The following is a 118088-nucleotide window of genomic DNA, read 5'->3' as shown; positions in this document are numbered from 1 at the left end:
CTAATGGTCACCTACAAGTATTACTTGAAATTGATTTATTATTAAGAGCGGACCCAACTTACTTTTAACAAGTTCTACCAAATGTTTGAATTCTATAGACATAGTATTATGAGATCTATTAGTAATTTTATACATAAATCTAAAAACTAGTTACTTCCCATGTCTTTTTCGTAAAAACTAATTATCATGCCATACATGTGGTATACGTTCCCCTCCTCTTTCTGATATCGCTAACAATTCAAAAATGCAGCACCTTTTTGGTCGATACGATATCAATATTGATTGCAACCTATCCATAACGTCATGATAACCAACCTTTTGCTTGAAACCTTTTCCAATCATTTTTATGCAAAATGTTCGTCTTTACCATCTAAGGTTGCTCAAGCTGCTAATGACTGACACTTCTTAGTAAAGAAGTTACAAGTTCGATCCTTCGTAACGGTATGTGTAATAGTTATCCATCCTCTAATATAAAAACTACCAATTACCCCCTCCACCAAAAAAAAATAGAGAAGAAGAAGCCCCATTTTTGAGATTCAATGACTATGATCTTCCCACCCTTGTAGTCACACCGATAATATCACAAAAAAGAATCGACAGATTAAGACAAAGATATCCAAAAAAAATTTCTAATATCAAAAGGTCAAACATTACTCTATAAATGTCTCATGTGATGTTAACACCGTTGAATGGGGCTCTATCTATTGTAGATAAGACAGTTCGATAGTTTGGCCCAATTCATTTCTCTGGTTTTTTTTCCAGGTGAATTAACATTTTTGTGTCCTTCATGGCTTTCTCTTTCTCTTGAAATTACGTTTTGAGTCTGAAGGTGACACTAGCAACTTGGCACCGATATTAGAACTCCAAAGAGCTCTCTCAACATCAGATGCAGTAAAAGCATCACCTTCACAACTGAGTTCCTGCAAAGACCATTACACAGGTGCGTCAATAGACCCAGGAGCTCTAGATTACCTTTGAGATTCACCAGCAGTACTATTTCCTGCATAAAAGTTAATAACTACAATACAGAGAGACTAGCATAAAAACAGGAACTGTAAGTCTACATTTGCTAATGGATGGACTCAAAGAGAAGCTCATGCTGAAGTACCAGAAATAAAATAATGTTCATTCAACTCAGAGACATCCAAACAAGAACTAAAAAAAGAAAAGAAAGCAGAATGGGATACTATAGCAGGCTACCATGGACCTTGCGATTGGCTGATCATCAACTTGAACCTGACTTATCACCTAGAATCCAAAGTTTATTAATTTCTTTGTAACCTCAACCATAAACCATATTCTAGTCTCGGTTTCTACTAGTCTGAAACAATCCTAACTGTTCATGAAAGGATGCATTGATTGTTTGATTTCCACCATTAGAATGTCGTCGTGATTCCATATATAAAAGGCTTACAGATTTTCAGCGTCAGCTGCCGACCCGATACACTAGCCTTCCCCCCCCCCCCCCATTTGGGCTTGGAACCAGTAACAAAAAATGGTGGTCTTATGGGATCAATGATAAATAAAGAAGGCAACTTTAGATGATGATGCTTCATACAGTGTCTGGAAGTGTTATACGATCGACATACTTCTTTAGAAATAGAAGTAAACTTTTAAAAAGCAAAAACAATTGGCTATGATGTATGGCATGGGCGGATAAGAAGCAACATATAAGTACACTCAGTGGACTTAAATAAGGATGTTGAGGTGGATGCATATTTAGAAATAACAGAGTAAGAAATGATCATTATTATAGCGGACTTCCAAGTAGCTCTGATACATGATAGGCTGCAAAAAGGTTGGTTGAGGTGGTATGGTTCTATTAAATGGAGACCTTTGGATGCTCCAGCATAAAGGAGTGGTTTGATTCAGACTGAAGGAGATAAAAGAGCTGAGGCGGACCTAAAATGACTCTAAGAGAAGTAGCGAGGAAAAACATGCATAACTTAAAACTTGTATCAGATATGACTTCAAATAAAGCTGATAGAAGGGTAAGGATCTATGCTGCAAATCTACTTTGTTGGGATAAGGCTGAGTTCTTGTAATAGAATTTATCAGCAATCGTCACTGGGCCATAAATGGTAGATATAAAATAAGATGATATGTACAGATGAAGCAAAAGAGAGAAGGACCATCCAATGTATCTATTGTGCAGCCTTTCAACCAAGGCCAATATCGTAATATTTTCCCTTCCTCCTCAACATGGTTAATGTGGGTCCTAAGTTCAGGTGAACACCCCTTTAACAAGATGTGAAATCACACAAACTAGAAAAATAAACAGAAAGCCAACCTTCTCTTATGAAGGCAAAACTTGGACAATCAGTCTTTGGTAACCTAATGTTCAGACTCAAAAATAATTGAGGATTTAATCAAATCTTAAGTTGAGTCTAGGAAATAGAATATCTCAAATCAGACAAGATCAGAAAATCAGATCAGCTTATGAAGTTGGGTGAGTAGTACTTTACAAAAGTATAACAGTTGTCCAAAAACTCATCTAGATACAATGGTTAGACATACTGATGTGGACAACTCCAAGTGACAATGTCAAATCCAGTCAAATCAGGTATCATTTAACCATCAGTTAGAGATTTATAAAACTCACACAGAAACTAGAAACATATCATTAAACATCAGATACTAAATAGCCCTCAAAGTAACTGGAACCAAAACTTGGAGAATCCACACAGCAGATTCAGAACCAAACAACAGATTAATTTGTGGTATACTGACCATATAAGATTGTTGGACTCATATCCTGAATCAAACCAGTAGAAAGCCCAGAATCTATTGACAGTGAGAGTATGAAAGCCTCTGTCGCAGGAGCCAGGCTTGAAATCAATTAGAGGAAATAGTCGAACAGAAAACTGACCAGACAAACTTCAAGAGAAGATCAAGAGAATAAAGAAGTACGTTAACTGCACTAAAACAAGAGTATAAGAAAAAGAAAAGAAGGATAATAATTGCTTCCCACAAAGTGGATCAGAATCCAAGCATCCAAGGCTTCTCAACGTGACTGAATTGTGCAGCACTCTTGAAGAAAACTACAACTTTTATTCATCACAAACAAATCCTATCTGAGATAATGGCACTTAACAACTCTATTTCTAAGAAACAAACTAATAGACAGAATCCTTCTTGTGCAAGGTCAGAGAATTCAATGCTTATTAAATATCTTAAAATTAGAAAGAATGAACTAAGCTTATTAATCCCGTTTGCCTACCTTCTACCCATAATTTTAGGCTATCACAATGAAACCATGGGGATCAAGGCCCACCATACACATAGCTCAGGTTCAAGCATATTTCCAATAAAAAGCATTTTAAGTGACTTATCTGCATAAATGGTGTTACCACAAATATTCAGTGCTAATATCTCTACATCATCCTCCATAACCAGCACTGTCACACCAGCAACAACAAAATCAAAGAGGAGCTGATTAAATTTAAAAGTTGAGAGCACTGAAAAACTGTATTTGGTTCAGTTTTCCATTGACCAGAATGAGAGATGTGTAGGGGATGATCAGGCTAACTTGTCAAGGATTGGACTCTCAGCGTACCATGGAGGGCAACCATATGAGCAAATCCAACACTAATATACACAAGTATCTGGGATATAATCAGCATTCACTTTCTTTTAGCAAAAAAATTTAATGCAATTTGCTCCTATATGAACCAAAGCACACAACTAGGACTCCTCAAATCATTGACAACAAATTGCACCACAAGCAAACGCCCAGCCATATTAACTTGAAACCAAAGCTTATCCACACGTCATTGAATTTAAACCCCTAAGGAAATCCAAAAACGTAATCTTAGTAACTAAAGCAACCAGATCATATCCTAATGAAACCTCCATTTGAGCTAGCAATACAACCTCATCATGAGAACTCCCCAATTCAGCCCCGGCAAGAGTATCGATGGCCTTGATTGGCAGTCACCAAATGGACAAGAAGTGTGAATATTTTAAGATCTTAGAATTGATAGGACACAAGATGTTCTATGTCATTATAGACAGAATTTCATCTCATAAAGGAGGCTTGCAAATAGAAAGAAAAATCATGTATGTTGTGTTCTCATCTATGAAAAAATTTAATTTTTGTAATTTGATTTTACTGTGTTCAATTGTAATTTTTGAACAGTCAACTTCTGTACTCGAGTACAGTGGGATAGTTACAAGGTAATATACCATGGTGACAGACTAGAGCTTACACAATCTGAATGATTAGAGCAAGGTGCCAAACAGATGGGGATACATCACAAGCTTTAAAATACTTTATTGACCTTCCGGCGCATGATTTAGTTGAATTCAACCCACCAGATAGTGGGAAAACAACATAATATCTTCTCAATAGCCACCTACCCCTGCCTCCCAAATAAACAAATAAAATAAAAGAAACCCTTAAAAGGAGGATAAAAGTAGAACGTCAACTAGCCTGTCAATAGAAGAGTATGTTTAAGAAATCACACGTTTAATTTTTCTCTGTAAACATGCATAAAAGGTGTATAAACCCCAGGTCCCCAACAGTCCTTTTCCATAGAACCTCAGTTATTAGAACTTTTAGAAAGACAACTAAATCTAAGATCTAGGTGATGGTCAAAATTCCTAATAGGACAGAAATAAGCCCAAAATAACGATGAATATCATTGTATAATTATTATTCTGATGTTTGGATAACATCCTTCATTTAACCTGCCACTCAGCCAGGGCTTTTATGTTGTGAATCCTTGAGTACGTGCAATTTGGAATAGCCGGAAGCCAGATTTCAAGATATTCAGTAAAACAGAACAGTAAGGGAAGTTTGATGACAAAGTTGATAAATGGAAAACTCCATGAAGAGAACCTGACCAACCTTTGCTTTGGCTTGTAATTTCTCAGTGAGCAAGACATACTGTTTCAACGTGTAATCCTTCGAGTTACCCAAAGCAGCCAGCATAGCCTATCATATATAACACGTCAAAATTCAAATCTAGTAATAAAGAGGACGAAATGAAACAATTCATGCCAAAGGTTCACCTCATCGGACATGAAGGGCGCTACATCGGGTGCGTAAGCAGCCAGAACAGCAGAGGCAGTAGCTGGACCAACTCCTTTCAGAACCGTGAGCTCGGATATAGCTTTCGAAATATCAGGAAGAAATTCAAATGCCTTTTCAGAAGCAGATTTCACTGCGGTGTCATCCAAAGAAGAAACGAAATCCAAAAGTCGTGGCCTACGATTCGGAAAACTTACTTTGAGTACGAAGATAACGGAAATTGATGAAATACAGTAATTCCAGAGATGAAGACATGGTGTTGATAAAACTAAAATGTTGAGATATAGATATTGTAATCAACAGCTGTAAATCAATTGTAACAAAATTCGCAACATTAAGCGAGCCTGGGTAGGGAAACTGCAGAACAGAAAAAGAAGAAGAGAAGAAGAATCGAGAGCAGCCATGACCAATAACCGCTCAAGAACAGAGAAGAAAACGCAGAAAATGCTCAAGAACAGAGCAAAAAACGCAAGAAAACGCAGAAAACGGAAGCAAGTTACAATCGCTGAAGAAATTAGGAAAGTGCACACGTGGGAGAAGTCAACACCCACACGGCTGATACCTCCATTTCCCTCTAGTAAGCTTCCATTGCATGAGCTTGGAGAGTTCTGGTTTGGCGATGTAAGGCTTAGGGTTTCTTTCGCGTAAGAGCAAGGGAAGCTGGTTCCGATAGAAATCGTCAAGTTCAGGAAGACCTGGTTTGTCGAGTGATTCCAAACGACTCTGGTAACACGACAACGCGTCTTTCCATAGGCTTATCTCGGAGCACGCAAAATCCATAACATCAAGAACTAGATTCCCCAAGTTGAGGCTTCTGGTTTTCTGCTTTCACGCCCTTTTCTTTTCGTCTGCCCTCCACTTCGTCTCAGTCTCGGCCTCAGAGCAGTTGAGTGCTGCTGCGCAGTTACCGAAAGTTAGAATCAGAGCATTCGAACGGTGGAATCGGAAACGAAATCGGAATCGGTAACTGAGGACCCTGATCCGAATTGTCTGAATTGAAATATGTCAAAGGTTCAGTTTAAGGGGGAGTTTTAATGGTTTATAAGAAGAGCAAGGGTGCCTTTAAGTCCTTACATATTCATTCTATGCCAGGAAACTTTTAGTCAAAGATTAACTTCTAATATTGGGTTTCAAAGATTACCTGGATTTAAAGTGGCTATACTGGCTCCAAAACTGAATCATTTGTTTTTTGCTGATGATTTCATGCTTTTTTCTCCTGCCATTATTCAGAATGCATCAATAATTAATGTCTTATTGCAGGAGTACGAATCGGTATCAGGACTTCACATTAATTCCGATAAGTTCAAAGTGTTATTCAGTTCTCATACACCAACTTGATACTAGATCTGAGGTAATAGCTATTTTGGATATCCAGGAGGTGCACTCATATGGCATCTATTTAGGTCTTCCTACTACCTTTGGTTTATGTGGATGGCGCTTGGGATAAACAAAGCAAGAAGGGAGGACGAGGTTGTATTATCTGGGACTGGCATGTAGATTTCCTTGCAGCAAAGGCACATTTTGGTCTTAGCATGTCGGTAACTGCTGTGGAATTAGAGGCAATAAGGAATGGGATTTTATTGGCGCAATCACTTCAAATTACCAAGCTGGTTTTCTTCTCAGATTGCAAACGTGCAATTGAAGCCCTAAATGGTGGGAGTCATTCATTAGACTGGACATGTTGTTGTCTTGTTGATGAGATTTTGAAGCTTAGGATGTCTTTTGAGTCTGTGTTTTTTACTTTTATTAGTAGGTCCAACCACACTTATGCAAATTTCATTGCTCGTGGGGCTAGACATTTTAATATCTTTAGAATTTGGTGGAATTGCCCCCCGTATTTTATGTTAAAGAACTCTTTTTTTGCCTCCAAGGATTTTCAACTGAAGAGCTTTATATAAGTTTACTTTTGGATGAAAAAAAGAAGAAGAGCAAATTGCCCTCTGCACTTAAAAATTGTGGCTTAAACAATTACATCCTACTTTCGGTGTCAAATGGAGTTGTCAGTGCTTTTTGGGGTGCCAGTGCAATTTGCTTTTATAACAAAAATATAATTTTAGGATGTTGAATTTAGTATCATCCAATTTTACGTGGACATACCTGAAACTTTTATAACAACAATGAGACCCCAACAACTATAGTTAAGTACTCTCACATGGCCGTTAAAACTGCTAAACCAGATCAAAAAAGCAAGGTTTAAAGTATCCCACGATACCATACGATACTAGCCGATACGTATCTATATTTGACACAACTGATACGATACATCTCTCTATTAAATTGCACTTAAATACATTTGTTAGAACGATACAATACTCGATATGGAACGATACATCTCTTAAAATCACATGACCGATACGATACTCGATATCGATAATTTAAACTTTGCCAAAAAGATGATGGCTTTGTTTTTAAATCAAAGAAGCTTCTCATTGGTCCTTCTGTTATTAGTCTAATCTTGCAAGCAAAGGTAGAGAGATCATGTTCAACCAATGGCCCTTCAACTAGGTTTGAATTCAAGGTTTTAATTAGGATATTCGATATTCACCAAGTTCATACCTTCATAAGGTGTTGAGAAAGCCACATCCAAAAAGATCTTTTATCTTGAATTTAATTTTAACTCTAAAACTTAAGAAATCAAGAACATGGTTCATTCTGTCTCTTTAAAGATGGTAGAACTAATAATTCAGATGATGAAGAAGAAGAAACATAATGAGAGGTAAAGCAATTAAATATTTGTCTCTTATACTTAGGATACCAGTCAGGGCAAAGCCTTGAAAATCGGGATTGGCAACAAAAAAAAAAAAAAACCTTGCAATATACCCTCTAGCAGCTGAATTTTTTTTTTTGGTAATCAAAACAGCTGATTTGAAATCCAAACTTTATAGTTCTTGATAGTGAACTACACCATCATCCTCTCAAGTCTCATGAATCTTTTCAAACTCCTAAGGTCCTGAAAGAAATCATGAATTTTTGTCTAATTTAAGTATTCAACAGATGAATTTGCAGGTTAAAGCTTGCAGGTAAAGATTTAATCGAGAGTTTTCATAGAAGAGGGTAGAAACAAGATGTTAGTGATTAGTATTTCTCTTTTTGCTTTTTTTAGCCAAAATAAAACTTAGATGATTATTATCTCATATAGGGCCAAAAAAAAAAAAATAATTTGCTTAAGGGGCAAAACAGTAAAATCAATTCAATCATGTATGTAGCACGATAAAACATATCATCGAATTTCGATCGTTTCAACAATTAGCGAATTTTTTTTTTAACGGAAACTAAAACCAACAATGTTTTGTCACCGATTCACGAAATATTGGCAAGACATCACCAAATTTCTCAAGAATTTCAGCAATATAAATAAAAAATCGTTGAATTTTGGATGAATTTTCAATCTACTTTCATAAATCTCTCTCTTTTCTATAGTTTTTTTTCTCCTACTTCTTGTATTTTTGCTATATTTTCCTTTGATTTTCGACATACCGTAGTAGATCTCGCTTTATTCTTTAGAGCAATAGCATCATTTGTGATAACCAATCAAATTTTCACAAATTTAAAAATTTTGTGGAGGTTTTTTATCTTAACACCAATTTAAATGAGGTTTAGGAAAAATCAACAATTTTATTGTATTTATTGATATAAAACTATGTTAGACATCAAATTTAGATATAAAATGACCTAAAAATACCTCCAAGATAGTAGGTCAAAATCTAGTCGAAATTTATCAATATTTTGTTATTACTGGTCAAAGGGAAGGTCTAGGAATTTTAACTTATCCAAGGGCATGTGGAGATGTTGAGCCGGATCCCGTGGAGATGGTCACCATGTGAGTGATGGGTTTCAGGGGGCCCCTTTGGGTGGAAGCTTCCGGAGCACCGCGCCCCCAGGGTATGACGAATCGGAGATGTCACCATGTAGTGGTCACCGGTCACAACAAAGAAATCTTAAAATCTTCTTCTCCTAGGTAAAAAGCTCAGAAGTCAATCTCTACGGAAAAAATGTGAGTCCTTCAATTCTGGTTCTGGTGTGTCACGCAACGACATCAATATACCAATCGTCATCTACGTCAACACCGTAAGCTAGAATCTACCATGACCGTGACCTCCCTCCAGAAACTTCAATTCAATGCATGCTTGCTGCACACACGGCGTGACTGTATTTAATAAGTCAAGTTGTCAACACTCGAGCAGTTAAATGGGGATTGTTGACGTAGTTCATCTCATTAAATGAAAAAACGTTTCCCTTTATTTTTCTTAATTTTTTTCCATTCAAACATTGGGCCAAAAGAAATTTTTATTTATTTGTAGATCAGTAGATGTGACCCATGTGGTTCAAAATCATATCGAATGAAATTCATTCATCAGTCATATCAATCAACTCTTTGATGTAATTTATAAATAGATTTCAATCATATCATGTGATGTTTGAACGCATAGCACAAATCTACAAGGAGATGGACCAGATAAATTTCCTGCAAACATTAGCGTTGTAAGTCTACCGCGCTTTAGTCAATAAAAAAAAACTAACTACCAGCTCAAGTATTACCCATCAACATAGTCCTATCGAAAGCCTAGTGTAATTCATAGAATTCGGTAATGATTCCATGCCCGGGCCGAATAGCTCACAACTGTCTAATGTGAGAAATAGAAGAGCATAGGGTTGCGTTTGTTTGCGAAGGTGGGGTGAAAAAAAGGGGTGGAAAAAAATATGTGAGTTCCATGTGTAGTGGGGTGAGGGAGAAAGAAAAGAAAGGAAAAGATTTTGTGGAAAAGTGATGGTCCCACTTTTTACTTTCCCAAACTTTCCTACAAAGTCCTACCAAATTTGTGGAAAAGTGGTGGTCCCACTTTTTACTTTTTCAAACTTTCCCACAAAGTCCTACCAAATTTGTGGGGATTTTAAAATGGCTTGGGGTGAGAAAGTTGGGGTGCTACATCACCAAACAAGTCACTCGTTTTCCCACCCAAACAATCTACAATTTTAGGGTTTAAGGAAAAAGTAAGAAATCTACAATTTTTTCAAGAATTTTCCCACCCCTTTTTCTCCATCCCACGTTTATTCCTGCAAACAAACGCAACCTAGGGGATTCGAGCTTGGGACATGAGGGCTACCAAACTACTTGAGAGTGAGTTTGGGACTAAACCACCACTTCCGATGGTGTTACCTTGACTTTTCCATTTCACATATTTAGAAAGAAGATCTATTTCTAAACTCTGGCAAGGTAAACAACTAATCGTATGATGGCTTGGGTCAAGATAGGGTTAATTTTGCTAGACTCACATTGAGAGCGATTTTTAATCTTCTGTTCTTATAGTATTACCCAAGGAACGAAAGTTCGCTACCCGGTGAACTGGTGAAATTTCGGCGATATTTCACCCCTAAATTCAAAAAATTTCGCCCCCTGTTTCAGGGTTATTTTGGTCAATAATTTTGGTAAATTTTATGATATATCCTAATTGATGCAAATATGTGGTAAATTTAAATTATTTCCTATAAATATTTCCATTTAAATCTCCTGCCTAGCCACATTTAACATGTTACCTTCTGAGGCCTATATCATTCAGACATAATTTGAATGATTAAGAGACGATTCTATTACAAAATTCCTTCACAATTTAAATTGTTTCCATAAATTATTTCATGTATATACTATTCCCTAACCACATTTGACATGTTGATTGTTGAGGACTAAATCACTAGAATATAGTTGGTAAGATTGCTCATTAATCTTGAAGATTTTGCTATAAAATGTCTTCTTATCTATAAATTATTCTATGTAGACTCTCTTCCTAATTATATTTAGTACATTAACTTTTGAGTCTTGAATCATCGGGATAGAATTGGTAAGATTGGAATAGAATCACAAGAGAAATCGTCTAAAAATGGCAAGAAATAATATAAAATCGTAAAATAATAATAATAATATCGATTTTTTCGATATATCGTGAGATATCTTGCATATCTTGTTTCGGGAGGGGGTTTCATTTCGCCCCTCCTGATATCACCGAAATTCGCGGAAATATAGTTCCCTGATTTTACCTATCATGGACGGGTTGAATCTTTCAGGGCCAAGGCCAAAGCCTTGTGTTACATTTAAATTATATATAATAGTTACTCTACTAAGGACGTAGTTAAGGTGTGTGAAAGTTGGCTCCTAAAAATATAACAACCTTTCCCCATTATTAGAATAATAGGGGTAAGTGAAGAATTAGCATGTATTAATTTTCAAATCATTATAAATAAATAAAAAAAGAATGAAAAGTATATTTTTTTCTATTATTCTATTAAAAGTTCTAAATTATGTCTTTTACAAAAAAAAGAAAAGGTTATTTTGTGAACAATTTTCCAAAAGTCCCCTTAAAGAAAGTTTGTATATTTTTCTTTTTTAACAAGTTATATTAAGACCTAGGCTACATATATGTCTTTATCACATTTAAAATTAACGGTATTAAGCATAGGGGACAATTGTAATAAAATAAATTTAATGGGTGTAAACGTAATTGTTTGCAACACACAAGCTAGGGATGTGGATGTAATTTGCTCTTAGAGAATTAGATATCAAACGCATCGTTTGAGGTGAAGGTTGAATGAATGGATCTTAGAATGAATCTAACTGTGCTAGTTATCTCTGGCATAGCATCTACGGGGTAAGCAATAACTATTAACGACAAGCTATGGGTGGGGGTGAGGCTTTTGAATGTCGGTTTTGTATAATTGTCAATTAAAAGAAGTATCTACATTGTATAACTTGATAATGTTGGTGATGAACTATATAGTTCTAAGTATCCGCGTTAGCCCCGTTATATAGGGTGGTCTCCGACCAGGGCTGTAGTCAAAAGGACTATATTTCTATAGATGTCTCTTTTCTTGCTATGTTAGCGCGCAGTAGTTTGATTCAATATGTATCGTATGTATCGATCAATACATTATGGTTGTACAAGTGATTGCTAATATTACTATGTCGATATTATACCATTGAAAAAGTACTAATAAAGAAGAAAGTGATCTCTACAAAAAAAAAATTTTTTTATTAGAAAACTCATTTTAAGGAAATTTCGAGGTAATTTTATTGAGCATCAAAGTTCCATTCTAAAACTACATGAGTAGCATGTGACTTTCACTAATGCTTGGTCCAAATATTATGCATGATAATTGTATTTGTTTGGGTGGAGTCTTCAAGTCAAGTATTTGAAAATTTGTGTTAAAAGTTTTTTGAACAAGGACTGTTGAGATTTAATTATAAATTGTCTAAGTTCAACTTTCACAGTTCATGACTTAAATCTCAAGATCTCACAACCCCTATTATTGATCATGTAGGGGCTTTTCTTGTTTTGGCCAAAAAAAAATCATGTAGGGGCCATTTCTTTTTTTCTTTTTTTTTTGGCAAGCAGTACTTCATTTATTAAAGAAAGAAAAGTACAGACACACATTTGCATGAAAACACAAGGTTCACACCGAACCAAGGAGCGGAAAGTGACCAAACTGTCATACATGCAATAGACAGGGTCATCCTGATTAAGGGATGGGTCAAGCCCAGTATACCCTTAGAAATAACGCTGCAACAAATACAGCACCAAATAAGCACCGGCACCCACATGGGGGAACAAAATACACGCCTCAAGGGCGGACACATAACAAACCTCAAGGGCGGACAGACAACACGCCTCAAGGGCGGACACAAAAATCGTTCGGTTGTCGCAGTGGTAACATCAAAAGTGCGGATGAGGGTCAGACCTGCCATCCGGCTCTGCCGTAAAGGCGTTCAAGCTTGCCGCAGAAAGACTTGTATCTAGATTTGGAGTTTCCAGCGGTGTTCACCAACGATCGCTGCAACCAAAGAAATTGTTTGTTATTAAAAAAAAAAAAAAAAAAAAAAAAAACTGAAGAAAGGGAAAAAGGAGGACTGCAACCAGGGAGAGAGAATGGCCGGAAAAACAAAACAGTTCGAGCCAAAACTCCAGATCGGATTGTCCGACAAAAAAACAAGAGGTTTAAGAGGAGACGGAGAGCAGAGGCGGGAGGCAGAGATGGAGACGAGTGGTGGAAGAGACCGGAGAGGCGGAGACCTGAGAAGCGTTAGGAGAACCGTGGACGAGAGGAAGAAAGCGTCTGATCAGAAATGGAGAAGAAAAAAAGAAAAAAAGAAAAAGCGTCTGAACTAGAGAAGAAAAACAGAAGCGGAGAGAGCAGCAGGGAAGATGGGAGAGATCGAAGATGGGCCATTTCATGTCCTACACAAATGCTAATTTCTCTAACTATACATGAAATACATGTAAGAGAATATCCAACAATATGAATAGACTATTTACTCACTAACGGTTTCAACACATGTATCATAATGAGTATCATACACATAAAATTTGATATAATATCTGATACTAGGTATCGAGTAAGTTTGACCTCGATATTTTTCATGTCTAAGAAGATTAGGAAGAAAAAAAATGTCAACCTCAACATTTTTCTACAATTTCAACTGGTAATTAATATATTTTCCTATTGAGAAAACCCAGTGAAGACTTTGAATTAAAAATGTGATGACCATGGCACTAGCATCGTGCTTGACACAGCACAACGTGAAGACTTTGAATTAGAAAGGGCATGGTCATGACGATTCCAACCCACAAGCGACGTCAATTTATCTAATAAGTCCCTGTGTTCGACGGAGTATGAACTTCTCAATTCAAGATTGAGTTTAGATCCTCTCCCTGATTGAGTATTTTTCGTCTCTTGTAAAACATAGATTACAAGGAAAACCACAAATAATTGGTGATGAATCACACCTTTATTATTATTATTATTATTATTATTGTTTTTTTCTTCCTTATGGACCTCTGGCTATTTGTGGTTATAATACTCCCACAAGATAAATTTACCAATTTGTGAGCTTTAAAAAGTATATTCATGTACCAATATAATACAGCACATAGATACGGAAACAATGGGCATCTCTGTTGAGTCACTTCAATTAAACTTAAAAATGGGATTACCAATAAAAAAAAGAAAAATCATGCAATGTTAGAAAAATTGATTCAATGCAAGTGAGCCTACGTATGAAATGCATTCCAGGAACCATTGAATAGGAATCTTAAATTATACGTCTGTAAACATAAATCAGCTTGAACCCAAAAGAAGAAAAAAAATCTTTCTCTCATGCCAATGTCAAAGCTCTCTGCTTTGTATTTAAATTATACATAACAGCTACTCCTTTGAGGAGTAGTCAAGGCGTGTGTAAGATGACTTGAGTGAACTGTCTGTTCTCAAAAAAAGAAAAGAAAATCTTAAGGTGAAGCTTGATTGACAATGACCAATACCTAACTTTCAATAAGAGATTAAAAACTCAAGCCAAACCTAACAAAAGTGGAGCCATAATTTAACATACAAAGGAGCCAAATGATAATAATAAAATTTGTATTATTTATATTTAAAATAAATTATTAGATAATAATTTAAAATATATATTAATACTTCTACAAAAATAAAATAAGTAAAAATTACAAAACACAATGAATTTTCTCTTTATTATCTTTATCAATAAAATTATTCGTATGAAAAAAGGGTTTCACTAAAAAAAAATTTTAAAAATTAAATAAGAAAGAGAAATTTTAAAAAATTGGTAGTTTCAGCAGCTGAAATCGGCAACTCATCTGGTATATGAGAAAACATCCTTTGCTATGCAAATTTCTTTACTGTGCACAACAGTGCACTTATATTACAAAATGATTTGCTGAAAAACAAAGTAAATACAAGACTATTGAGGAATTGTAAAATTTAAAATTAAACTTTTAATCTCAGCCAATCATTTGGTATAAAAATGCACTGCTGTGCACAGCAGATGATTTTTTCAACACCCTAAGATTTTGGGATTTTCCCACAATCTGGATGGCTTATCATCATCCATCCTATCACCTAGAATCAGATGGCTAACGTTGCCCATTTGGAAATGTTCGTTTTCATCAGACGGTAATCACAGGTTTTTTTTTTTGGAATGAGGTTCATCCAGGCCAGCTTACGCACACCACAACTACATCCTCAAGACGCTTTTTATATAATTAATATACGCTGAACTTCGCCCCTGGCCCCCAAGGGATTTGAACTGAGCCATCCTCGGGGGTTTAATCACAAGTTGTTGGTATACAGGTGTGTTGAGGAAGGTTAAGCCAAATTAAATGCAATGCCCATGTGGCGTGCATTAGCTGTGTTTTCATTTTTTTTTTAATACCCGTGTTCGTGTGTGCGTCCACATATTTCCTGCTGGCCTGAGGAGGTTAACGTCCAGAAAAAACGAGAGAGAGAGAGAGAGAGAAAAGGGCAGAGCAAAATTGTTAGATCAAATTTCCCAAGTTCTGAATCTTTCATCTCTCCGGAAATGACCGTCGAGTATATCTACGGAGCAATCTTCGCTGTTCTTCTAGGGCTCTATCTGTTCCGCAGCTCCCAAGGGAGGAAGAGGAGGGAGAAGGACAAAGCTTCGACTGAGATCCGTGTTAAGAACACATCTAATAGAGAATGCAGGTGGGACAATGGAGAAGATCCTGACGTGATTATCGTTGGCGCTGGCGTTGCTGGTGCCGCTCTCGCTCATACTCTTGGCACGGTAGTCTTCTTCTTCTTGTTTCTCTTTGTTTATGAAGGATTCCTTATGTATTTCTTCGAATGCTTCCATCATTACCGAATTGTCTTGAAAATGAGCTTATTATGACCGCGATGAATGAGTAGTATCGTTCAATTTTATGAGTGTTTTGGATTAGCGTTGAGGAGAATCGTGGTTGTAGTCGTTTTTCTTTTTGTTCCGCTGTCTCGATGATTCTGATTCTCTTTTCCAGGAGAGAATCCAGAGAGCTAGGCACTGAGATTGGCATGTAGATGTATCTGCATTCAGGTTTCTTTCGTAAATATGTTTGCAGATTATTGAAATCCCGACTTTGCATGTTCACGAGCATTCATAGAGTTTATGACAATTGGAGCACATACCAGATGTGTTTAGTGTATTACAGAATTTTAATAGCTGAGTAGTAGGAAAATTAATTTGGAGTTTGTGCTTGCCACATATGCCTTTTTGCGGTGCTCTAGTGTTAGTTGAGTTGCCTTCTATTCTTTATTATGCAATAGGTACCGTTGGGACCTGAGATGCTCGTGTCTTCTTCTTGTAGTTAGAATTTATGTTTTCATTGTTTGGAGGATAAAGAGATGATCTGTATTTTCAAAAAGTGACTTATCAGTGTTAGTTAGCTTTGCTTCTGTAGTAATTGTCTCCAACTTACCTGAATCTCCTTTTTGTGGTTTACTGTTGATTGCGTCACAGTCCCAAAATATTAACAGCTTCCTTACATGGAACACGTTGTGTATAGTCAATGTAAGGACGTATGTAATGACATTATTTCCGCTCATTTTGAAGCTCTTCTGTTTGTGTATATTTACATAATCCTCAGTTGAAGGTTTTGGTTGAGGATCTTTCTTTATTCTGTGGAGTTTTAACATGGCTAGCTTCTAATTTTTCCCCCTTCACCAGTTGCTCTGTTTAAAGCTTCTATTCTGTGTTATTTAAATCTATATTTTTTAAAATCTTTTTCAGGACTTTCTGTTGTTGAGATTTTCTAAATTCGAAATTTTCTTATTTGTTTAGGATTTCATATTTCAGGGAGTTAATAAAAGTTCCATTGTTGCTTTCTAAAAGAGGATCTCTCACAATATTAGGGAGTTCCCTATTTGGTTATGATTATCACAACTTTTAGATGCGGCAGAAAGGCACACTAGCTCATAGATTTTGATGCTTTGGAAAACTGGCTTTATGTGAGTATATGCACTGTGGTGAATTGTCACAGTCCTTGCTTTGAAGCAAGTGGCAACCAGAGGTGGTGAATCCTTGGTTTGGGATTGGTGCTGAAGCCTTTCCTGCAGGCCTTAGGTGGTCTAACTTATTGGTCAAATCTCTTTAGTTTCTCTATCTTTGTCACTGCTCAGCAGGTTTCCAAGCAATTTTCAATTCCTATTGTGGCCTTGTATTAGGTTATATCACTTATCAGAACTAGTTTGTTCCTCGTTAATCAATTAATATTGCTTTTTGAGTGCTCTTGTATTTTGTTATCTTCAAGTACTGTTTCAGGTCATACAATGGCTGTCCTTTTTCCTCTTCTAAACTTGAGTTTTCAATGTCAGACTTTCAAACCATCAGTTGTTGAAATTTTGGAGTTGTTCTTCCCTTCTCCATTTACTCTATTCAATCCTAGTTTGAGTTCCATCTGGCTGTTGGTTTAGGATTTATGCCTGTCCTCCCTACTGTATGTTTTCTGGCTTGTGATGGATTATGTACATTAAGAAGTGCTTAGGCCAGTGATCAACCCAAAGTAATTAAGCTATATTTTGTCAATTATTCTGCATAGACTCTACTGTGCTTGAGCTTTTTGAAGCTTCTGTATTTTCCCCCCCTTGAATTCTTATAAATTTCAGATAGTTTATCCAACACTTTCCTTCTTGCATTTACTTTACATATTGAAGACTGTAGTTCTTGATTGGATGACCTCTAACACAACTACATTGTGCTACTGAAGGATGGGCGTCGAGTGCATGTAATTGAAAGAGATTTGACAGAGCCCGACAGAATTGTTGGGGAACTATTACAACCAGGGGGGTACCTGAAATTGATTGAGCTTGGCCTCGAAGGTAGGCATGAATTTTGCGTGCTATATTCCCTTTGGTTAGGCATTTGTCGTGGATACTAATATGGATATTTTGGGCTGCAGATTGTGTAGAGAAGATTGATGCACAGAAAGTATTCGGGTATGCTCTTTATAATGATGGGAAGAATACTAGACTTGCATATCCGTTAGAAAAGTTCCATTCAGATATTGCAGGGAGGAGCTTTCACAATGGGCGTTTCATACAAAGGATGCGGGAGAAAGCTGCTTCTCTTCCCAAGTATCAGTCCTTTCCTATCATTGAAATTGCATTCACTGTTATTCAGTTTCTGTAGACTCATTGAAGGATTTTATAATATACAACAGTAAGAAATTAGATTGAATGTGGGTGGGAATTATATATCCCAATGCCTGGCCAGAGTCTAACCCTTGACCAGATGGTCTACATGGGAGAAGAAGGCCAGTGATGTACTCTGCAGTTCTTAGGAATCATATGAATAATATGTTATTTTTGTGTTTTACATTTGACTTTCTCTGTTTTGTAGAAATTCTCCTCTGTATGGGAATCTAAATAGTTTCTCAATCTGCTGAGTTTTTGAAGTGCTGTTTTGTATCTTCTTTCATTTAATAGTGTCATTGGACATAGGATAAAATATACTTGAATTTAGTTGTTGTCCAAGTTATGTTTTGAGTCTGAAATATTTGCAAATTCCTTGGCTGATGTTAATTTAAAGCTTGCTTCCACAATTGGGAGAACTGAACTGTTGCATCATGGTTCATGTGGATAGGACAATAAGATCACACAATTTTCGATGCTTTTAAACAAGGGGTGGCGGCCACGGTGTTCTTCTGAACTGTGCCTATCTTTGATTAGTGAAGGGTTATAGTACTTGGATCTACTGATTTGATTAGCATTTAATGTAAATGGATCCTTTGGTCACTTCACCAGCTTGACTGAATATATAAGTTATTGATGAACCTGGTGAACAGTGTATCCAATTCATCATTAATTCAGTAGATGTTCTATCTTCCATTATTTTTATTTTCTATCTTTGTGGTGTTGGTTGTCTGATCATTATATTTCCAATCTTCTGGTCAGTGTACGACTGGTTCAGGGAACCGTTACATCCCTACTTGAAGAGAATGGGACTGTTAAGGGGGTGGCATACAAGACCAAGACTGGTGAAGAACTAAAAGCGCATGCACCTCTAACAATTGTATGTGATGGTTGTTTCTCCAATTTGCGCCGCGCTCTTTGTGAACCTAAGGTGAATATTTTGAATCAGTCTTTTGAACTTATTTCTCTTATGCTCAATTGCTGATCGGCATTTACTTTGAAATGTAGAACTGTTGCAATTAATCCTTGGTCTATATTTCATTCTATTAGTCAATTTTTTGACTTGTTATTGCATAACCCCTTGCATTCAGGAGAAACTTACTTTTCATTCTCTTCCTGTTTTCAGGTAGAAGTGCCATCATATTTTGTTGGTTTGGTCTTAGAGAACTGTCAACTTCCATATCAAAATCATGGGCATGTTATCTTAGGAGATCCTTCTCCCGTCTTGTTTTATCCCATTAGTAGTTGGGAGGTTCGCTGCTTGGTTGATGTGCCTGGACAGAAGGTTCCTTCTATTGCTAATGGTGAAATGGCGAATTATTTGAAGACTGTGGTAGCTCCCCAGGTATCTATAGCTTGCAGTTTCCTGTTCTGTGATCTGTCTCTGTAGTTAAATATTATGATGCATGAAGTAAGTAGTTATTCATCTGTTGTTTCCCTTCTGTGACTCGGACCAGATTTTTTGTTTCGTACTTCTGCATAGCCACTGCTTTGAATAATATTATGTTTCAGGTGCCTTCCGAGCTGTATGATGCCTTCATAGCTGCGATTGATAAAGGAAGCATCAGGACGATGCCAAACAGAAGTATGCCAGCTGCACCTCTTCCAACACCTGGGGCTCTATTGATGGGGGATGCATTCAACATGCGCCATCCTTTAACTGGTGGAGGAATGACTGTGGCATTAGCTGACATTGTTGTGCTGAGGAATCTTCTTAAGCCTTTGCAAGATTTGAATAATGCACCTTTACTGTGCAAGTATCTTGAATCTTTTTATACCTTGCGTAAGGTGAGCTGTACTGATATAAATGCTCTTAGTGGTCTCATACGATTGGAAACTTCTAAAGCTTAATTTTTTGCTTGGTTTTGAAATGTTGGCAAATCAGTTCAGTTAACCAATGAAGACAGAAAATTCTGGTTGAAATATCTGCAAAAGGGTTTTAGTATATTTTATATAAAGATTTGAAAGCAAAGAGGCTAGACCTTGGTGCAATGGTAAGGCTGCTCTATTGCGACCAAGTCATTGTGTTTTGAGTTGGAAAACAGCCTTTCTGGGGAGCAGAGTTTTAAGGTTGCATATGTTATGACCCTCCCCAGACCCTGCAAAGGTTGAAACCTCATGCACTGGGTGCACCATAAAAAATATAAAATACCAGTATTTAGGATGATGAAACATTTATTGTCAAGTAGAAAATAGGTTCAAGAGAAAAAACATTTCATCATTTTAGGACAATAACTATTCATTCTTGGATGATGTATGATGTGGCTTCTAATGCTACTTAGAGGTGAGTGGGTGAATATTCACAATCATGTTAGATGTCATGCTTAATGGTAGGTATTGTAGGTATGAGGGTTTCTTTACTCGAATGGTCTAATCCCGATGTTCCTTTTTAATTTCAAGCCTTGATAAAACTGTCTGAGAGTCTTGTCCTGCCACATATTACTTGACAAACCGCATGAGGTTTCTCCCAATAAAAGGGCAATTTATTTGGTGTTGCTTGGATCCTATGTCAGTGGTGCTCTTGGTGGGATGTGTGGTTGTGCCTGATACTTGCAGATGAATTGGTGGACAAATTGACAATTCTGTTAAATATTGGTTGAGTGCCCCCCCCCCCCCCCCCCACCCCAACCTCAAAAAAAGAAAATAAAAAATCTACTTAGTAACTGACCAATTGTCACATTTTCCTGCCACATGCTTGGCCTTTTTCACTCAAGAGACTGATGAAGATTGAGAGAAATATATAGTCTTCAGTTGTCATAAGTTGTTTTATGTCATACTCCTTTATTGTATTCTGATATGCTGTTCTTTACTGCCCTTTAAAATGATCTAATCTCTTAAAGAATTCGTCCATTTCAGACATGTCCATCTTGTTGTTTCTAAACTCATGGACTCTGTATGTATCATTGTTTTGTTTGCAGCCTGTGGCATCCACGATAAATACATTAGCAGGGGCTCTTTACCAGGTGTTTTGTGCTTCATCTGATCAAGCAAGGAATGAAATGCGTCGAGCATGTTTCGATTATTTAAGCCTTGGAGGTGTTTGCTCGACAGGACCGATTGCTCTACTTTCTGGTCTAAACCCTCGCCCATTGAGCTTGGTTCTTCATTTCTTTGCTGTTGCAATATATGGTGTTGGCCGCTTATTACTTCCATTTCCTTCACTCAAACGTATGTGGATTGGAGCTAGATTGATTTCGGTGAGTTCCTGCTTTCTGTTGCAACTTCTAGTGAATTTATACCTTCTTTCATGTTGCATGTGTGGCTTCATTAATTTTGAGAAAACAGCCCTGTTGTGTTTAATACTGAAATCTTAGAAGAATGCGGTTATCAGTTCACAGCTATTAGTATTGCAGACTTGCTTTCACGTTTTACACTATTTGGAGTTCACATCTGTGTCGACCAAATAAAACTTCTGAGTCCTGCTTTAGTTTTTGCATGGGTGTGGGAATCTTTTCTCGTGAAAAGTGGCTTCCAAAGAAGCCTGTTTTTTCATTAGGACTTCTGGAGCCAAATATAACATCCATCTTTGAGATGGAAAAAGATATTTGGTCGTATGATGCATAATTTATTGTAGGCTAGTGTTAGGATATATTTGATGAGTATAGAGGACTTAGCTGATGCCCATGGTTTATATACATGATTACCCTTTTTAACTATGGATGATTCATTTGGAAAACACTTTTCTTTGATTAACAATTATTTTTCTGTCGTTCTTGAATCCGCACTTGACTTTTGATTCAGTGACCATTATCTACTAGTTTCTCAAATCCTTTTTTTTTTTTCTGCATTATATTAGTTATGGAATTATGATTACCAGAAAGATTGGTGGCATCATGCATTGATGCACCATTCAGGAGCTGTGTTTTCTCCTGAAGGGGTGGGGCTTGGGAATTGTTTTTGGTTTGTGCTTTTAGTAAGACAGAAAATCTAAGCAGAACACTATCAAAAAAAACAGAAAAAGAAATCCTAATGTCCCTTTAATCACTCCAGCATTTTCATACACTTTTTTCCCCCAAAAATTAGTTGTCAATTTCCACTATTCAAATAATTTTATATCTCTATGTACTTGAAGAACAGTTACTTTATCCTTAATATTATTGGTGTTTCTGTGTACTGTGGATAACGATGAGTTTGTTGTTGCATTGGGTGACTCTGTGGCAGGGAGCATCGGGTATCATTTTTCCTATCATAAAAGCTGAAGGTGTAAGGCAGATGTTTTTCCCAGCAACTGTTCCTGCATATTACCGAGCTCCTCCTCTTGTGAAGTGAATGTAAAAAGAAAACAGTGTCAAGCAATTAAAGTGGTACGTATGAGCCTCTTCATCGAGAATGGTGAAACCTAGTTTGTATCAGTTACTAATCCACATTCCAAATGAAGGAAAAAGCCTGTGCTTCCCCTCAAGTTTTCTGTACAAAACATCCCCACTATTGATTTCATCCATTGATCAATTGTAGCAATTATCCACTATTTTACCGCATTTCGCCAGTTGACTGAATGTAAAATAAAATGGACAACCATGGAATTTGTTGAATCAATAGACGTACTTAATTTTCTATTCTTTATGGTCTCTGTTTCTAAGAAATTTCTCTGGTATGTCGGGGTTTCACCAAATGTGCCTTTTGGTGCAAAGATAAAAAGGCCAGTGAGAATCTTCAGGTGTTGGAAGAAGGCCTTGTAACATAGCACAGTTGGACCACACCTCATACTCATTTGAAATTTTAAACCAAGAAAAAGTAAACTGGTTTATTCGACCAATTTTCAATTCGACTGAAAAAACCCTCTCGTCTATACTCTTTCTCCTCGCTGTCATAGCTGGCGTTGCTTCTCTCCTACCCCACCCAAGCCACCCTCTTTGCTTCTCCCATCAACCCGTTCCTTTCCTTCTTACCTGGTTCTGCTCTCTGTGGTCCAGATACTCTTGTAAGGGTTTTGATTGCCTTACCGCTTCAATCACAAATTGGTTTTTGAAATGAAAAGTGAATCATGAAACCACGAATTCCAGATGTAACCCGTACAAGGTAAATAGAGAACTTCTAAAAGTCCAAATAGAAGACCTGACTGCTAATTTATAATTGTTCTTCCTTTATATACTTGTGAATCGATCCAATCCAACTCCCACAAGCAGGAATTAAGAAGAAGAGAGAAGAGAAGACCAAGAAGCAGAGGTATGTTATGTATGAAGTTTAAAGCTAGAATTCCCCACTTAAATACAGAATATTTGATGATGAGAAACAGATACAAGCATAAAAATCACATCCAAAGCATAAAAATCACATCCAGAGCACTTACATCTCTGAGCAAAGGCCGACGACGAAAAGAAGAGGAGGGTGTAGATGAGGTTTTTCAGTTGTGGTTGAGGGTTAGTCCGATGAACCGGTTTACTCAAGATCAACGGTTAAAATATATTTGTCTCCACGTGGTGCTCATCGGGTAGCAGCCACTGAATGGCCGCTAGTTCGAGCACTGCAGACGATTTTAATCCGACCCGGACCCTAGGTTTCAATGATTTTGTTCAAATATTTCAATTCTCAGAAGTTAATTTGGAGATCGTTTCATGACAAATTAAACGGAAACAAGTCGTTATCTTCGGCAACTCAATCTAATATTAGCCTATCTCTAGTTTGTCTTTCCAAATATACTGATTCCCTCTGCATCTTTCCAGGGTTTCAACTTTCAACCTACTCATGATCAATATTCTGGCAGAACCAAAATTTGAAATCAGCTAAAAAAGCAATTCAGTTTTCCACTCTAAGTTAAGTAATCTGGCGTCTCATGGCTAGTTGCAACCTCAGCCAAGAGAAATGGGGACTTGCTGCTACTGTATCTACTCTGATGTGCCAAATACACTCTTGTTGGAAGCCGACCTCCCTTCACGGAATTTCAGTACAGCATCAAACAGAATTCACAAGAGCATGGAAAAAGATACAGGAGCATCTCACAATAACTTAATGTGATTTGTGATACTACAGGAGTTCCGTTTTAAGGAAAATGGGAAGACTCACACTTCCAAAATTTGATTCAAATATGGGGAGAGCAGAAATCTGCTACCATCTCCCAGAGTCTATCCAGCGGATCATCAGAGTGTTGGTACAGTTTCAGAAAGAGCATCATGCATGCCTTTTAGATGAGAGTTTCATTCCAGCATTCCAAAGTTAGTAACTTTATGCTGTCAAAACGCATGCTGAAGTTGATGCGTAAACCACTGGTATAAACTTTGCCTTGGCCTCAAAACTAACTAGGTATAGACATTTGCTACCCAGGGTACAGGCCCATGATCAGGATTTTTGGGGAAGAGATGAGGAAAGAAAATCCTCACCCCAAAGATGTAAGAAGAAAAAGGAAAAAAGAAAAGATGAGTTGATTGAAGGGACCTGAAGCTAAAGCAAAGAAGAGAGCTGTAGTTGGCATCATTGAGCTTTTGGCATGAAGGTTAACATAATTGAAAACACATAAAGATGATAGAATGCTTGCATCTTATCTTGGCAAGGTAAACCTTTTTCAATAGTAGTAGTAGTAGACATATGTTATTGGAAATTACAAAGTGTATAAGCAATTGGCTGGCGTATGGGTATAACAGGAAGAATAAAAAAGCCCCTCTATACATGTTTTAACCACATTCACCCCTCAGGTTCCAAATCACCAAGAAATATGCAAAGTCTGATTTGGAAAATAGAGGAATCTCTTCTTATGAAAACATGGAATCTCTACTACCCCTTGCCTGTCAGAGCCTCTCATTCTTTCTTTCTGATTTGATGGTTTCATAAGACATAAGCACCTCCTTGAACTTTGCTTCAGCAGCCTCTGGCAATGGTACATCACAAGCACTCACCAATCAATACAAAATAGAAACTACTGCAGCAGCAACAGAAACCACCCTATACCACAACACATAATTTGTACTAATGGCAAATAATGCTAACCTTTATTATCCAGGTTTTGATCTGGATGGTACTGCATTGCCTTCTCTCTGAAAGCGCTCTGCAAAATCAAATTATCAGGATGATGATGATGAAAAAGTTTTGGCCAGGACTAACTGAATGAAGCAAAAATAACATTTAAATAGGCTGTTCATGAAAGTATTACATCAGTTGACTCTTGTAGCACAGCTCAGCGTCTGGACTACACCCAACACTCCCCCTTCCCCATCCTCGAAGAAAAAAAACTTTTTGAGTTATTTGGATTTATGAGTTGCGGTACTTTTAGGCCTTAAGCTCTCATCAACATTACAATCCCATATACTAGATCCACTCTAGTGATGTATCCCCATCACTCTACAGAAAAAAGCATCACTGGTTCCTGTCACAGGAATACTGTGTCCCTCTCAAGTGTTATAGGCATCAATAAGTGCTTTCTTCTTTTAAATATGATGGCACCAGAGATGCTCTATTGGGTTGCCACTTGCCATTCTATGACTTGTAATGAAGCAGTTGTCCAACCAATTTACCAAGCAAAACATACCTTAGGTAAAAGCAGGGTGGCAAAATCAAATGACAAGAAACAAAGTAGGTGGATCTAATCACATCAACATTGTGAATTGCTACAAGTTTAATGCAGGCCAGGGAATGGTCTGTCATGGTGGGCTTTCACAGGGAGGTGGGGAATCAGAAGAATAGGAAGAGGAGGAAGAGAGAAATCACACAAGAGCAGGAGGAAGAGGGAAGAGAGTGCTCATACTCAGCCACCAGCCAATCTGTATTTACAGAAGGGGATTACATCATATATATAGAAAATTATAGAACTTCTAATTTAAGACTTAACTCCCTAAGTAAGTGAACAAGTCAAACTAGGAAACTAAAGTAATTAGAAACTAAATACCCTAAGACTCCAATTCTAAAGTAAATAAAATAAACAAAGACATTATTTCCCCAAATAATATATTTTCTAAAATCCTACTTGACCCATTGACTCCAACTGAACCTGATTCATGTTGGTCTGCAAACCCAGTTAGGTTAGGGTCAGCTGAAGGCTGTCTTTCTACATCAGAGTTTTCTTGATGAAATCTTCAGGTATTTTGGTATTCACACGCTTTTACTTTATTGGAGGTTCAACAAATGTCTCTTCTTATAACTGGAAATATACAGCTAGAAGTTATGAATGTGAATATTCGACAGTAGATCTCCCTGAAAGTCTGTTGTGCTTTGGTATGCAGGACTTTTGGTCAGTGATGGAACCAGACTCAATGAATACCCCAAACTTAAAATAGTAAAGAAATATCCAGGAAAACATTAGCTTGCAAAAGCCAAGATCATGGGGTAAATAGCCATATCCTATCCAACCCTTACTTCCAAATCGTTCTATTATATTCTTTGGCTTTATCTAATATTATACATCTGTATTTGGCAACTTTAGCAAACAGAGAAAGGGGAAATGCAGAAGCAAAAAATAAATTGCTAAACTTGATGCAACAAATCAAGATTATGATGCCTTATGACCTAAATTGGAAGGTAATTACACAACACAAAACACACAACAGCAAGAACAAATTCTAAACATAAAATGTACTTATATTACCTTAATCTCTTGGTCTGTGTATGGTTTCGTTCTCCACCTATTATGACGACAAATTCAAAGAAGGGATGAGGAAGAAAGAAGACAATCTTCAAATAATTTAAGAGAAAAATATTTTTGACGAAAAAGGTAAACACATACAATAGAAAATAACATTTGATAACTACATATCCTTTCAGATGCATTAGATAATAAATATTGAACTGAACAAAAAATGTACGGATGAGACTTGTATCCAAGATAGGAGCAAATCAATAGGCATTTTAAAAGAGCAACTACATACAGCAGCAAAAGTACTGGATATATCAAACCAACTTCAATTTAGTATACACAAATACATCCACTAAAAGCCTTTTTTTCCTTTCTCAAAACTAGGGTTTATTTCAAGGTTTGCTCAAAAAAACAAAAACAAGAGAGTTCATCTCAAGGATTGAAAATTTAAGGAACCAATGCTACAATACTTAAAATACAGGATTTCAATCTCCATCTCTCCAAGTGATGCAGAAAAGTACCTAGAGGGCTTATTTTATTAGAAATAAGCCTTGGGTGGGGTTATGTATGGGTTGAGATTTTGATTTCATGTGTTCCCATTGTAATGGACCACTTAATGGGGCCTAAAATATGGGTTGAAGGCAGGCAGACAGGCTTATCAGTTAGCTGTTTAAGATTTCTTATTAGTATTATGATTCTTTTTTCAACTATGTTTTGCAACTAGCTTTGAAGGCCTTCTGGAGGTAATGCTGTCAAAGTCAATTTAATTGACCTTGCCATTGAGCTTGCATGTGCATGGTAAACATTTTCCATATAGATCATCTTTCATTTCTGCCAAGTTAATGTGGGCTCCACCTTGTTCTCGAGGACTCCTTTTGGTAGTTCTCCACCATTCACAAGCCAGTCCCACTAGCTTATTGCCAGCCATTTTCATCTTCCTGAACTCAGTCAAGGCATACCAGTCAAAATAATCGTTGATGCCACCAAACAATCATAAAATACATGTGGACCATGTCTGCCATCATATTTCCTCAACTCAAACCATGATTCTTGGTGTGTTGTCAAAGCACCAAAAGAAAAAGAAAAAAAGGTCTCACATGCTCTTTGAATGCAGGTTGAACCAAAGGAGCTCTAGGATGTTTCTACCTTCTCCATGCCTTTGGTTGGAGTGATTTAAGTAGAGACTGTACCTCACATCTGTCTTCAACTTCAGGCGATAGATAATTGTCCAGTGCAGATTATCTGGTGACCTTCAATGTATTGTAACCTAACACTGATAGCCTCCTGTTTGGCCATTGTTTTTATGTAACTATTGTTCAGCAGAGAACCACAGAAACATCTCAATCATTGCAGGTATAGTGCCAGGGGGTGCTGTCAGCCTCAGTGAAGCATCGTCTGCCATGCTCTGATACAAAATAGAGCCAGGTGGTGCTGGCAGTTTTGGCAAAGCATCATCTGATACAACTTAATGTAATATTAAATTCAGCTACTCCTAACAGTAGCCAAACAAGATCTCTAATCAAAGGTAGGTTCAAAAGGAGGAATTGGGATACAAGAGTAGAGGTGCTATTGTCAATTTAATGTGGAATAATAAACCTTTTTACTGTTTTTTATTCATAATAATTGTACACCTAACAATAGGTTAGCGAGTACTTTAACCAAAATAACTACTTAAATATCTGATCACTGGATCAGATATTTGGACAAGAAACAGATTCAGATAAGCAGAAATGGATAGAAAAAGTCAGACATTTAACAGGATATCCGTTCAAGCAATTGAGCTGGATATCACAAATGCATAGACCCACTCCATATTTGATCGCTTTATGGATGCAACCTGTTTTTAGGAGGACAAAGTATCATAGGAAATCAACAATGGAGGACCAGAAGGATTCCACAGCATAATTGAGGCCAGATCATGCTTTGAGATTTCCATTATGCAGATCTTTATCCTAATGGCAATGAAAAGTCAGACAATTAACCCTTAGCATGGTCAATGAACAGGATGCAAAAACTATAGAGCCAGCGAACAAGACCAGGTCAAAATTAATGGTAGCACCGAAGGCATTGCCTCTTCTAAGTCCCAAGAGGAGTTCTTCCGCAACACACTCTAAATACTCCACTAGCTTTTTACTCTTACTTTCAAGCCAAAAAGCTAATTTTAATTTTCAGTAAGAAGTTCAATTGTCTTCTGCATGTCTTGGTACATCTCAACCACAGATACTGATTCAAAATGGCTAGTCTGGAAACTTGATGCTCAAACAGTGATTATTAACTATTACCTGTCAAGGCCCAAAACCGAGTAATGATGTGATAATGAATAATTTCCACTCCCATGGGGGTAAGCGCTGGAATTAGCCCTTTGCTCATTGTAGGATCTCTCAGTTGTCCAATACCAATCATCTCCCTGAAAATTTTGATGATATGCTTCGGGGCCATATTGACTCCAGCGCTCATAGCTCCTCTTATATCTATTTCGCTCCCTGTTAAATGCTCTTTGCATACGCCTTATCCTTTCCTACATAATGCAAAATTCAATCAATCAACCAATGAAGTCAAGTTCAAATATAAAATCATGAAAAAAGAAATCCAGACGACTTCTGTTGCCACTTAGCACAAGTTGGGGTCTGTAATAACAAAGAGATACAAAAGAGAGAGATAGAAGCCAAGACAGACCAAGAAAGTCTTTTGCATAATATCCGGAATCTAGTTAGATATAGTATGCACACTGCTTCAGAAAGGGTGTTAGGAAATACTCCTACTTAAAAGAATAGGTGAAGCAGTCAAGGTGTTAATAATAAGGTAATGTTATTTTGTGCTTAAATAAGAAAGAAGATGTAGCATGCACGCTGCTAAGCATGATTCTTTTGTGGTTTTGACAAGGATCTAGATAAGAATATTAAAGTACAACAGAATTCCTATTAACTATATCCATACAAACAACAACTCACATTTAAATAAGTCAATAGGAACATACAAAGATTCAGTGAAGTCTTTATCACTAAAGAAAACATACAAAGCAAAAAGAAAAGGATTGAACCTCGGTCTCACCACTCTCTCCATTTCTTCTTCATAGTGATCTCGTAATCTACGTTTATATTGTCTCCATGCTTCCTCTTTGAATCCTGAATGAAATGAACCACCAGTTGTACCCTTTGAAGACCTGGAAAACTTTATTGATCCACAAAAAAAAAAAAAAATTATCAATAACTTCAGAGTGAAGATACAGGCACTGTCTTTTCAGGTATTAGCCTCCATAAATTGTCAGTGCTTTATGAAAAATAGATAGCACTATAGCAGTTGCATTTCAACGCAGTGTAACAAAAGAATTCCGTAATGAGAATTGTGGATTTGAAGAATCACCAATTAGAGAGACAAGACACTTGTTGTACTATTTCTGATGAATATGCGAAGACAAAAATGAACCAGAAATATGTTCCTAAATTCTAAAACACAAATGGACAAGGAAGAGTTCATGCTTGTGTCGTTGTAATTATTGAGACAGAGAATACTACGAATTTTTTTGGACCTCATAGACTTATTTTCAAGTGTCGGAAATGATGCAAGTTCACAACTACTTTAACCATATAACAAGAAGTACTTTTAGCATTTAGTGTCCAAGTACCAACACTGAAAGTGTTTCAACTAACTTATAGTTAGCTTGTGGATGAAAAGTAAGTCTATCCCATTGATGCTGGCTCTAAAATTTCAGTAACAGTTTCAAACAAGATCAGTAGTTTTCACACTTAATTATTTATGTTCTTTCTTACTAAGTCTCTTCTATAAGTAAATTTTCAATATCTAAATGACTAATTTCATTGTTCATAAAAGTAAGAAAGATAAATAAAGAAAAATCAAGTCCTAGACAAGGAAAACAATAAAATTCCAAGGGCCAAAGTGAGCAAAAATAAATTTTATTCTTTCATAAATTAAATTCATATGACGAATTGCAACCATTTAATTTCAGTGAGGTATTATGTTAACTAATTATTAGACATCAGAGTGGACATCAAAGATGCCCCAGATGAAATTATCTTGAACTGGGAATCTTTGGGCTACCCATTCTGCCAAAAGGTGTCCCCACTTTTCACCCCAGAGAAATTGCTTAAATATCTGAGATTCTCAAGGATTAGATACAGTTATGGCAGGTTTATCAGGCGAATATTATGGACAAGGCTATACCAATTCTGTCCTGCTACTATCAAAATAATAAGATGCAACTCCTGGTTTGTTATGGCGTTGCAGTAAATGTAGTCTCAAGTGTCAAGTGCAGGATAGAAGCAGAAAGACCTCTACTGAGCTCCTTGGAGCAAAATGTGACACTCAATTCAGCGTAAAATCAACTAAAGTCAAGCAAGAAGCTTCTTCCTCATTGCCCTCTCTTCCTCAACCATTGTTGCAGTTTTAGATAAGTTGCCACTGTTTGTTAGTTCTTGTAGTAGTTGATCTTGTCCTGTTTATCCTTTTCACATCAACAGATTCACAACTAGATCCTACAAGTGACAATTATATCCCCTTTAGTCTGTGCTTGCATCCATTGTAATATATGAGAGATAGAAGGTACAGTTATAGAGCCTACTAGAAACCAGCAATTCTGAAACTAATCCCAAGGGATCACCCAACACTGCTTAAGTTTCTTCATTTTTTTCACATTTCTTTCCTTTTCCCCCCTTCTTTTTGTGTGTGGCTGTTATAAGGATTTAATTTATTATTTCACGAAGCAAAATTAGGTATTATCAACTTCTTCAATCTTCTATTCCTTATGTTTTCCTACATAATTAAAAAAAAAAAAAAAAAAAAAGAAGTTAGGAATAACCTTTCTAAAAGTGTAATTTTTTTCCCTAGCTTTTCTTCCACTAAAGCAGCTAAAAAATCACATTCCCTTTATACTTTCTTCCACCAAAGCAACCAAACAATCACATCTCTAGCTTTTCTTTTCCCACCTCATGAGGGAAAGCAAATAAACCCTGGATATAGGTCACTAGTTGGCAAGAAGGTAACAAAGGAGAGTGACAACACCAATGCCATATAATAAACAGTGAGATCAGCAGTAAAGCAACCATAAATCATATTCAGATTAGTCATCCAATGTTGAGACCTGCTCAGCAGCAGAGGTACAGAACTACATAACAAATACGGTACATAAGAATGAAAAATACTGACAAATGGAAAATACATCCATATATGGTCATATATAAACAAAAAATAAAAAAATCTGGTAAAGCCCTTATTCTAGCTCACTCATTTACTAGTAGAATTAATAGATTATAGCCTTCAATGGAAAGACATTCCAACAGGCAAATTAAACCTGAGTCATATTTTAAGTGGGCCACCGCAGTTGAATACCACCCATCTAACACTTTTCAACTAACACTGCAGCAGCCTCTACAATCCAAGTAGGGTCAAATATATGCACCAAACTGTATCGAAGATGGTTATGAATGAAAAGAAACCAACAAGCATCAAATAGAGCAACACAGTATGCATACCTCAGTGTAGAACCACTCAGACGTCCTCCGCAGTTGTCCAACCTTCCAAGCCATTAAACCCATCAGAAATGGTTCTTCCAATAGTTGGCACAAATATGGAGAATACTATGATTGCTCTGTTCGTTTAATAAAAGAATGTGAAACTGTTGACAATAGGTGTAATTTCTCACAAATGCAAAACTCCAAAGCTAGAATTTATCTCGAAAATTCATTTTTGCACTGTTTATAATGTCCTCAGCAGACAAAAAGGGGTGGGGGTGGGGGGAATGGGACATGCCCATCAGAATGACATTGACCTGAATTCTAGGATTCACCAGTCAGAAGGCAGTACATGACTTGATTGCTGCCAGAAGCACAACTGAATTTCAAGAAATATGGTCTAGATAAAATTAAACAGCAATACACGCAACTGACTAGCATACATGCCATGAGGGGAAGAAAAAAAGCAACCCATATGCCTACAAGGTCAAAATTTTCCAAGGCTACTGTAGACAGGAGCCAACAGCCGCAGCAGGGAAATTGGTGGAAGACTGTACTTAAGTAAATACGCTTAGAACAAGTTTAATGCCCTCTTATTACAAACCCAGAACAGAAAAAACTGCAAAAAGAGAAACCAATACACAATTTAAGAATTGTAACTGTGATAAATGCTTCCTCTATGATTTCCCCGCCAAATTCGCCGCCCCAACTAAATGAAAGACCAATATCTTAGACCGATTAGTCAGAAGAGAAAGAGGAAGCCTTTCGATAGTATATGATATAAAAGGAGAAAGACCCACTGGGTGACCTAGGAACTCTCGCCACAATCATACTGTCAATTTCATTTTTAAGTTTCAGAATTTCAGTTTAGGAATTGATCAATTAATAATAACCATTAGAAATCACGAATGATGGAACACCCCCTGTTAATTAGCAATGCTTAATAGAACCCAAATTCCGAAATTCTGCGTCAGATAAAAGAAATAACAAGAGAACAAAGACGGGGAGAGCTTACAGCGAATGTGGTGACGGCGGCGCCAATGAAGCCAAACAAGAAAATTCCCCACAATTTCAATACATCCCCTTCCCTTTCTACGTATGGTCGGTTTTGCGGCCATGAACGGCTGGTCTTGGTATTCTCCTCTTTTCTCTTGTCGTCCTCTGAAATCATTGTGCAGTAATTGACCACACCCTCCACCCTTTGAACCACTTCTACAATGAACTCCTATATTTTGGAATACAGAATCTGCAAACCATGCTTGCAAGCATGTCCTCCTCTCTTGCTGACCTTCCCACCGAACAGAAAACAGGAAGAACTTCGAAAACCGAGAGCAGAAGAATTTGGGAGTTCGCGCAGAAGTGAAGTTGCAAATTGCAACTCGCTACCAAGGAAAATGAAAATCCAAAAATTATTTAAAAGAGGAATATTAACTGATCATAAAAGAGTCAAGAAGATAATACGTCTCACCAGAATTAACAGGACTTCCAAGTTTTAACTTTTACGTTTACAAGCATCATGGACACTGACGAGCGACGACCTCTTATCGTGGACCGAGACTTGAATGCCACGCATTAAATGTGCGGCTGGTCTTGGTATCTCGACCGATAGTAGTATAGGAATTGGGATCAACTCCCGTCAGAGAGGGTCTCGATCACACAAAACAGTGAGGTCCACGGATGAAATTTTATATTTTTTTAATATTTTTTTCAAAAAGTATTTTTCACCGTGGACCCCACTATTTTGTGTGGTCGGGAACCTGTCGAGTGAGCTAATCCCGATTCACAGTATAGTGTTATGCATTAAATGTGCAGCACTGAAGTTGAACCTTATCTTATCGTGCACAGAAGCTTTCCTAATCATGTTCCTGAACTTCCTGTGACAGTGTGACTGTATCTCCTCTTCTTGGTGAAAAGGTTATAATTTGACTAGTGTCATCATTAAACTAATGACAAGGATTGGAGTTTATAGGCTCAAGGGATAGGGAGTAATAAAAATGTGTGGAGAGACAAAAGGTTCAATTTGAAGACCTAATTCTTATTGCGTCACATAGGAAATTGATTGTCACCGCTATGTCAAAAGCCCATTGAAAGGAATATGATGGTATTTTTCTTGCGCAAAGGGTGGAATTGTAGAGGATGGCAAAGTTCATGGCCTGTGTTGTGTCATTGCTACAAATACACTATTTTGGTAAAATTGAAATAAATTCCAGCTCAATAATGCATCCAAAGATTTATGTCAAATTTATTTTTGTATTTGAAGAAATCAAGTCTGGATCATAACCCTTTACGAGGAGCACAAAGTGCTCTCTGGACACTTCTCAGCCGTCAAATCATGTGTGGCATAAATAAAAACATAATTAAATTTTCAGAAGGGGTAGGACTCAACAATACTGTATGCCCCCCCAATATATATCACTTTGGCTGATGTATTTTAGTATAATTTAATAGACAAGACATATCGAGATGTATCGTATCGATTGGGTCAAATAAGAATATGTATCCACTAGTATCGTATGATATCGTGAGATACTTTAAACATTGGCTTGGTCAGTTTAGAGTTAGAGCCTCCACAACCCTATCTATCTGACCCCATCAAAATAAATCAAGGCAGTTAAATCCGCAGAAGACTAGATAGGGTTTGGATTTAAATTTATATCATGTAGGAAAAAATTAGGATATAATCAAGCCCAACCTAACCCAACCATGGACGCCCCTAATTGTTTAATCCCAAACGCTTCAAAAATAGCATCAACTTTTCCAGCTAGACAAGTTTATTAAGACAAAGCTGAGGAAACAGAGTTACAAAGATTCTGAAGCCTTGCTAGGTGATCCGATATATGATTGAATCTCCGAAAATTAAAAGTAACATAGCATTCTTCAAAAGCCAAACTTTTCCTACATTCACTTCACCGAGAAACAAGAGAGGGCATGAAGAGCATCTATTAACACTTTCTAAAACCCTGCAAGAGTTGTGAAAAACGATAACTTTCATCTTCAAAATATATGAAATAGGAATTTTACTTTATCCACTCTCAAAGTCGAATCTTCAATAGCGAGCTGCAAGAACACAAGTTATTGAGATTAAAAAAAGTTTCTGAACCTAGACGCTAAAATTGTTTCTGAGCCCAGACACAAAACCCACTGAAAATTTGACCCCCGTGATTCAATGGATTTCTTTCTCACCGGGTCAGGACGTTTGAAGTCATACTTGGAAATTGGAATGACATCTCAGAAAGCATCAGAGGAACGCAGGGCCAACAAATGGTTCATATTCTAAAAATCGCCATGGCCTGTAGTAGCAGAATCGACAAGTAAAATGAAGCTGTCATTATGGGAATAGAAGAATCTTGGCCACATTACAAAACAAGAGGGATTGTTGTGTAATATACAAGTACGTAAACACATCTTTTTGACTTTTTTCAGTCTCAAAATCCTAACACCTCATCTCCAGAATTCTTTCCCTATCTCAACAGTCTTTTATCTAACTGTAGAGATCATACAGAGTGCAAGCTTAATGTCATAAATCATCATCATGATGGTCCGTCTCGTCAAATATCTCCTCCTGCACGCATGAGAGAATGTTCACAAAGCAAGTAATAAGACGAATCCTTGTAAAAGTGACTCATTAGCCAAGAGATGTGGAATAAGAGTTCTGTAGCATACCTGTAAGAGCTCTTCTATGACATCTTCCATTGTAATTATACCAACGGCTTCTTCTTCCTCGTTGAGCTTAGGGAGTGGGTTGTCATGAATCTGCAAGACATCTGCATTCATGTCCCTTGCCCATTTCTTACTCCTTGGGGTGTTGCCCCTATATGAATAATCTCCACTTGCAGGAAAGCTTTTCCACTTCTGGATTGGTAGTTTGCTCTTCTTTTTCTCAAGAGGATGCTTTTTACCATCAATGTCTACCCTAACTTCTGGATCTGTGTCATAAAATAAACAGCTAAAATCACAGGGGATGGAGAAGGCCTCACAATAAACAAGATACAATTCCTGGGCTAGGGAGCCAGAAGAACTAGCAGTCTGGAGTTTCCTATGTGCTTACTTTTAATTGGGTTCTCGCTGGTTGCCTGCTCCACTGTATTGTCATGATGCCGCATGACAACAGCCATGTGGCTATGACCTTTCTGAAACTCGTTCAAGATATCATACAGAGGTAAGTTCTCTGGAACCCTAGCATGTAAAGACATCAAGAAACAACAGTCGACACAAGTGTAATGAAATTGTTAGGGGATGTAAAAAAAATTGCATCAACTTTATACCAATCTACATACTTGGGAATCTTGCGGATAGTGACATTCTTTACAGGTACTTCATCTGCAGGATGGATGGTCAATAGATTCTTCACCTGTGGTAAATACCCACCCCCCCAAAAAAAAAAAAAAAAAAAGGGGGGTCAAATTGAATTAGATATGAGCTGAATACTCGTAAAATTATATGATGTAAATAATGAATAATTATTCCTGAGAAGTAGTTGTAATTGAAAATAAACCCAAATGAACTAAAGAGTATATTTGCTCCATAACAGTCTCTGTTTGATTTGGCGTAATTTTTCTTTTAATTTCTAATAACTTCACGTGTTATATATTATATGTTGGTTAAGTGTTCAAATGTTTTTTTAAAAGGAAAAAATAAAATAAAATAATTATAAGTCTTTTCAGCATATAAAATACTACATTTGCACTTCACCCCCAAAAAAAATAAAAATTACTACATTTGCAAAGTAAATTTACCAACAAACATTAAGACAACTGGAGCCAATACTAACATTTGGTTGCCGACTTTAAAAACTGTTTCAAACTGAACCTAATTCCCACTTCTCTTTTTCAATGACAAGGGTATCAAAATTCATTGTAGAACACAATAGCAAACTTTTAACTCAGTTATGTAACAAAAATTCAAGGACTTTGCCAGGAAAACGCAAAATAAACTGTATTCTTCAGTATCCACTCAACCTTGACAATTCATTTTCTTAAGTAATTCCAATTTGACATTATTGGGTAAGCAGATCGACTAATCAGTTTACTGATGCTAAACTTAATAGAGGGTAGGGAGATTCTCATCTAACAAAAGATATACCAGATCTGAATCTAGATCTAATGGTTCAAAGTTGAGGGAATATATCAACAGACTTGAAAAAAGCAACAAACTAGTAGCTAAATATGATAGGAGGTAGACATTATCGAGGAGATCATGTAGGAATAGTTCCAAAACTAACAGTCTAAATGAACATGCAATAGATGAAGGAAAAAGACGGTTGACAACAGGTTAAGTGGGGAACAGATGCTAAGAACATCTTCTCTACAATAGAGGATCTCTAAAGCGGAAGACAGGAGATAGAAGACATACCATGTTGAGGAGGAAAAAGGGGGGTGGGGGTGGAGGTGGAGGTGGAGGTGGAGGTGGAGGTGGGGGTGGGGAGGGGTTAGGGATTACCCTGAGTGAGAGTTGATAAGGATAGAAAGAGAAGAACAAAGAAATACCATGGGTGAGGAGAGAAAAACTATGTCAACAGATCACAAAGGGAGAGATAAACCAGCCAGACAATTATTTCATATTCTGAATGACCCCATGTGAAAAATAAAAATCCATCTAATGGGTGGTAGACACACCTTAATACAAAACAAAAGACAAATTTCTAAATATAGGACTCATCCACTAATATATTTCTAAAACAAAGAGTCTACAATCCTTTAACTTAAACAGAGCTTTTGAAGCCTAAATTTTCTAGCAAACCTTGGCTCCATGTTAACAAAAGCAAGCATCTTTAATAATAAGAAACAGGGCTTTTGAAGCCTAAATCCCCTAGACTCAATTGACATAGTCATCCCATCAAACCCTAACCTTAGTTTTGACCTTATCAAACTCAACAGTTCATAACGGATCCTGGTTTCTAGTTGGACCCCTTCCAATCTAGAACAGCATAGGGGCTTGAAACATGTACATTCTTATCCCCCACTCTTCCTATTGCCCTCTTTCTCCACCAATGCCACCCATGGTTAAAGCAACAGCAGCAGCCATTGCTGCTGCTTCCACAGACTTGTTCTCCCCTCTCCTCTTCTTCTCCTCTTTCTGTGACCATCAGTAACAACAAGAATGGCTGTCGCTATAATTTTCTGTAGCTCCAGCAACTGCTGCTGCAATCACCTTCTACAGGGTCATATGGAAGACTTCCAATCAGTCCCAAAATGGAAGCAGAACTCTCAGATTTGGTCTCAGTAAGTGGTAATGTCTGTCCACTGCAGAAATGAGGTTTGTCAGTAGGTCTGCTGCGATGGTAAGGTGTCTTGACTTCCAATCTCCAGTTTCTGTTTCACAACAGCCCAACAAGTATCGACACTTGGGACTTCGGTTTTTTTTTTTTTTTTTTTTTTTTTTTTTGATTGAATAAAAACGAAAGATACAAACTGTTACTGGGGTACATTATCTGAGCCACTACTGACCACAAAAAGATGGGAGCTGAGGATATGTCGGTGCTTATATCAACATTTTACAATGAAAGGCTAAGAAACTATGCTTAGAAATAAGGTAGTATGGCCAAGGAATACTAGCTTGGTTCACCTTTTACTTTGTTACAACTTTTAGGCTTTTCTCATCCGTCTATAATTCAAGTATTCGTTTGTTACCCTTAATCAGAAAATGTTCTATGCGGTATAATCAAATAAACTATATTCTAAGACATCCAGTACATCAGAAGAGCGAAAAGCATGACAACTAAATTATGATATCCAAACACAGTTTAGCCAAAATAATAGGAGTTTTACAAAATATCAAGTAACATACATCAATCAAAAGGATAATCAATGCAGAAGAAACATGAATGCTAACAGCTTTACTTCCTAAAGAAGTTAAAAGGATCTACAAAGGATTAAAAAATCATTACCAGAATTAGACCAATTATGTTTACAGGCTCCTCATAAAAAACTGGTACTCTGCTATGCCCTTTCTCCAAAATTAACTTCATCAAATCCCTGGAAATAACTAGTCATGTACTCAACAATGCAGGTTCCAGTGGAAAAAAATCCACTTGTTTTTCAACCGAATTAAAACCTAAATACCTGTCCAGCTTGGCATTAATGTCAATGGAAAAAGTTTCTGAAATTGGAGTCATGGCATCCCTGGCCATTTTCGCTGTGAGCTCAAGCGCTCCAGCGATGATTGTTGTCTCATCATGCGTCAGTTCACCACCTTTCCCAGCCTGATAATAAATGAACCAAAATATAATGATAACTCAAAGGAATGCAACTTGAAATCTGAAAACAAAAAATTAATCACAAATATCCTTATTTACCAAAACAAAAGACACAAGCAAGTGCAATGATGCATGAAAATGAAATGAAATAATCAGAATAATAATAACTTTGTCTCCTTTCCCAAAACATATTATCCACTAATTAAGACCTATTAATAAAAAGTACTAAGAAGACACCTACCTCATTCCCATGCATATCGACAAGAGTTTTCAACTCAGCTCGGCGGAAAAGAGCCACATGTCCTTCCCCTAGAAGGTAGTCTAACAGCTGCAATGTCACACAGCGAATATGGGTTGTTGGTGAAACTATTCATACCATAATTTAAGGAGGGAACCAAAAAAAAGGAATGAGGAGACAGAATACAGTGAATCAGTTGGACAGAACTACAGATAGAATATAACCTTGCTGATTGGATAAGCTACAGGATAGCAGACCCAAACAAGCACTCGAACAAATGGAGCCACTGCTGCACCAATTGCCAAACCATGCCGAGAACAAACAGACTGTGGAATAATCTGTTTGTCGAAGTGGAACAATTAATGAAACAAATGGAAATAACATCAGTAAGTTTAACAAATCAACAGTACTTGTTCCAGAAATATTAAAAAGATCATAGAATCAAAGTGTACTCGTGAAAAACAAGGATTACTTGTCTCAAGATAGTCATATCACATGCATGATAAGTCCAACCAATGACATATTTAACCAAAAAAATGTAGAAAATTGAACAGTTATATAATTGACCAGTTTAATTTTTCAGCTGTCTGAGCATAAGGGCACAGGTTAAAACAGAAAAATTCCATAAAAAAAACTTTTACCAGAATACATGTTCCACATTCCCAGAGATGGAAAGCTCACCTCACCAAACAGAAGTATCAAGGTCACTGAGATCAATATAGCACCCCAAGCCGAAATCAAACCATCAAGAAAAATGGGAAGTGCCTGACAGAAATGGATTTTTCAGACTTCAGAAGAAGTATTAAATTCCAATAAATGTTATCTGTAGAATTCTTGGACACTTCCAATAGTTTTACCTCCATAGCAGCGGCATTGCAAATAAGAAGGGTGCAAAGCAATAAATGCTGTTTCCTCACAACTGGCAATATCTTTGCTGTACAGAAAATATTATGCGTTAGACATGAAAACTTGCAGTTTGATCATATTAAAAAGTTCACTGTTTGGGGACAACATACTGATCATGTCACTGTTATAAATTTAGAATCATTAAGGAATTAGCATAATATAACATCCATATCTTCAAATTATTTTTCTTTTACCAAGGGTCTAGAACAGTAGTGAAGTACAAGAACTTTTACACTGATCCAGGTGCTAAAAACTACAGAGAGTACCCCCCCCCCCCTAGAAAGTACCTTCCCATGCAGATTAACAAAAACAAAAGAGACCAAGATGTCTGAACCGCTCAGGTATTAGAGCAACAAAACAAAACCCTGAAGGAACAATGAATATGTCTGATTGTTTTGGTTCTTTACAAATGGTCCAACACTTGCCTGGGGTCAGGGCACTTTTTGTATACAAGTATAATTCGTGGACATGCCATGAACTGTGTACTTTATGACGCAATTTTTTGAATTAGAGTCACATGTTAAGCATATATTAACCATATTAAATGCATAACTCTTTTTCAATGACACCATCTGCTGACAAAGAAATGAAAAGAAACCCTATGGTACATGCAAAACAAGAAACAGATTATTAAACAAAACCAGTGTGGAATATCGCCTACGCATGCTAACCACCCCCCCCCCCCCCCCTAAAAAAAAAAAAAAAGAGACACCCCAAGTTTTGCAGAAGTAGAAGCTATCCATTTTGTTCTATTCTTAATTCCAGTTAGCACCTAATCTTTTGAGACTCCCTCATTTTTCCCTCACATCCTTCTGCCTCCTCCATGCAGAAGCTGAGTATTCAACATCAAGTATGGAATAAATCCTAGTTTCTAACCATTCAACAGTATATCACCAGTTACAATTAACATAAAGTCTAAATGCAGTATAAAGAACTGCAATACAATGGATAGCCATTAGCCCAAGTAAGATGATGAAGAAAGTCAGACTGTTTTTGTCCTAACAATAATTGTGAGTTGGGATTTAAAGCAGTAAAATTTCCAGACTTACAAATAAAAGGGAAGAGGAGGAGGAGGGGGGAGGAGGAAAAGAAAAGGAAGACAGGCTGTCTCACTTCCAAATAGTTCAGTCATTCTTCTATCTGCAGCACTGAACAGACAACAGATTTGTAAATCACATAACTTCCCAAGCATCTCCTAGAGAAGGGTCCTGTTCATGAGGTGTTAACCATCCCTAACAGCTCGTATTCCTTATAATCACTGTTCTATACAGAGTACTTTCATCCTCCACGAGCCTCCTAACATTTGATTATATTAGTAACATTATGCAACTAATGCCACCCTGTCCCCCCCCCCAAAAAAAAAAAAAAACACGCACACACACGCACCTTCCTGATTTTGTATATCCACATAAACAGCCTATGCATCCTTTGAGTCATCCAGTTGAAGATTAGTTAAAATCTGTTTGATTTAAGAAAAGCTAAACCCAGAACAATAAATATAGAGGCGTATATGAACGAATTTTGCTTTGTGCTTGTTCACTCGCCTCTGTTTTTCCTCCCCCTTTTTCTCCCAAACTTATATCCAAACTTTAGATCTTCAGAACCTTTACCATTTCTCATAATGTCAGAAAGCATTAAGAATCATTCCCATAATTTTGATTTTATAGTAACATTGCAAATCACATAGAACAAAGGAAAAGTTCAAGGGCAAAGGCATCAAAACATTTTTTTCTCCCAGATAAGAAACAACTGAAGATGGTTCTGTTCCAACTTTAAGTAACACTCCAGAGATTTTACTAGCTAAACTAGCAAGCAGCTTCAAATAAAATCTGTTGGATTTAACTGAAAAAGGAAAATAAAATTACTTGCAAGCCAATAACAGATATTGCTCCAAAAAAAGAAGAAAAAAAATTGGTGGAACTGGATTGAATAGCCAACCCTAAGAATTTTGGAGCAGGCTATACCAAATGTACCCCAACTGTGTTGCAGAAGGGATTTAGCTTGATTCCCAGTTGAATGTCTATGGACAATGAGATTCACACATCTACAAAGGAACTGAAGTTCCTTATGCAGTGAGAGGAACATCTCATTCTAATCAAAGAAAGCAAAAATGCTTACAACCTAAGAACAGATATTGCCCCATGAAAATGAAATGACAGAACAAGATTGAATGGCAAAAACTAAGAATGGTGGATCAGGCTATACCAAAAACTTTGATGTAGAAGGAACTCAGCTCGGTTTGGATGTCTATGGGTGATGAGGCAAAATTGAGATCACACATCTAACCAGGAAAGGAAGTTCCTTATGCAGCAAGAGGAACATCTCATTTCAATTGAAGTAAATGACTGCCAATTCATGAGTGGATTCAATTGCTATGGAATATTGGGTAAAGAAGTTAAGTTGTCAATGCTAATTGTGCAATTTACGGGCAGTTCAATTGCTATGGGAATGGTGGGTAGAGAGGTCGAGTCTTAATACTTTGGCTGTGCTTCTAACAATAATGATTTCTGTATAGTTATTTATCAAGGTTTTAAAACACAGAATCAAACAAGGGATCAACATCCAACAATTCAGATCAGAATCAGGTGGCAGGAATCTACAACCCTAAAAAATACAATCAGAAAGAAGAAGCAAATGTTTTCACAGATCTTTTCATCTCTGGAGTTTTATTCACTTCAAATTGGATTCAGGGAATGCTAATTGAGTTTGAAATGGGGCCACCAGTGCCAGTTCAATTATTAAATCCATGATTTATACCTACTTTCTAGCCAAGGACATAATGAATATATACAAGTTACCAACACAAAATGAGAAGCACAGTGTAGGGCATTTCTAAGGCAGGAAAGAGAGTGAACCCATGATGCTAATCTCCAAATTATGAAACCATTACAGCATAAAGGATCGAATAGCAGAATTAACAATACATATATGAACTAAGGTTTGCTGTTTACATAGACTTCCAAACTAACTTGTTTGAATGTGTTACCCAGATGAGCAAACAATGGGACACCAGAGCAGTAAATCCAGGACTGTCTTAAGAAAGAATAAACTGCAGGTGCTACCTGGTTGGACTGTCTATGGATCGGTTTCTTCTTCTTTTCTTTTTCTTTGTTTTTTTCTTTTTCTTTTTCCTTTTCCATTTTCTTTTTTGGGAGGGGTGAAGAATAATTTGTCAAGTGACGCCGTTAAGCCCCTCTTCCAGAGGAAGTTTGCTTACTCGGTAAGTACCAAGGGAGATAAACATCTAACCAGATTATCTCTATTTTTGGTGTGCTCATTGATAGTGACCATGGCACCCAGGTACCCAGAACAGCAACCCAAAAAAAGAAATCAGAAATTAAGATCCGCTTACCTGTATAATAATTATTAACCAAAATTAATTCCCTTCAGTGCTTCCTACCCACCTATTTGTCTGTTAGATATAATCTGATATACTACAAAAGGGCGGGGGGGGGGGACTTAAACATGCAAAATTCCCCGCCAAAAGCAATAACCTATTAAGCTTACAGTTAATAAATCTTAACGCCTATTACAACAATACAAATCAAAATTATTCCAGCTCAAACTTACTAAAAGTGGACAGGGGGAGAAGTAATCAAAGAAGTACCGGCATGTTTACGATCACTGGGAGTTCCAGACTTGGCAAGAACTTCGAGATCAACAATACTCATGGACATGAGGCCCAAAGTTAGCCCCGACATCATTCCCGCGAACATAACCAGCAAGAATATGATCACTATGTGAACAAAGAAGCCCGTCTCGCAACATCGATACTCTACCGCCATTCAAGTACTTGACCTCCTAGTGAATCCTCCTACTCCTCCAAACCCTAAAACAAACAGAACTCATCAACAACCTCCATTATTAAAACAAACGTAAACAAATCCAAATGAAATCACATATAAAGGTTCTTCCGAAACATCTCATATTGATAATTGATATGATAGTCCTCGGAACTACCAACAGAGGTGGAAAGTGGAGATTTGGGGCACAGGTAGAGAGAGAGAGATTACACTTTTGGATAAACTGAAAAACGAGGGCGGTTACTGAAGCACCGAACGAGAAGTCAGAGAGTTTTCCAGGCCAGAGCAGGAAGTTTCTGGCAACAATGCCGAGATGGATCGATTCTGGAAAGTGCTGCAATTCTTTAATTTTTTCAGTTGATGTTTGAGTGCCAAATGAAGGCACGATTTCATGTTGAGGCGATTTCATCTCTCTTTAAAGAAGGGAAGAAACCTTCTACAGTTCTACTGCAACCGAGAACGAGATTTTATTTATTTATTTATTATTTTATTTTTTTTGGATAAATAATTTCTTCGAAAACCACGCTGCCAAATCGCGTGGCCCAACTCAGCAGAATGTCCAAAAGTGTCAATTTAGCACCTTAGCCTCTCGAATTGCTCGAATCTCGGCTGCCTTTTGTCGACAAGAAATTTTGGACTAACAAATCTGTGGACCAGGCCAGCTTGTCCTGATAAAGACGATTTTCTCTTTACCTTCTAACTCGGTCACCCACCCTCTCACCCATATGAAATGACCTTCTTGTCCTCTTAACCATCAATCATCTATAATTGTTTAAAACAAAATCATGATATTTATAAAAAAAATTCAAAATACCTCAAAATATAATATTTAGTGAAAAACATAAACACTCACAACCATATCAAATTGAAAACTGTATAGAATTATAATTTTGTAAATAGATTGTTCTTTTAACTTTCATACGATTCATCATTCATGCTCATTTTTAGAAAATGATTCATGTTCAATGCCTCTTACGTTGACTCATTTCAATTCATCATTTAATGAATAATGTAAGAAATTTCATCTAACATAAAAGACCTAATATCTAGATAAAGACAAGAAATTAAGTTATTTCTTTAGTTTTATGTCACGTTCATCATGTCTAATTGAATAAATGTTAGTCTCATATCAATTCATAATTTAATGAATAATATATGAAGTTTTTTTTTTTTGGGATAAGAAATGTTACCTACAGAAGATTTATGTTTTGGATCATGTGGTCCAATGCAGAATATCCTATGGATTGTCAAACTAATTTTGTCCTTTGAAAGATAACATTGAAAGTTTGACCATTGGTTTAGAGAATTTGGATTTTTTGGTCACCTAAACAACCATGCATTAGGATATGCATTGCGTTCATCATCATGAATTTTGCCACCTAACTAAATTCCAGTTGGGTTGAGACTTAGAAATTAGGAATGAGAGATACTTATGACTCGGGATGTCAAAAATATTTTGTGAATGATGCGAATCAATATTTTTGTTTTATCTACCACGCAAAATCTTGGGTCCAAAATTCAACATCAAACAATGATCATACGTTAGCAAAAGTGATAGCTTTCTAATAAATTTTGGTTTTACTCATCATAAGTCATGGGATTATGTCTTGAAAATGACAATCATAATCTAGATAGCACAAAAAGTATGTAAATGCTTCATTTGCCCTAATTTTGATACATTAACCAAAGGGATGGTGCTCTATCCTTAGGGGTGAAAATGCCATTTCATAGGGGAGCAAAGAGACAAACATAAAGGAACACTGATGTAAACCATGTTATTGCCATCGAAACCTGCAACTTTTGTCTCTTTCCAACATTTTTAATCCATTGATTATATCATGAGCACATGGATCTACATCGTACCACAAGGTGTGGAATTAAACTAAAGTTTAAATTCAAATTTGAAAATTTAAATCATCTAACGGTGTAAGATTACCTGGCTGACACTTACCATGCTATCCTTGTTCGGTTGAAGGATGGCCTACATATCCATAGCTACAGACAATTTGAACCCAAGTACACATTGTGTTTACAAAGAATTTAGTTCAGTAAGAATCTCAGCATATGAAAGCCCAAATCCTAACTAGTTTATTATTTTGTGTCTTCTGTCTCATCTATCTATAAGAGGTTATGTATATTTCAAACCAGACTAAACCAAACCAACCAGACCAAAAACTTTCAAAGTACAGGGGTTGAGAGTGTCTTGCTGTCTAGCTTCATCTATAACAATTTAATGAAACCTTCTGAGCACATCTGGGTTTATATACTATGTTTTTTTAAATGTAGAATAAAATTAAAGACACTGAGTTCACTACACTTGCACAACCAGAATTACAAAAAGCAAAGTCAATAGATGGATTGAATATAAAGATGGAAGCTTACCCTACTTCATGAGTGTGCATGTCAACTCCCATCACAGACGATAGCAAGCACCAAGCGGAATAGCTGCAGTTGGATCAAGAAGTCCACCTGAATTGAAGGGGATATATAATCAAGTGTTGGAGATAATACCCTGGAGATCAGGCTTAGAAGAGTGAAAAGCAACTTATCTGATGTAGCTAAGAATGAGCAAGCGAAAAAGGAATGGATGGGATCAAACACAGAGTTACTTTGGAGGTACAAGAACATAGTCCCAACCGGCGAAGAGCCCTGCAGATGCATTTACCATCTGCTAATGGGAAGTTAGTTAAAATCTCAGCGACAAACTGACCAATTTTAATACTTTAAAATGATTCAGGTCACAGCAAAATAATAGATTACAGATGCATGGGACAACCAATACTCGTACTATTGAAAGCTAACTAGTCAACTGTTCATGTCCTGTCTTAAAATTTTCTTGTAAAAACGTGTGGAAGTACTGGCTGGTGGGTCAAAACAACATGATATGAGTTGGAAACAAGGTTCAGTATACATGCAAAATGGAATTCTAAAATGTCCATGAACAAGAATCCGATGCATAACTACCAGCTACCAGACATTGGAGCATTAGTTTCAGTTCCAAAGACCAGGAAATTCAAGTAGATTTATAGAAAAAACATCTTGACATCCTGATAAATTGAAATTACTCTTGAAGCTTATCCAACAACGCCCACAACAATTGCAATCATTAGCAAAGATTTGAATGGAACAGTACCAACTTCTTCAAAGTCCAGGAAGTCTGGACCTGATTACGATTAAAATAGTAAATACAAAAGGTTAATAATTTTGTTTGGTCGAATAGAAGTCAAGAATTCAATGTTCTAGAGCAACTGTAAGGCGGTTGAAATAAAGCAAGTCGGACAGAAACTTTCTGAGTCTATAAACTAATATTTATTTTGGGGGTGAAGGTGGAGGGTGAGAAGCCTAAGTATACTAGCTTCCAGACACCAAAGTAAACACAGATTCAGTTACTCAGGATTAGACAGGATCCAGATGGACTGGACACGGTAAAACTAAGAAGTGTATGCATTTGGCCATAGGCTCATCGACTATATGACTACAAAACCCAACCGAGAAGAAGAGTTGGAGTGGAAATCATTTGCCATGCCTATACATCAAGTATGTAGATAAAACACTTCACCAAAGAAGAAAAAAACAAGAAGTACATAGATAAAACCCCAAGGAAACATATACACAGTAACATTCATTTGATCTGTAAGGGGTTGGGAGAGATAAAGAAAGAAAGAAGACATAACAATGTTGGGTCCCATATTTAAGAAGAGCAGCTGGGTATGCCTGAAGGACTTGTACGTGAACACCACATAACAAGGAATTCAGAAGACCTCAATCCAAATCACATCCTTTCCTCCCACTTGTTTTCTGCTGCTGTGTTGTTGTTGTTGTTGTCCTTTTAAGCCTCAATAGATAATTTGCATAAGTCATAATAAAGGAGAAAATAGAAGGAAGGGAGAACAACGAGAGAGCTCCTACTCCATTCAAGAAACTAAGGGACATAATTAGAAAATAACAAAAGAAAAAATGCAGCATAATACCTAAACTGTCAACTAATATCGAGACTTTACATGGTCTTTACTTACAAATTGAAATATAACCCTAGTCTGATTAGGCAATATCATGTTCAATATTTCCCCATGCAATATCTCCACAACGGTATGATATTACCGCCTTTGTATTATTTCTCTACATTTTAGAGTGCCACTTAAAGTAGTTTGAGAACTTAACAGTGATGATCATTGAAATTAAGTTAGAAGGATTTAAGCATTCATTCACAATATTTGAGTTCATAAGAAATCTTACAAGTACGGACTGTCAAACTGATCATGTATGACCATTGTGTTGGAGTGATTGCTGATTGTACCTTTGAAACCAGGACTCAAAATATCGGATTCCATGCTGTACACAAATGATGACATTTCATTGTTCTCAAGCAGCAAAATAAGTTATTCAGACGGAGCAAGGCAGGGGAAGGGAAGTGCATGATCTCAAGCTCTTCTGGACAAATTGGATAAGCTGACTGAATCAGAACCACGTAAAGGATATCTAGTTGAACCACAGCTGCAGTGGAGTAATTCTTGCACTAAAATTTTAAAGGATAATTCATGCATTAAATAAAAACCAGCATAATCAGAAAACATGAAGATAAACAAACTCTAATTTATTTCTCAGCTTCATTAGATGAAGAAGGTACTGAATCTTACACTTGATGGATTTAGAAATCAGAAAGAGAAAAACACATGAGACTAGAATGGTTCAGGTAAGAGACGCAAATTCATAGCAATTTTGAACATTATCATTACAACAAAGACAAGGTTAGGTGTCTCACAATAAATCCTTTCCATGCCTTGCTCAGCAGACTAGAGATAAGTCTCAGTGGTGTATACCTGTTAGTGATTGCCCAAAAGAAATGAGTCACTATTGCAGTTCACTTGTACAGAGCTGTGTCCTGGTGTTTTCCTCTCGCCTTTCAACCCTGAAAGAGACCTTAGCTTAGAGGCCTCATCCCATCTCCCACACTCTGCGTATATATTAGCCAGGAGTACATGATATTCAACATTATCCGGCTCTAGCTCAAGCAGTCTCCTAAATGCAAACTCAGCGACACTAATGTTTCCTTTCGCTCTGCATGAAGAGAGCAGGGCTCCCCATACATTTGCATCTGGCTTGACCTGCATTGTTTTGATAAGATTGCATGCCTCGTCCACAAGGCCTGCTCGACCCAGAAGATCTACCATGCATGCAAAGTGTTTTGTTCTTGGTATTAATTTGTATGTTTGCACCATTGATGTGAAATGCTCCTGCCCTTCGGGAACAAGGCCTGAATGACTACAAGCTGATAAAATGCTAAGAAATGCAGTCTCATCAGGCACAAAACCATTTTGCTTCATCTGCTCAAAAAGATCAAGTGCTTTAGAACCAAGTCCATGATGTCCATATGCTGCGATTAGTGTACTCCATGCAATCATATTTGGATTGTCAATCTCATCAAAGATCTTCTGTGCAGAACTTATACTTCCACATTTTGCATACAAGTCTACCAAAGCTGTTCCAACCAGCAGTTGGTTTTGGGCCCCAACTCGAATGATGTAGCCATGGATCATCTCCCCGGAGACCAGTGAACCAAGTTGTGCAGAGGCCTGAAGTACACTTGCTATAATAATGAAATCTGGCTTAAGATGGGTCACTTCCATCATTTGATGAAATAGCAAAAGTGCTTCGCGGGCGTACCCATTCTGGGAATATCCACTAACCATTGCAGTCCATGAAATTAAATTCCTCTCGGGAATCCTGTCGAACAGATTACGAGCAGTCATGACATCTCCATCTTTTGCGTAACTATCAAGGATCGCCGTCTCCACCTCCACGTAGAAATCAAAGCCTAATTTCGTAACAAAAGCATGTATTGAACGATGACAAAACGGAGTCAAGCAAAGAACCGTAACCCAGTTGGGTCTCTCGTCCCCAAATCTCATCTCTCTGAAAACACGCAGGGCCTCTATATGGTTTCCCGAATCAACATAGCCAGAAATCATGGCAGTCCAAGCAACAACATCACGCTCTGGCATTTGATAAAAAATCTTTCGTGCGATGTTGATCTCATCAAATTTCACATACATTTCAATCAAAGCAGTTGCCACATAAATGTTACTCAACAACCCAGCTTGTTTTGCCAAGCTGTGCATTCTCATTCCTTCTTCATGGGAATGTATGAAAGCAAAGGCCTTTATCACAAAGGGGAGAGTATAATTATCAGGTTCAACTCTTTCCTCTTCCATCCGCCTGTACAATTGGGCGATCTCCAACCACAACCCATTTCCACTACAAGCCCGTATAATTGCGTTCCAGAGGAAAATTGTCTTCTTGGGGACCGACTCAAAAACCAGATGGGCGGCATGAATGTTTCCGCTCTTAGCGTATGATTTGACGAGATGGGTTGCGGAGAAACTGTTTCGAGAAGATCCTTCGACAACGATACGGGCATGAACTTGTTCAATCGCGCTGATTCCTGGGTGACATTGAAGAATGTAAGCATAGGAGTCGCAGACAGGTTTAGCTGATCGTATAAAAACAAAGGATGCGGGCAACCGATGGTTTTGAAGATGGGAGAGTGGAACCTAGCAGATTGAGAAACCCAGCTCTTCCTGTAATAGATAGAAGCATAAGAAGCAGAAAGCTTGTATTCACTGTATCAGTCACAATAACTACATGTAAGAGTGCAAGACCAATTATTCAAAGACGGTAATCTGAATCAGGGATTAACTGCATTTCTGTAGTGAAAGTCCAAGACAGTGACTGACCGATTAACAAAGTGATCTGCAAACCCAAAACATCGGGCATTAATCTGTTTTGAGTCTTCCATTTTGTCTTTTCGGTTACTTGAGTCTGAAGTATTCAAAAATCTAGAGATTTCAAAATGGTTCATAAAATTAACTCTTTGGTTAATCTGAATCTTCAAAATTAAATTTGTAGATTCAAAATTAAATTTGTAGATTCATCGTGAGGGAAGTTTAAGGATTCATTGTCAAATGTTTAACGTTTTTTTAAGCATAACCAAACCAAATAAATGCGGCCACGAACGGGTTGTCAGTCCGGATCTGCGACCCGTCGGATTGTGTCTCTTGGGAATCCAAATATTTCGGATCTTACCATCACAAAACAAACAGGGGTCAGGGTATCAACATGTGGGATGGGAAAGGGTTTTTTTTTTTTTTTTTTTTTATCTATCTCTCAGATGGTGGGCCCACCATTTTTGTGGTGGAAACCGTCAACGCCTTTACAACCACAAACTACATGGGGTGCATGAAAATCCGGAAATAAATAAATAAATAAATAAAATAATTAAAAAATAATTAACAAAAAAAAACCATTACCCTAATCATGTGGGTTCCTTGTAATTGGTTGGTCACATTCAAACCAATATGCCCCCCATCCCTGGAGCTGTTCGATTCTTTAGCCGGTTCAAATCCTTATGCATTTGTACATGTGGGGATGAGCCCTACCAATGGTAGCATTGGGGATAAACCCCAATATGCCCAACAGAACGAATACACAAGAGACAATAATTTACTTGATTCATTCAAATGATCTACATTCAATGACAACTAGAAAACTCAAGATAATATGCACAACTAAATCAATTTAAAGTTAGGCATATACAAGGAATAACTTATCACCGAAATTCGGCAAAATAATTTTCGTGATTTCACCCACTAGTGAACCGAAACCCCACCTTGAAACGATATTTACGCTAATTATCGTTTTTATTCAAAATATCACGATTTTTAACAATTTGTTGCAAAAAAAAAAAGCGTCATAATCGAGGTTTGATTGTGACTCACCAATCATCACTCATGTCAATGCACTCTCACCCACCCCTCTGGCCCTATCTCGTTCTCTCTCTAATCTCGAGTTGGCTGCCATTGATTAAAAAAGACAAACATGTGTGGGGTATGATTCATTGGTTCAAACTTCAAAAAAAAATAATTTTATTTCCCAGTAAACAGTAAACTTTCCTTTTCCCTTCTCAAGTTCCCTTTTAACTTTTTAAGTTTTCTTATCATTCATGTTAGCCAGCAGATTGAGGGATAAGCCCTAATCTGCCTCCAGGACGATGAGTTGAAGTAGAATCACAAGACGACCATCATTTAACTTGATTTCAGAAGCTCATAACCTTTAAATCACAATGGAAATGTTTAGAAAATCTTGCCTTTTTAAGATAATATGCACAACTATATCAATTTAAGTTTAGGTATATAAGAACTCTCAAATAACAATTAAAACATTTCAAAAAAAGATCCCTCAAGAGATCAATCAACAACTCATGGCATCACAACATGAACACCATAGATATGATCTCACCTAGAAATGCACAAAATTGATGCATCCAAGAGCATCATGAAGCTCAATCAAAGATAAACAAACCTTCAAATCGCATAGGAAACCAACCACCAAGCCTCAAACCAGAGAGCAAGAAAGATAAAGGAGAATCTCACTTTAGAGAGCGAGAGAGAACCCAACATATAAAATAATCGAATAAAATCCTAAACCCAAAATGGGGATTTATATATATAACATAAAAAGGATAGAAATGCCCTTCTAATGACATAAAAAAACACAAGTAAATAGCCTAAAAGATAATAACAAATATGCCCCCTATTAAGAGAGATTCCAACAAGTACCAACTTGGTGGAATTTACAAATGACCTGATCCTATTTGGTGGACCAGTGGTGACTAAATTGTCCGCCCATCTAATGGTGGCCTGATTGGTCTCACTTTATATGTTGGGGGTGGCTCAACGGGCAGGGTCTTTGCGTCTGGATGTGAAGCAACTATACCACGGGCAGAGCATCTAGCGGCCAAACACACGGACACATTGGATGCCCCACCTCAAAGTGTACAAAGATAGACCGATCAGACCACTAATAGACGGCCGGACCGTATAGTCACCACTAGATAGGATCAGACCGTTTGTAAACTCCACTGAAAGCCACTTACGAGCGCCGACACCGACGTATATTACTATTGTGCGCATGGAGCATTTATCTCTTCCCACGGCGAGTCGGGCCCCGCCAGGTATATATCTATTAGTAGGTTGCCTACCACTCTTTGAGAGACCAAAGCGAAAACAGAGTTCCTGACTTCCTGTGTCTGTCTTTCTACTTTCCAGAGAGCTAAAATATAGCAGTAGAATCCATTGTTGAAGATCAGATCTGGATCCGAATTACTTAGAGCTTCCAGTTCACGAAGTAGTTTTGGCTTCAGTCTTCTTACATCATCTCTGTAAGTTAAGGGAAAAAACACCACTTACATAATCATGCATCATGTTCTGTGCTTTCATCATGTTTTCATTTAGTTTCATTTTCAAATTTGCTTGAGAAACGTTCTGCTTCTAAGATTCTGTTTAGGCATATTGGTTCGTTAGAATCGGTTATATTCTGAACATATGTTTTGAATTTACGCGCTGAAATGCTTTATTGTCCTTGTTTCCTAATGAGTTTTGGAGATTGATAACGATTTAGGAAATTAATGCCTCTTTATAATCTAGAGGCTTGGACCATTTTCATTTGTGTATGGACAACGAGAACTCGGATCTGATCCCACCTTTTCCTCCCCCTAAATTTCTTCAGTTTTCGATCAGCTTACAAGTCTTGCGGTTTGATCGCTACTTAGAACAGCAACCATGTCCCAAAGGTCACTCATAGAATCTCAATTAGTCTCTCTTCTTCACGGCTGCAACAATGTCAGCCAGCTGAGGCAAGCCCACGCTCACATTATCCGGAAGGGCCTTGACCAATGCTGCTTCGTTCTTACCAAGTTTATTCGAATGCTTACCAAATTCAGTGTCCCCATGGATTCTTATCCTCGCCTCGTCTTTGGTCAAGTCCGTCACCCAAACCCATTTCTTTGGACTGCATTTATTCGAGGTTTCTCTTTATGTGGACCCTTAAGTGAGGCAGTCCCGCTGTATAACTGTATGAGGAAGCAAGGTACTGATCCCGTGTCATTCACTTTTTGTGCTCTCTTTAAGGCTTGTGGTGCAACTCTTGATTTCAATTCTGGTCGGCAGTTGCATTGCCAGACTATTTTGCTGGGTGGGTTTGACTCTGATATCTATGTTGGCAACACTATGATTGATATGTATCTGAAATGTGGATTTTTGGAATATGGGCACCGAGTGTTTGATGAAATGATTGACAGAGATGTGATTTCATGGACATCATTGATAGTTGCTTATGCTAAGAGCGGAGATATGGAAGTTGCAGGAGAATTGTTTGATGGGTTGCCTGAGAAGGATATGGTTGTGTGGACTGCAATGATTACAGGCTATGCCCAAAATGCAAGGCCAAGGGAGGCATTGAGATTGTTTGAGAGAATGTGTGAGGCCGGTGTGAAAACAGATGAAGTAACGTTGGTGGGTGTTGTTTCTGCTTGTGCCCAATTGGGTGCTGTGAAGTATGCTAAGTGGATCCGGAATGTTGCCGAGCACAAGGGGCTAGATCCAACGGCAAATGTTGTTGTTGGCTCTGCTTTCATTGACATGTATTCCAAGTGTGGAAATGTTGGTGAAGCATATCAGGTATTTGAGAAGATGATCGAGAAGAATGTATATTCTTACACTGCACTGATTGTGGGGTTTGCAATGCATGGGCAGGCTGATGCAGCAATCAGGTTATTTCATCAGATGGTGGAGACAAAAATTAGGCCAAATAGAGTTACATTCATTGGGGTGCTCACTGCATGCAGCCATGCTGGGCTTGTCGAAAAAGGGCTGCAGTTTTTTGCAACCATGCAGGAAGTTTATGGGATCCCACCTTCAGCTGACCACTATGCATGCATGGTAGATCTTCTTGGTCGTGCTGGGCGTTTAAAAGAAGCCTATGAGCTTGTGGAAACAATGGAAATTGAGCCCCACGGTGGTGTGTGGGGAGCATTACTTGGAGCATGTCGTATACATAGGAATCCTGATATTGCTGAAATTGCAGTCAGCCATCTGTTTGAGCTTGAACCAGATGCTATTGGAAATTATGTATTGCTTTCCAACATATATGCATCTTCTGGAAGATGGGATGATGTTTCACGTGTGAGAAAGTTGATAAGAAAGAAAGGTATGAAAAAGAATCCTGCATGCAGCTGGGTAGAAGCAAACAATGGAGTAATTCACGAATTTTTTGCTGATGACATGACACATCCAAGGTCTAATGAGATCAAGCAAGCTTTAGAGGATCTTTTGGAAAGATTAAAGCTTGTTGGTTACAAACCAAACTTGACCTCTGTTGTTTACGATTTGAGTGACAATGAGAAAGAGCAGTTGCTAATGAGGCATAGTGAAAAGTTGGCTTTAGTGTTCGGCCTACTAACTACCAGTACCGGCAGTTCTATTCAGATTGTGAAGAACCTACGGATATGTGAGGACTGCCACTCATTTATGCGTAGTGTGTCTAGACTTACAAAGAGGGAGATTGTAGTTAGGGATAACATGAGGTTCCATCATTTCCAGGATGGATTATGCTCCTGCGGTAATTTCTGGTGATTTAAGCAGTACTCCCAACTCCAGACCAGGTCTTGGGCTACCCTACATAGTCTTTCAACCTCAGGTAACATAGAAGTATAATGAACTATTTGTAATAATAATTACTAATTTGATGAAAAGTAGCGACAGTTAGTAGGGAAAGTGCTAATTGCAATTCTGTACTTATTGGTAACAGTATAAATGTCTTTGTGATCCAATTATGTTCTTGAACTGATTTGACAACAGGTTTACCAAATGTTTTTGAGCACCCAAAAAGCTATTTCTCAGCAGCTGAATGGAAAAAGCTGTTTCTCAACACAGAAACATCATCAGTGTTATCAGACAGTACCTATAATTATGGTTGCATGTACTGTTTTAAAGATTGATCTAGAACGATCCAGTTCAATTTCAGTCCTAATCTAGTTGTGGCCAGGATTGATCCAACAGTCCATTCCATATTTTAGCATATAATACATATGAAATGAGTGGGTAGTGAAGGAAAATGAAAATTTCTTAGAAATAACAGTTTCTTTTGCCTTCGAAAATTTAGCTAGCAATAAGGATAGGCTGGCAATGCTTTGTGGACTTCCAAGGGGAGTAATAATGTCATTTGGTTGGTTTCTTTTTCTTTTTTTTTCTTTCTTTTTATTTTTTGGCTCCTAAAAACAAGAGCTCAACAAGGACATGTGTAGCTACACTTTTCAAAAATTTGATCGAAATTTTGGCAAAATTGATGGTTATGGTGAGTTTTAAGGCTGATTTTGACCTGGATTTTGGTGGACAACCTAGTTTAGGGCCAATGAACACATTTACAAGCTTATTGTTGACTAAAGCATAACACAAATTGATCTTCTTGATTCGTACATGCTTGGTTGTATGTGAACTAAACTGAATATTGGATTTTCTCAAATCTAAATATGGTTGAACTATAAACTGAGATAAATGAGAAACAATTTCAAATTGATAACGAAGAAAACATTGAACTTCATTAAAATGCAAGAACAATGAAAGTTCAAGAAGTCATAACTCAATTACAATTTACAAATTATGGAACACCAACTTTGCAAGTCAAAAGTCATAACAAATAAAGAACAGTAAGAATCAGTGAGACCTAGGCTATAGAAGCTGCTATGTTGGCTTGGTCAATTTCACTGTATGTTTGTTGGACCTGTCATGCATTACCCTCAAACTGTACGACATATGCATCCCATGGCATAGAAGATAAGAAGTACTGGCCATAATTAGACACCATCTCTAGTATGTGGCATCATCAGCATACCAAAGGTAACCCATCCTAGGATATGGTTCACCATATTGCGATGTCCTAGACTATCCACTGATCAGCCATAATACAGATCAGAAGGATCATATGATGCTATCGGCATCGGGTACAGTAAGGTGGTTGGTGTGCAGGGATAGGGACAAGGTGAGAGAACATCTCATCAATAAATGGGAACCCAGTACCACCATACTGTGACTCTGACTGTGAGTCTGACGTCTCAATCTGGAGAAAACACTTACATGTTGATGTTGGAGGGCTTAATTGATGGCAACCACATGTTTGTAGGCAAGATTGTCACATTTCCCCCTTGGTTTGAGCAAGAAATCGTCGAAAATGATGAAGAAATGAGTTTGTGAGCTTGAAATCTCACTCTGGAACTCTCGGTCAAAATTTCGAATGAATGTGCGAAATTTTGTCGAGTTTAAGTGTTTATAATGTCTAACTTACATAATACCCCCTTGAGTTTCCAAAATTTCACTTAGGTACAAAATGACCAAAGGCTTTCAGTCAACTTCATTTTTCTCATGTATCTCATTCTGGTGACCTTGAAATAACCCAAATCTCGCAAAATTTCAGCGAAAACTATAATTGCTACTTACACAAAAAGAAAATCTTTTATCATCTACAAGTATATCAAGAAATAACTTTTCTTCGTACCAAAAGCATTCCTTTCCAATCTCCCCCCTTTTGAAATTAGAGGCCAATCCACATAATAATGTAATTCAGGTCATTTGAGTGGCTGGCATACACCATTTCTTTCTATGGAGAAAGGTGATTATGATGCAGGATGAAATTTCCCCCAATGATGGGTTGGGGGAATTGAATTGTCCACTAGGGATGGGTTTAATTAGGAGAGAAAGTTTGAGCTCTACTTATGGGATGTGGGAGGGGTTGTGCAGAAATCTGCATATTTGTATTGTAGTTTCTTATTTATTATTTTTAAATTTTCATTATTGCGCCTGAACCACACCATTTGTATCTTAAACTCTTTACGTAGATCTCATCTTCTTTTTCTTCTCTCTCTTCAATCCACAGTTCCCTTTGCAGAGTTCCTTGGATAGCACAAGGAGATCCAAGATCTGCAGACTCTATGGAAACAAAAAAAAGTCCTAGATACTAAACCTAGCAGACCATCTAATGGGCAGACACACCATCCAGTACCAGATGGGATCAGACCACCTTAAAACCCCATAAATTCTGAAACTCTTTGAAGAGTGCTTTGACCAACTTCTTTTTCTATTGTGCGCATTAGGCAGTCCTTTTTAGTGTGCTGGCCTCACAAGTATATATTACTAGTTAGTTGCACACAAGTAATAATGGGGATTCTTTTTGAGATTTATACCTTTGAGAATGCTTCTTTGCCTTTCCTGAGAGTTAACGCATAGTAGTTAAATCCACTGCGAAGATAGATCTAGATCTCGGTTACTTAGGACTCCCACTTTGCAAAATAGTTTTGCCGTAGATCCCCATAATCTCCTGTAAGTTAATGGAAAAACCCCTTGAATATTATATTGGAACGATGCATTATTTTCTATCCTTTTGTTCTTTTTTCATTTACTTTCCTGTTTAAATTTGCTTTGGAAATGATCTCTGTATAGGATTCTACAAATTCAACTTTTCAGGCATGTAGATTCTTCAGGAATCATTTGAATTGATTAAGTTCAAGTATATACGTTTTGAACTAGATGTTGCTTTTGCTCATTGTTCTTATTTTCTATTTAGAGATTGAGAACTTTATTGCAAGACTATTGGATTCATTATGCAGAATTCAGCTTTCAAATTTCTTGTTCGCATTTTTTCCTTTTCCTTTGCTTATGAATATGAATTTCAGTGCTCTTCTTGGATTCATGTTCGCATTGTGCTTTCTTGAATTCTGAAGCTATAAGCATGATTGAATTGCCTTTTTTTTTTTTGAAATCTAGTTCTTAAGCTTTCTGCTGGGCTAAACCCCACAGAATTGCAATGCATGTATCTGGGATACTTCAATGTTGTTGTTTTCATGTTCTATACTTTTTATTGCTGTATATTTTTATTCTATTTTAGAATTTAGGTTCTATGTGGCCTTACCTCATAGCTTGGGAAGTGTTAGTTGGTAAGGTTGGAAAATGAAGTTAATGCCTCTGAATTTCTGGAGGTTTTGACAATTTTTGTGCATTCTATAGACAGAGAACTTGGATCACCCTTTTTCCTACTTCCCTCACTCCCCCAACCAACTTACAAAAATACTCCATTTTTTTTTTATCAGATTAAAGTCTTGGGAGTTGAGCAGTATCTAGAGCAGCAGTCATGTCCCGAAGGCCAGTAAATCCTTCCAGACGCACTGCAGACAGTAGCAGTATTCCATTTGTGAGCTCATTGAATCAGAAATCACGCTCTTCGCCATTGCTGTCAATTGGGCTCGTCCTTGTGGTATCCTTGTTTATCCTTTCTGTTTTTTTCATTAATTTTTCTTTCTTATCTTCTAATATTTCTTTGAAGGTAACTGCTGTCTTCATGAACAACGAAGGGAGAGCCGTTGCTTTTAACTTTTTGCCTTTTTAAATACCCAGTGCATTGGGATTTCACTTATTGGAATGGGCTTTATGCACTCCTGATTTTTGCGTTGTTTTGATTTCAGGGTGCCTTCCTTCTAATTGGCTATTCTTATAGTGGCTCAGGTTTGTTTAGGGTTTTTACATACATTTTCTTTACAATCCAAAATAAACTGAAATATGTTAAAAAAGAAGGAGAAAAAAAAAAAAAAAAAGGGAAAATCAAAAAGAAGTTTTCAGTTAATGGTTATTCCATATGCACTTGGCAAGTAATGGGAAAGTTCGCTTCATGCTTCCATGTTAACTAGAGAAATAGACTGCCTGCTGTTCTACAATCTGCATTTAGGATACATATTTCGTCTTCATGTTATTGAGCTGGGATTGATGTAGCAGGTAGTTAACTTTTTGTTTTTGTATTATAGGTGGACTTGGTGGAGGAAGAGAAGCTCTTATGAAGCTTGAAGGTGAGGGGAGAGGGGCAGTGGGTTTGATTACTGGTCTTTCTGTTTACAGTATGATGATAAAATTTTTCTGAATGATTCCATAATTTGTCGACAGTTTGTTTGAGCTACCAATAATCTTTATTTTGGAAATACCATATGAGAAGAGAAAGGTGGTTTATTCCTCTTGTGCATGAATGAGGCAGTTTTAGGTATTTAGAAGGAATACTCAGGGCTGCATATATTTGCTAAAGATACAAGATGTGCTGGTTTCATAATTTGTTGAGAGACCCCTCTTTCACCAACTTGTTGATCTCAACTTACATCCTTGTTTGCAGGTGATCTTTCATGCACGTCAGAAGTTCAGAGAGCTATACCTTTCCTGAAGAAAGCATATGGTGAAGCCATGCGTAAAGTTTTGCATGTAGGCCCTGAAACTTGTTCAGTGGTCTCTAAACTGCTAAAAGAAGAGGATACTGAAGCTTGGGGTGTGGAACCATATGACATAGAAGATGCTGATGCTACCTGCAAAAGTCTTGTGCGCAAGGGCATTGTGCGTGTGGCTGACATCAAGTTTCCTCTCCCTTACAACACAAAGTCATTCTCACTTGTTGTTGTGTCAGATGCTTTGGATTACTTGTCTCCAAAGTACCTCAACAAGACTCTTCCAGAATTGGCAAGGGTATCCACAGATGGTCTTGTTATTTTTACTGGTAATTTCATTGACATTTTATAATCTATACTTTCTTAGAAGAGTTATCATCTGATAGTAAATGGCTCCTTCAAGTATGCCTTAGAAAATATTTTGCTTCAATCATCTTTTACTAGATGCTTCATTGCCCCTCTTTGTAAATGTGTCCAAAGTCGATGGTCAACTGATAGATGCTAAGATGAATAAATCTGTTGCATACGTTGATTCGGGGTCATCATAGAATACTGTTGAATGGAATTGTAGACTTCAATTACTTTTATATCTATCTTCATCATCATCATATGGTTAGGGCTGATGTATATGGTGGAATATTTTTTAGGAAAAGAAAAATTGTACTCAGTAATTGTGCAGTGATGGTGAAAATTTTCTAATTGTCGTTATTATTGGTTTGCATATTGATGTGAGGCCTCCTAAAATTGGGTCCAAAAACCAAACCCAAAAAGGCACTTAAAGCTGGCCGAATACCCTAGGGGTATTTTGGTCATTTTCCTAGCCACTATTTGAGGCTGAATATGGGTTTGGATAGAATCTCCTCGATCCAAAGGTTAGGGATCTACCTTTATTTTTCTGTTTGAGTAGGTATTTTGAGAGTTATAGTCCTTTTAAAATTATGTTTAGTTAGGTTTTTTTTGGGATGAATAAAGAAGTATATTAAAGAAAACAATGCCAAGAATAAAAAGGTAGAAGAAGGGGGGGGGGAAGGAAAACAAGCCTCTCAAGTGGAAGGCCTAAATGAGGAGGTGAGACTCCAGGAACTAATAATTAGCTTATTCCTGGGGGAGTCAATCACCGGGGGATGGGAAACATAAAGAAGTCTAGATGAGACCTCAAAACAGATAGCCTTCCAAATCATGTCAAGGGATTGAGATTTGGAAGACTATCGCCTAAGATTTTGCTCTCACCACAAGTGGTGGATAATCGCACCAAACACTAGCTTGCCAACTCGGTCGTAGAGGGAGGAGCCCGGGAAAACTCTCAAGCACTAGGCCCAATCTTGAGCAAAGCTATAAGAGTGCCTCAACTTAGGCCAAATGGAAGCAAGGGCTTTCTCCCAAAGAGATCGAGGAGAATGGGCATAAGAAGAAAAATGTGCTTAAGGTCCTCAAAACAGTTCCAACAAAGGTTACAGTTAGGGTTAACTGGGATGTGACGGCTAATGAGGAAGGCTTGGGTGGGTAGGTAGAGCAAGGTTAAGGGCTCTCTAGAGGGTAAGGGAATGATAGGGAATGTGACCTTTGAACCAAACTAGGGGGGGCCTAGGGGACAGGGGTAGAGGGGAGTCTGAGAAGATTCCAGGTAGAGGAAGTGGAGAAGAGCTTGGTGGGGAAGGAAGCCAAATGGTGATGTCTTAAGAGGAGCCACCATTAAAGGGAGGGAGAGAGTTCCATACTTGTGTGATTCTAGGGAGGGGGACCATGAACCATTAGTGATGAAGGCAGAGAGAGGGGTGAGCTTGGGGATGCAGATGTCATAAATAGAGCGGGGACCAAGGAGGGTAAAGAGAATGCCCAACGGATGCCATGGGTCAAGCCAGAAAGAAGTGGAGGATCCGGAAGAGATTTGTGTTGAGATGGTAGGGAGGGCACAAGGACGAAGAAGGAGAAGCTTTCTCCAAACCCAAGACGGGTTGGAAGGGATGGGGGGGGGGCAGTCCATATGGAATCAGATTTTAGCAAGTGAGAGTATACCAAAGTGACCTCGATGGAGTTGTGCTTAGAGGCAATTTTCCAGATGAGCTTTAGGAGACAGACAAGGTTGATGTCAGAAATACGATGAATATCCAAGCCCCCTTCAGCTTTGGGATGATAGACAGTATTCCAACTGATGGGATGGAGAAAATGGGTGGATTCTTGGCCTTTCCAAAGGAAGGCACAACAAAGGGATTCCATGACTCGGATTGTGGATTTAGGAATGGAGAATATTCCACACCAATAGAGGTAGGAGGATTGAAGCAGGAGTGGATGAGCACTACTCGACCAACAAAGGAGAGGAGCTTGCCTTTCTAGAGTTGAAGCTTTTTCCTAATGTGATCAAGCATGGCCGAGCAATGATGATGAGTGAGGCGGCCAGGGATAAGAGGGAGGCCGAGGTAGGTGACAGGGAGGATCCCGACCTAAAGCCAGTGAGGAGGAGAAGGGAGGAATGGACAGAATTCAAAACTTCGGAAAGAAATAGGGAGGATTTATCCAAATTGACCCGAAGATCAGAGAGGGACTCGAAGGAAGAGAGGGCATAAAAAATGGAAGAGATGGAGGAGTGGTCAGCTTTAGCGAAGATCATGAGATCATTTGCAAAACCAAGATGGGTGAGCTTCAAGGATTTGCATTTAGGGATAGGGTAGATGAGGAGCTGGTCAGTTTTGGTTTAAAGGAGATGAGAGAGGACCTTAAGAGCCAAGGAAAAGAGGTAAGGGGAGAGGGGGCAACCTTGACGGATACCAACCCGGGATGTGAAGTATCTAGCATGGGAGCCATTGGTGATGATAGAGAAGTGGGGGGGGGCGTGGATATGCAAATCTCAATCCAATGGACAAAGGGAGGAGGAAATCCCATAGCGGAGAAGGCTTCACTAATGAAATCCCAGCAGATGGAATTGAATGCTTTGTGGAGGTCTACCTTAAGAAGTGCTGTCGGGGAGTGGTCAACACGATCAAAACCTTAAACAATCTTGGCACAGAGAAGGATATTATCTGAAATGCTACGCTCAAAGATGAAGGTAGATTGGTTGGGATTGACAAGAGAGGGGATGACTCACATAAGTTTGTTTGCCAGGACTTTGGCAATGCGTTTGTAGAGGAGATCACAAAGGGATATAGGACGTCGGTGAGGGAAGTGGCTTTGGGCTTTTTGGGGATGAGGCAAATGAATGTATGGTTAATGGAGGAAAGCTGAGAAGGGTTGAAGAAGAAACTACGGATGGGATAAGGTCGTCCACAATGAAGTCCCAAGAAGCCAAGAAGAAGCCCATACTAAAGTCGTCAGGGCCGGGAGCTCTTTTAGCCTTATGGGAAAGGATGGCCAATACGATTTCCTTAGTAGAGGGGATGGAGCTTAGGAAAGCAAGGGAGGAGGGGTCAACAAATTTGTTGAGGAGGGAATGGGGAAGGAGGGGGAGGAGGGAGAGAAGACAGGGAGAAGAAAGAAATGACTTCTGCCTGATACTAGGGGGGATCATAGATCCAGGAGCCATTCCTGGAGAGGAGACAAGGGATGGAATTGAAGTTAAGGCGGGCTTTTAGGGAGCGATGAAAAAACGTAGTTTTAGCATCCCCAAGGTCAAGCCATTTGATCCTCGCCTTTTGACGGAGAAAGCTTTTTTCCTGGGAAATGAGGGATGAGAGGTCTAGGGAGAGATTTCTCATCATCTACGAGGGAGGAGTTATGAGAGTCAATTTGGAGAGGGTTTTGGACCCTAGAGAGCTCCGAACGACAGGAGGAGAGGCGAGAGGAGATGTTTCCAAAAGAAGAGGAGTTCCAGGACCGAAGGGCAGTTTTGGTGTTTTTGAGCTTCAAGGCGAAAGCAACAAGGGGAAGGAAATGATAGTAAACCGGTCGATTCCAGGCAGATTGGACAGTAGGAAGGAAGAAGGGATTTGAGGTCCATATGTCAAAAAATTTGCAAGGCTTAGGCCCAAAAGAGAGGGGGTCGAGGATGTGCAGGAGGCAGGGAGAATGGTCGGAGAGAGAGGGAGGGGAAAAGGAGGAAAAAGAGGTGGGGAAAAGGGAGAACCAAGGTTCATTGACAAGGAAACAATTAAGCTTAGAGGCAATACATGCATCTCCGGATCTGCTGTTGTGCTAGGTAAGGTGATGGCCAATCCAACAGAGATTAGAGAGACCCACATCATCAAGGCAAGAATTAAAAGCATTGATCGCTAGTGGGTCAGGCAAGCTACCACCCACTCTTTCATGAGAGTAACGGACAATATTGAAGTCGCCTTCAATACCCCAGGGGTGTCCTATAGTAGAGGGATAGATAGTGTGGAGATTGTTTCAAAGAGGGGAGCGATTAGAGGAGTGGTTGAGGCCATAGTTGATGGTGAGAAAGAACGGGGGCTCAAGGGGGGGGGGGGGTAGGGGGTAAGTTGAAGGTGCATAAGTTGGGGGGTGGCTGAAATTAGAGAAGATTGAACTTTTGTCGAGTCCCATAAAATCCAAATATGCCCATTAGGGGTAGAATTGGAATTAGAAAGGAAAGACCAAGAGGGGGAAATGGAGAGGGCAATCTAATGGGCATTGTTGGTATGGACATGGGTTTCAAGGAGAGCACAAAAAGAGGCTTTCAAATTGTGGATGGCAGTTTTGACTTCAACTGGTTTGGAAAGGGAGTTGAGGCCCCTAATGTCCAAATGAGGAGATCAGTCATTGAGGTTGCAATGGGGGTGTGGCACTAAAGGAGCTATTGAGAGGGGCAAAAGGGTTGGTGGAAGTTGTAAAGTCATACAATGGGGGGGGGGGGGGGGGGGGGTAGACTCACACAAGGGGGAACCCAGGAGGGAGGGTGTTTCAAATATGTTGGGATCTATGGTGGTGTGGAAGCTAGGGGAGTTTTGGTTGAAGGTGGAGGTTGGGCAAATAATTCGGTCATAGGAGGTGGGGCTAGAGGGGAGGGGGTGGCTAGACGTTAGAAGGGTCCAACTGCTTTGGTCAGCATGTTGCAAGTGGTTGGGGTGGTTTGGGTTGGGTAATGGGTTGGGATGTGGTGGGCTAGTGGTTGAGTTAAAGGTAGATGGGCTTGGGCTCACATTATAGGGATGATGGGTTGAAGTATGAGAGAGGGTGGTGAGATGGATTAGGATAAGAAATAGATGGGCTTGGGCTTACAGGTTTATTATTCTTATTTTTAGGAGGGGGTGGGTTGGGGGGTAGAATGGGCTGGAGAGTAGTTCTCCGAATTTCAGGAAATCCAGTAGCATCTTCATCTTCCTCAAGCTCTAAAGTAGCATTTCAGGAAATCCAGTAGCATCTTCATCTTCAGTTTGGTAATTCCAGCAATCATTTCAGCCTTCATGTACTAGTTCCCACCCTTCAGTCAGTAAGTAGACAAACCCCACCACCCATCACAGCCTTTCCTAAGCCCCTCCCTCTTCTTCTAGACCACCCGCAAGTTGCTTTTATTTTTCCAGAATTTTTCTGGAATTTCCAGACCTTTATCTGGACCCAAAATTTGAGGTCAGATCTATAGCAATCTTACCTGTTAGATCTGGCCCGAACTTTAGGAGTACCCTTCCCCTAACCCCAGTAACCTTCCCTCCCAGTTTCAGGGACTATCTACACCCTATAATCCTAACACCTAAAATTCTGCTCTTCATCTTCTTTCTTGAGAAAATTCTGCAGAATATTGGAACCTCTGAAACCCTTAGTTTTAAACAATTTGGACCTCCTAAAACCCTCTAAAACACTGAAATCTAGATCTAAACTGCAGAACAGCAAAGCCCTCTCCCTCCCTAACCTCTAACAAATGCTGCCATAACCCTAATCTGTGCTGGACCTTATTAAAGAGGGCCCTGAAAGAGCTAATCCAGACCTTGGGTTGCAACATGTATGTTCCTATTATTCTCTGTATCAGATAGGAGTGTCCCAAAAAAAAAAAGCTTTTATTGATGGTCTATTCTCAAGTAGTGTGCAGTTTGAATTTCCGTTTCCCTATCAGGTGGGAGCCCATATTGTAGCGGCTTCGTAGTTGGAAATAATTTAGAAGAATCAAAGAAGGGTCTTCAGCCTATGGTAGTTGTCTGGAAAATTTTGAACTTTTATTTTTATTTTTTTATTATTTTTTTGTGGGGATTAAGCATCAAGTTGTACTCTGTAACTGCAGGGTGATGATAAAAATTTTCAAATTGCTCTTTTTTGCATATTGATGTAGGGGGAACCTAGGGACTATGGATTCTACAAGGGCTGGTTATGTGTACTCTAGGTGGGTGCAAGTCCTAATGGGCAATATCAAATATGGAGGAACTGTAACGGCAAATAAAAGATAAACATGCAAATTACACAACATAAACAAAGCAATGGTCAATGTCAGCCTAAACTAATATGCAAGACTAAACGAAATTCATGAGGGAAAAATAAGGAAGGGGATCATGGCAACTTTAACACCTTAATCAAATGTTCCTATAGAACACATCGCGTCCTAATCCAGAAATTTATAACTGACATTGGAAACTAGCAAATAACAATGTTCTGAAAGGAAACAGTAGAAAGCAAAAATATTTGTATCATGGAAGTAGATGAAAAGTGAAATAACATGCCCATTAAATACTTAGTTAGGATGTCATCCTTACAATTATATGACAGCAAAAAATAACAAAGGAGACAAACTAGAAATTGCAAACAGCAGGAATGGAAGAACCAAGGGAAGACAATAATAAATAAACAAAGAAACTACAGGGAAAAAAAATTCAGGAGAAAGAAAAGGATGGGCAGCAAAAAAGCTGCCGAACAGAAAAGAAAAGGGGTGGGAAACCTGCTTCATGCAGAGGAGATTAGATCTTACAAAGAAACATAAGGAAAAGTCACGCCAGGAAAAAAAGTAAACAGCGCCCATCTGACCCTGCCAATAATCTTACAAGTTACAAGCAAGCAATAAAACAAAACCACATAGTCCATGATAACGTATGACCAATTTATTTGAAAGTAAACTTAGCAAACGATCCCTAAATCTCAACTGGTATAGTACTACTTGGGACACATTATGATGACCTTAATACCATTCACAGAATGGATACCCGGGTGTAGCACTCTGGGCCCTGAACCAACAACCACTGATATAACTTTGTTCTATGCTCATCATCCGGGATTCAGTCAATTGGCAGGCACCTATCATGGTGTATTGTAAATGTGTGTGCAGTTTGAATTTTCCATTTCTGCCATCAGGTGAAACCCTATCATGGTGGCTTCTTGGTTACAAAGATTTTTAAAAGAATCAGAAAATGGTCTCTGGCCTATGTTAGTTATCCAGGAGATTTCAATTTTCTTTTGAATATTTTATTTTTAACTTTACAGTCTATATGCATGGGTGTGAAGTTGAATGGATCAAAACTGCAAGTATGCTGCAAAAAGCAGTAGAAGGAAAAATTTGTTCTCCTTAACATGGCCTAAATGTTGTCTAGATCATTTTGTTGACAGTGTACATGGGCTATTTTTAATGAGCTCTTTTCAGGAAACATTAAATCTCTCAAATCTGGGTGGAGACAGATTGTCTGGAGGTTGCCAATCTGCGCGCTTCTTCCATACCAGCTCACTATTAGACACATGGTGTTTGATATTAAACAATTGGGGTCCTTTATTAAATGCAACTTTTCTTATGTTCCAGAAGTGGTAACAAAAATTGCTGAATCATAGGACCTGTTGGCCAAATTCTACTCCTTGATTAGTAGTAGAAGGGAAAATTTGTTCTCCTTAACATGACCTAAATGTTGTCTTGATCATTTTGTTCACAGTGTACATGTGCTATTTTTAATGAGCTCTTTTCAGGAAACATTAAATCCCTCAAATCTGGGTGGAGAAATATTGTAAGTTCCACTGACTACATGTCAGGATAACATTTGAATATAATTTCCTTTGTGTATGATTTGTTGCCCATTTCATATGTAGGTTCTCCTGGTCAACAGAGAGTCAAAGTTCCTGAGATATCCAAATTTGGAAAGCCTGTAAGTTTCTAAATGCTCCTTCACTAGATTTTGGTTAATGATTCATTGTTGTCTGCTTACTCTGTTGGATATGTGTTATTGATATAAAATTCACCATTGACTAGTTAGTGGACAACAGAATGCTATATCCTTTACCTCCAGATTGTTCAGTTCCCGTTTTCTAATATAATGTTATTTCTTAGCATAATATGTGGCCAAGTTTTTTCTTTTCTTTTCTTTTCTTTTCTTTCTTTTTTTTTTTTTTTTTTTTTTTTTTTTTTTGGGGGGGGGGGGGTTAGGGAAACAGTTTGATAAGCTGTAGCTGTGCATGTCATGTATGATGCATTAACAGTATATCTCATACCAGAAATTTGATATGCTTTTGCTCTTTTGTGATGCCTATAATTTAAAGCTATTACATTTTGTCCATCTGGGTTACTAGTAGCATTTATTTCCACTTGAGTGTGATGAAGGGCTGGGTAGGATGAAGGGGAGAATTCTGAGATAGAATCTAAGAGTTGCAAGTGAGACAGGGGATCACACATTCGCTCACTCATATAAGGCCCAACTAGAATCTAAAACTGAAATTAACATGTAGTCAAAATCCATCTATCCCCTATATGTTCTGCCCAAACAAATAAGAAAAATAAAGAGCAGCTAAACTACTTCTGACCTTCTGGCAGACCTGTTATGTTTGGGTTTTGGTTTCGTAACTCATGTAAGTTAATCATTCAGGTGATACTAACTCAATTCTGCTCTAAACAGAACCGGACAAGAATTAAGTTAACGAGATCCAAGAAATGAGTTAATTGCCTGCTTTGATAGGTGGAACATCTTTTGTCAGAAGAAATTTCATCACCATGCTCAGAGGAATTTGTATTCCCATAATTACAGTCTCATCCTTCAATATTTCTTAAGAATGTGTCAAACTTTTGGAGGGAGGGACATCCACTGCACCTGATTTATCATTCTACCAATAGAATATATGAGTAAATACCTTCAATTAATTATGGGATTTGTATTGTTCACCTGTGCAATCTTGTAGGCTTTGTCTTCAGATCTAACTTGCAAACCTTTTCAGCAATGATGTTGATGTAGCCTCAATTGAATAATTAAGAGAAACAACTCAAGTGGGACCAGAAAAGGGTTTCTTGATCTTAGAGATATAAGGAGAATATTTTAGACATAGGGAACAAAGGTTTATAGGTGGTAGAATGGTTGAAAATTGGAAGGGATGTAGGTAATGATATGGGGATATGATCCCCCTATATTGGAAGATATGAGGGTTCTTGCTTTGTGGGGTTTTAGGGAATCTGAAATTTCAAGAAAGCAAAAAAGTGAGATGGAAGGGGGATGGGAGGTTGCTTTCTTACCAAAAACTTGGAAGAAAAGCCTCGTAGTCAGCTGCGACAATGGTGGCTTGGACTTAGGGCAGGCTGAATCCACAACCATAGAGAATTCTCAATTTGACTTCAATAGAGACCCTTTCACTGGAGCACCTGGAGATACCTTACCACTGCTGCAGCATGTTATTCTCTGAGAAAGACAAACATATAAGCTGTAATAGTTGATTTTATTAATGATCTCACCTGTTAATAATGATCCATGATGCGTTTCTATCTTGGCCACTTGTTCACAAGGTGTTGTTCACCTGTTCCAAGGTTTTCATGATATATTATTTCTTTGATTGATGCTGGATCCAATTTTAAGTTTCCAGTCATGTCCCTCTTAGGAGGCAAGATCATTACATAATATGAAGCTTCCATGTTTCACATGAGCTTTAATGAATAAGATGTGTCAGACATAGATTGCTTTGTTAGGAAGGTTGGAGCGCTGATAGGTTGTTGGATCAAATGGTTTCATGTAGGCAGTCACAAAAGTATATTGTTTCTTAACTTACATTTGCAGGAACAATCTTCCCATCAATGGTTTTGCCTTCTGGCTTTTGTCTTAATCTGTCTACATTTTGTTCGTTTGCAATAAATTTATGTTGGTGATGATTAACTTATCTAAAACATTTGATCTTTATGGTTCTGCATTCCTTATTCTTTTTCTTTCTTTCTTTCTTTCTTTCTTTCTTTCCTTCTTTCCATTCTTCTTTTTTCCTTTTTTTTTTTTTTTTGGGGGGGGGGGGGGTTTGTTTACGGGTAGGAGGCTGTGGGAGTGTTGAAAGGACGGGCTATATACACAACTTTTTGCATATTACTTACCCTAGGAGAGTTAGGGCTGGTTGCTTGTGCAAGAAGAAAATCCAGGTGACATCTCTGGTAGAATCTTAGAAAGTACTCCTTCAATGTGTCAAGGGATGCAGTAGGTTATCCATACTAGATGGACCAAGATCGTTCCCATCGTTCTTTTCTTTTCTTTTTTTTTTTGGGGGCTGGGGGTGGGTGGGGAATGTCTTATCCTGACAGGGAATCAAGGTTGTGTTTTAGTATGTGATTCAATTCCCTCTGCTGACTTAGCCAAGACAATGCTACATTTGTACAAACTTTGTTCTACTTTATAAGGAAAATGAAGTTAGAGTTATTAATTTCTGTTGGTAGCCCATTGGAGATATGGAGGCTGTAAGTTCTAGACCATCTTCTTCTTCAGTTTTCATTGGTTTCTTTTTTTTTTTTTTTGGGTGGAACTGGAGTTTTCATTGGTTTTTTCTGCTCTACTATTAATTTGCTTGTTTGAGAAACTTCCATCTTTTTTCCTGGACTAAAATACTGAATGCTGTATGTATGTCTCTTTCTTTTGTATGCTTTTCCTTCTCTTGGCATGTCAATAAGCAGCTATTAGTTTCTGCACAAGGAAACAGCTTGATTATGTAATTGACATCTTAAAATTTTCTTTGCGAAGGCCAAGTATCGGAGCTCTTCATGGTGGATACGGTATTTTGTCCAGACGGGTCTGGAAGAAAATGAAGCTGCCTTGAAGAAATTTGAGCAGGCTACCACCAAGAAATCCTACAAGCCAAGCTGTCAAGTTTTCCACCTCAACACATACCACTGAAAGTATGATACGTTTGATGTTCATGGAGCTTGTTGGCACAATTAAGGCAAGAGTCTTCAAGTCTCCTCTGAGATATATCTTAATGGATGTTATCGGTTCTGATTATTTATTGGTATTGTGTTCCTACAATTGGATAGTTGATATTTATTTGACTATATTTTTCATGGAGAGGGGGCATTGCCTGAATGTAATCATCAAATGTATTTCTGGAGACTAGGTTTTTTTTTTTTTTTTTGGGGAATGGACTAGGGTTTTCTGATCTGCACTTCATTATTACTGTGAAAAAATTGGGAGTTTTCTTTCCAAAACAATCAACGTTTTACCCAGAAATGTGGTGTCAATCATAATCAGCTTAATGTTTATTTATCAGAGGTGTCTCCTTACTGTTTCATTCTCAATTTGACTACAGCTAAACACTCTAGGCCTTGGATTGCTCTGCAGGCCTCTGAAAACATTATTTTGAAATTTATTTGCTACTAGTCAATGCTACTCATGCTGAATTTGGAAAGTCGTTATTTTACTGCAATTTCTGTGGTGTGTGTAATGGAATGGTTTTGCCATGAAACGTGTATGTAGTCCTCACCAGAATGGGACTGGTTCCCATTAAATAAAAGACTAATGCACCTATGATCATGGTACATTATGTAGGCGGCATTTCACAACATTCATGTTGCTCAAGGGCAACATAAAAGCAAGCAAGCACCAAAAGATGGATACCAAAAGTCGCAGTAAAATTGCCGAAAAATTGGCTATTTTTTGCTGAACCAGCAAAAAGTCAGCAAAAATTGAAGATTTTTCTCAGGTGGTATGAGTTCTGCCACTATTGGTGCTGTTGGATGCTAGAACTGAGTGTTTGGTTGGTGTTTTGACTAGTTTCAGTGGAAATGCCCTTTGTATTGGTTCCCCTTTGTCTCCGGCAAATATGTCACCGCTACACAGAAGAAGCTCGGCAGAGATTTGAATCATCTAATCACTCGGTTTTCTCTGAGATGATAGACGATGATGTTGTCATCGTGTTGACAAGGACGGTTAGAGTCCTTCACTACTCCGACTCCAACAACAGAAATGCCTCCGTTGTAATTCAAGTTTCTCTTTCTCTATCTATCTACTCCGTCTAATCTCTCTCTCTCACTCTTAGGCTCTCCACCATCTTTCTCCCACAATCCCACCGTCAAAGTCCTTTTTCGACTCCGACAATGGAAATGCCTCTACTGCAACTATGGTCTCTCTCCCCTTCTATCTCTCTACACCCTCTAATCTCTCTCCCGTTCTCTGGTCTCTGCTCCGTCTCTCCCCACAGTGCCGACTCCCGACTCCCACCCCATTTATATATCAACGAATGTTGCCGACATTTCAGGGTTTCGGTGGGGTTGATAGCCACCAACACCCCTTGTGGCCTTGTGTCAGCGACATTTCAAACCTTGCTTATGATACAGATTCGTCCTTGGAATCTTAGATAGATGACTTTATCTTTGGTCTTTCATTGACAACTCAGTACACGTAAACATTAGTTCAATTGTAGTGTCATTGTGTCTTGGAGAGGAGGGGAAACTCGGTCTTTCCACAGCCTTCCATTCCCATTTGAGTCTACTAAATAATTTTCCCTCAGAGGATGCCTAATTCATTATTTTAGAAGTTGAAAGTTTATTTAATATGTTCATGTTATGAGGTCAAAATGTTCAAATTTACTGGGGTCGGGTATTGAGGATGTAACCTAGATGCATGCAAATTGGTCTAGATGAATTTCAGATTTGAAAAGAGAAAAGTTCATCGAAGGTGTTTCAGTGGTGAAATAATGAATTTAAGTCACTTTTTAATTGTTTTGTAAACCTCCTTTCTTGAAATCATGAATCATTGCATTAAAGCAGAACTTAATTACCAAGAGCATAAAATTTTACAATTGAAAACTTCTGAGATCCATAATTTACCTGCTGTCAAAAGGGAGAATTACTCTGGGAGAAGACCATAATTTTCTAAAAGTACTTCAACAAACATGCACAGAGCTTACAGGAGTAGAAAAAGGTTCTTTTTTTTTTAAACCAATTTCCCCTTGTCTTACTTTTCTTATAATAAAGAACCTTGCAGAGTTAGCTGCAAGAGGATAAGCATGGATGATCGTTGAAGCTTTCTCAAATATTTTTGGAGAAGAAACTCTGTTTGGACGTACAGCAAGTTCCATTTTAAACTAAATTCAAAAGGGAATTTCCATTTCTAGCATGTTTGGTATAGTAGATAATGATGTTGCAGTAAGTTTTTTCACAAAAGAAGTTAAGCCATGTCGGTTTCTCTCTTGACTTCATACAGAAGAAACAGATGCACTTTTTCCTCAGAAAGGAAAGCCTGAAACAGTGGTAGAGATGACTCTGAACCCCAAATGGTGTGGAGAGAAGAGTCCAAATGCCATGAACCAATGATATCCCAGTTCCAAAAACATTATACAGAAGAGGCAGTGTTGAGTTGCATCAATCATGCTCGGTTAGACTCGAAATGGGTGTGTGATGTTGATTTTATTTTTATCCATGGAGGTAGGTTGGATTTTAGGTAGCGATGGCTTTGTTGCAACACTACTGTTCATATCCAGAAGAGGAGTCCATATATAGCTTTTAATCAATACCCAAAATCTGAAACTTTCTAGTAGACATTTTTAGTTGGTTGGCCAGCCCTGCATGGTTCATCACTTGTCAATCTTAGCTGTTCCGTGTATCGATCACTCTATTATTTCAAGCTCCTACATGACTACTGCAAAATTGCAATTTTGGCTACGTACCTTGAATCCTTGATGGTTGTGGCTTATATGTACATTATCTTTAATGAAGAAAATAGGAAAGTGGATCAACTCATTTATTGTCAATAGTAAATAATGAAATATTAAAACTTCCCAAATGAGATATCACCTTAAAAAGACCCATTTCTAAAAGCGTGCATGGTTGCTAGTAGGCTTGAAACATGGTTAGGTTGGGTTTGGATATTTCAAGTCTTTACCTAATTGACATGCTTAACCATCATCTTAGCCTAGATCTTAACCTTTACCTTAACCATGATCATAAAATAATGCATCATTTCATATTTTTGTCTTATTTTCCCAAAAATATCTATCAAGGTGAAGTCAGATAGTCAACCTTGACTCGTCTTAACCCTAATTAAGACTATTATAATGAGCATGTTTGTGACTTATCTTTACGATCAAAATTTTGAGGCTAGACCTTGTTCAAATTTAAGATTGCTGGTTAGGATGATATCGTACCATTAAGAAACTTGCACCTTCTAATGGATACTGCCTCTCAGGTTAAAAAGAAACGAACCAATAGCTATACATGGTACCTCTCACTAAGTGGGTTTCATTTTTACATAAAAATAAAACCAATCACCAATCATAACTCTTATGCTGATTACATAGTTCGAGGAGCTAAGTCCTTTTCTTTGAGGAATCACCTCTCGACTTTTTTAACCACAAAAACATGTAGGGTCATGAATGAGAAATTGAAAGAAAAAAAAATTTTAGACGTAGGGTTCACAGTAAGTCCCTTATGGCTCTTATATTTTTGTGGTTAAAAAGTGTCGGAGAACACAAATTGCTCTCACGACAGAGAGTTGATCTGAACTAATATTTACCACATTTTCTTGTTGTTGACAGTAAACTTTTTTAACTTTTTTTTTTTTTTTTTTACCTCGAGGGGATTTACCTGGAGAGTTTAATCTAATTACTTGGGAAGAAAAAAAATAAAACCAACCAAACAGCCTAAAATAGCAAATCATGCATAGGATAACATACAAGGATCAGAAATCAAATTCCCATGAACCCAGGAACCGGCTTTGTGTGTCATGAACATCCATCTTGATGCATCATCTTCTTTACATAAAATATAGCTATCAAACTTTTGGAATCCCCTCTTGTTCGCAGTCAAATTTGAAATCTTAAATCAGTAAACATTACATATATGCCATTTTTTTATCCTTGCAAGGCAACATAATTAATGGCTTTCGTATTTGCTGGCTAGCTAGAGTACTCAAGATGGATTACGATGGGTGTTTTCACTGTTAGCACCACAAATTCAATTTAATGCTGATGAGCTTACTCAAAGTATATGAGAAAACCAGAGTTAGAATCTTAAAACTATCCCAAAAAATATCCATGGCAGGGAAGGCAAAGCCTGACTTGACATGCCAACTTGTCACAGACAACAATCAGGAATCCTGTGTTCAGGTTTACAGGCCTTTGGGTTGTGCTAATTCTTAGGTCTCACATAATTGACACAGAAATGACATGAACAGAAAAAATGTCATTTTTGGTTCCGACCTGCTGTCAACCCATGCATGTACTCGTTTTATTAGAACTTCATCCTTTGTTTTTTAAGTTTATTTGTTGGCATTGTCAAGACAAACATCGATCCTTATTCGTTTGGCCTTATTCGTTTGGTTAATAGATTCCATTGAGCTGTTGGAAAGCTCTTTTACTTGGATTATATTTGTATCCGTAAATGACATTGTCAAAGTGAGTCCAGATCCACTAGTCTGGATAAAGGGGACAACTTCACACTATACATCAGGTGCGCGATCCACCTTGAAGGTAGGGCTCCACAACTTGTTCATCTTGTGATGTTGCCCCCTCTGTCCTTTGCACAAACCTGTGATGAAGAGAAATTCATATATTGTTTCTTTGGGTTTTTGTTTTTTTGTGAGTACTAATTAATTTCTATTGCATTTTTTTATGTACATTTTTCCTATATTTTCTCCCCTACATTAATACAAATTTTGCTGAATTTTAGTAAGAAAAGGCCACTGATCCCTGTGAATATCAATATGCTTCTTCAGGAAATTTTTTTTTAACATCAATGATAGGAAAAGATTAATCAAGATGAGCATTATTAATACCTTCCCATACTGGTAACCTGACTACTTACTCAAACTCTCTGACATGATCACATGAAATCATAATAGAGCCCTTTTCACCCATTCTAAGTGACCCTATTACTGTTGGGTCAAAGACTCAAAATAAATGAATGTTGCTGCTGTTCTTAGGAGTTTGTAGATCATCTTGATTGATTCTTGAGGGTATCTTAATTAACATGACATTTCTTACCTATCACATCATTTTCCCAAGCTTTATGAATTACAGACTATGATTGTATCCATGAAATTTATTTTTCAGGATTGGCTTAATGATCATATCCTTCAGTGACTGCCAACCTAACTTAGTTCCAGTTCATCACCTTCTCATCTATGTATTCATCTGCATTTATGTGAGACTGCAGACCCAGATGGAGTATGCGTGTAGTTCACTACTTTTGACGCATACAACCATAAAGTCAAATATATATCTGATATTGAATTTGCTCAGTTTTCTAGCCTTAAAGGTTGGCTTTCAGCATTTGGGTATTTGTTTCACCATTTTTGTTAAGGTTGGTATCTACACTTTTCCATGAATTCTTCTTGTAGCCATTTGGGAGCCCTTGAAAGCAGCAGATAAAAGGGTAGATGGCTAAGGTCATTACAGTGGGGCCTAGTTTATTGAAGAAGGGAAGCAATAAGACCATGACCATGTCTCCTCTGAAGCTTGAGAGGGATGGATTAATGTAGGCATCATGTTGGTTGTCACCTCAAAATAAGTTTGAGGCGGTCCACTGGTTTACAATGCTGTTCCATGTTATGAGGGCCTCCCATGACAGTAATAGCCCTTCTCACACTACAATCCACGTGCCCCACCCCCAATAATTATATGAAATTGTTTCACTGTCGTAGCAACCTAAAGTTGAGATCGAAACTTGAGGTTGAGACAAAATCTTGACCACTCGTTTCGTTGTTAAACTTTATAAAAAAGATGATCACTCGCACAAAACAAGTTGAAAACGAAATGGTTTAGATTTTGTCTTGATCACAAGTTTCGATCTAGATCTTGACCATAGACCATGGGCTGCATTGTAAGCGTGCGCAAAACCAAGTGGAGCTCATAATTCAATCTCTTCTATTTTTTTTCTGGGTAAAATTCTATTTCTTCTTTCTTTCAGTACTTCTTAATAGCTGGCAATTTAAAAGACCCACCAACGTACTAAGATCATCCAAGGAGGAGAAAGAGAAGTTATATACCTTCTTCACTGATGTTACTGCTTGAAAGTGTTGAAGGAGATAAGGAGATAACTCTCCTGTTTATTTATGTCCACAAGACTATCATATCATGCCAGACATTGTTGCCTTGTTAAACCCATTTCTTTTGCAAGTGAAGACAATGTTTTCCATTACATAGTGGAAATCACAGAAACAGCTAGGAATTCTGGGGCTTATTATATGTGTTCCCACCAATTCCCCTACATTATATATCCTCTGGAAAGTTAAAAGGGGGTCATTCATGTTGTCGAGGACCACAGAGACAAAGGTGGGTGGTTGGTTCACTACAAGTTTGAAAGCTAGTTCTTGTACGTTCAGTTTTTCATGTTGGAAGGGCCTCATGCACGCGTGGAAGGCTCACATGAAACTGGGCAGGGACCAGCCAGGTTTTGAAGCTTGGGAGTTTCTTCTCTCCACATGATATACAACTCAGTGGATATTCTTCTTCGCAGTCTCTGAAATCTGACTTTGAGTGGTTCTGAAACAGCTCATACTTTCACTCTTGCATGGAAAATTCAAATGGATAGCAAAGACAATCACAGTCTTTGTGGGGGCATCTGAAAGGTCCTTTTGACGATCAAAAAGCTTCTCCTCACTAACTCTCAGACATGTTTTTGTGAGGTAGCGTGGACAGTCATAAAATTCCAAAACAAAAATTTCGGAAACCCAGTCCTGGCCTAGATATATGCTCACCTACTTAAAGGTTTCACTTCTCATCTGATCTTCCTTTAATCCGTAACTACCAAGCTATGTAAATCACTCGAATCTTCGCCATTTTCATTACAAAAGGTGGGTATGTATCATGACCCATAAAGAAGATGAAACAACTTGACTCCATAAAAAATTCCTTTAATCTGGGTTCACTGTGTTAAGGACATGACAACGTCACTAAGCTGAAACTGCAAATTAGTCAATACTCACAAACCAGCTTTACTACTGTGTGGGATAAATCAGTGAGCTCAAAACAGACGGCGCATATATGACTGGTTAAAGGACTAAATAAAATAAAATAATATAATGGAACTTGATTAGAAGTAGCAGTTATATCAAATGATAGCTCTCCATGAACACCCTTTGCCTCTCTCCAATTCTCCATTCTTTAGATCTCTCTAATTATGAAATCTTTTACTTTAGAAGATAATTAATGAAGTCATTTAATCCTAAGGATCTGGCTCTTGAGTGGGGAGGTAATTTTTAGTTAAGATCATTCTCACTAATATGGTAATACAACCCCACTTAATCCTAGCTTTGGTTCATGGGTAACACTAATCTTCTTGGGTTGGTGGGTTTGATGTGGCTTGAGATTCCATTAAATTTCACCTCATGCGCAGATTATACCAATTTAAGTTGAATAAATCAGTTTTTCTTTGTACGGCTGAGATTTAATAGAGTTCACTTCACGTTCATCTAACCCTAGACACTATGAGCACCACCATGTCAAACGCACCAGCCTATTAGAACCCGTATTGGACTAATTTTAGGGATTAATTCTAATGTGTAGGACGTTAAGTCCACTGATTAGAAGATCAAATTAAAGTCAAAGACGCCATGGTAATAAATAGATGAGCTCGACTCATGATGGAGTAAATATTAATTAAGGGGACGGCCAAGATCATCTGTAAGATGGTGAATGTGTGTCAGCACCTTTAGAAGGAAAAAAAATGAAGGTTTGACTTGAAATTGATGGTTTATTTTTTATGTTACTTTAAGTAACGTCAATTAATATATGATCTTAATTGGGATTTGGACTTGGTGGAGATAATGAAATTGAGAAAAGCTTGGCCCACAGTGACTAGACAGGTGTATGAGACATAGAGCAATATAGCAGGGCGAGCAGCGGTTATGGGACCCACTGGTCTTGCCCTAATTCCAATTTTGTGGGGCCCATTTAATTGAGGTGGAGCCCAGTTGTCTCTAAGACTTAGCAGTCGGCAGGGCTTTTTCCAAGGGTTGCTTCACATTCCAAACGCGCCTCAGCTGCGTTATTGTCTTCTGTTATATAAGTTGTTGGCTTCGTCATTCCAAGCTCGTCGACTGAAAACTTCTCATCCTTCATTTCTTCTCTAAGCGATTTGCTTGTCTAAGTTTTCTCTTCCCATATCTCTCTATAACTCTTGACTTCTAGCTTTCTCTGTATCTTCTTTCTCTCTGTGTCTAAAAGCTTCTCATTCTTTTTTCTTAAACAAAATCATGAAGTCGCTCTCGAGAAAGGTTACGTGCAATTCACACGGCCAAGACTCTTCATACTTCTTAGGATGGCAGGAATACGAGAAGAACCCATATGATGAAATTCAGAATCCAAATGGGATAATTCAGATGGGACTTGCAGAGAATCAGGTTTGTACGTGTGCCATATTCGTCATGCATTTCGATCCTCTTCTCCTTCCCTCTTGTTTGTTGACATCTTCTCTGTTTCTTCCAGCTCTCCTTTGACCTCCTTGAATCATGGCTGTCGAGGAACCCAGATGCAGCAGGGTTCAAAAGAGATGGAGAATCGATATTCAAAGAACTTGCTCTGTTTCAAGATTATCATGGCTTACCAGCCTTCAAAAATGTAAGTTTTCATGGCTTACCAGCCTTTTTCTCTGTTTTCAGTTTTCATGGAAATCCAACTCTAAACATTGATTGTTTTGAATTCTATAGGCACTGGCTGAATTCATGGCGGAGATAAGAGGAAATAAAGTCCAGTTTGATCCTAAGAAGTTGGTCCTCGCTGCCGGTGCAACTTCTGCTAATGAAGCTCTCATGTTCTGTCTTGCTGAACCTGGAGAAGCATTTCTTCTTCCCACACCATACTACCCAGGGTACTATTCTTTGTTTTTCCAACGAACACTTTCTTACTTTCTTTGTTGCTTTAATATGAAAACGAAAGAAAAACTGAATCTTGTTTCAATCTTTTGCAGGTTTGATAGAGATCTCAAATGGAGAACCGAAGTAGAGATCATTCCAATACAGTGTTCAAGCTCTAATGGCTTCCGAATCACGCATTCTGCATTAGAAGAAGCTTACAAGCAAGCCCAGAAAAGCAATTTGAAGGTTAAAGGTGTTCTTATCACCAACCCTTCAAACCCATTAGGCACAACGATCAGCAGAGAAGAAATTGATCGTCTCATCAACTTCGTCTCTGCAAAAGAAATCCATTTGATAAGTGATGAAATCTACTCCGGAACTGTTTTTGATTCTCCAGATTTCGTTAGCGTTCTAGAGGCGTTGAAGGAAAGAAACCTCGAGAACACTGATGTATCAAACCGGGTTCACATCGTGTACAGTCTTTCAAAAGATTTGGGTCTACCTGGATTCCGTGTTGGTGCCATTTACTCAAACAATGATAAAGTTATAGCTGCTGCAACCAAAATGTCAAGCTTCGGATTAGTTTCTTCTCAAACTCAATATCTTCTTTCTGTAATGCTCTCTGATAAGAAGTTTACAAGCAACTATATTGTCTCCAACCAGAGAAAGCTCAAAGAAAGACATGACATGCTTGTTTCGGGTTTAAGAGAAGTGGGTATCCCCTGCTTGAACAGCAACGCCGGTTTGTTCTGCTGGGTTGACATGAGAAATCTCTTAAACTCCAACACTTTCGAAGCAGAGATGGAATTATGGAAAAAAATCTTACATGAAGTTGGGTTAAATATTTCACCCGGTTCATCTTGCCACTGTTTCGAACCGGGTTGGTTCAGGGTTTGTTTCGCGAACATGTCAGAAGAGACATTAAGAATCTCGCTGCAGAGGATTAAGACCTTTGTGGAGTCAACCATGGCTTCCAACAGCAGAATTGGTGGCTGGAGCCACCGACAATCTCCAAGAAGCTCCAGAAGAAGATCACTTACCAAATGGGTTCTTCGGTTATCCAATGATAAGGAATCAGAGCGTTAACTTTGTGGGTTTTTGTTTCAATAAATTTTTTTTCTCCACCTGATCACCAGTTGTGTTTGATTTCTTCACTCGATCCTTGGGGTTCATGTGGGTTGGATTCGAAGTGTATTTAACTTTGTTTCTCTGTAAAGTTGAGAGATTTCTTGTAATACTGATGTGATGATCATTTTATATAGATAGAACCGATGAATGGTGGTCAAAAAGAAACTTAAAATAACAGTGTAGAGGTTACTTGCGAGGATGTCTGTAATTGCAGCGGCGACAATGGCGCCGAAAGACGATGATATTATTGCCGACGTAGGCCGGCAGTTACTGATTAGGTTTTATTTAAGTTTAACCCTAATTTAATTCTTTGACCAACTTAATTCACTGGTTTTGGTAAGAACAGTGTTGACTCTTGTGCGTTCTTAAAGCCGTGTAAATAGGGATTAGAAAAAAGAAAATGAATTAATGGAAGAATGATGAGACGAAGGAATAAAGGATGTGAAGTGGGCTGGTCAGAGTTTCAGCGACATCAACTTTGGAATTTGAGGAAGTTAGGAAGAGAGAGAGAGAAAAAAAAAATGGAAAAGAAAGGTGGTAAGACTTTGTGACTACCTTTGGAGTTTGGGAAGAGAGAGATAGAGATTGAGAGAGTAGAAGTAAGAAATAAAGATCCCAAAAAGGAAAAGAAAGGTGGTGAGACTTGGGAGTACGTTTTGGGGATTTGGAATCCTCTACCCACAAAGGCTAGATATATTTCCAGCATATGTGTAAGAAGAAATTCACTTATGAACACTAGCATACCCTTGTACATAGAGAATCTAAACTAGTATGTTTACTGTTGATATTGTCTTTCATGGATGTCACTAATGTGTCACCCTATATGAGAACACAAAAAATACTGTAATTAAGCTTGACTTATTAAGTGTTTAGTGGCATAATACTTCATTATTTGCCACTTAATTTTGAGGGTCCATGAATTAGTTCATGTCATAGGTGGTCACATGGATATATTGTAGGCTTTGTAGCTTTCTTTATATTTTACGGAAGATCTTCTATAGCTCAATCTTTCCCCAAGAAGGTCTTATCGGCTAAGTGTAACATAGTTTGGCATATATCCATTGCGTGATTGATGAAATCTTGTTTTTTTTTGAAAGGAGAACATTTAAATTCATTGGTCGATAAAATCGTGTGATTTGACAAACAAATAATTTGGATTTATTTTAATGTATTGACTTTTGGTTATTCAAAAAATAAATAGCTGACCCACATATATACATGGTAGTTTTTGAATAAAATAAATAATTCAAAGTCTTAGTAAATTATCAAATTACCATCAAAAGGAGGGAAACAAATAAAATATCGTTTCAGAGTCGTATACTGATGGCATCTTCTCCATTAAGTTAGCTTAGGATACATGTCGGATTGATAGTCAGTAAGCTTCCTTATGCAACAAGATTTTAAGTGAATCACAATTTCTTTTCATAGATTAGATAGATACTCATCCTAACGTATTATGAATGAAAAATATTTCAATTAACGCGAAATTTGAAATTTCTTCAACATCTACATATAGGAGGAGGAAGCAAAATTATTCGGAATAGTTAAGATAACATTTTTGCAAATTATGAAATCTTCTAAAGAAAAAAAGAAGTTCTCTTATGGCATCTACATAAACTCTATGGTGAAAGCTATTTTAGAAACAAAGGTAGACCTATTACTCTATAATAGAGACTAAACGATATATACTATCAGTAAAACACTATCTAGACGTAGCCATGCATGAAATGAAAAGGGAAAACCAGTTAAAAGTAAGCATTTGCCTTTTAAAGAAAGTCAATTGCTAGAATCTTAGAAATGATTATATTAGAACTTTCTAGGTTATTTCTAAGTCGCTTTACAAAGATCACGCGGTTTCGTTACCAATTATAATTAAGTGAGTCTCTCTCATATTTAGAGAAAGAGAAGATCATGTTAGGGTTCGATCCCATCAATCAATAAACAATTCAGATTAGTCAAATTTAAATTATTACTTCAAAGTCATGTGTTCATACTTGATATTTTCTTGTTCATACCAACCCACATAAAATATAGCGACAGAAACTTCATAGGTTTGTTTTAAAATGAAAAAACTAGTTACCATTTGGTACATATGAATGGATAATTGATTCTTTTAACTGGAATTCATGATTTTCGAGATGGCCCATGATACTTACATGTGACTAGGGTTTGTTTCAATATAAAATCACATATAAAAACTTTTAATGCCAGCCCAAGTCATTAGTGTTAGCTAAAATTTCTAATAAATCAATGAATTTATAATAAGTGTCATTTTAATGGTGTTTTAGGGTTTTTTTTTTGGTTATGTGAGTACAAATCGTTCACTTATTTTGAGAGAGAAAGAGTTGGACAAACTACTAATGCATGTTGTAGATATAAAACTGAATGTTTACATGATTAATACATATATCACTACCTATTTGGTGCGAGTTATTGTCTTCTTTTATTTTCGTCGGAGTGAAAAGGACCTCAGATTGATTGGATTTCAATCATAATTTCAGATGTTGAATCCGACCGATAAGCTAAAAAGCCATGCATGGTGATGGAGATATTCTTACTTTATAGGCATAAATAGTTTTCCTTCTTCCACCATTGATGCAAATTGTCTCCAAGAATTTTGAAATCCAAAATCCAAATGAAGTTTTTGGAAAACAAATGCAGCTCTGGTATGGAATTGAGTTTATGTATACAACTATTAACATTCTTTCTTGAGCATAGCAGGTCATGTTTGTATGTGCAAGTAAATTGTTCAGAAACTAACACCAGAAATATATTTTTCTAAAAAGAAGAAAACCCTAGAGTCAAAAAGAGAATTGTAGTGGGTTCGATCCAAAACATAAATATTTTCATAGCTCAACAACGAGCATATCTGAATATCTGTGTGTCCAGTCTTTTGTCGGCATGACCATCTTTCTTTGTTAAGAAAATCCCAGAAAAAGGAAGAAAGAAGAAAGAAAACTGAAAACCATCATAGTTTCTGCATTTGTTTGTTGTTTGGTAAGGTAGAAAGTCGAAAAGGAAATCTGCCCTACCGAAAGATATTTTGATAGGATAAAAGGAAGATTATGGTCCCATTGATCACGGCATTGTTAAGGTCCAACACAGAATAGGAAATCCGTTCTAGTTACTACTTATGACGACAATGGAAAGAAATCAATAAACGTGACTTTGATTTAATGTGTTTGTTTCTTGGCAAAATCCTTGAGACAACAACAGCTTGAAATTCTGGTCGAAGTGGAGAAAAATAGAATCTCAGAAGGGCCGTGTAAGGTGCTGCATATCTTTTAGATTAATATATGTATATATGTATGAAAGGTGTCAAGCAAAAACAATCACGAAATCGATAAGAACTTGACGTGATGAACTAATGTTGGAGATCTTTCATGGGTGTATCATTTCCTGCCATAGAAGATCTTTCATGGGTGTATCATTTCCTGCCATAGAAGACCCTGTTGAAAGCTCATACGTCATTAGGGTTAATGAGGTGGTCATCTTATGAGGTTTTGTGTCTTGCCGTCTAGGTTTAAGAATCATACTCTGGGTTTTTTTCTCCAAACTCGTTCGATATAAGGGGTGGAAGGTCATTTTATGGGGCTCGACTTCAGTGCTGCATAATTAATGTGCAGAACTGTGCTGTAAACGGTTCTTAAAAGTGAGGTTTCACACTTTTTGGAAATAGATGTCGAGATCTTGATATTTGACAGTTAACTGCAAGTTTAGTGCATTAATTGTGCAACACCCAAGCAATTTCCATGGTCATTTCTCTCCCTTTTCACAAAGGAAGCTTTGTATTTTAGAATGTCTAGATCCTAGTGGAATTCGTTTCTTTTCTGTTCTTTGTACTAAAGAAGTTTAAATCTTTGGATTAGTTAAGGGCCTGTTTATTGGTTACTTGATTCTAGAGATTTCAAAATTTTAGAGATTTCAAATCTATAAATTTCAAATATATGGAGTCATGGTTCATAAAATTAACTGTTTTGTTAGCCTGAATCTTTAGAATGAAATATGTAGATTCATCCTGAAAAATATTTATGGAATCATGGTTCAAATGTTTAATGCTTTTACGGTAGAGGATGAAATCTATAGATTTCACTTCATACCCATAAATCTACAGACTCACATTTTTAGTGTAAAAAGGTAAACTCTAGATTTCATGAATTCAGGAAGATTTATACAACCAAACAGGCATAAATATCCCATTTGTGAATCCAGAGATTTCAAATCTCTAGATTCATGTAACAAAACAGGCCCTAAGAAAATCTTCAATTTTCCTTTCCTTTGAAAAAAATCACGTAGGAACTAAATCCGAAGAAATGATATCAAAGGCAGTCTTAGTTTCGATTCCATTGTTCATTTAATACAATTGTCATTTCATCCCATTCTCTTGCTGAGAATACTTCAAAGAACAGACTTATTGTTGTTATCTAGGATGTATTCAATCGATCTCTCGTTATCAACCATTGAAGGAAATTTTTTTTTTTTTAAAATTTTTCATGAAATGCAATTAATTCAAGTAAGAATAACAAATGCATAGGTCTGATGTGGCATCATGGCATGGGTTGCCATGTGGGTTTCACATGAGAATATACATGGTTGCACATGCCAAAGAACATAAGAGCACCTGCAAGAAATCAGGGTTTCTTAAATGCCTTTGGATGGTAAGTGATTTATTTCTCTTCTATTCATTATTTTGATAGTAGATGGGTTGTCTCTAAGTCTCTTTCAAGGGAACTTGGTTGGGTACCACCTTGGTTTCTCTGCTTAAATTTAGTCTCTTTCAAGGGAAACTTGGTTGGGTACCACCTTGGTTCTCTGCTTAAATTTCCAGGAACAAGATGGGCCATGAAAACATGATACAAACCTTGTCTTACGCTTAAAACCCCACTTCCCATATCAAAACTAATTGCTTTCTTGGGTAGACCGATTTGAATTGAAATTTAGACTCTCTCTCTCTCTCTCTCCCCTTGGAATTTTGGTATCTCATTCACTATTTGACCACTTTAATTGTCGATTGCTGACTTCTTCACGCTCCTTACTTTCTTACTCATCAAAATCATGATTAATGGTTGAAATCGGGATTTGAACCGGATGAGTCGGCTGAGTTGGTGATGAGTCATTGTTGTTGGATTATGTCCGCGTCTAATAATTAAGAATAACGCCTCAAGGTGTGAAGGTCATGTGTATTAACTATTTAACGTGGCTTGAGGGACAAGCAAGCGAGTGAGGCCTATGACTATGAGCGCGTCCAGTGATCGTCTCTGCGCTGGATGGCGTTGCCCCCGCTCGCAGCCTCGCACATCTCACATGCCTGTGAGACTTGCCCGCCAGGTGTTTGCTAATTTGACTGTCTGAGTGCGTCGGTGTTAGACGCTTGAACTTGGGGCCTCGTGAGCCCCATGAGCGTGCCAGTGAGCTTCTCCGCGCTCGCTAGCCTCGCCCTAGCTCGCGCATCTCACATGCAGAGTCGGTGTTACATTTTGCTTCGTATGAGGTGCTTGAGGAACTTTGGGGCCTCTTGTCTGTTGGCCTGGCGCCGGATCATTAAACTAATGACCAAGTCCAATTTATCTGGGTGATGCTTGAGTATGGAAAAGTCAAATTCTAGGTCATTAGCATATCATGTGCCTAACGGTGTTCAATTTTGGGCTGGCCTAGTATGGGTTAGGTCAATAGGCTTGATTCAATAAGTTCCATCGGTCTAGGAGTTTTTGGATGCATTGGTCAAGTACTTAACATTTGATACCAAAATTAACATTATGTCAAGGTTAAAATTCCTAATAAAACCACTTATAGAGAGCTACGTACTCTGTCAGAGTGAGAGCCTTCGAGGACGATGACACTATAGAAGCATGATGTTTTGTTATGTGCCTGATGGGGTCTAATTTGAGTATGGGTGCTAAATTGAGCCAATGTAGTATTTGATTGCTTATGCTTGATTCAACTTGTTCCATCAGTTTTAGGGCTTTTGATGCACTAGCCAAGTACTTGATAGAACATATGTATGATTCTATATTTTATCAATACTAAAAAAATGGAACCGTTATCAACTAGAAATTTCAAAATCTTTTGCATCATCAAGTCTCAATGTTGATCAAAAATCCCTATCAAATCAAGATTAGAACAAGTAGAAGCAAAATGGTATACTTAAGGTCTAAATGTAGTACAGGTACAGAGGTTTCAGTGACTTGCTATTTAAAATTTGAATCTGCAATCTTCTTCCTCACCCAGTCAACCTTTGAATGGTGTTTGTTCCATATCTAACTCTGCAAATAGCCGTTGAATAGTTTTTGTTGCAATCTCATCTTTTAAAGGATTAAGGGATAAAGATTACCAAATGCAATGCATGCCTGTATTTAATAAACATAATTAATTAGTTGCTTACAAGTAATGCAATGGATTTATGTCCTTTCAACTTGTTTAAATATTTCTTTAGTACTACTTTTGTGACATAAATTCCCCTCCATTATCTCAAGAGTCTAAAATTGTATAAGTATCCCATGTATCTTCTTCAATGTTAGAAATAAATTTAAGTTAGATGATATGATCTATTTGATAATTATCTACAAAACTTATAACATTTGTTTCATGGAGAATTTTTCAAATTTGATGTCTTGATTATACAGAGGAAATTTTCAAATATTTGAACATTGGTGACTAGATGAATTAGCCGTTTGTGACAAATAGTTTTCGGGCAACTTTTTAAAAACCCTTTTATCTTATCTTAACAAAGCTCATCAGTTTGTCTCCAAGGCCAAAGTAAAGTTGAAACTAAGTATTAGTTAATCTTGAGGAGTTGTTCAATTGGAATTCTCTTTGGGCCAGCAGTGAAGCCCCGTCTTGTCTTTTAATATGGGTAACCGCCATGTCCTTGAGGAGTAGTTAAGGTGCGTGTAAGGTAGTCCAGACAAATCTCAGTTTCCCAAAAAAAAACAGAAAAACCAACGAAGAAGAAGAAGAAGAAGAAGAAAGAAGAAAAAAAACTAATAGAAGGTTTTAATTAGGCTGCTCAGGAGAGGGGAGTGTCCAATCTGTGAGCAATGAATCTTGGAAGAATCATTTTTTGAATAATAGTGATGGGCCTTGTATAAGAGCTTGGGCCTTATTAAGTTATGAGATATTGGGCTTTTGTAGCAATAAAATCCAAAGTGGATGAGATTATGAAATCAGCCTAGTAATGGATTCATCCGTGAAGCAGTGTATGGGCTTTATGATCCTTAGGACGATACACCTTTGATGGGCTTTAACTGGTTTAATTGGAAACATCGGGACCCTGTGCCATTAGTAATAAGCTTCGAGAGTTGGTTTGGGAGTTGCTCTCATAAGTGATAAGCTTTGAGAAAGTCGTTTGAGATGGCACGACCACATTCAACGAAAATCTATAAATGCTCCTATACGGAGAAGTGATATAATCTAGATTGAAGGGATTAGAAGAGCTAGGGGTAGTAGACCTAAGATAACCTTAAGAGAAATGGTGAGAAATGATATGTATAACTTAGGCCTTGTATCTAGCATGGCCTGAAACAGAAATGATTGAAAGACAGGAATCTATGTAGCTGACCGTTGTTGTTGTTATTATATCAGGACCTCAGCGCCAACTACATCGTAAGCATTGTTTTCAGCCCATTAGGGAAGAACAAAAGCAGTGCATGGTATTTAATTATTTATGTTTCTTCAGAGTGGTTGTGCCCAGCGACTCCTCAGCTCTTGCTCATGGGCTTTGTTTATCAACTGGATCAAGCTCCTACTGCAAGTCTAAAATCAAGTGATGTTAGTGATAATATGATTTTATTTCCTTCCTTGTCCCATAATCTGGCGTAGAGGCTGGCCTTGTTAAGTTCAATGTTTTAGTTGGGAGTCTCCATCCTGTGCTCTTTTTGGAACTGATGTCGCCCAAGCTAGCTTTTGGGCACCTTGAGTATATTTTTAGGGAGCTTATATATATATATATATATGATTTAAATACTTTGCCCTTAGCCTTAAAGGAACCCAAACTTGTTTACCCCCACGAAAAAAGAGAAGGAAAATTCAAACTTGTGTCTCGAGTATTCTTGTATAAGAGCATACAAGATATTACACAAACCATTCAAATAAAATCAAATCTTAGAAGTGAAAATATTTTTATATAAAGACAGTATCTTTACCAACGGGGGTTGGTCCAAGTGGTAAGCAGTTTGGTCCGCTTAAGCAAGGTTCTGGTATCGAAACCTTGTGGATGCAAAAAATCTCCGTTGGGAGACTCACCCACCACAGCCAGGTGTGTGACCCGGGTCGAACACCGGATTAGTCAGGGCATAGCCTTGGAACCGGGGTTGGCAACCAAAAAAAAAAAAGAAAGACAGTATCTTTTGATTGACTCTTGGAGAAATCAAAGTTGGTGTCGTTGACGTGGTAGTGTCTATAATGCCCAATATTAGATGGATGCCATGTTAATTCTATTAAATCCTTGCCATTAGAAACATGCTTGGGTTCGTTTCAAAGAAAACTCCCCCCCCCCCCCCCCCAAATTTTTTGAATATATCTTAAGAGGAGTTATTATAATTAATATAAGCAAGACTTCACCCTTGGCCTAGTGATTTGAACTCTGACTTCCTACATAAAAGTGTTAATCTTTTGCAAATATTTTAAGCTATTTTGATTTAATGAAATTTACATAGTGTTCATCCAATAGTAGGCACGGGTGAACCAACATGTCAATTAACACTTATGTAGCAAAATCTAAAAATAATTTTTTTTTGCTTTTATTTTTTATTTTTAAAATTTTAAATCATCAACTATGTGAGAGGGACTAAACATTTTTCAAATAAAATTGTTTGGGTGTTGTGCAATTAATGTGCATCATTTATAATGAACAATTGAGATCTCGATCTCAACATGTATTTTCACTCTTTTATAAATGAACGGTTGAAATCAAAATTTTGGTCAAGATCGAAATATTGACCGTTTGCAGCAGATAATGCACAAATCAAACTCTTTTCCAAAAGGCTCCTTACAGCACAACAGGTCTGTCCCTTGATGTAAAGATGCACCATCAAATTTATCAATTGTTGTCCAACGGTTGTAAATCATGATGTATGCTAGAAACATGGGCCAGCTAGTTCTATGGAATTGTGCATGTGAATCTTCTTCTTTCTTTTCTCATATTTTATTTTTCTCTTTATTTTTCTCTTTATTTTTCTCACATGTGAAATCATTCTGCCGACGCCGCGAGCACGACGCCGTCGGCCAAGCGTTCCGCGTGTGGCGCCATATCGCCATCCAAACCAACACCGATGCGAGAATACAAAATTCTAGAAGTAACCACAGGATGATATAACAAGAAATCTTACTGAAAAAAGAACAATATAACAAGAAATCTTATGTGAGCTGTACACGTGGCTTTAGGTGAATTGTCGGTTCCAGGCAATTTAATACGGAGGCTCGCGTGATTCCTTCGTTTTCTCGCGAGCTTCGCCCGGATAACTCTTGCGGATCTAGTAGGTTCTAATCGTCCGAATAGTCCGTTCTCGAGCGGTTGGTGGCCGTTACACCAACAATGTTTGGAACGATGAGCTGGCAATCACGTGACAGTCCACGTGTTCGGAAGATTTGATGGGGAACCGTCATGCTAATCACAATGAGACATGTCAGCTTCTGCGCCTTGATACTGAGAGCAATTGCGTTTGCGTGTAAAACTTCTTTTCCGCCTTTACTAGGGTTCAATTTCTTCCTTTTTTTTGTGCTTTTCAAATGATGATGATTCTTTGTGAAGTTGAAATGAGCGGTAAAATAGTTGATGTCGATGTCTAATTTGCACATTTATCGCTTCCCATTACTTCTCATTGAAGTTCTACTTCGCTTTCTTCCGACTGTGATTTCGCTTTAAGTTTCTCATTCCTCTGTTTCTTCTCTGATGAGTTCTTCCGTTCTATATTGTTAGCCTTGAAGGTAAGTTTTGATAAATCACTTCCTATTTAAAATTTTCAATTGAATTTTGAGCTCGTTTTATGATATCTGGATCTCTTCTCAGTCCAGTGCGGAACTCTTTTCCTATGTTTGATCCTGCAATGGTTTTGATGCTTCCATGTCTATTTTATTTTTGATTATCTCGCATCATTAGCATCGGTTGCTGCAGTTTAGTTTCTTCGGCAGCGTTTTTTCCATCACCTTATGTTCGTATTATAATGATTAAGATGGTGGTGGAACACTTAATTTCTTTCTTCTACATGCATTGGTGATAAAGTACTTGCTTTTCTCTTCTCTTGTTGATGTTTTTCTACTAGTTCTTATGATCTATGCCTGCAATAGAGCTCACGTTATGCAAACTTTAGAATTTAAGTATTTCTTTTCCTGTAATTTGTCGGTTGCTATATTGAATCAATCGCCTGTTTCCTTTCTTACGTGGTGAATGATCTTTCTGGTTGCAAAATGTTATTCGGGAATTCAGTAGCCTTGCAGAACGAATTTGATGAACGCCTTTTTGATTGATAATTAATTGGATAATATATGGTGGGAATGAAAGGGGGAAGTGATGAAATGAGATCACTCGAGTAACTTCGCTCCATTTCCATGCTTGGGAGGGGCTAGTTTGCCATATGGCCCGACTGCTGCTGGATGAATGAAATGTACCTATCAATAGGAGTTGTTCCACCTGTCTCTCTTTGTTAAGGGTTTGAAATAAAATATTAACTTTCTTTTCTAAATCAAGTGTTACATGGTTGGGGTTAAACCTATTAAGCTTTCTGTTTCCTGTTTGGTGTCTCGTATTTGCATACAACCCAAACTTCGAACATTTTGAAACATAATTTCAGAAGATTTTGCGCCCCCCCCCCCCCCCCCCCAAAAAAAAAAAAAAAAAAAAAAAAAAAGTTAGCCTGCAAACTTATAAATTTTCAATATTAGCATGCAAACTTATAAATTCTCCATGGTACTTCTCTTCTGCTGCAGCGTCCCTTTCAAACTTTCCTAAGCACAAGGAGAAAACTCAGAAGATCCCGTGGTCTATCCTTGGCATAATGATACCTGCATTTTTTCATTTATAGCATGCAGAGATGAAACTTTCTGCTCTTTTGACTTCTGCTGGCATCAATATAGGCGTGTGTGTGCTACTCTTTTCACTATATTCTGTTTTAAGAAAACAACCAGGCCTCGTGAGTCTCTACTTTGGCGGGAGGGTTGCCCATGAGAAATTTGAACAAAGAACCTTTGAGAGATTTGTACCTTCCCCTAGTTGGATTGTCAAGGCATGGGAAACTAAAGAAGAAGAGATTTTGGCAAGTACAGGGTTAGATGCTGTGGTCTTCTTGAGGATATTTGTTTTCAGGTATGTCTTACCTTCCTGAATGTTTTAGAAGGTTGAAGGTCGTACATAAATATTTTTTAGATATGTTTGTTTGATCTATATGCTTAACCTCTTATCGGTTGTGTTAGAGGTTCCATTTGAAGTAACCACTTATTAAGCCATCCTTACATTGAAAAGTTGTGCAGTTCTGTTACTGTACATTTGATTGATTGATAAGGATCATTTTATTTCTATTTATCCTTAAAGTAAGAGCAAATTATTGGTGGAACCTATTTTAAGTGTATAGAAATGATTTTCACTTCTTATCGTCCTGTGATTCTGTTTCTTAATAAGGTACTGGTATCATTGGCAATTTTCAGTTAGTCATAAATGATACTTGGTGCAATTCTTCTTTCTGAATCTTAAGTTCTATATTTGAATGAGACCTTTAGGGTAATCTCAGTGACTGGATTTTCAGGGTTCTGATGTAGGATGTAGCAATGTAGGTGCTTGTTGGATGCAACGTTGTTATCTGTATCATTTGGTAAGGCTAAGGGACATTTTGACTGTTAGTGTCAAAGGCAACATTGAAGTCTTCCCATTCCCAGTCAGGAGATATGTTTAAGTGATATTTTGCTTTGGGGAAGCCATACATATTCTGGAATATGAATCACAACATTAAAGAAGTAGCCCAACTTCTGACTAATGATTCAATCTACTTTGGAGTTAAAATGCTCTCAAGTGAGCGGGGGTAAGTGATGGTTCTATGGTAATTGCTCAGGTCTAAGTATATCTGTTGAAGTATGGATACAAGGGTAGAATTCTCCATACGGTTTTGTCTATGTTTCCCTAAGAGTACTTTGGTGTATTGTACTCATCATAATTTATTGAAAATAAAGCAGACTAATGTCTCATTGACATAAGATCAGTTGCTGAAACTGTTCTTAAATTACCATTCTGTAAAGTTTGCCTTGTGTTAAAGTGAAAAGGAATTGGTAGGGGATAACAATACTGATTGTGTTAGTAAATAGAAAGCTGTGGATAGTAGAAAGTCGTGGTTAAGAAATTTATGGGATGAGGAATACGTATCTAGTTAAGAAAGCGCATATTCATTCAACCTTCAATTGGTATTGTGTCTAGTGATTTTTCCAACTCCCATAATACAAAATCAAGTAGTTTTTCTTTTTTACAATTTTCAAATTCTCTATATGTTGGAAGATTCAGAACTCAGAAATGTTTCTTGAGAACTCTGTAAGCCTAACTGTTGTACCTTGTGGAGGAAATTTATCATTTTGAGTGGATTCTTGTATATGTTGACATATTTTTCTTTCCCCTTTGCCATTGCATTGTCCTCTTAATTTTCGCTTGTAGCTTTACTGTTCTGAATTTTACTGACATGGCTATCATTAATTTTCTGCAGTATCCGAGTGTTCTCTATTGCTGCTGTCATTTGCATGCTACTAGTCCTTCCATTAAATTATTATGGGAAAGAAATGCATCATTTGAACATCCCCTCCGAGTCTCTGGATGTATTTACCATTGGGAATGTTCAGGAAGGATCCCGATGGTATGTCAGAGTTACATGATTAATTTGATTTTCAAGCTGCAGCTATTCTATTTGTGGACATAACCTGCTAGGTCATGGTTGGATTTGTCCTTAATTTAGTGCCACTTTCTTGTGTCTTTCTTTCTTTTCCTCCTTTTCTTGTAGTGAATAGGGAGCTTATATATCTAAGATGGATGGGGGTGAGGAGGTATAGGCCACGAGGAGATTTGAACTCATGACCTCTTAACAATGAGGTGTTGGTCCTTGCCAACTTAGCCAACTCTTTGGACTTTGTTGGTATCTTTATTAAATCAAATGACATTAAGCCATTTATTAGATGGGTAGATTCACCATCTTAATCCTGTAAGGTGTAAATGGTATTAATTGGGTCCCACAATGTAGTGGTTCATGAAGCAGAAGAAGATATTGTGTAGTAGGTGGTCCTGGTGATATTGAATGCCAATTGGGGTTAATAAAACAAAAATCAATACCGGATGGCCGGTAGGATCAACCGGTGGTCTTCTTGCAGAATATGTCCAGCTTGCCCACTCAGTGAAAGGTACCCTTAGTATACATTATCAATGATCACTGATCATCAGCTACCAGCATCAACAGGTGTGCTGTGGGACCTAAAGCCCTTAAAAGTTAAGAGTAGACCCGGTTCAGGTAGTGGTAATACAGCTTTTGCGAACAATTTTCCTGGCATTAGAAAAGAAAACAGAAATACGTAAACTGAATTATGTATGAACTAAGAATATAACCCCTTACATAACTAACACATGCATGTTCAAGACAAGTGTTGCAACTATAACTCCATAGGCGGACAGCCATTCTGTTAGCCACTAATCTAACTTCATGATATTGTATGCTGTCCTATAATATCTAACTTGTAAAAAATTGAAGCCAAACCACTGCGTGTTTACCTCATTTTATGCAAAAATTGACTTCCTTGATAAATGGTATATGCTAACTTGTGAATCTTCAGGAAATCTAGCTTCAGTGCTTGAAATCTTCTCTATAGATGTGTTATTTTTAGAGGGTTCGATATATTGTTCCAAAATGGGTTTAAAAAAAACAAAGAACTCAGAAGCAAGTGTTGGTGTCAAATTTGCAGGGTTTGATAAAAATATGTTGAAATGAATAAAAAAAGCGGCCTGGTTGACCAAGATTGGTATTTGAATCAAATGAATCTACCATTTTGGCAGAGCTTGAAACCGAAAAGATACAAACTCTCGGTAAAACCAAAACTAAAAATTTTTGGTCAAAACATTGCAGTTTCATTTCAACCTAAGTTGAAAGTAAAGTATTCTTGAACCATGATGTGGATTGATGCACTACGCTTGATTGGTTGGACTGGTATGCTAGATTTAAGAAGAGCCAGTCTATGGTTTCTGGTTCCAACAAGGGTTGGTAGTGGTTTTATTTATTTAGCATACTATTTGCTTTGGGTTCCCTACATAGGAATAATTTAGATTTAGAATTTGAGTTGTTCTTTAATTTTAATATCATAGTCCAACAGGCAATAAGGCTAGTAGCTGTTTTTTATTTAACTGCATGCTTGTAACCCAGTTACAGACAGAGATCATTAAATTGTAAGTTGTGTTTCTTTAAGAAGTGTGTGCTTGTCCCCTTTCCCCTGCTCCCTAGAGTCCAGCCACCAGCTTGATATCAGAGCTAAAGTACCTTTTCCTTCTCCATCAGTTATTTTTTCTTCCCGATCCTTCTCTTCATTACTGTTCTGAGAAGTAACAAGAGTCCCAAAAAGGAAAAAAGCAGATAAAGACAGTTGTTTCTAGAGAGACCAAACAGAAAATTGTTGATTTCAGTGGCAGTCCCCAACCTCCTCCAATTTCTCCACTTTAAAATTCATCAACCCCATCCTACTCGTGTTCCGACAGAACCAGAAAAAAGAAGAAAAAAGAAAAGGAAATATCCAGAAGAGAAGAAGAGAGCAAGAAGCAGTGACAAAAGAAAACGAATCATTGGCCTCATACCTGGTTCAGAAAACACCAATGTCGGCAAACAAGATCTCTGACGTGGTCACTCAGATTTTTCAGCACGGAAGAACTTCTCTGTTCTGTGTCCTAGTCAAAGTCAGACGCTATTCTTATGCTGTTATCTTCGTAGGCCCCTTCTCTGCTCCACCAGTGGAAGAAGACGCTAATTTCTTTCCTGCGCCTTTCATTTTCATAATCTTTGATTTTGTTCTATGCATATATTTAACACGAGGAACAATATTTATTTTGCTTTGGTCTGTCTGTTCTTGTATGTTTATTTGATTTTCCTCATCTGATCTTACTGTTTCAGGCTTTGGGCCCATTGTCTTGCACTGTACATCATATCTTGTTCAGCTTGCATTCTTCTTTACATCGTAAGCATATGCCCTTTGCTTGAATTTTGGTGAAGTTTATTTAGTTGGCAGAATGGAGTAAGATTATCTAAGAGACTCAAAGTTCTGTCATACGACATGTTGGATGCGGCCTATTTTTGTGGATAAATATATCTGAGTTTCCCTGTGCACCTATTAAGTTTCAGCTAAATTGGAACTAACCAAGGGAAAAGCTTTGAAAATCCAGGTCAATAATATGACTATTGGAGGGTATGTGCCAATACATGGATAGCTGAAGATAGATGCAAGGGAATTGATTGAATTTGAGTCCGAAATTTGACCCATGGACAATCCACATATTTTGCTTTTAGACAGTGGTTAGAATTGCTACATCATCCTGTAGCATGGCAGAATTACATGGGAGACAGGATAATCTTATCTAGTTGGGTTTATATTTTAAGTTCTTGAATGATAGAGATTTATTTTTGTTTCTTTTTCACTTCATCAGGAGTACAAGAGAATTGCTAAATTTAGGTTGGAACATACCACTCGATCTTCCAACCCAAGTCAATTTTCAGTTCTTGTTCGTTCCATTCCAAGGTCTCCAGAAGAATCATACAGTGATATAGTGAAGAATTTCTTCACAAAATATCATGCATCAACCTACCTATCTCACCAAATCGTTTATCGGTCTGGAACAGTTCAAAAGCTGATGGTATGCAGTAACGCAAAGCTTCTGTTACTTTTTAAGTCTTAATGCATTAGTTGTTTGTGCTATGTACTTGTGTTTCTAATTTTGTATTCTTTCCTTATTTCTTACTTTTCATGATATTCCTTGAACATGTCACTATTTAAGCATGCAATAGGTCATGCTTGTTTGCGTTAATGCCATGTTGGAATCTCTGTCAGAATTTCCTTGGTTCTAGCTTTGAATTTAAAATTTAGATGATTTGAACTCTTTGAGAAGCATGTAAATGGCTTTGTTTGAGAGTACATATGGATCTTGAGCAAAGTTGTTGTAATTGCTAAATTGAGGGCAACTCTTTTCTTTTGATCCATACAAAATGGCTAGGACTCCTTTTTCTCTTTTAGCTTTGCTAGAGACTGCCAAGGCCGCATTTGTAACAAGAGCAAACCCTGACTCAGGACCTAGTCATAAGAAAGAGAAAACAAGAGACGAGAGGATAAGCAGTACTGCCCATGGTTTTAGAGAATGACAGAACACTCAAATCAGGATTTTTTTTTTGGGGGGGGGGGTGTGTGGGGGAGTTGATACACTAATATAGAGGGCATAAATTACCAGTAGGAACTTGGGCTCACAACTTAAGAAAGACTTAAGTCTACATTACACTCAAGGGCAGAAGACTAAAAGCCCACTACAGTAATACCCCTACAGAAGAAACAGCTACCTTATGTGCCCCCTCAACCTGGACCGTAGATATCACTCATGCTCAAATTGGAGCTAGAAATCAATCAAGGGCTGAATTAAGAGAACAAACAAGAAAGTAAGGGGTAAGAAGAGAATAGCAGTAGGAGAAGAGAAGATATGTGCAACCATGTGGGATGGAGTTGATTTATGTCCCTTGTCATGCTGGAGAATAAATTTCCTACATTCACAGCTATCCCAAAAAGATATCGAACATTAGAGAAGCCCTCTCTGTATCAGTAGAACAACGTTGTAAATGTATCATTATTGAAGGAGATAATGCTTTCCTCATAGATTTCTTCGCTTCACAGTCACCACTTGCTGAATCACCTTGGAAAATAAGGAGGACTATTGAAGACATCCTTACTCTGTCCTGTAACTTCTTCCATTTGGTCTGGATACGTACTCTCCGTGAAGGAAACTCGGTAGCAGATCATTTGGCTAATTTAGTGGCTTCTTTTCAAATCTCTGATTTTCACTTGTCTTCCCCCCCCCTCCCTTGTGTTTTCTGGAATCTTTTATTTGTTGCTGTTGGTTGTACTTTCCCTAGGAGTTTTCGGTTTCAATAAATCTCAGCTTTCCACCCCAAAAAAAAAAAGAAAGAAGAAAAGAAAAGAAAAGAAAGAAAGAATGATATTGGACTGGTGAGGCATTCATCTTTGGTGAAGATATGTCTTCATAATGTGTTACAATTGGAACCAGAATCAATCTTCATCTTGATGAGATGTTGCTCTACTTTGATGCTTCTTTGGTCATGTTGCATGGAACCATGATCAATTTTTATAGCAGCTTTGCTATCACAGTAAAGCTGCATAGCTTTCTTGATGTCAAATCCCAACTTAGACGAATCATCTTAACCATACGAATCTATGAACTCCATTATCTGTGCTCAAAATTCAGCATCTGTACTGGACTGTTAGGACCCTTGTCTTGAGCCTTAAACTGATCAATCAAACTCACACTCAGAGCACCCAATTTTTGCATAAACAAGATCTGAAGATAAGATAACCAAAGCATTGAACTCAGCAATTTGACTCCATTACAAAACTCCCCAGACCTGAATACACTCTCCAAAATGCCCCAAGGGTCTTTCCCATACTGCAGCAAGCTTGCCGAAATTAAACACTTAATTAATTCCCCCTCCCCCTTCCTTTTTTTTCTAATCCCTCTCTTTCCCTTAATATAACCTTGACATAATCACAACAAATCTTAATCCTGGCAAACTATTTTCCATGTAGGTGAGAATGAGATCTCCTTCCATGTATAGAATTGATCTCATATCTCTTTTAATGTAATCTTGACACAATCCTAACAAATCTCATTCCTAATAAACTACTTTCCATGTAGGTGAGAACGAGATCTCTTTCCATGTCTGGAATTGTCCCTATCAGACCTTATTATTTTACCCATATTGCGTATGGCCTTTATGGAGTAACATCCTAGAGGGACCTAGCCACAACAGGTTATTTCTTACTCTTTTGTATTAGCTGTTAACGCCTACCTGTCCAGCAGGCAGACAGACAGACAGAGAGTAGAGTATGTAGTATATCAGTCATATGGGTCTCTTCATTGTGTACCAATGTATAGGACTGCCCTAGACTTCATAGACACACAATTTTCTCCATATGTTTGCAGTATGCAGCAATGTCAGTTGTAGTAGCAGCCTGAAAATCAGAGTAATGATCTAACTGCCACCATAGACCTTGAGGGGTTCTTAACATCTTGAGATGGATGTCTCTTGTTGGGTAGTTGCATAAACCTTTTGCCTTGTATCATATACCTGAGCATTCCCCACTTCACCATGGGTTTTTATTGCAGCACTCCATACTTGAGAAGCAGTGTCCAACAATAAGAAAGCACTAGTCTGTTGCATAGGGTGCAGCTGTAACAGCAATACTATAGCATTATTCGAAACCCATCGAACTTGAAAAGAACCAGTGTCACTTGGTTCTCAAAGAGGTAGCGAGAGGATGTCGTGTGAGATCACGACCAAGCAACATAAACAGACCTTGACCAGCAGTTGATGTATCTATCATGATGAGAGAATAGAATCAGAAAAACCAATGAAAATAAGGTAAAACTCCTGTTGAGGCAAACCAGCCATGGGAAACCACAAAAGAATTCTTGAAAAATCTAGACATTAGCCTTCTCTGCTTGGAGGCTGTGACTAACTCAACTACTAACAATTCATAAAACCACTCAATAGCTTATACAACTCCTAATATGACTCAATCAGCCAAATCATGGGCTGTTTACAGGAATAAAAATACTAAAAATAAAAAAGGACCAAGGGACAAGTATGCATCCTCAACAGTTTGGCAACATTCAAGTTTTCCACTTCCAACTGGAGATTATTAACAGTATTAAAAAAAAAAAAAAAAAAAATAGTAATGACTTGAAATGCTGCTGGGAGGCAAGGCTATGGGCTTCTGGAGCTGAACAGGAGATCTGAGATCTCTAATTAGGGTGGCTTTGCATCAAAATTATAGCCAACAAGAAGCAAATAACGGGCATGGCCGAGGCTGGGCACATCACTACAAGCTTCCAAATTTTTTCAAGAAAAGTTCTTAAAACTCATTTTCTAGTCTGTTATCCATCCTTATAGTCACTGCCTTACTACAAAGTACAACTAAATATATTAGAATAAAGAAAAGGGGCTCATGGTTTATGACATCATTCTTAAGCGTTTCACTTCAGCTTATTAAACCAATTTTAAGACTCTCAAGACACTGAACATGACTCAACTATTGGAGATAGCTCTAACAATACCTAGTAACATAAAAAAGAGCGAACCTGGTGCAGAAGGCTTCTACTTGCTAATGCCACTACTGCACAATTAACAAATAAAAAATAAAAAGCAACCAGAAATTAAATGTGTCACTTCTATCCTAGAATTAAAAAGGCCTAATAACTAGTCACAGAAAGTACTGCTTAATAATTAGTAAGCGGTGATAGATTTTTGAACTTGTCCATCTTTTGAAATGGTCTGAAGCTAATGCTTTCATGTAAATACGATTTAGCCAGTTTTCATTTGCTTTTTTCCTTGTAATCTATCCTAGTTTTTTTGTAGTGAAGTGGTTGACTTCCAGGTTTGCCATGTGATCGAAATGACACTTTTTCATTTCTCTTTTGTTATGTGAAATTAATTATTCTGGCCATTTCTCATTTTTCTGTTTGCAGAGAGATGTAGAGAAGTTGTATAAGATGCTTCACAGCTATGGATCACACTCTATTCGGCAGACTTGTCGACCAAGTTTCTTAAGATGTGGCCTTGGTGGAGGAACCTTAGATCTTTTCAAGATGATATCTGGTGAACCTGAGAATTTGGAGGAGCTTCCAAAGGAGATACCTAAGATTAAACATTTGGATTCAAGCATAAAAGACAAGGTTACATTCTCATAGTTGGAGTTTAAATAAGTTTTCTTCTTCTTTTTTTTGGGTAATGTAGTTTAAATAAGTCATCCTGTTATTTCTTATCAGTTAGCATTACTAGTGTGTGATTTTATAATTATGTTCTTCATACACTGTTGTGATTTGCTTCACATTGATTTCCTGATTGAATGAATTTTTGATTGATTCTAATCTCCCTTGTCAAGTGTGACTACTAAGAATATTATTCCCCCCCCCCCCTTTTTGAGAGTGCCAGTTATTAATACTTGATTAATGTCTCCTTACTGGCTACTTTGGCAACGATTATTTATATCTTCCATGGTTCGAATGTCTGAACCATAAATCGTAGATCATGGAGATGATTCACCATTAGTCTCCTACTATTGGTAGTTGGATATATCCTACTACAACTAGGACTCCTTCAATATTCTCTGACTTTCTCAAAGTTCAAAATCATGGTTAACAATTTGCAGAATAACCTTTTGCTTCTTGCAATAGAGTAAGGTGTAAGGTGATGCATACAAGTCCTGATCCTATTTCACTGTAGCCAGATGTGATGTGATATGTGATCATCTTTCCTTCTTTTGGTACCATGGATGCTCAGTTGTTGCTTCCCTGAGCATCAAATTTTGCCAGATTTTTCCTCGTGTTAGAAATTGTGGAAGAGAAGCTATTCATCTTTTTAATCCATGGGGTGTCTTGACTTTCATCACTAATGTGTTATTAATTCCTATGCTTCCTGCCAACAGTTTCTCCTCTTCAATTGTGTAGAGGAAATCATTTCTTGTCATCATTGATTCTTTCTTCCCCTGAATTCCAAGCTCTACTTTATCCAAACCTTTTATTTCTTTCTGTCAATTAGTTCTCCTCCCCCCCCCCCACCCCAGCTTTTAGGGGGGTCCGTTAGTTTCAATGTTAAAATTTTCTGCAGTAATTTTAGTTTGTAAATCTCGAATTTTATATGTAGAAAGTTTTATCTATATATTTATTTTTCCACCTACAGCAACCTGTGATTCTGGATTAATTTCCCAGAATTAGAGGCTCTTTATTTATAGACTTCAATTCTCAAATTACAATCTTGCAGGACAAGTAATTCGGTCCTCTAAAAAAGGGAAAAAAAAAACTACAGGAAGAGGACAAAATAATATGACAGAATATTCTGTCCAAAATAGAAACAACCAGAAATAGGAAGTACAAAAAATAAAAAGTCTGAAAAAAGGAAACTCCAGACTACAGCCATCCAATCCTTGCGCAAATCTTAACAGAACTTTTTGAAGTGAACATTTTGTGTAAAATTTTACACTGAAACAAACAGAGAATTAAAAGAACTATAGAACTCAAAATTTGTTCAACCAAAATCACCAGCCCACAAATTTTTAGCTTCTTCCTAAAAGGAAGGGTGGAAGAATTTAAGAAGTCCTTGTTCACTATAATTCATATGGTGTTATATCTAAATAGGTTAATGAAATGAAATTTTTTTAGGGAATCTAACTTTTTGTGCTGTTGAAATCAGAAATCTATCAGGAAGAAGTGAGACAAGGAATTATTGGCCATAACTTTTAAAAGCGTACCCAAGATCAAACGGAAAAAGAATTCACATGAAATAATATACAGTAGGAAATTAAACGATGGCGATAAAGTAGTGCATTGGTTGGTGCCCTTTGGTTAAAAGCAGAAATTCTCCTTATTAATACTAATTCAATTTTTTGATGCAGTATCTGCCAAGCCAAAACTTTTAGGAACCGGACTGGATTATGAGCTATACTGATTTAACCTTGTTTGCACAGTAGAGGTTCATAGGCCCTTTTGGTGCTATTCCCAGATCATGGAGTAGTTTCTTTAACCAAATGAGTTTCCAAATCCCTATGCTTTTGCCCTATATTCTGCCTTAGTATTTGATTTAGACACAAAAAATTGTTTCTTTCTTCTTCAAGGAATGTTTAGTATTCTGAAGTGTATCTTTGGTCATTAATAGAGCCAGCCAAGTCAGCATTTGTAAAGGATTCCAACTTTAGGTTCCATTGTTTGAGAGTACAATTCTTTCTTAGAACCAACTTTAAATGCTGAAGAGTTCTGTATATTACTTCAGGGTGGGGAGTCTTTGGTGTTATGAAGAAATCAGCTGACAAATTCCAGAGAAACTCAATGTTTGGTCTAGTGCAGGAGAGAGAGATGAGTCTTCCAACAAGGTACTGGTATCTCTCTTTGTCTACAGAGTCACCATCTGGCTGCTCAGTTTGTGGTTGACTTTAATGGGAGAATCAAGGCATTTCCACCCAAGCATTCCTGTCTTCTCAAGAAGGTCTAAGGTATACTTCTTTCTCTGAGAGATGGAACATTCACTTGGAGGCATGCCTTGCTCAAAAGATTACTCTTCCCCTGAAAGATGGCACATCGAATGGTGATCCTCATGAAAGGTGACTTCCATGGTAATAGACAGCTTCCTAGAAGGGGGGATGATTGCATCAAAACACTTTTTGCATTGCTGAGTACAGAAAAATACACCTGAAAGCCCCAAGGTTCTGGAGAGGAGTTTTAAGCAAAATAGCAAAGACTGGGAGGAATATGTAAAGCAAGAGTAGGGTTGGAGAGCTGACTTACTGGAGTCTTAAGGTCTAGAACAGAAGAGGGTACCCTGTTATTGAGAAAGGCAGCAAGCAACATGGCATACCCTCAATAAAGCTTTGGGACTTGATGGTAAATATTACTGGTCATTCCTTTCAGGATACCATTTTGCTTTGGGGTCTGAACACAAGAAGTTTGTGAAAGAAATCCTGTTGACATCAATATACCTAGAGGAAGGGGCCATCTATATACACTGTCCCATTATCACTGCACAAGGCACGAACTTGGGCAATGAACTGAATCCAAACCATATATTATGAAACGATCGAAAACAAGATGTTGAGATTGGGAAAAATGGCTTATGTCGAGGAATCTCTTTATTTATTTATAGTAATATGAGAAATATTCTAGAATAGGCTCAAGGAAACGATACCCTTGTCAGAATTTAAATAAAAAAAAAAAAACTTTACCCTGTATTAAAACGTAAAAAAGGACATTATATTTAGTTCGAAGGAGATATACCCAGGTAAATGTACATGATTAAGCATGTTTCTGTGATATTACAGCAAAAACAAAAACTTTGTATTTTGTTCCAAGGAATGCACTTAACTAAGCATATCTTTGTGATTATCTTTTGAGCCTGAAGTACGTCATCTCTTTCATGCAGGAATGTGGTTCTGCTTTTGTTTTCTTCAGAACTCGTTATGCGGCTGTTGTGGCTTCACGTGTCCTTCAAACTTCAAATCCCATGTTATGGGTTACCGACATGGCTCCAGAACCAGAAGATGTATATTGGTCAAATCTTAGCATCCACTATCGGCAGCTTTGGCTTCGTCGTTTAGCAACCCTTTTGGCTTCCTTGGCGTTCACTGTTGTGTTTCTTCTTCCTGTCGCACTTGTGCAAACACTGACCCAGCTAGATAGGCTGCAGCAAAAGTTACCATTTCTGAGAGGTATTCTGAAAAAGTAAGTATTTTTCTCACACTGATAAAGCCTTTCAGTTTACCAATGTTTCTTTCCAAATCCTTGTCTGCTTCGCAAACTAGATATTAGGGTATTGGTATCAGACTTCAAAATCAAGTCTGCTTCGCAAACTAGATATCAGGGTATTGGTATCAGACTTCAAAATCAAGTTCTCAATGCACTGGTAGCAACTAAAATGATGCATTAATGTTGTTAATTTATTCTTATCTAAAAGCTCAAGTAGAATTTTTGGTTTGGATTTGCCAATAACTAAATATGCTGACAGGAAAATTTTTATTTTCGCTGAAATTCAGCGGGCTAGAAGAATCTGTTTGTGTAAATTTTGTTTAACATCACTTATGTAGCAATACTTTTCCTTTATCCTTTATCCTTTATTTTATTTCATTTTTTTGGGTGGGTTGGGTGGTTGAGCCGTTGAGGCAACTGGGATTATGGTCTCTCTTTTAGTACAAAGATTCTTGCAGATTACTTATTTCATTATTAATAATTTGATGACTTGTGTAATGTATTGCTGCACTTTCTAGTATGCCTCCGCAAAAGATCTTGTTCTCTAACTCTATATGCTTTAGACATTAAGGGAAATCATGTACAAGAATAAGTTGTAATATGCTGATTTCTTGTAGAAAGGCATACCTTTGTGAATAGTTTACCTTACCTTCCATGCAGGAAATATGTCAGTCAGGTGGTTACAGGCTATGTACCAAGTGTCATATTGCTGTTGTCTTTGTATGCTGTTCCTCCGTTGATGATGTCATTTTCGGCTTTGGAAGGATCAATATCGCATAGTGGCAGGAAAAGGAGTGCCTGCTGTAAAGTCCTATACTTCACAATCTGGAATGTTTTCTTTGTTAATGTTTTCTCTGGATCTATCATTAGCCAGCTGAATATCTTCTCTAATCCAAGGACCATACCTGCTGAACTTGCTTCATCTGTGACAAGGCAGGTGATTATTTCTTCTGATTTGTGATCAAATTAAATGGTTATTTACCCTTGTCACATTGATTTGTGCTGGTTTTAGAAGCCGTTACATACAACTGTGGAAAATAGTTAACCAAGAAGTATAGAATTCAGTGAATTTTGTTTTTGGCGGCATTTCAGTCGTGTAGATCACATTTTAAATTTTCAAAAATACAAAAAATAATCATAGGTAGTTCTGGCTTATTTTGTGACTTCAGGAAGATTCTGAAAAACATTTCCTTCTTTAGTTCTCTGATTTCTCCTGTTTCTCTGGTTTTTTACTTTTTGATGTACATGCATTAACTTCTGTTTTCACACTCGTCAAAACATGTATGACAAACTATATACTTTAAGCTCTGGTAACTGTGCTTCCTTTTATAGAAATCCAGCATGTAATTTTATTAGATAACATTTTTCTGAGTATTTGCTTTCTGCCCTAGTTACTTTCCCACATAGCATAATCATATGGGGCCATTTCTTTATTTTTGTTTTACTGAAGAATCATATGGGACCAGATCTTAGCTTTATGAAGGGCTCCTAGTGCTCTACTTGAGTCATCTAGTTTTCTTTTATATATTAGCGAAGTTTAATGCTTCATTTTCGATATAAACATTTAATTATTCTTAAATTTTGACAGGCTGCCTTCTTCACAACATATGTTTTAACATCAGGTTGGGCAGGTTTGGCCTGGGAAGTTGTGCAAATTTTTGGTCTTATCTGCAGCCTGTTCTGTAGATACATACTGAGAAATGACAAAATTTTGTTCTTCAGTGCTCCCTCTTTTCCACACCACAGAGAAGTTCCAAGAGTTCTTTTGTTTGTACTTCTTGGCTTCACTTGTTCAATCCTGGCTCCTCTAATATTGCCTTTGTTGCTGATATACTTCTTTCTAGGCTATCTTGTGTATCGTAACCAGGTGAGATTTCTCCCAAAACAACTCTTTTTTTTCTTGTAATCATTCATGTCTTAAATTCTTGTAGAAAATTGGCATTTGTGCACACTGAGGCTCTCTTTGTATGCTTTCCCAGATAAAAGATAGGAAGAAGAAAGGAATAGATTGTATTTTTTTGCCTGACACTTTTTGTTGCATGGAGAAAATCTTTAGAAAAAGTAGTAATAAAAATGGCGTTCCCATCATTTTTGCAAAGAAAATCTGAGAACTAGGTACTCCGCTGAAGGGGATCTGGATTCAGTCCTAAGTGACTCAAGGTGGTGGTTGGCTGACTAAGCTCTTATGGGGGTAATGATCAGTAAAAATTTGTCTCTTAGGCTTGAAAATATCCACCACTCTTCCCTCTAATTACCCTTGAGACCAAACATATCCTTAGATGTTTTTCAGGAGGATTGTTGTTTCCATTCTAATGTGTCATGATTGAAATACTACATCTTCTTCTAGAAACTGAATTAGATCACTTAGGCTCTTTTTGGTATCAATTCTCATTCCCTATTATGAGGTTTTTTCATTATTTTAAATTGTTTGGCATCTATTATCAGTTTTATTTTTATTTAAAATTATAACGAAAATCTTCCAAAATCCATAATGAATTTTTTGTCTATTATGAATTATGGTGCGAATTTCATTCTCTTCATTTATACACAAGTTTACTTAAAATTTTATGGTTAAGATGAGGGTAAAATAGTCAATACACACATTTTAAAAAAAAAATTTAAATTTTTTTTTTTTTATAAAAACCATACTTTTTTCCCTCTTTTATCACTTACTCACTATTATTTACTAATAATTTTTTATTTTGACACCAAACTTATTTTTCATTCCATAATTTATTTTTGACAAAATTCACCAAACCATTTTTCATTCTTGACCAATAATGAATTCTTGTACTTATTTCTTTAAATAGGCATAATAGAGAATGAGAATTGATACCAAAAAGAGCCTTAGTCAAACCAGATGTGAACTGGAGAAAGAAAGAAAGAAAGAAAGAGAACACAAGCATACAAACAAAACAATCAGATAGGAAGCACAAAACATTTCTAGATGGCCAGTTTTCAACTATATATTTATTTCCAAACATGGGTTTGCATTTATTTATATTTATTGCAAACTAAGCTGTGTTAGGTATAACCTCAGAACTGATTGGAGGCAAAGATCTATGCATCTGATCTCATTTTATTGGAAGGCTAAGTTGTCTGTTGGTACTGGGTTTAAACCATGTCAAAGAAAAGCTTGTGGCCATAATTAGTTGGCTTGTCTGGTTCTTTATTAGTTCACAGAACGGCCAGGACAACCATATTACATGGATATTGTAAGCCATACAAGTAACTACATCCTTCCCATAGGAAAAGAATAGAGATTCTACCAAAAATGAAAACAAAAAAGGGAAAAGAAGAGAGATGCCCTCTAATAGTAATCAATTGAGATTATTCGGGCTTCACCAGTTTCTTTCTTCGTGGATTATTTCCATCCTCCCTTGGCCAAAAAAAATAAAAATTTCCATCCTCCCAAAAGAAAAGGCAATCATATAGAACTTTTGATCTCACAAGATACCTCCTCCTGAAAGTGTAGTAGGAACACACCTGAAGTCATTATATTAGATATGAGGCCAAAGGTAACCATTTTCATTCTCATATAGTTAAAGAGGCACGGTGATGTTACTCTTACTACACTTACCTAGCATTTGAAAGATATTACTCTTACTGCACTTACATAGCATCTGAAAGATATTAAAAAAATATATCTGTATGTATTTCCTCCTGACATTCTCCTTCATATGTGCCTTTCAGATTCTTAATGTGTATCTTACAAGGTATGACACTGGTGGACAGTATTGGCCTATTGTGCACAATTCCATAATCTTCTCAATGGTACTGATGCAAATAATAGCTATTGGGGTTTTTGGATTAAAACGCTCTCCAATTGCATCAGGGTTCACCATTCCACTGGTAATATGCACGTTACTATTTAATGAGTACTGTAGGCGGCGTTTTCATCTTATTTTTAAGATTCCTCCGGCAGAGGTAACATCATCATCATCTCTGTCTCTCTTGTACCACCCCCCCCCCCCAAAAAAAAAAAAAGAAAAGAAAAGAAAGAAAGAAAAAGAGGAACACACACACATACATAATGCTCAATCAAAATTCATGTCTTAGAAGGCTAGCTGTTGGTATGCACAAGCATATGCTCATTGCATACTGATTAAGTACGATTTGATATAGGTTCTCATTGAGATGGACCAACAAGATGAGCAAAATGGACAGATGGCAGAGATTCACCGACAACTACATTCGGCATACTGTCAGTTTACACAGGACTTGCATAATCCCATTTTTAAGTGTCCTTCTATGGAGGTAATAATCCCTCAATCTCTCTTGCGTGTGCACATATATCTTCTCACCTTAGTGATGTGGTTTCATGTAGCTTCTAATTGAAAAGAATCATAATTCTGGGCACCGAGTACGGATGGAAGCGATACAACAACAATTGCAGTCAGCCTACTGTCAGCTGACACAAATGAACTCACATTCACTTAATATATGCAAAGCCGAGGGCTCGGATCATTCTGTAGATGTGGACAGCGTCAGGGACTCAGAAGACATAAGGGCGGGTTTTACTACTCCTAAGAGCCAATAATCTCTCTCTGTGGAGTCTACGAAGTACTGAGTTGCTGTGTATGTAATGTCGCTTCTTGTCTTCTCAGTAGAAGGTGTCAACCAGTTCGGCCAAGCATGGACCATCCGTTGCACCTGGAAGAGCAAGTGATAATGATCATTACCATGATTCTTGTGTATAGTGTCTCTTTGATAGGTTCATGCCTCTCCACCTTTATTTAGATGGTGCTGGATGAAAGTAATTCAACTCGCTGTCTTGCAATAGTCCCTACATAGCTGTGCCATGGATCAGAAAGAAGCCAAAGAGGACAGGGAAGAGAAAGAGGACGATCAACAGGTCTTTTATTTCACTTTATTTTTGGCTTGTCCTTCCTGACTGCTGAATGGAACTTCAGCTATCGGGTGATATATCATCTACAATAGAGTAAAAGGATTGAATGGTCGGGGTGGGGTGTTGCATTCAATTGGAAACTCTTCTACTTTCTTGATTTTGTATGTTTTTTCCTTTTTAATCTGTTAGGAACTGAGGTTTGCCTAGGTCAGCTTATGTGCATCTTGACTCAAATTTGGAGGTAGCTTTTGACATATAATTTAAATAGAAGATGGGACTTCGTCCGTAGTTCGAATGGATTTGAACTCTTGACCTCATACTATGAGATGTTGGTCTTTTGCCAATTAAGTAATACTTTTAAGTATTTCCTTTTTGGTGATAAAAAAGAGGGGATGCAGTAGTAGAGACCTTGTGCCCCCTTACTAGGCAATGTTCGGACTTTTGAGTTCGACTTATGCAATATTGGTACTATGAGCACTAGCCTTGTCAACACAACCCCACCAAGGCTGGGTATAGTCCATGGAAGTCTGTAGCAATCTCATGCTCAAGTCAAAGAGCATACTATAGTCCAATGCAAGAAATATAAGAGCAAAGAGGATTTAAATCTAGGACATGGGGACTATCAAACGTTAATCTGTAGATTTATGGGTATGAGGACCCTATTATAAAAGTGCTAAACATTTGAACCATGATTTCATAGATTTTTTTTAGGATGAATTTACAAATTTCATTCCAAAGATTCAAGCTAACCAAACAGTTAATTTTATGAACCATGACTCCATAAATTTGAAATCTGTAGGTTTGAAATCTCTAGATTTTTGAAATCTCCATACTCAAGTAACCAAATAGACCCCAAAAGTGCATCTACTTAACAATCTTGAGGGTTTGAAATCCATGGAATTTTGAGTCTGATTTTTATTATTTTCTGTTACAAACAAAGACCTTCCCGTGGGAGGTTGGGCCTTAAACCGCTTTACTAACCCACTATTGGCAGAATTACCAAACGTTGGAAAGGTTGTTCTTGTCATAGTTTTCTTCCATGGCGGAGGTTTTACTCCTCAAAACACCTATCCGTGACACTGATCTTTGCTAGTAGCTTTTGCAATTTGCGACGTTGTGGTGGTTTGCATTTTGCAACAACTATTGTGCACTGGCAAACATGTTCAATCACGCTCTACGACTAGATTGGGGACCCTCAAAAATTAGTGAAAGCTTAGGGGTAACGGGTTAGGGTCGGACCAAGGTGGCCTTCATTAGGTTGAGTATTTAAGTCATTTGACTACGGGCCAGCATGACCATTCCACTTTGTAGGTTATTTTAATGAAAGTTTAATAATTATCGTATTGTTCTGTTAATTTGTGGTTAGGGTCAGGGTTAACTGTGTAATTTGACCTGTAACTTGACCTTTGTCCTCCAGCTTACAGGGCCATGCCTGGCAAGGGTAGGCTATTTGGGGTCGGGTTTAGGGTTTGGGTTTTTAAAAGCCCACCTTGTAGCAGCCCTAAGCCCAAGCGGCCCTATAAGGTGAGATGAATTGTAGGTTCTATAGTGTGGACTTGTAGGCCCTTTAGAGCCCATCACGAGGGAATTTGGCTGATTTAATATGGATTTGATCTCGGCATCATTTACAGGCCCATTCAACAAAACGGGCTTTTGATTTTCTCATTCCTAAATTCTACTGCTATCGAAACTGGCAGAGGTAAAATACCGGTAGACGTTTTTACCAAAAAATAAAGGAAAAATTACATATAAATCTCTTGAATTTGCAATCAATTATATTTACTATCCCTAAAAAAAAATCAATTACAAATACCCTTTGTTGTTGATATCACCATTTAGCTTTACTACTTAATAGTAAGAGAGATATTTGTAATTGATTTCATTTTAAGGATAGTAAATGTAATTGATTATAGATCTATGGGGTCTATATGTAATTTGTTTAAATATAAAAATAAAAATGATACTAATGATTTTCACCCAAAAAAGAAAAAAACTGATAGAGGTGATGATCATAATGTAACCGGGATTTTTCTGCATCAATTCTAGGGTTCAACATCAATTCTTTTTCTATTATTTTGATAGCCCTAGGACATTCATGCCTAACCCATATACCTTTGTGGGGGGAAAACCATGCGTTTTCACAGTCAGACTCAACAATTATTAGATTAATCATGAGACAAATACATGTCTTAATCAATCTTATTTTAATAATAACCCTTCCCCTTAAAACAAAAGCTTCAATAAGGGAAAAAATTAAGGTCCCTTAATTTGCAATTTCTTAATACATGGAATAATTGTCGGCAATGTGTTCGATACACCTTCACTGAATCAAAACACACAAATGAATAAGTAATTCTGTAATTCAGAAAAGAAAAAAGACCAACATTAATATATAGATTCCCATGGATGAAGGAGTGATAATCGATGAACTAAGACCTCCATTAAGTCTATACATATCCTTTAATCCATTCTTATTCTTTAGACAACCAAGAGAGACCCATATAAGACTTTTAACTTCTTCTTCTTGGAAAAAGAATAAATAAAGCCATCGACTTCTTTTTTTCTGGAAACTTTAGTTTGTGAAAAAAGTAGAACAAAAAGAAGGATTTTCAAGTTAAAAGACAAGACAAAAGTGGATCAGAGGATATCTTATATCTCTATCTCATGTTAGTGAGTGTCAATGTCACAGAGATAAACAAATATTTGTGGGTCTTTACAATATTATTCTCGAGAGATGCAACTGTGCATAAAAATATTGATATTCAGCAAAGAAGGTCGTCGCTTGGCTTTTGTCATGGCTAGGGCTAACCTCACTACCCTCAATCACGGATGAGGAGAGAGAGAGAGAGAGAGAGAGAGAGAGAGAGAGAACTGTAGCTGGTTGGTTCATGGTTGCTTATGATAATCCAGTTATAATTGAGTTGACAGAACATGCGTGCTCTTTAATCTAGTCAAAATCTGAAAGACCTTTTGGTGTTTTGCTTGGGTCTTTTTCTGCTCCAAGCTTTGTTAGAAAGGGATATTCTTATTCCCACCTAATTTTCAAGGATTAATTAGTTGCAGTAGTACCTCAGAGGATTAAGAAGTTTAATCTGGAATTCATAAATTATTAGATCAAGTGGGAACCAATTCAATGAACATTATAGTTTCTATCAAGAAATTAAAACTAAATTAAGCAAACACCTCATCATGAAGATCAGCAATGCTATGTGAGGAGTTTGGCATGGCAATGTGGGTCCTCAAGGATCCAACTTTGAGTGTTTATCAACTTATAATCAAAGGACCTATTTGTGCAAATAATTAAAGAGATCACCAAAGATAAGGATTAGAGGACAGTTCAACCTAAAAAAATTGAGGAGTGCTGTCTACATTTTCAAATATGGCATGTCACATATCTTCTACTTATTGGTCTTGTACTTCCTATGACTTGGGTTATGAATCTTATCGAAATGAAATTATAGTGGTTGACAGTGGATCTTAAAGCTCAAAATTTGAGGATGGCTGTCGACCACCTAATGAAATGTTTGCTAAAATGGTACTGTCACAGTTGTGGGAAGTATACAAGTTGCACAAAATTAGGAAGTAGAGGATGTTACATGCATGGATGTATAACACACAAATGAAGATATATTAGGGTATGCAAGAAATTTGAGTAAATCTGTGAGATTGGATGTATGTGTCTAACACTGACTCTTTCCATGAATATTAATGTTTCACCTCATTTTTGTAATAATCCAAAACATATTATGATATGACAAAATTGGTCCTGATCAATAACAAGTGGTAGGATAGAATGATTTAGTTCCAAAACTAGTCTTCTCATAAACACATTGTATCTCGTAATTGTTTTGATTAGTTTATGATACAATGTGTTTTCTTTAGCATGAAATAATTTTCAATTCGTACAAGTAATTGAACCATATTATAATCTATCAGTTGATGTCAGTGCTGACATGATATTAAGATTTAGTATAGAAACTTTTTGGATTGATGAAAGAGTTTGTTTTCTAGCTTATGCACCATTGCAAACTTGGGAGTTTCTCTGTATTTGCCTGGTGGTTGCACAGGGAGCCATAACATGGACTCCTAACTCCATGATGTCTTGATGTGGTAAGCTTTCAATAAGAATCCCTATTCAAGTTCTTCTTCCCAAAAAAGTCAGAAACCATCCTTATCTTTTACATATTTTATTTGTCCCTCAATTGACTCCTTCGATCATTTATAATTAGTTTAACTTTTGCTGAGAATGTTGGGACCAGATTAATGCTTTTATTTTCTCTCTGAAACTTGTCTCCAATCTCCAAATCCCAAGCCCTAACAGTATTCTATCTGTATATTACAATGTCCCAGAGAATGTGTGTGAGAGAGAAAGGGATTACAATTATTCTAATAGTAATAGACAATTATTGGAGCGTGCTATCTAAAATAATGCTCTTATCTTAATCCTTTTAAAATTTTAACTTAGAGTATTCTTTTACCTAGTGAAAAGAATTTATTTTCTACAATTTGGATGGCTTATTTGCTTATTCTAACTGCTGAATGGCAGGAGATTCTCTTGCTACGTCCAAATTTTTTGGGATATTTCAAACACTTGTAGTTTCAAATTTTCCTTCGAAGATATAACAATTCCAGGTTTGGGTTCTTATTATTATTATTATTTTTTTTCTGTTGGATTAAATGTTCATTATCACAGTTTAGTTTTTGTTTGTGTCTGTATTCTGAATCTACTCATATAAAACCTAAACATGATAAGTTTGTTTAAGTTTAATTTAGTGAGAGTTCAAACTATTGAGAGGTTAGGGTAGTCAAGGTGGAAAGATATTGTGGTTTTAATCAACTTTTTACCTATGTTTGAGGGTCCCTCGTCTATAATTTAATTAGTTTTGTACTTAAATCGTTGAATAACCCGTGATCTCATAATTACGTGGCTCACATAAACTCGAACACTTGGGCTAGTTAAGTTAAACCATCAAATATATACACATAAATTAGCTAGTCAGTATAAAAGGTAAAAATATTCACACGTAATATTGTACGTAATTGGCTATAATGGTTGAAGTAATGTTTAATATATCTAAATTGATCAATGCCCAATTCAATTAAGATCAATCCAGGCTGATTTGATGAACAGCTTCTAGTTTGTGTATCTTTCTTTCTCTATTTTATTTGATAAATTATACATGAAATACAAAACTGTACAGATCAATTGCATGGATTGCAATCAAGGATCACTTTGTTGATATATATATAATATCACCTTGAGTAGCAATCAAAGGCCATTCTTTTTCATTGAGAAATCCCGAACAGTACATCCCACTCATTTATTGACATGTAACAGGAATTATAAAAAATAATGCCGACATGTCAACATAGAAGATAAATTAATTAATAATTAAGGGACATGGTATATTAAATTATATTGTAAAAGTTAATATTAAGTACATTTTTATATACTAAACCCACTTTCGGTATTAACAGCTAGATTGATTTTTAGAGTTGGTTTTGTATACAATACTAGAATTTCAAAATAGTCAATTAATGAAATCAACTACTGTTTTCAACCTTTGTCAACCTATTTTATCATGCTATATCATATCATTAATTGAATTTTATTTTACAAAGTGAAAAGTCAGCACCAGAAACAACAGTGGGATCTCACAACAACCACCCTTGTGTGAGATCAAAATCTTCATCTGCTACCCTTTTCTTCTCTTTAATTGACAAGTCAACTCAAATCTAAAAGCATTAATGATTAATTCTAGATTTTCAATAAGTTTTCATTGCCTTGCAAAAGCTGGCTAAGCAAGCATTTTAATGAGAAGATTTCATACCTTGGCCCATTAACTCTATACTCTTTCAATGTTTTTGACATATTGAACAGTTTCTAACAATAGCTAATGTTAATTCTAGCACTCAATATTCATATCTCCATGCTTATATTGCAGAAATTGAAACTTGAAAAGATAGGATACTTCACTGAAATACACATATAACCCTAAATATTTATATATGTATGTTCCTTAATTGCTTCTTAGTGATAAGATCGATGGTTGATCACAAATATTTTTCTTTCCCTTTCTGTGGCAATTTTTTTCCTGGAGGACTGAGAGCTACACATGACCTTTGGGAGTACAATTTCAAAGGAGATTTCTAAGAGTAGGACAGGAAAGGTCGACCAGGTCCTTTGGGAGACTGAGACACAGTTGGACCAGTCAATCTGGTTGGATAACCAGGCTGACACTGGTCAATTGAATGATAACATCTAAAGTTTAATCTACACAAGCCAGGAGTTAACATCACCATATATATTTTTTGTGTTACCAGGAACATATCAGAGAAACAAGCAAGCTCAAAACTTGTGAGGATGTTTAGATTGAAACAAGCATCATTAGCCAACAGCAACAGTGCCCTAGTGTCTCAGTATAATTTTTAGAGAAGTGTCAAGGAAGCCGCAAGCCACTGTGTTGGAATGCATGATTCACCCCTAATACACTTCAATCATAACATCTACATGGGAACTGATGACCCAACAGTGTAAACACCCTAGTCACTTTACGGTGTCAACCCAGTCAATACTCACATTTTAGTAGGTATCAGTCGGTATCAAATACCACTTGCAGACGTAACCCAGAAACCGTAGATATCCCAATAAGAGTAGATGAAGAGAAAGAGAGAGAAGAGTGAAGATGGGGGGTACAGCTTGCAGTTGCAGAACTCCTAGGACTTGGTCAAACTGTTCTTAAATTTATAAAGTGCCTCGTCCTTTCTTTACTTTTTGACCCATGATTTGGTCACAAACTTCACATAAGAGGACTTGGCTCTCTTTACAGTTAGTAATTACTGGGAAGAAACAGAAACCCTAACAAACAGGCAAGTACATTTTCCCCATTGGGAAGAACAGCAACTGAGTGTTTACAGAAAAGAAGAAAACAAAAGTACCTGCAAAGTCAGTTCCTAATGATGATTCCTAGAAGGTGAAAGTGAGGCTTTATAGAACTTGAGAAGAAGAGCAAAATGCATGAGTTTCATGAACATGAGGGGTCCCCACTTTAAACCTACAAACCCTAAGTAGAATCCTTCTTCCCTCTCTCTCTCTTGGTCTTTAAAAATCTTCCTCTGAAAATGGGTATTTTCTTATCTTCATTTAGCGACTTCCACTTAGGCGTGTGTGATTAATGCAATAAATATTAACAGAACCCAAATTTCCCTGAGCAGGTAGTAAAGATATAGCTTCTGAGCTTTCAGTTTTAGTAATGAATCAGATAATGACCTCATTCCAGAACCAGCTGTACTTCTGTAAAGTAAAAAGTCCTAAATCAGAATCTGGTTTAGTGAAGGTGTATGCACCATCCTAGTTTCATGAATCCCATAGATGGTTTAAGTGTGTTCCCCCAAAATATTTTCCTTATATATACTCTATTGCATGAGTCTGAAACCCCACGGTGAGTGGATTTGTATTTGGTGGGAGAAAATATAAGGAATAAAAACCTGATGAACCCAATGGACAGAGGGTGCATCTAAGAAATTACACACAGGTATCAATGGTTGACCTAACAACATCAGCTGTTCATAGTTCATAATACCATCAGTGAATATAGCAAAGAATAGCCTCATTTTTTTTATTTCTTTAAATTGACAAGCTAGATTAATAACTTATGCATAAATATGTATATTTTTTTCTTCTGTTTTTTTGGATGAATAATTTATGCATAGATCTTAGTTCTTCAAGAATCCCAGAATTCAAGTTTTCTTATACCCATTGATATTGAGGGTTTTCAGATTAACTAGAATAATCTCTTTAGGAAGAATGAGAAAATATTATGACAAAACTCTTCAATGTATTCATCTAAGTAGGGTTTAGATGAATAACATATGTGAATATGTATGTGAAATTCTCATTGGAATGAAATCTTGACTCTACACTTATATCAGTCGGGTAGGCTGGACTGGGGTTCTGGGAAATTCTCTAGGAATTCTTCTTTTCAAGAGACATCCCTGGGGTTAGTGATGTCTCCGGCAGCCTTGCGGGGATCTCCAGATCGAATAATTTGTTTACAAGCCGCTCTTAGGGGGTCCTCTTGGATTCTTATATAAAGCTTTGACATAATTGGAATTTGATTAATTATTTAGTTTGTTCAAGAATCTCGGATGACATTAGGTATGTGCAAGCAGCTCTAAGAACATTATAGTTGTTACAGGAAACTGAAATGCAGTAGGTAAGTATTGTATCCCAAATTGTGCATGTTTAACTCCCAATTACTTGTATATCAACATTTTTGACCTGTAAGCAGGCTGTGAAGTTGAGTTATGATTTCATTTTAATCCACAGCTAATATTGATGATGCTGCATGGTTCAAAAAGAACTGAATTAATGCTGGTCCTTCAAGTGATCCAATCATCCTCATAAACAAAGAAATTAATGGAACCATTTGTAATTGAGACATGGTGGCTTCAAGATCTACAATACCCAGATTCACTAAAACTGAATTGGTGAAGAAGTTTGGTTAATGTAATCAGAGGTCGAATGTCAGGAGAGTAAGTTGACAGGATCAAAATCAAAATTTGA

The 118088-nt window shown here is 37.4% G+C and overlaps 8 protein-coding genes and 1 pseudogene across 16 annotated transcripts; 5 read left to right on the top strand and 4 right to left on the bottom strand.

Moving 5' to 3' along the window:
* Positions 1-206: 206 nt before the first annotated feature.
* On the bottom strand, positions 207-6049 carry LOC149015199 (DNA binding protein). Its single transcript, XM_089156387.1, has 4 exons — positions 5595-6049; positions 5014-5209; positions 4850-4936; positions 207-920 (listed from the first exon to the last, which is right to left on the bottom strand). Exons 1-4 carry the CDS (start codon positions 5810-5812, stop codon positions 786-788), a joined length of 636 nt encoding a protein of 211 aa, XP_089012513.1. The 5' UTR covers positions 5813-6049; the 3' UTR covers positions 207-785.
* A 9328-nt stretch (positions 6050-15377) lies between these two features.
* On the top strand, positions 15378-22554 carry LOC149015198 (squalene monooxygenase SE1-like). The gene is made up of 8 exons (XM_089154602.1): positions 15378-15620; positions 17575-17686; positions 17767-17941; positions 18761-18929; positions 19125-19343; positions 19511-19786; positions 20917-21195; positions 22160-22554. The coding sequence occupies exons 1-8, from the start codon at positions 15393-15395 to the stop codon at positions 22265-22267; spliced, it is 1566 nt and encodes a 521-aa protein (XP_089010728.1). The 5' UTR covers positions 15378-15392; the 3' UTR covers positions 22268-22554.
* A 1824-nt stretch (positions 22555-24378) lies between these two features.
* On the bottom strand, positions 24379-33529 carry LOC149015197 (uncharacterized). 2 transcript variants are annotated; one of them, XM_089154603.1, is made up of 8 exons: positions 33435-33529; positions 32982-33348; positions 31988-32029; positions 29550-29669; positions 28781-29016; positions 26511-26547; positions 24920-24977; positions 24379-24800 (listed from the first exon to the last, which is right to left on the bottom strand). In XM_089154603.1, exons 2-8 carry the CDS (start codon positions 33135-33137, stop codon positions 24721-24723), a joined length of 729 nt encoding a protein of 242 aa, XP_089010729.1. In that variant the 5' UTR covers positions 33138-33348; positions 33435-33529; the 3' UTR covers positions 24379-24720. The 2 variants fall into 2 exon arrangements, with proteins under 2 accessions (XP_089010729.1, XP_089010730.1); XM_089154604.1 differs by lacking the exon at positions 33435-33529 and having other exon boundaries at positions 32982-33424.
* Positions 33530-34915: 1386 nt separating this feature from the next.
* LOC149015196 (DUF21 domain-containing protein At2g14520-like) lies at positions 34916-44539 on the bottom strand. Its single transcript, XM_089155370.1, has 12 exons — positions 44319-44539; positions 43913-44134; positions 40257-40333; positions 40081-40164; positions 39624-39737; positions 39403-39489; positions 39028-39167; positions 38853-38940; positions 36244-36317; positions 36015-36142; positions 35630-35892; positions 34916-35528 (listed from the first exon to the last, which is right to left on the bottom strand). Exons 2-12 carry the CDS (start codon positions 44088-44090, stop codon positions 35484-35486), a joined length of 1278 nt encoding a protein of 425 aa, XP_089011496.1. The 5' UTR covers positions 44091-44134; positions 44319-44539; the 3' UTR covers positions 34916-35483.
* Positions 44540-47325: 2786 nt separating this feature from the next.
* On the bottom strand, positions 47326-50912 carry LOC149015195 (pentatricopeptide repeat-containing protein At3g12770 pseudogene; annotated as a pseudogene). The gene is made up of 2 exons (XR_016173652.1): positions 48929-50912; positions 47326-48405 (listed from the first exon to the last, which is right to left on the bottom strand). The product of XR_016173652.1 is annotated as a pentatricopeptide repeat-containing protein At3g12770 pseudogene (transcript).
* A 2231-nt stretch (positions 50913-53143) lies between these two features.
* LOC149015193 (putative pectin methylesterase CGR3) lies at positions 53144-71564 on the top strand. The gene is made up of 7 exons (XM_089155143.1): positions 53144-53325; positions 59083-59246; positions 59455-59494; positions 59791-59832; positions 60147-60521; positions 68116-68171; positions 70998-71564. The coding sequence occupies exons 2-7, from the start codon at positions 59124-59126 to the stop codon at positions 71148-71150; spliced, it is 789 nt and encodes a 262-aa protein (XP_089011269.1). The 5' UTR covers positions 53144-53325; positions 59083-59123; the 3' UTR covers positions 71151-71564.
* On the top strand, positions 53332-59072 carry LOC149015194 (Pentatricopeptide repeat (PPR) superfamily protein). Its single transcript, XM_089155142.1, has one exon. The coding sequence runs from the start codon at positions 53726-53728 to the stop codon at positions 55574-55576; it is 1851 nt and encodes a 616-aa protein (XP_089011268.1). The 5' UTR covers positions 53332-53725; the 3' UTR covers positions 55577-59072.
* Positions 71565-79299: 7735 nt separating the features above from the next.
* On the top strand, positions 79300-81296 carry LOC149015192 (1-aminocyclopropane-1-carboxylate synthase 3-like). 2 transcript variants are annotated; one of them, XM_089155546.1, is made up of 4 exons: positions 79300-79589; positions 79675-79806; positions 79896-80056; positions 80156-81296. In XM_089155546.1, the coding sequence occupies exons 1-4, from the start codon at positions 79443-79445 to the stop codon at positions 81126-81128; spliced, it is 1413 nt and encodes a 470-aa protein (XP_089011672.1). In that variant the 5' UTR covers positions 79300-79442; the 3' UTR covers positions 81129-81296. The 2 variants fall into 2 exon arrangements, with proteins under 2 accessions (XP_089011672.1, XP_089011671.1); XM_089155545.1 differs by having other exon boundaries at positions 79896-81296.
* A 9304-nt stretch (positions 81297-90600) lies between these two features.
* On the top strand, positions 90601-110408 carry LOC149015191 (hyperosmolality-gated Ca2+ permeable channel 2.1-like). Of its 6 annotated transcripts, none has more exons than XM_089154998.1 (12): positions 90601-90792; positions 92094-92469; positions 93848-93994; positions 96281-96344; positions 96811-97017; positions 100909-101115; positions 104351-104649; positions 105334-105610; positions 106262-106540; positions 108367-108600; positions 108799-108930; positions 109001-110406. In XM_089154998.1, the coding sequence occupies exons 2-12, from the start codon at positions 92198-92200 to the stop codon at positions 109211-109213; spliced, it is 2331 nt and encodes a 776-aa protein (XP_089011124.1). In that variant the 5' UTR covers positions 90601-90792; positions 92094-92197; the 3' UTR covers positions 109214-110406. The 6 variants fall into 6 exon arrangements, with proteins under 6 accessions (XP_089011124.1, XP_089011122.1, XP_089011126.1 ...); XM_089154996.1 differs by having other exon boundaries at positions 90601-90835; XM_089155000.1 differs by lacking the exon at positions 90601-90792 and adding an exon at positions 90842-91094 and having other exon boundaries at positions 108367-108525; positions 109001-110408.
* Positions 110409-118088: the final 7680 nt, after the last annotated feature.

The sequence above is a fragment of the Hakea prostrata genome, chromosome 5 (assembly GCF_041222555.1).
Source record: "Hakea prostrata isolate BN-2017 chromosome 5, UWA_Hpros_2, whole genome shotgun sequence".
Lineage (NCBI taxonomy): Eukaryota > Viridiplantae > Streptophyta > Magnoliopsida > Proteales > Proteaceae > Hakea > Hakea prostrata.
Note: the sequence above shows the minus strand (reverse complement) of the source record. Positions and strands in the feature narration are given on the sequence as shown.

What these genes read in the sequence shown, in the direction of transcription:
- LOC149015199 (XM_089156387.1), bottom strand. Translation starts at nt 5,812, where the DNA reads ATGGATTTTGCGTGCTCCGAGATAAGCCTATGGAAAGACGCGTTGTCG. An exon ending in CTTACTAGAGGGAAATGGAG is followed by an intron (nt 5,210 to 5,594) that starts GTATCAGCCGTG and finishes TCCGAATCGTAG; the next exon opens with GCCACGACTTTTGGATTTCG. An exon ending in CGCCCTTCATGTCCGATGAG is followed by an intron (nt 4,937 to 5,013) that starts GTGAACCTTTGG and finishes TATATATGATAG; the next exon opens with GCTATGCTGGCTGCTTTGGG.
- LOC149015198 (XM_089154602.1), top strand. Translation starts at nt 15,393, where the DNA reads ATGACCGTCGAGTATATCTACGGAGCAATCTTCGCTGTTCTTCTAGGG. An exon ending in TCGCTCATACTCTTGGCACG is followed by an intron (nt 15,621 to 17,574) that starts GTAGTCTTCTTC and finishes GTGCTACTGAAG; the next exon opens with GATGGGCGTCGAGTGCATGT. An exon ending in GATTGAGCTTGGCCTCGAAG is followed by an intron (nt 17,687 to 17,766) that starts GTAGGCATGAAT and finishes TTTGGGCTGCAG; the next exon opens with ATTGTGTAGAGAAGATTGAT.
- LOC149015197 (XM_089154603.1), bottom strand. Translation starts at nt 33,137, where the DNA reads ATGATTTCAGAGGACGACAAGAGAAAAGAGGAGAATACCAAGACCAGC. An exon ending in ACACAGACCAAGAGATTAAG is followed by an intron (nt 24,978 to 26,510) that starts GTAATATAAGTA and finishes TTGATTTTGCAG; the next exon opens with AGCGCTTTCAGAGAGAAGGC. An exon ending in TCAAAACCTGGATAATAAAG is followed by an intron (nt 24,801 to 24,919) that starts GTTAGCATTATT and finishes TACCATTGCCAG; the next exon opens with AGGCTGCTGAAGCAAAGTTC.
- LOC149015196 (XM_089155370.1), bottom strand. Translation starts at nt 44,090, where the DNA reads ATGGCGGTAGAGTATCGATGTTGCGAGACGGGCTTCTTTGTTCACATA. An exon ending in TGATACTTCTGTTTGGTGAG is followed by an intron (nt 39,738 to 40,080) that starts GTGAGCTTTCCA and finishes TTCGACAAACAG; the next exon opens with ATTATTCCACAGTCTGTTTG. An exon ending in TCGATATGCATGGGAATGAG is followed by an intron (nt 39,168 to 39,402) that starts GTAGGTGTCTTC and finishes ATTTATTATCAG; the next exon opens with GCTGGGAAAGGTGGTGAACT.
- LOC149015194 (XM_089155142.1), top strand. Translation starts at nt 53,726, where the DNA reads ATGTCCCAAAGGTCACTCATAGAATCTCAATTAGTCTCTCTTCTTCAC.
- LOC149015193 (XM_089155143.1), top strand. Translation starts at nt 59,124, where the DNA reads ATGTCCCGAAGGCCAGTAAATCCTTCCAGACGCACTGCAGACAGTAGC. An exon ending in CAATTGGGCTCGTCCTTGTG is followed by an intron (nt 59,247 to 59,454) that starts GTATCCTTGTTT and finishes TTTTGATTTCAG; the next exon opens with GGTGCCTTCCTTCTAATTGG. An exon ending in TATCCAAATTTGGAAAGCCT is followed by an intron (nt 68,172 to 70,997) that starts GTAAGTTTCTAA and finishes TTCTTTGCGAAG; the next exon opens with GCCAAGTATCGGAGCTCTTC.
- LOC149015192 (XM_089155545.1), top strand. Translation starts at nt 79,443, where the DNA reads ATGAAGTCGCTCTCGAGAAAGGTTACGTGCAATTCACACGGCCAAGAC. An exon ending in TGGGACTTGCAGAGAATCAG is followed by an intron (nt 79,590 to 79,674) that starts GTTTGTACGTGT and finishes TGTTTCTTCCAG; the next exon opens with CTCTCCTTTGACCTCCTTGA. An exon ending in GCTTACCAGCCTTCAAAAAT is followed by an intron (nt 79,807 to 79,895) that starts GTAAGTTTTCAT and finishes TGAATTCTATAG; the next exon opens with GCACTGGCTGAATTCATGGC.
- LOC149015191 (XM_089154998.1), top strand. Translation starts at nt 92,198, where the DNA reads ATGAAACTTTCTGCTCTTTTGACTTCTGCTGGCATCAATATAGGCGTG. An exon ending in GTTCAGGAAGGATCCCGATG is followed by an intron (nt 93,995 to 96,280) that starts GTATGTCAGAGT and finishes TTACTGTTTCAG; the next exon opens with GCTTTGGGCCCATTGTCTTG. An exon ending in TTAAGATTCCTCCGGCAGAG is followed by an intron (nt 108,601 to 108,798) that starts GTAACATCATCA and finishes GATTTGATATAG; the next exon opens with GTTCTCATTGAGATGGACCA.